Raw genomic sequence first — 139,381 nt, 5'->3', positions numbered from 1 at the left:
AAATGGAAGCCAGCAGCGCAAAGCAAGTCCTGGCTTGCTGTTTGACAGTGATGACCTTCCACAGCTCTCATTCTTAGGTTTCTAATATCATTCCTTCTTGCATGAAAACAAAAACAAGAACATACTGTGGTCTGGAAGCCCTATTTGAATCCAAAGCTGCCAAGTGTCATAAGGAAATCAGGGTGGTAGAACTTGTGTCTCCCTGGTTCTGCCTTCAGTATTCCTCCGACTCTTGGACTTGCTTGACCGTGACTAGAGCCAGTGGAGATTTGTTTTTTCTCAGCAGGAAGCTAGTGGCTGTATCATAGGATTGTGGTTGATTTTCTACCTTGTATTTTGGCTGATGAAAGTAAAAAAACTTGTGTCCAAGCATTAATGATTTACAAATATTGACTTTGTGTGTACTCCCAGGTCATGTTATTTTGAAAAGAGACCCCAAGCTGAGATCATGACCTGAGCCAAAACCAAGAGTCAGATGCTTAACTGACTGTACCACCCAGGTATCCCTCAAATAAATAAATAAATCTTTAAAAATTTTGGAAACGATTATTTTTACACATTTTGAAGACCTTGTTCCATTATTCTCTAATGTCTAGAATTGGTGTTAAGTTCAAAGCCATTCTGATTCTTGATCCTTTGTATATGAACTGTTTTCTCTCAAGCTTGTAGAATTTTCTCTTTGTTCCAACTATTCTAAATATTATGATGATATACATTTGTATGGGTCTATTTTTTTAAATTTATTTGTCAGAGAGAGAGAGAGCACAAGTAGTGGGAGTTGCAGGCAGAGCAGGCAGAGGGAGAAGCAGGCTCCCCGCTGAGCAAGGAGTCCGATGTGGGATTCAATCCCATGACACTGGGATCATTACCGGAGCCGAAGGCATATGCTCAACCAACTGAGCCACCCAGGCGTCCCATGTATGGGTCTATTTTTATCTATTTTTCTGGGCACTTCAGTTCCTTTAAATCTAGAAGCATATTGTTTAGCTCTAGGGAATTTTCCTGAATTATGGCATTGAGGATTTCCTCAATTCTGTTAAATTTTTTTTTTCTCTTTCTGAACTCCTATGATTCAGAAATTAGACATGGGCATATCTTCTAATTCTTTATGTTTCTCTCCTATTTTCCATTTCTTCATCTCTGGGCTCTTTTTTTTCTGGAAGTGTTCCTTGACTTTATTATTCAAACTTTTTACCGAGTTTTACATTTTTGCTATCACTGTTTTTTTTTTTTTAATTTCAAAGAGCTCTCTTTTATTCTCTGAAAAAAAATTTTTTTAAATATAGTATCCCAGGAGCACCTGGGTGTCTCAATCAGTTGAGTATCTGACTCTTGTTCTCAGCTCAGGTCATGATCTCAGGGTTGTGTGATCAGGCCCACGTTTTGGTGGGGAATCTGCTTGAGATTGTCTCTCTCCCTTTCCCTCTGCCCACCAACCCCCCTCCCCCCACTCTTTCTCTCTCTTTAGGATAAATGAATAAATCTTTAAAAAATATACAGCCTCCTGTTCTTATTTCAGGGTTGTAACATCTTTTCTTATCATTTTGAAAATATTAGTGATAGTTTGTTGAAAATTTCTTCTCCTCATACAATCTCTCTCTTTTTTAGGTTGCTTTTTTGTCTGTGTGTTTTTGTCTGTGTCTTCCAAGTTAGGTTTCCTCAGGTTCACATTATTCCTCAAAGTTTCATACCCAAAAGCTAAACACTAAAATGCTGACTGAAAGCTCTGAGTGTGTGGTGAAGCTTCAGTGTAAGGCCCTCTACTTGGAGAATCTCAATATCAATACCTTCACATCTCTCCTTCTAGGCTGTTCAGAGGGACTGGAGAAGACCACCAATCTCCTACCCAGAGGATGATGGCCTTGTGGCCAGTATTCTGAGAATTGAGTGAGAACAGACCACACATCCATTTCATCCTACTTTGGACAGTCCTATAGCTCTGTCTGAAACCAGGCCTTGTAACCTCACAGCCCTCTATCTATCATACTCAGAGAATAATTTTCTGGCTTTTTCCATTTGGGGGAAGGGCAGTTGAGGAGATGATCTGGGTAGTTTCTAATATAAACTTTCAGCCAATCCTCTTTATTTTAGCATAAAACATTCATCAAAATAGACAATAATCTAGGCCATAAAACACATTTTTATACATTTAAAAGAATAGAAATCATAGCTCTCAGACCACAGTGGAATAAACTAGAAATCAGTAATAGAAAGAGCTGAAAATGCCAAAATAACTTGGAGATTAAGCAACACACTTCCAAATAACACATAGGTCAAAGAAGAAATCTCAGTAGAAATACAAACATATTTTGAAGCAAACAAAAATACAACTTAACAAAATTTATGGGATGCTGCCAAAGCAGTGATGAGAGGGAAATGCATGTATTAACCTTCCACCTTAGGGAAGAAGAAGAAGAAGGAGAAGGAGAAGGAGAAGAAGAAGAAGGAGGAGGAGGAGGAGGAGGAGGAGGAGAGGAGGGGAGGAGGGGGGAGGGGAGGAGGGGAGGAGGGGGAGGGGAGGAGGGGAGGAGGGGAGGAGAAGAAGGAATAAGAGGAAAATAAATGATAAATATTAGAGTAGAAATCAATGAAATTGAAAATAGGAAATCAGAAGAGAAAATCAACAAAACCAAAAGCTGGTTCTTTGAAAAAAATTGATAAAATCAGTAATGCTCCCAGCCAAACTAATTAAGAAAAAAAGAGAAAGAACATAAGTTGTCAATATCAGAAATGCAAGAGGGACATCAGTAGAGCATGGACATTAAAAGAATACATCTGGGGCGCCTGGGTGGCTCAGTTGGTTAAGCGACTGCCTTCGGCTCAGGTCATGATCCTGGAGTCCCGGGATCGAGTCCCGCATCGGGCTCCCTGCTCAGCGGGAAGTCTGCTTCTCCCTCTGACCCTTTCCCCTCTCATGCTCTCTGTCTACCTCATTCTCTCTCTCAAATAAATAAATAAAATTTAAAAAAAAAAAGAATACATTTGGGGGAGCGCTTGGGTAGTGGCTCATCTGGTTAGACATCCAACTCTTGATTTTGGCTCGGGTCACGATCTCAGGGTCATGGAATCAAGCCCTGTGGTGGGCTCTGCACTCAGCAGGAAGTCTGCTTGAGATTCTCTCCCTCTTCTCTTGCCCCTCCACCCACCCCTCTAAATAAATAAATAAATAAATATAAATCTTAAAAAAAAAGAATACATTTGTTAACCTAGATGAAATGGACCATTTCCTTGAAAGACACAATCTGCCAAAACTCACACAAGAAGTAACTGACAATCTGAATAGGCCTATATCCATTAAAGAAATCAAATCAACAGTTAATCTTCCAAAACAGAAAGCACCAGGCCACAGGAGTTCACTGGTGAATTCAACCAAACATTTAAGGAAGAAATTATACTAATTCTCTACAGTCTCCTCCAGAAGATAGAAGCCGAAGGAATATTTCCTAACTTATTCTATGAGGCCAGCATTACCCTGATACCAAAACCAGACAAAGGCATTATAAGAAAAGAAAACATAGACCAATATCTCTCATGAGCATAGATACAAAAATTCTCAACAAATATTAGCAAATCAAATCCAACAATGTATAAAGAGAATTATACATCACAATCAAGTGTGATTTATCCCAGGTAGGCAAGGCTGGTTCAACATTCAAAAATCAATTAAGGTAGTCCATCATATCAACAGGCTAAGAACAAAAATCACATGATCATATCAATAGATGCAAAAAAGAAAAAAAACCCACTTGACAAAAATCCAAGACCCATTCATGATAAAAATTTTTTAAAAATTTTAAAAAACTCAGCAAAATTGGAATAGAGGGGGTACTTCCTCAACTTGATAAAGAACATCTACAAAAAGCTTACAATTAACATTATATTTAATGGTAAGAAACTCAAAGCTTTCCTGCTAAGATCAGGAACAAGACAAGGATATCTCTCTCACCATTGCTTATCAGTATCATACTGAAAGTTCTAGCGATTCAATTAAGATAAGAAAAAAGAAATATATTTATATTGATTGGGAAGAAGGGAATCAAACTGTCTTTGTTTACAGATGACACAACTGTCTATGCAGAAAATCTGAAAAAAATCTATACTAACAGCAATTATGGAGGTTTGCAGGATACAAGGTTAATATACAAAAGTCAAGGGATAAAAGAGGTCAACAGGTAAAAACCTCCTAGTGGTAAGATATGTAAGTCTTAGAGACATAATGTATAGCATGGTGATAATAGTTAATACTATATTGCATATCTGAAAGTTATTAAGACAACAGATCTTAAAAGTTCTCATCATAAGGAAAAAAGTTTGAAACTATGTGTGGTGATGGATATTAACTAAGCTTATTGTGATAATCATTTCCCAATATATACATATATCAAATCATTACGTTGTATATCTAAAATGAATACAATATATAAATGCCAGTTATATATATGCATATATGTCAGTTATATCTCAAAAAACATCAGTGGCTTTCTTATATACCAGAAATGAACAAGCATAATTTGAAACTTGTAATTTGTAACTTAAAAACATATGGCCATTTACATTAGAAGCACAAAACTATGAAATACTTAAGTATAAATCTAACAAAACATATACAAGATCTACGGAGGAAAACTACAAAACTTTGATGAAAAGTAACAAAGAAGTTAATACAGGGAAAGATATTCCATATTCATGAATAGGACAATGTAGTCAAGGTGTCAGTTCTTCTCAACTTAATCTGTAGATACTACACAATCCAAATCAAAATCCCAGCAAGTCATTTTATAGATATCAATAAGCTGATTCTAAAGTTTATATGGAGAGGCAAAAGACCCAGAGGAGCCAGCTCAATACTGAAGGGGAAGAACAAAGTTGGAGGACTGACACTACCTGGCTTCCAGACTTACTATAAAGCTACAGTAATCAGAGCAGTATGATACTGGCACAAGAATGGACAAGTAGATCAATGTAACAAGATAGAGACCTCGGAAATAAATCCACATAAATATCGCCCACCAAATGATATTTGACAAAGATGAATGGAGCAAAGATAGTCTTTTCAACAAATGGTGCTGGAACAATTGGACATCCTCATACAAAAAAAAAAAATCTAGACAACTTACACTCTTCACAAAAAAATATTTTGCAAAAAAATCATGAACCTAAATATAAAACATGAAATTAGGGAAGTCCTGGACTATAACAAGAGAAAACCTAGATGAGCTTGGGTATGGCAATGACATTTTATTTACTTTTTTAAAAACATTTTCTTGGAAATTTTCATTATTATGGCTTAAATTTCTTTTTAAAAAATAACTTTACAGGAGCACCTGTGTGGCTCAGGTGATTAAGCGTCTGACTCTCGAGCTCAGCTCAACGCTTGATCTCAGGGTCGTGAGTTCAAGCCCTGCGCTGGGCTCCACGCTGGGCGTGGAGCCGACTTTAAAAAACAAAAACAACAACAACAACAACAAAAAAATAACTTTCCATAAATTAAAATTCTCATTTTCACAAATATTAGCAAGAAATGAAATAGTAACAGCATAACAAAAACCATGATTAACGAGGAAGTTGAATGTTTTATTATTAAACTATTTATCTTCCTACGAGGCTGTTGCTTCATTGTATAAAAACAGCACCAGGGAAGGGCAGTATATTGCAAAATTAAAGACAGTATTGCTCTTTATCTGACACTGTACAACTCACAAGCCTTTCTTCACTGCCAGGATTTCCAATGGGAAGATCATTTGTGCATTTCCACCCCAATCCAGGGCTAGATGTAAGCAAGTTACAATATTCCCTATAGCTTAGGATCACAATGTTATTCTTGAATTATGTCATTTTTATAACTAGTTTTTAACCACAGATAATTTCAGGATTCTGAATATTATAGCAGGAGCCTAGCCTAAAAATCACAGGGTGTTGCAAAAAAGATGCATATGGAATTTATCTGCAATCACTAGAAAGTTAAGCGGTGTTTTCTTCCATTAGCATTGTTGCAAGTAGTTTCTTTTTCCACTGGTATTGTTAAATGTTGGTATTTTAAGTCCTCTATGCGCCACTAATTTAAGACAACTATACTAGATTAAGGGGCTTCGTACTAGTTTATTTAGGGGTTCCATTTTCACTCCTAATAGATTTTATGTATTTTTCATATGCTTTTTCACTCATTAATTCACCCAGTTCTGAAGGATTACTGAGTGTTACCATTTTCATAACAAGATTTGTTGACAAGTCCTGGATTTTCTGCAAGAGCTTCATTAATTTCAGTTACTTCTGACAGAGGAGAATAGAGTTCACTAATAGCTTTTACACTTTCCAAAGCACCAAACTCATCTTGTTTGTTCAATTTTGTCCCAGCTTCAGGCAGACTACAGTAAACAACATCTCCCAAAGCTTCCTGTGCAAAGTTGCTGATTCCCACTGGTCCAATACCATTTTCTGTTGTTATCCAATCATGTTTGTCTGTGAATTTAGGCACGGAGAGCAGAGTGGAGCCTGTGCACGGCTTCCAGATGGTGCCAGAGCCTCAGCCCCCGGGGCACAGCCCCCATGCTCCACTGCACTGCTCCTAGCAGCATGTTCCCATGTTTGCAGGGGTATGGGGGGGGGGGGTCACCGTCTGGCAATGACATTTTAGATGGAACACTGAAGGCATGATCCATGAAAGAAAGAATTGGTTAGCTGAACTATGTTAAAATTAAAAATTTCTTCACTGTGAAAGAATGAGATTCTTTCAAGAGAATGAGACAATAAACCACAGACAGGGAGAAATTATTCCCAAAAAGACACATTTGATAAAGGGCTGTTATTCAGAATATTCAAAGAACTCTTAAATTTCAACAATAATAAAACAAGCAATCTGATTTAAAAACAGGCAAACAATCTGAAAAGAAGATATACAGATGGCTAGTAAGCATAGGGAAAGAAGCTCAACATTATATGTCATCAGGGAATTGCTAATTAAAACAACAGTGAGACACCACACTACACACCTATTAGAATGGCCAAAATCCCAAACACTGACAACAGCAAATGCTGGTGAGAATGTGGAGCAACAGGAATCTGTTCATTGCTGGTGGGAATGCAAAATGATACGGCTGCTGTGGAAGACAGTTTGGTGGTTTCTTACAAAACTAAACATACTCCCACCATAAGATTCAGCAATTGCGCTCCTTGGAATTTACCCAGAGCTGAAAAGTACAGTAGCCCACCCTCATCTGTGGTTTCAGTTACCCACCATCAACCATGGTCTTGAAGCAGACGATCCTCTTTCTGACATATTGTCAGAAGGTCAGTGCAGTGGTAGTCTAACTCTGTATCAGAATGCCTACGTCATTCATCTCACTTTGTCTCATTACATAGGCATTTTATCATCTCACACCATCACAAGGCGGGTGAATATGGTACACAAAGATATTTTGAGAAAGAGACAATATTCACATAACTTTTATTACAGGGTATTGTTATAATAGTTGTATTTTATTATTAGTTATTATTGTTAATCTCTTACAATGCCACATTGATAAATTAAACATGATCATAGGTACGGATGTACAGGAAAGAACATAGTGTATCTAGGACTCAGTACACTATCTGTGGTTTCAGGCGTCCACTGGGGATCTTGGAGCACGTCCCCCATGGATAAGTGAAGACTACTGTATGTCCACACAAGAATCTGCACACGTGTTTAAAAGTTTTATTTATAATTGCCCACACTTGGAGGCAACCCAAAATGTCCTTCAGTAGGTGAGTAGATAAATAAACCATGGTACATTCAGACGATGGAGTATTACTCAGAGCCAAAAAGGAAGGAGCCATGGAAAGTCCTGGAGGAACCTTAAATGCATACTAGTAAGGGAAAGAAGCTAATCTTGAAAGACTGCATAATGTATGATTCCAACTACATGACATCCTGGAAAAGACAAAACTGTGGAGACAGTAAAAAAAAAAAATCAGTGGTTGCCAGAGGTTGTGGGGAGAGAGGATGAATCGGTGAGGTGAAGGATTCTTAGGGCACGAAACTACTCTATATACTACAATAGTGGATACTTGTCATAATACCTTTGTCAAAACCCATAGAGTGTACAACACCAAGTCAAATCTTAATGGAAACTATGGACTTTGAATGATACTGATGTGTCAGTGTGGATTCATCGATTGTAACGAATGGACTCTGGTGGGGGATGTTGATAATATGGGAGGCCATGCATGTGTAGAGGAGGGGTATATGGGAAACCTCTGTACTTTCCATTCCATTTTGCTGTAAACCTAAAGCTGCTCTAAAAAATAAACCTATTAATTAAAAAAATCTCTTTTCTGTCATTTTAGCGGTGTTGGGGGAGAGTGTGTTGGGGGAGAGAGAAAACGTAGATACATCCAGACATCTTAGATGTCTAAATCAATATAATACATTGAAATAGAGAAGTGTGTTGAAGCCTATGGTTGGTGAGGAACACTAAGAAGAAGCTGGTTACTTTTGGTCCTGATGAAATAGTTAGTGCTCTTGGTGCAAACTGAAAGCAAAGGAAGAGGTACTGAGTAAAAAGGGTCGAATGGTTTATTTAAGAAGCATAAATATCCTGGCAGTGCCAGATGCTGAGTAATGGGGAACCCTTTTTAGGTAGACTTCAAGCAGTAAGTAGGCTTTCTGATACAGCAAAAGAGTCCTGAACCAGGAGGGAGAACATGGCCAATGTATAAGCAACAGAGGCAGAGCTCTCAAGGTAGAGAAAGAAAGCGGCACACGTTATGAGCCCATCTCTGCTGGGTCCCAGGTCCACAGAATGCCTGCATTTGGGTGTATAACCACCAGCCAGAAGTGCAGCCTTCCTGCAAATATAGAAAGACCTCAGAGTCAGAAATAAAATACCCCCCACCCCCCAAGTGGAGCTCCTAGTCAGCTGCCAGTGCTTGATACTTTAAACAAGAATGGCTAGCAAAAGGATAGATGCATAGTTCAATTAAATATAATGGAGAGTCCAGAAATACATCTTTAAATTTATGGTCAGTTAATTTTTGGCAAGACGCAACCCAATGGGAAAAGAATAGTTAGTCTTTTCAACAAATTGTCCATATTCACAAGCACACTAATGAAATCATACCCCTTCATCTTGCCACACACAAAAATAAACTAAAAATAAATCATAGAGCTAAGTGTAAGGGCTAAATTTAAAATTTTTAAAGAAAATATAGGAGTAAATTTTCATGACTTTGGGTCCGGCAAAGCCTTCTTAGATATGACAACAAAAGGAAAAACAACAAAATGATCAATAAATTGGACTTCATCAAAGTTAAAACATGTAGGGGCATCAAAGAATACCTTTGAAAAAATGAAAAGACAACACACTCCCAAGAATGGAAGATATTTGCAAGCCATATTTCTGATAAGGCACCTGTGTCTAGAATATATAAACAACTCTTAGAACTCAGTAATAAAAAAATAAATAATCCAATTTTAAAATCGGCAAAATATTTGAAGAGACATTTCTCCAAAGAAGAGATAAAGATGGCCAATAACCATGTGCAAAGAGGCTAACATCATTAGTTCTTAGGGAAAAGTAAATCAAAACCACAATGATAACACTTCACACCTACTAGGATGGTTATAATAAAAAAGATGGATAGTCACAAGCATTGATGAGGATGTAGAGAAATTGGGGCCCTCGTATATTGCTGGTGGGAATGCAAAAATGATGCAGTTGCTTTGGAAAACAGCCTGGCAGTTCCTCCAGAGGTTAAATACAGAGTTATCATTTGAACCAGCAATTCCACTACTGGGCATATACCCAAGAGACATGAAATCATACGTCCAAACAAAAACTTGTTCATGAATGCTTATAGCAGTATTATGGGGCTATTATGAAATAGCCCCAAAGTAGAAATAACCCAAATATTCATCAACTGATGGATAAACAGGATAAGTAAAATGGGGTAAATCTACATAAAATTATTTGACAATAAAAAGGAATGATATACTGACACATGCTACGACATGGATGAACCTTTAAAACATTACGCTAAGTAAAAGAAGCCAGTCACCAAAAGCTGTATATTGTATGACTATATGAAATGTCCAGAAGAGGCAAGCCCATAGACATAAGAACTAGATTAGTGATTGCCCCAGGTGGGCAACTGGGAGGGGATTAAAAAAATGGGAGTGATCACCAAAGGGAACAGAGTTTCTCTTGGGGTGAAAATTAAAATGTTCTAAAATTGTGGTGATGTTTGGGGGCGCCTGAATGGCTCAGTTGGTTAAGCGTCTGTCTTCAGCTCAGGTCATGATGCCGGGGTCCTGGGATCAAGCCCCGAATCGGGCTCCCTGCTCAGTGGGGAGTCTGCATCTCCCTCTCCCCCTGCTCGTGCTCTCTCTCTCTCGCTCATTCTTTCTCAAATAAATAAATAAAATCTTTAAAAAAATAAGGGCGCCTGGGTGGCTCAGTCGGTTAAGCGACTGCCTTCGGCTCAGGTCATGATCCTGGAGTCCTGGGATCGAGTCCCGCATCGGGCTCCCTGCTCAGTGGAGAGTCTGCTTCTCCCTCTGACCCTCTTCCCTCTCATGCTCTCTGTCTCTCATTCTCTCTCTCTCAAATAAATAAATAAAATCTTTAAAAAAAAAGAAAATAAAGTTGTGGGGATGTTTGTGCAACTCCTAATATCCTAAAAACTGTTTAATTTTACACTTTAAATGGGTGAATTTTATGGATTTGTGTGAATTTTATTTCATTAAATCTACTTTTAAAAAACATTTTATTTTTAAGTAATCTCTATATCCAACTTGGGCTTGAACTCACAACCCTGAGATCAAGAGTCTCATGTTCCACCAACTGAGGAAGCCAGGCACCCCTAAAGCTACTTAAAAAAAAAAAAAAAAAAGATGGTTCGAGTAATTTGAGGAAAGCTTCCAACATGAAAGAGAAAGAAGAAAACAAAGAAACAAGTAGCAAAAGTGATAGCAAAAAGGCACCCAGAGACAATTTGGAAAAAAACAGAATAACCTCCAAATAATAAGACGGCTAATAAACACAAATACTGAAGACATAAAACAAGAAGAGATTGGTTAGAGAATAGGAATGAGCTCTTGGGAATTAAAGATATTGCTTGGGGAGCCTGCCTCTCCCTCCACCTACAGGTCCCGCTGTTTATGCTCTCTCTCTCTGACAAATAAATAAATAATATCTTTAAAAAAAAAAAAGATATTGCTTGCTAGCCCCCTAAGAGTCAATGAAATCTTCCAGAAAGTGGAATCAACAAGACATGGATCATAGCATACAACTTAAGAATATAAACTTAAGAAAATTGGAAGAGCAATTGAGGAGATCCAACATATAGGAGTTAGAGAACAGAGCGAATAAAAGTTCAAAGTAATGCAAGAAAATTTCCCAGAACTGAAGGGCATGAGCCTCTAGGTTGGAAGCTACAACGTGGGCGCCTGGGTGGCTCAGTCGTTAAGCGTCTGCCTTCGGCTCAGGTCGTGACCCCGGGGTCCTGGGATCGAGCCCCGCGTCGGGCTCCCTGCTCGGCGGGAAGCCTGCTTCTCCCTCTCCCACTTCCCCTGCTTGTGCTCCCTCTCTCGCTGTGTCTCTCTCTGTCAAATAAATAAATAAAATCTTTAAAAAAAAAATGAAAGCTACAATGTGTTCAGGATAATACATGAAAAACAATGTATATCAAGGAACATAATCATATAATCATGAAATGTAGAACACTGGGCATGTAGAGATGATCCTAAATGCTTGGAGAGAAAGAAAAAAAGGCCACTCCTACAGGACTGAGAATGGGAATAGCATTAGACTTCTGACAGTAACACTAGAAGCAGGGAAACAAAGGGCTAATGCCCTCCAAATGCATGTGAATTCTCATCCTAGAATTTTATGCATACCCATATTTTCAACCAAGTAGAAAAGGGAATTTTCAGACAAACAAGGACTCCAAATTGTTTCTAGGTACAAATCAAGAAAAAGGAAGATACAGCTTTTGGCAAAAATAGGATCCAACACAGGAAAGTGACAGAGAATTCCCATGATGAGCTGTTTGTCAGGTTTGGAGGGTGGCCAGTCCAGACTGGGAGGAGGTGGACAAAGCATTTGTGCTCCTGGAAAACAGTCTGGCATTTGACAGATCCATTGCAGCAATTGGAAGGGAAGGAGGGGAGGACAGGAAGGAGGAAGGGAGCGAGGGAGGGAGGAGGAAAGGATGGATGGACAGACAAAAACACCTGTAGGCTCAAAGAAAACAATGCAAATGAAAAAGTGAGGCAGTTAGTAAGCCTAAGAGGAAAAAAATTACATAAAAAGAGAAACATAATCACAATTATAGTATTTGGCTCAAAGAGAACTTAGCATAGTCTCAGTAATATTTATAGTGACAATTGATTTAACAAAAAATTGTGGTAGAACTCTATTTGGAAACAGAGTTTGGGAAGGGGTCTTTAAGAGAATGACCATAACATGTTATTGATACAAAATATTTGAAATAAGTAAGTCAAGAAATATCATTAGAAGCTTATTACTAACGATGGAAATACTGGAAGAAATAACGTAGAAAGACATGAAAGTTGGTTGTGTTTGGGGAGCGGGAAATGGCAAGAGATGGACAGAGACTTCTTTTTTTGGTAATATAACTTTAAAAACTATATACATTTATTATGTTTATAAAATTTAAAATTGGCTTTAAGCAACAAAGAAAAGACTTTACCAATCATGTAAACCAGTGGTCTTAAAACTTTTTTTGGTTAGAATGCTTTTTTGGGAAATCTTATGCCAAATGAAAGCACAGCTAATATATGAGAGAAGCAAGGGCAGGGCCCTCTTACGCCAGCAGCCTCTGAGACAGCTCTTAGAAGTCACTAATTCCTAAGAATAACTTAAAAGCCAGACTTTCTCTGACCCATGTAACTAACAAATCTGACAGAAGTTCTAACTTACCCTGTTATATAAAGCTGGGCTTAGAATCAAGGCCCTGGATTCCCTGCTCAGGACCCTTTCTCTTATAAGGTCCTGCTTCAAGAATTTAAAAACATAAGGGACAGAGGCATTACTGGAGGCCGGTTCATTTTTGTGGGCAGGGAAAACGTGGACACCTTTGTTCATATCGGTGTAGGAGTTAGGGGCCAGTGCAAAGGAATAAATAAGAGTTGAAGCTTTCACGGAGGTAAGAGGTAATAGGGTCAAAGGAGAAGGGAAGTTAAGAGGCTGGCATTATTATGCTAAGAGTGGCAACCAGGTACTCTCTCAATGCCTAGTTTGGTCAATCGATAAGACCTACTCCAAGCACTGAGTTGGATTCTGGGCCAAGTCTGGGTTCAGCTGGAAGGTGTTTCTTGATTGACTGGTGACGTCTGGCCAGACAGGTGCAAGGCTGCTGTGGTAGACACGCTGCGTGTCTCCTATCCTTATCTTACTGCCATAAGCTACCATGAGCCTTTTGGAGACATTAGTTACCAGCCTGAAGAAAAGGAAACTGGTGATTTTAGGAAATACCATGCAGTCAGAGCAGTGAAGCAGGAATAGTCAATGATGCTGCTGAACCAAAGGCAGTTTTCGGATGCACTGAAGATCTTCAGTTGACTCTGCTTCTTGAAGAATAGTGTGGTCTCTCCATTGCCCAAGCGTAAATGATGCATAAGAGATGAAGGCTAGCTTATACTTATCTTAAAATTCAGCAAGGGGGGGGCCTGGATGGCACATCAGGCTCTGTGCTCAGTGTGGAGTCTGCTTGAGATTCTCTCCTTCTCCTTCTCCCTCTCCCCCTCCCCCGGCTTGCACTCTCTCTGTCTCTAAAATAAATAAATAAAACCTTTAAAAAAAATTCAGCAAGATGTTTGTCAGTGCAAACATTACTGCAAAAGTAGAGAACTATTCTCTCAGATCTGAGCCATCCAGTGTGGTAGCCATTAACCACGTGTAGCTACTGAGCACATGAAATGAGGCTGATGTGACTGAGGAATTGAATTTTGAGTTTTAATTAGTTAACACTGAAGCTGAAATTGAAACCCTCTTCCACTTTCAGATGGAGTAGATGTACTTTTCCCTATTCCTCCCGTTAAGTACAACCAATACTCTTAGACATTATATATAAAACAAAAAGCACTGAAAGGTGGACAGGGCGAAGCAGAGCAGCTAGGGACATCAGTACCCAAGGAATGACATAGTAGTGAGTTCTCTGGGTTTTCTTTCTGCCTCCGTGTTCCTACTTGGAGACTTGGAGCTAGAAGCCATCAGCCTGGAAATGCCAACAAGTACAGACAAAAAGAGTCCCAACAAAAGCCTTCTCTCTCTAGCTAGAGGAAGAAGGAAGGGGTAGCAAGACAGCTTTTAGACCATAACTGCTCTACTCTAGCCACTTGCCACAGAGAAAACTGTGGCACCACACGGTCATCCTAAAATGGCATGCCAGCAAAGGCAAAGTGGGAGCCTAGAATTCTACCCTTGCAGGGCTGAAAGGAGGTTTTTCAACATTTCTGCTGGGGTGATTTCAGAGAACTCCAAGTAGGAAGCTGGGATTTTCATCCCGATTGGCTGGTGATGCCTTTCCCAACTTGGCAGTCTAAGTGGAAAATATGGGGAACCTGGACTTCGGTATCTGATACTTGACAGTAATGAGGCATCCCTCTCTCCCCATCACTTGGGTGGTGTCAGAGGAGGCCTCGTGCAGAGTCAGGACCGCTCAGTGGTAATGAGGCCACCCCAACATGATGTCAGTGGACACAACTTGGACAGCAGGTACTTCATCCCTGCTCAGCAGTACTAAGGAAACGTCCATGTCCCCGTGTATCAAAAGAGGCTGAGTGGGGACTTCTACCTGCACCAGGCAATAATGAGGCAGTATGTACCTCTTCCCTTGCCGGAGCAATGCCAGCGAAAGCCAGCTCAAACAGAAGATCCAAAGTCTCAGAAGTAATGCAAAATGTCCAAGTTTCAACTGAGGATCACACCAAGAATCAGGAAGATCTTTAAAAGAAATCAATAGACAACAAAATGCTGAGATATTAGACTTACCTAAGATTTTAAACCATAATAAATGCTTCAAGGAGCAACTGTGCTCTTAAAAAAATGAAGATAGAAAGCTTCAGCAAAGAAGTAGAAGATATAAAGAAGAATCAAATGGAATTTTGTGAACCCTGAAATACAAAGGTCCATGGGTGGGCTCAAGCGTAGAAAAGAGGGGGGACAGAGGAAAGAATCTGTGAACTAAAAGAACAATAGAAATTACCCATCCTGAGCAGCGCAGAGAAAACGGGTGGAAGCGGTGGGTAGGAGATGAGCAGAGCCTCAGGGATAACAAAAGATGTAATACTTGCATCTTTGGAGTACTGGACGGAGAAGAGAAACAGGGCAGGGATGAAAAAGCACTCAATGAAAAATAATGGCTGAAAACTTCTCAAATTTGGCAAGAGAAGTGAACCTACATAGTCAAGAATCTGAGTGAACCATAAACAGGGTAAACCTAAAGAAATCCAAGCCAGCACACAGCATAATTAAACTTCTGAAAAGCAATCAAAGAAAATATCTTAAAAGCCACCAGAGCAAGACTAGAGGAAAAATAATTAGAATGACAACAGATTCTCATCAGAGACCATGGAGGCTGGATGGAAGTGGCATAATATTTCTCAAGGGCTGAAAGTATCAATCTAGAATACTACACCCAAATAGGATTATCCCCCCAAAAAGTATACCTAAAATATCTTTCAGGGGAAAGGAAGACATTCTCAGATGAAGGAAACCTAAGAGAATTTGTCAACAGTTGACCTTTCCTAAAAGAATGGATAAAGGGCATTTTCTTTTTTCTTTTTCTTGGGGGGAAATTTTTTTTTTATTAACATATAATGTATTATTTGTTTCAGGGGTACAGGTCTGTGATTCATCAGTCCTACACAATTCACAGCACTCACCACAGCACATCCCTCCCCAATGTCCATCACCCAGCCACCCCATCCCTCCCACCCCCCTCCACTCCAGCAACCCTCAGTTTGTTTCCTGAGATTAAGAGTCTCTTATGGTTTGTCTCCCTCTCTGGTTTCATCTTGTTTCATTTTTCCCTCCCTTCCCCTATGATCCTCTGTCTTGTTTCTCAAATTCCACATATTAGTGAGATCATATAACTGTCTTTCTCTGATTGACTTATTTCACTTAGCACAACACCCCCTAGTTCCATCCACATCATTGCAAATGGCAAGATTTTGGGGGTTTTTTGATGGCTGCATAATATTCCATTGTATATATATACCACATCTTCTTTATCCATTCATCTGTTGATGGACATCTTGGCTCTTTCCATAGTTTGGCTATTGTGGACATTGCTGCTATAAACATTGGGGTGCATGGACCCCTTTGGATCACTACATTTGTATCATTGGGGTAAATACCCAGTAGTGCAATTGCTGGGTTGTAGGGTAGCTCTATTTTCAACTTCTTGAGGAAACTCCATACTGTTTTCCATATGGCTGCACCAGCTTGCATTCCCACCAACAATGTAGGAGGGTTCCCCTTTCTCCGCATCCTCACCAACCTCTGTTGTTTCCTGACTCGTTAATTTTAGTCATTCTGACTGGTGTGAGGTGGTTTCTCATTGAAGCTTTGATTTGGATTTCCCTGATGCTGAGTGATGTTGAGCACTTTTTCATGTGTCTGTTGGCCATTTGGATGTCTTCTTTGCAGAAATGTCTGCTCATGTCTTCTGCCCGTTTCTTGACTGGATTATTTGTTCATTTGCTTTATTCTTTCCATCCTTTTTCATTTGTTCTTTGGGTGTTGAGTTTAATAAGTTTAAAGGGCATTTTCTAGAAAGGAAAAGATAAAAATCCTAAGAGTATCAGGAAGAACGAGTATGGTGAGCAAAACTATCAGTAAATACAGTGGGCTCTCCTTTTCCTCTTGAGTTTTCTAAAGTAATAATGGGAACAAAAATTAGAACACTGTCTGATGGGAGTTGCAAAAGAAAAACAAGAGTTGCCATTCAAGCTGGTTTTCTCCCTTTAACAGTGGGCCATATGTATTTCATCCCAGTGTTCAATAACAATAAAATGTTTCTTCCTTTCTACAATGAATAAGCACATTTTGTCCACTAAGTTTAAGCTGCCACTTTTGGAAATGGAAAATTCTCTTACTAAGGAAAAGTTCTCTACTGATGGAAAAGAATATAATTACTGGTTAATAATACCAGCATAGTACTACTTACAAATATGCACTTTAATAGCAACGATCTTTTATTATGCTGAATTTTGCCGGCGGGAATAAAATATTAGCTAAGTACTGGGCTTTAAAGTTCATAAGTAGAATCTGGAGGAAGTATTACGAGTTTTTAAACTCCATTTAAAAAATTTGCAACTGAGGGCGCCTGGGTGGCCCAGTCGGTTAAGTGTCTGCCTTTGGCTCAGGTCATGATCCTGGGGTCCTGGGATGGAGCCCCACATCCGGCTCCCTGCTCAGCGGGGAGTCTGCTTCTCCCTCTCCCTATGCCACTCCTCCCTGCCTGTGCTCTCTCTCAAAAAAAATAAAAATCTTAAAAAAATTTTTTTGCAACTGAAAAATGGGTCAGAGCATAGGAGGTTCAGAGGAAGCCAGCCATGCTGGCTACTGTTTTTCTCTTCGAGATTTGCATTTAGATTTATCAAGGGACACATAACATGCCAAGTGCGAAGAAGGAAACTTCGAAGGAATGTAGTAAGCATTTGTTTCCTCAACGCACTCCAATCACACCTAGCAATGACCACAGACAGGTTGAAGTTAGGCCTGGCTGTGCCCTTGCAACGTTCTGAGCAGAGTATTCACCTCCTATGGAATCTGTCAAAACACTGAAGTGTCTGTTCTCAGTAATCTGTTGTCTGGCCATCGGCCCAGTTCAACAATTCACTTTAGCTGAGTAGGAAGAGAAGTCCAAGAGTAGGAAGTGAATGGAAATCTTTCAGGATTCTCTTAGGTACGAACACCCAAATGATGCATAAAATTAGAACCATTACTTTTTAAGGATATGCACATGAATATTAAGCATACACAAAGATGCTCAACCTCTTTCAAAATGAGAGGAATGTCAAAGTACATCAAGACACACATGCACGTATTTTAACTTAGTCGATGGACAAAGAGCAAAAAGGTTGATGATAATATACTGTGCAGTTGGCAAAGCAGTAAGTAAATAACTCCCATATATTTCCTTTGGGGGTATATATTGGCCTAATACCTGTTTTCAGGTCTAAGACTTGTTTTTACCCTACTTATAAGCTAAGAAGTTAGCCTGTTACTCTATCATGAATCCTGAAATAAGACAAGGGACTCCAGCATCAGGCACGCAGGACTTTATTACTCACAGTATATTAAGCAGCATGAGCATCAGCGTGTTTGCATGAATCTCCTTGCCGCCAGGTCCCACAGGGGAAGCACAGGAGACCCAGAGGGATTCTGCTGAGGTACACTGAGCCTGAGCAATCTACCCCTTTTATAGCAAACAATACGCAAGCTTGCTCTTTTTGTCTTGGAGGGAGACATTACTTTGCCCCTCAAGGTTGCTCACTGCAAACCCAACCCTGATAGTCCACGTGAAAAGTGGTCAGGGTCTTTGACAGCCATAGAAGAGTTTCTCCCAAGATCTCTGCAGGGCAATTTGGCGATAAAACTTGCAAATACACTTAACTTCCGACCTAGCAATTCCACCTCTAGGACTCGATCCTGCAGGTGCATTTGCACATGCACAAAATAATGGCTATAGAGGTTAGTTATTCCAGCATTATTTATAATAGAAAAAGATCAGAAACCAAAATGTCCATTGATACGGGACTTGGCCTGATTACAATCCACCTTCGTGATGAAATACCACATAGTATACTGAGGCATGATGAGTGCTAACTTAGATTGCCAGATGAAGAAAACAGACGCAGAAAGTATTCATAACGTTCTCCCATTTGTGTAAAAGAGCTAAAATGTGCACGTGTATGCATCTTCTTGTGCTGTGTATGCATAAAGTTTTATTTCTCTAAGGACACACAAGAAACTGTGAGTAGTGAATTGAATGGCTAGGAAAAGGAGGAGACATTTTATTGTATATCCTTTTACATGTTTTGATTTTTAAACCATGTGATTATAACCATTTAAAAGATGAACCGAAAGAAAACAAAGTATTTTCTGGAAATTCCACCAACCATTTTATTTATTTATTTAAGAAGATTTTATTTAAAATAAAAGTGAGAGATAGAGAGCACGAGCAGGGTGAGCGGCAGAGGCAGAGGGAGAAGCAGACTCCCCACTGAGCAGGAAGCCTGATGAGGGGCTCGATCGTGGGACTCCAGGATCATGACCTGAGCCGAAGGCAGATGCTTAACTGACTGAGCCACCCAGGCGCCCCACATGTGTTAACGCCCAAAGGTCAGGGCGTTACAGTGGTCCTCTCAGTTTAAGCATCTCACGTGGGGGGGAATCAGCTCCTGATCAGGATTTATTTTATCACCCACCATATGTATTTGATATCCCACTTAATCCACCCAACGATCCTAGTGAGGTGTATTTTGTCACCGTCTTATGCAAGAGAAGCTAGGTCACAGAACCTCACCCTGCCCTGGACTTTCTGTGTATAACCTAAAAACCCATTCTTCCCACACCTGACCCCCTGTCCCTGAGCCAGAACCCTGTCTGAGGAGGCTCCTCTCCCTTCCCTCTTGTGACAGTGCCTTCCATCAGCAGGTGGCAGTCCTGGCTGCATACGGATCCCTGAGAAACACACTGATAAAAGCAGGAAATTACAAATTCCGGTATGACACGACACCAAAGGATCTGGATTCAAACTTTTAATAATAAATTGTGCCAGTAGAAGCTTTTCAAAGGCAATGATATATCAATAAATAATAGTTAAATCGAGTTCCTGAGAAAGAACCTACCACATGAGAGTATGTCAGAGCGCTGTAAATAACGGGGCGTTACTATAAAATAGCGGAAATACTGACAGTCACGATACAAGCACAGCAGACTTCAGAATTTGCCATTCATACAAATGTAAACCAGTACACAAGGAATTGGTTTTTTTGTTTTTTCTTAGTTTAGACATTGATAAACTTCTAAGTGTTGTTGCCTAGATATATACTAAATAATGGATACATTATGCTAAAAAATTCAAGGAAAAATATGTGGAATAATATAATGAAAAATATGACGCATCAGATTTTTAAAAAAGCAAAAAAGAATTGAACTTTTTACTCAGATATAAATCACTTTAAATAGGAATCATACTAATTTGAAATAAGGAATATTTTGTGTGTTTATCTATGTAGTTATATATACATCTACACCTCTAAGAAAATACGTATGGCTTAATTATTTTTTTATTCCAATGTCACTTTGAATAATCCTTGCTGTTTTACAAAGATTAGAAAAGTGTGTTTTTAAAACCAAGTTAAGACTGATACTTCAAAGCACACCAAAAAAAAAAAAAATAGAGCATTAGATTTCATCATGGTAAGAGTACCTCCGCCGTCTAAGCGGACAGGAGGAAGGGCGTCGGGCAGACCGCTCGGTGCCGGCAGTGTGTCGGCAGCGGGGGTGCAGCCGCTGGGTTCCACATATCAGCTACGCCAGCGATAGTGTACCGACGAGCGGAATGGACTGAGTTCCATGAGTAACTTAAATTTTTTGGCATAGCTAAATTAATCCCTTTTGATGTATACGAGTTTAGTATATGACAAATGTTTAAGCTTACCCCCCAAAGAATCCAATCATACCCAAGACACACACACAAAAACCACTTCTCAGTTACACATCTGCATTTCTTTAACAAAACAGTAAGGGATACAATCATAGCGAAGTCACCCACACGATATGTTATCAGCAAACTGTCTAGAACATCTCATTTAAAGATACTCAGTAAAAACATATTCACAGAACCTGCTGTGAATGGCAAGACATGGAAATTTTATAATAGAAAAACCCTGCTCATGCAGTACTCTCTACACACCAGACATCTGAAATCACACCCACATAATCACCTTGCTCACACTTTCTAGTATACTATAATATGCAAAAAGCAAAAAAAAAAAAGCAGCTTTTAACATTATATCACAATTTTGAAATGTGGGAAAAATATAAAACAAAAACCATTGTGTGAATAAAATGGTATCAGTAATATCAGAACAGTGTTATCTTTTTTTTTTCTTACACATTATTGCACAGAGATTTCTTATCACATGTTCTTCAGTTTTTATGTCTTTTCCTAAACGTGAATAAGTGCTATGGATAAAATACAAATGTAGAAAATAACAGCAGCATGATTTGTCAAAGTTAATCCCTATAATTTAGTAAGAAAAATGGCTATAAACAAAATAAGTGCTCTTTCTAAACTGTACTAAATTTTCAAAAATATTGTTTAATGCAGTGAAGGTCCTCAAAAGCCAATTCCAATTCAAAGCAATGTTGACACCTGCCCCCCACTCCCATCAACCAGAATCTGCTAGACTTGAGTCCTTTTTAAAAAAGCTTTTTTGTTTGTTTTGGGGGTTTTTGGTGAAGACCAGAAGTTCAAGTGAAGTTAACCAACGGACTAACTTGAACAAAGCTGACCTCGACTCTCCATCAGGCCTGTCAGGAAACCAGCTCTGGGCCCCCTGGACCTCTGAAGAAGCAGAGTGTCGGGGACGGCAAGTCACTGTCTACACGTACACTGGCTGGCAACCTTCAGTCTGATCCACCATATCAGAGTTTTCCAAATCAGAGTCCTCAGCCTGTGAAGCATCTGCTCCCGAAGGCTTTGGGCACCTAAAGGGATAGCCATTGTCATCAAAGAACCTTCGGAAAGTGAATTCATAAAATGCGTGCTCAGGGTGTTTGTTATTTGGAGAGGTGAGTGTGTCCCAGGCCTTAGTGCTATCTTCACTGGCATCGTTCCAAGGGCTTTCTTCATCTACGGGGTCAAAATTTGAGGTGTCCATGGGGTGGCTGATCTTGGGGACGTAGGGGGCCGGCTGCTTCCGGATGTCACTCGAGAAGTCAATGGCCCCGAAGAATGGATGGGCCTTCAGGTCGTCGGCCCCATTCCTCCCCAGCCGGTGGTCGGCAGCGCAGCACAGTTTGGTGATGAGGTCCCGGGCCTCAGGGCTCAGCTTGACCTGGGCTGGAATGTGGAGCGTGTTCTCCCAGTTTATCACCTGAAGAGACAACAGAACCAAAGTTTTCCTTTCTTTTCACATTTTAAGGCCCATTTATGGCAGTTCTGAGATAGTGTGTGATGACGTGGCTTTTAAATAATTTTACTTTCACGATGGGAGAACAATTAGACTAGATCTAGGAGCAGCAGTTGCAAAGCTGAGCAGCTATCAAAGGCCAGAGCAGGTTAGGAGGGGGCTCACAGCCTGAGGCAGCGGGTGATGAAGCCAAACAGACCAAAAGAGACTGTATCAGAAATACAGTTCAGCAAAAGAATTTTGTGATTTCCATAAAAATGAAATAGCTGATCATCTGTGAGTCATTTCTTTAGCTTATGACAACAGATTTCTATTGAACCATCATGGTTCTCATTCAGTACTTATTATGGCCAAGAGATGGTCAACTGGGGTTTTGTTTAAAAAGAAAAGACAACCTCACAGAGAAGAATAAAGGTGATGGACCCTATGGCCTTGGCCTATGTTCGTGACGGTCAACTGCACAGACCAGCCATCGGGATATTCAGTAAATACATTTGTCATGAAGAGCATCTACTATGAAGAGAAAACCTAAGGGACTTCTCTATTATTTATACTTAGAATCAAAATAAAGCAAGGCCAAACTATCAGGCTACAGGCTGGGGTGACAGGGCATTGGTAAGGCATGCAGGCAGGTGGGCGTATGGGTGGGAGGGCTGGTTTGAACTTGAGTAGTTGTTTTAGTAAAGCTAAAACTGTAAAAGTCACAGAAGAAAACAAAGGGGAAAATCTTCATGACATTGGATTCGAAAATGATTTCTTGGATACCAAAAGCACAGGCAACAAAACAAAAAATATATAAAATGGACTTCATCAAAATTTAAAACTTTTGTGCACCAAAGGACACTATTAACAGAATGGAAAGGTAACCCCCAGAACAGGAGAATATATTTGCAAAGCATATATTTGATCAGAGATTAACATCCAGAATATATTCTACAATTCAACAACAAAAACAACCTGATTAAAAAAGGGCTAAAGACTTGAACATTCTCCAAAGATGTACAAATGTCAAATAAGCACACGAAGAGAGGCTCAATCACTATCATCAGGAAATACAAATCAAAACCACAATGAGATACCACCTCACACCCACTAGGATGACTTCTATTAGAATAACAACAACAAGTAAAATAAGTGTTGATGAGCATGTGAAGAAACTGGGCCCCTTGTGCATGGATGAGGGGAATGCAAAATCATGCAGCCACTGGGGCCAACAGTTTGGTGGTTCCTCAAAAAGTTAAACATAGAATGACCATATGATCTGGTCATCCCACTTCTGGGTACATAACCGCAAAAATAAAAGCAGGGACTCCAACAGATACTTGTTATACGTACTCATGTTCACTCCAAAAGGTAGAAAAAGCCCAAGTGACCATCACCAGATGATGGATAAATAAATGTGCTGTACACATACACTGGTATATTCTTCAGCCTTAAAAAGGAAGGAAGTTCTGACACATGCTACAGCATGGGTGGACCTCAAAGACATTATGCTAAGTCAAATAAGCCAGTCATGAAAGGAAAAATATGGTATTACACTTTCATGAGGGCTCTAGACTAGGCAACTTCACAGAGACAGAAAGTCGGAGAGAGGTTACAGAGTCTGGTGGAGGGAGGAATGGGGAGTTACTGCTTAATGGGTACAGTTTCTGTTTGGGATGATAAAAATACCTGAAAATAGGTAATGGTTATAGTTGTACAACACTGTGAATGCACTCAATGCCACTGAACTGTAAAATTAAAAATGGTTAAAATGGTAAATTTTATCACAATAAAAACATTGGGTTATTATCATGCAGGCAAATTAGAGAATGGTTCAGCAATTCAATTAGGATACAGATAATGTCAAATTCCATTTTTATTGTTACCAGAGTCTTCATTTAGGGTTTTTCTAAATAAGGGATTATTAATTTAGGGTCTAACATGGACTCTGGGACATATGGGTACTTGATAGAATTGTTAGTAAACACCTATGTTGATGGTTAAGTGCACTATTCAAAGTTCCAAAGATTTCATCAGATTCTTTATTCAATCCTTCTTAAGTAATCGAATCATTTATTTCAGAGAATAATGGCTATCATTCTCTCATTCTAAAACTATTTAGCATTAAATGATTGACAGAGTAATTATTTATTTCCAACTGATATTAGAAATATGTACAACTAGCCCGACCACAGAGCTGATAATCTGCAAAGAGTAATGTAGATAGTGTATAATGTAGTATAACATCCAAAGAAATAACTGATTTCTTTAGGTCTAGTTCATAAAGTTCTCGGTATTTTTTGCAAGGGAGGCATGTGGCAGCAGAGACCAGATGTACAGCGCAGCTTTACTGCTTCTCACTGTTCATGGTTCAAGATGGCAGATGGCCAATGGTTCATGTAAAACTTCAGAAATACCTATACATCAAAACACAGGTCTAACTTTGTGGGTTTACTTGTTAAAATAAAACTTTTTCTATAGGTCATAATAATAATACTTTAAAAATATACAACTGACACTCCTACACTACTCAGAATGAAAGATCAAATGCCGACCAGAGATTCATGGGTTCATCAGACAACCACGTGTGTTTGCAGCAAGCAGATGCATGGGCTAGTTAATTCCTACCTTCAGCTGGGTTTCTGTGGGAGTAGGGGCCAAAAAGGGTGGCTGCCCCACCAGCATCTCGAAGAGAATCACGCCAACACTCCACCAGTCACAGAGCTGAGTGTATCCTGAAAGACAAAGTCTCACTCAGTTCCAACACAGGCATGTATTCTTCTCAGAGAAGAATTTTATGAAATCCTCAAATGCTAACTGACTGTTAAGGGGGAAAGCATGTTCAAGCAGCATACATGTTACGTAAAAGAAAACCAACCTACATAAAATGCGCCTCCTTGCGCATGTGGCTCAGTATAGAAGGCTGGATGGGGCACCTGCCAGGCTGGTGCCAGTGGTCATGTATTCTCTTACTTTCTACCATTAGTCTGTGACAAACACAGGATGCTTCTGTAATAAGACTTTCTAACTTTAAAAGCCTATTGTTATTGTTAGTAACACCACTAACCAGGATTTTAAGTTCTTAAAGAACACACAGAGACATCAATTAAAATAGGACTAACTGGAAAACAGAAAGTGCTACACCTGCCAGCGAGGGCTTCCTGGGGAGGCTTGCCAAGTCAGTTTTGGAAGAAGTTGAGGAATATGGAGAAGAGGAGGGGAAAGGGGGCCCTTTGGCAAAGGAAACAACTGTCTAATAAGACACAGTATGACACACTCATGGAGCCAGGCCCTTGCTCACGGAGCTCCCAAGATAGAGGAGCTGAGGCAGGGCACCCTCTGGCTCGGTCAGACAGGGCCAGCCTCACCGAGGCGGTAGAACAGGTCCATTTTCCTTTTATTTTCTCCCACTTTTCCTTCAGAACTCTGCAGCCCAGTCCCAGCCATGCTCCAGTCTTGATGTCACCTGATCCTGGCTAAGCCTGAACTGGGCCTTAAGACCCGCCAGCAGTATTTGCTAGCTCTGTTCTCCCCTCACCCCACCTCCTCCCGCCCTGGCCCGGCACTGGAGGCTGCAGGGTAACTCCAACCCCTCATTCCGGGACTGTGGCACATGTCAGGGTGCTGGAGACACCTCCCACCACCCACTGGGAGAGGAAGGAGAGAATGACACCTTTCCGGGGCAGCGAGGCCGATATTCACAACCACCTCTCAAGGTAGTTACTGTTAGGCCTGTGGCTCTGAGTGGTTTAGTGATTTGCCTTGAATTTCCACAGCTAACAAAGAAAAGTGACCTGAACAGACTTGAAAGACTTGAAACAACACATGTGAAAAGACAGACCACCGATCTTTGGATTTATTGCACTGTCGCTATGAGCCCCACACTCACTGTAAGGTTTCTCTTGTACTCAATCAAATGTGTATTTGAGAGAACATCCACACAGACCAATTTTACTGAACACTTGTAATTTTATGCATACCACTGTCCCCAAATCTCACCTTCCAGCACTTCTGGACTAACAGCAGAGAACGGGAGGGAAATAATACTTGTGTTCTGGCATACTTCCTAACCAGCTGGATATGCTGCAAGCAGCTAGGAGCCTGAACATGTATGGCTTAGGCAGACTGATGAGTGTCCCTGTGCCCTCAGAGTTGTTTCTGTCAAAACCAGTTGTGGCGAGATTCTCTTGGGTTCTAGACAGAAAGCCCACACCCTATACCCAATCTAGCCCAGCCAAAGGAGGAGCTAGTGAGACAGGTCTAATGGTGTGTGTGTCCTCTTTCACCCCAGAAGCAAGGGCAGCTGCAAAACAGACGAGAGATATGCTGGAGGCTTGTTTGTTAGGGAAATAATTTCCTCTCGGGCTTCCACGAGTACAAAAATACAATGAGAACATTCAGAGTCTTGGAAAGCTGGAGCTGGAGAGACTCTGAGAGGTCATCTGGCCCCAAAGGTTTGAAGTCAAGAAGGCTGCCAGTCGTGCAGCTGGCTGTGGCTGGAAGCACGCACCTTTTCGGAGGAGCACTTCTGGCGCAATGTAATTTGGGGTCCCAACCAGGGAGTGTGCCAGACACCTCTGGTGCTGCTTCCTGGCTCTCTGCTCCAGGGTCTTCAGCCTGTCTCCACATCGACAATTAGATACGTCGTCCCAGAGGTCGCTGGGCTCCATGCTGTCCTGTCTGATGTGGCTCCCTTTCACCCAGGAATCAGGGGCAGGGAAAGAAGAGAATAAAAAACAAAGTGTATTTCCACTATTCAATGATGCAACAAATCCACAGCTTCAAAGGGGAAGGTAATTCAGTTCAGCTCCTGACATGTTATGAGAAAGAATCCTCCCCAACTGCTCTGTAGGGGTGGCCCATGATTCCTGGGTCTGAGACTCAAGTCATGAGGTAACATAAACACTAAGAACAATGGATAAAGCGATGACAGGAGCTGGGCGCAGTGTGGGGTGACAGTGTGATGCACAGGGAGAAAAGCTCGGGTAACTGTGGGGGTATCAGGCATAGCACTCTGGCCAAAGTCTATTACCAGTTTGACAAGACATGTTTCAAGATCAACATGGAAAAGCATGAGAGGATTTAAAAAATATAAACGAAAGTGACTCTAATGCCAGAAAATGGGAATGGATTAAATGATTTAGGGTTAGTTTTGAGTTAAAAAACAGAAGCATGAGGCTCAGTCAATAGAACGTGCAACTCTTGATCTCGAAGTTGTGAGTTCAAGCCCCACAATGGGTGTAGAGATTACTTAAAAAAAAAAAAGAAGAAGCCCGAGCCATGGTATTAAAATAACAATTTCAAGAAACCAAGTCATAAGTAACATAATAGCCAGCAAAACTATAGAAGATGGAGTTAACCTATACCTGTACTTAGAGATACCTATAGATTCACATTAGCTAGAAGAGAGGACTCTTGGGAGGTTGTGAGACTTATTTTTTAAGGCTCATTTTATAAGGGCAGAGTGATGGTTCCCAACCAAGGTCCCATGACACCCCATAGCCTATTGTCCTAAAAATACTATAGTAAAACTTGAATCCATTAATTTAAAAAAAACCTTTTTTTTTTTCCACATATCATAGTACTGCTTCACGGAGAAAAGGATGTCATGCCAAATTATAAAATAATGGAAAACAGATCATTTCAAAATGATCAGGAGCCACCCGGATGGGAAAGAGTTGCCTTAGATGGTTTAGTTCTGTCTAGATGTAGAAGGTGGACATGGCACGTCTGAGACAATACCTTTCTGGTAGTATTTGGAATTGTGCGTCCACCTGAACCCAGTGCAGAGGCCAAAGTCTGTCAGTTTGATGTGACCATCAAGATCTATCAAAATGTTGTCTGGCTTGATGTCTCGGTGAATGAAGCCCATCTTGTGGACACTCTCAATGGCCAGAGTCAACTCTGCGATATAGAACCGGGCCAGGTGCTCAGGGAAAACCTCCATCCGGATCAGAAGGCTCATCATGTCCCCCCCTGGGATGTAGTCCATCACAAAGTACAGGCTGTCCTTGTCTTGGAAGGAGTAGTAGAGTTTGACAACCCACTCGTTGTCCGCCTCAGCCAGGATGTCCCTTTCAGCCTTGACGTGGGCCACCTGATTTCGGTTCAGGACATCCTTCTTCCTCAGGGTCTTCATGGCATATAGGGCATGAGTGTCCACCTTACAAGCAAGGCACACTTCTCCAAAGGCACCGATCCCCAGGGTTTTGATTTTCACAAACATGGACTTGTCCATTTTGGCCCTTTTCAGCCTGTTGTAATTAGATTCTTTCTGGTAGAGGATCTTCCTCATCTGTTCCTGCTCAGCTTCACAGAGTCCAGCCTGCGGAGAAGAAAAACAAGGAAGTCACGTTAGAGGAGCCCGTGGTATTAAATAGGTGGGGCAGGAGACGTAAGGGTCCTAACTTAATATATAGAAATAAGAACACTGAATGGGTCCAGTATTCTATAAGCAACACAACAACTGGTTTTGTTCTTTATATGCTTATGTAGACACAAATCTGGAATCTAAAGGGAAGGCAAAACAGGTGACTTTAGGCTCTAAAGGAAACCTCTATAAATAAAAATTGTAAAAAAAAAAGGGGGGGGGGACTGCAAAGTTCCTGGAACTCTAAGAACAATCTAATAATTTAATAGCTCAGGGAAAATGGGAACAAAGAAAAGTCGATGAAAATGGGAGAGCACAGATTTGGTTTTTAGAATTTGAAATGATTGGCTTTGTGTGATTTAAATTTACTGTAACACTTTAATTTAAATCATTTCATGAAATACCTTCTCTAGCAGATTAGTATCAACTAATGTACATTGAAAATATTATTTGCTGGGGCGCCTGGGTGGCTTAGTTGGTTAAGTGTCTGCCTTTGGCTCAGGTCATGATCCCGGGGTCCTGGGATTGAGCCCCACATTGGGCTTCTTGCTCAGCAGGGAGCCTGCTTGTCCCTCTCCCTCTAGCCTCTGCCCCTCCCCCTGCTTGTGCTCTTTCTGTCTCTCTTGCAAACAAATAAATAAGATCTTTAAAATATATATATATATAATTTGCTCATTATAGACTTAAAGGATAAACAGATCATTACCAGATATATTTTTCTTTATAAATCCCACAATATCAATTTATAAAACCTCAAACTTTGTTTCTACTCTTTCAAAATGTTTAAACACCAGTCACTAAAACTTGACAAATTTTGTTAACAAATAAGGACACACCATAAAAATCGATCTGAAAATCTGCCTGTTGGCTGCGTCCTGCTCTGTGCTCACTGCTCCCCTCAGAGTCAGGGAGAAGTGGCAAGGGAGCCCGAAACATCTGTCATTTCTCCAAGGTGTTCGCCCTATAACCGCACCATCGTCCTGTGAGACGAATCATTTGTAATAAAGGTGCATAAAGCAGAAACAAAAAAGGAATTCTGCTGTAATTCCCACTACCAATTTAGGAAAGAGCCAGGGCTAAATGATAAGAATATAATAAGAAATTACTTTTGCCATTTCCTGTTCCAGCTGCAACCTCCGGTTGACCTTCTGCTGGTAGGTTTTTATGACATTTTCCACATGCTGCTCCATGAAGAACTTAAACGCATACGGCGAGTAGCTCTTGATGCGAGATTCCCTCTTCTCTTCATCTCTGCTGTTTTTCCGAACAGGAACAGGAGAGGTCTGAATCTGCTTTTTATCCTTCCCCACTTTCTCCCCTTTGGCATTTTTGTGGCTCTTGTCATTCCTCTCGGAAGGCTCGGCAGCCTGGCCGCCTCGGAGGCTCTGCTCCATGCCCACACACAGGCTGTCCACGTCGTACTGCTCTGACTTACTCCGGAGCAACAAGTGCTTGGGGTACGGTGGGGGCGGGCACCTCAGGTCTGGGCTGCCATACTCCACGTCCAGCGGGTATGCACTGGCGCCCCCCAGGGGCAGAGGGTGCTCATCCTTGGAGTCCAGACTCTCCACCCCGGGGGTGGGCGCTGGCACCCAGGCCGGGTGGGAGGGCCCCACAGCCGTCTGCGGCTCGGGCCGCATCACCCTCACGCTCTTCACTGGGTGCAGGATGTGGGCGGCCGTCACAGCCGTGATGGTGTTGGGGGAGGGCATGGAAGGCTCTGTCTTGCTGGGCACTCCTGCCCGGATGGGCACGGCCACTGGCTGCTGGTGGTTGTTGAAGGAGTTGGTTCTGCTGGGGACGGGGCCTTCGGGCAGGAACGCCACGTGCTGGCGGGGTGGTGCCTCCAGGCCTGGCTTCTGAAGAGAGTCACGGCGGGACAGGGTAGAGGACTGCCACTGCTGGACAGAAGGGCTGCTCAGGTCATACAGGTCCACGTTGAGGCTGTTTCTGGAGGGTGTGATCAGACTCTGCGGGGGGCTGTCGCTCGTGAACACCTGGCCCCGGGAGCCCATCATGTGCATCTGGTGGGCCTGTTTGTGGTGCGGGTGAGGCACGTACAGCCCTGCCGCCGCTCCCGTGGGTGGAAACGCGTGGCCGGCCCCCGGCTGCACGGCTGGGCCCTTGGCAGCAAGGTTTGCATATGCTCCTGCCTCCTTGTTTTGGAAGGAGGGGCTGCGCTGGATGCCATAGCCCAGTGGCTCCCCAGGCACCAGCAGGTGTGGCCTGTAGTGGGGGCCTTGCAGTGGGAGGGCTTGGCCCCCAGGGCCGCCCACTGGGAAGGTCAACCCCGTGGCCTCCATGTTTGCAGCATAGCCTTTGGGCTGGTGCTGATGGCCGCCAGGCATGCCGTGAGTGCTTCCGGCAAAAAGAAAGTCCATGTACTGACGAGGCACCTCCTCCAGCGTGTTGCTGCCCTCGTAGGCGGCTCCACTCATCTGATGGTAGGGTGGGAAAGGGTCGCTTGTTCCTTCAAAGCTTGGCCTCCGTGGCACAGGGGCTGGTGCGATGCCCTTTCCTGCGGAGGAAAGAACAAGGATGTGGCATTAGAGGGGAACCTGCTCAGCTGGCTCTGGCCCCTCTCGCTGGCGGTGTCCTTGGGGCCGATGCTGCTGCACAGGCTCTTCAATGACCCAAGGCCCTCTGGAAGGCCCTCTGACAGGGGCGATCTTCTGGGTCAAAGGCTCCGCCCCACCCGAGGCCCCTCACAGGGATACCCAACACAGCCAAGAACCTCTGCAGACATGACCTAGTGCAGAAGCACAGCCAAACAAGGACTGTTTCCTGGGCTAAGAAGATGCATCAGCAAACGCACGTCAAAGGCAAACACAGAAGGAAGTCCTTACAGACACGGACCTGCGTTTCCCTGTGGAGCTGTGCTCCAAGACAGACCCTAGGACTCTATGAATCTGGACATGGATAGCCGGCAGGCAGTTGTTTAAGGATCTTCCATCAACAAGAAAACAGGAGCCTGTGTCCTCTTAACAACAAAGATACAACTTCTCACTCAAGAGATGAAGTGGGTTTTACAAAGATCTTTCACAAAATAAGGAAAGCTCTTTTTGCTAAATATCCGAAGTCTCTTATCATGCCCAGGGACCTCAGGTAGCAAACACTGTCCCATCTGCTCCATCATCAGAGAGAAACATTCGATAGCCAGCGAGGCAGAGCATGTGGTGCTGGTGCCTCTGGCCTTTCCAAGGGGGCACTGAGGGGCTGTCCTAGTGCCACTGCCACAGCCTCCAGCCCAGAGAGGTGCCTGTCAGCCTGCTCTGTGGCAACAGTGTGAGAAAATGTGCATTTTAAAGTCAGTGAAAGGGGCGCCTGGGTGGCTCAGTCGTGAAGCGTCTGCCTTCAGCTCAGGTTTGGATCCCAGGGTTCTGGAATCGAGTCCCACATCGGGCTCCCTGCTCCACAGAGAGCCTGCTTCTCCTTCTCCCACTCCCCCTGCTTGTGTTCCTGCTCTTGCTATCTCTCTGTCAAATAAATAAATAAAATCTTTAAAAAAAAAAATCAAGTCAATGAAATAAACCTCCCTTTTCAAAGACTCCCTCACAGGCCCAAGAGAGTAAAAAAGAACATTTTAAATCTCACTCTGCTGGGCTGCCTAACTTTAATATCCAGTGAGTTTTTCAATCTTCATAGAACAAAACATGTATACAACTGTCGCCCCCTGGAAAGTACCACAGGCTATTTCAGGACCCAGGTAAGTCCCGTGATCTGCCACCTGTCGCCTCCCCTGACAGAGCCCGAATGCAGAGCAGGGCAGGCCCAGCTCACCAGTAAGAGCAGTGAGGCCAACGGCCAAGAGGTAACATGCTGACTGGGGCCACACTGGACCTCCCTTGCTGCAAACGGAGTAGTGTTTGTTGATCACCCACAGTGCTGCAGGTCTGAGCTCACCTGGCGAGGTCTGCTTAATGACTCGCACAATCTGTTCGTTCCTCGGGTCCAGGTAGCCCATCTTGCTGATGTACTCCAGAGCAGCTTCGATACTCCGGCTGCCGGTCTGCTTCAGAGCCCTGCCTGCCATCTCCTGGGAGGAAAGCACATGGATGCTTCAGTGGGCGGTATTAATGCCTGTCATCCTAAAACAAAGCCACACGGGGACTTGCGTTCCCGCCCTGCTCAGGACCGTGTGACATCCGCCCCTCTGTGCCTGCTGGGGTCCTGCAACAAGTGCTGCAGACGAGTCTCAGAATGAGCAGAGCTGGCCCCATGTCCTCAGGTGCCTCATGACAAAAGCCTCACACACACTAGACCGTAGGCTACTTAGGGTATGTCACAAACACACTGGAATTCTGAGGGTGGACCTGAAAGAATCTTAAGTTCTGCTTCTCTGTAGAAGACTTTTGTGATTGTACTAATAGATTCTGCTTTGTGGGTAAACCTAAAACTAGAACAGCTTAATGTGAAGAACGGTTGAAGTCAGAGACCCTAGCTTTAACCCCAGATGACCCCCAGGCTAACTGGGAGAAGGAGAAGGCGTGGCCTGCCCACCCCGGCCCCCCACTGGAGGAGGGGAGGGTTGCCAGAGTCATTTATAAAGAGCTTGCTCAATGCCCTGTGCTGGCTATGGTAGCTGGGAACTTGCACTTGGGCTCCTGATCTAGTGGGAGAAAGAGAAACCAGGTCCCAAAGGAACCCCTGGAGCAGTGCCCAGCACAGGACAAACCCCTAAAACGGCCTCTGGGATGAACAAGAGACAGAAGCTGGGGACCACCATGGGAGACACAGCGGACAAGGGTCAGCGATGAGGGATGAGGGTCAGAGGAGACGGATTCCTCCTGCTGAGGGAGGGGGCACCAGGCACCGTTGGTGGAAGAGATGGAGGCACGCCTGGCTGCCCAAGGACAGACCGAATTTGGGTAGATGGAGAGCCCAGGAGAGAAAAGGCATTCTTGGCAGGGGGAACAGTCGGAGCAGAGACCGGGGGTGCAGAGAACGGGCAGAGTGGCAGACAGCCAGCAGGGGCACTAGAGACGGCAGAGATGGAGCCACAGGCTGGGGCTAGATACCACCCGGTTCTGGAGGCTTTCCAACAGGGCACATGGGGCAGTGAGAAGACCAGTTTGGGGCAGAGAGATGGTAAGCAAGCTGGAGGCAGTCTCAGGCTGGGGAGATCAAACAGGCCAGAGCAGACGGGAGACCGGAAGGGCCAAGGTGCCTCTTGGCTGGCTCAGCAGAGCTGTGGGCAAACGGGAAGGATGGCAGAGGCCGGCCTCCTGGAGACAAGGACGCACAGGCAGAGGCTGCAAATGGGGACTCTGTGGAAGGGGGCACTGAGCACTGTGAGCGGGGGAGGGGCAAGCAAGCGGAGAGGAAGCAACAAAATGCAGAAGGGGTGGTGGTGGGAGCCGAGGGGGTGCCGAGGGCATAAGGGGTAGGAAAGCATGGCAAAGGAGATCCCGTGGCTCAGACAGGAGAGAACAGGGGTGAGGGTGCAGGAAGACCCCAGGACGATGAGAAGGAAGCTCGGGGCTGTTGTGGGCAGAAAGACTGGCTGTGCTAGCCAACGGCCACTCTGGAGAATCCATACTCGTCCCAGACACTGAGAAGGAACCGAGCTCCCTGGCTTCCCCAACCAAGTGCTTTTCCAGACTAACTCAGAACTGACCACTGTGCTGCCACCAGCCCTGGGACAGGGCATCACACACCCACGACTTTCATGAGACGAATCTGTCCATCCATATGTCTGTCTCCTCCTCTGTGGACTGGGAGAACCTGGTGGGGCCTGAACTCCACGTCACTTGTGGTTGTATCACCCATCTAACATAGCAACTGGAACAACTTCAGTGCTTAATATCCCTCTGATTACATAATGCTAAAATCCAGTTTTCCATTCCTGGCCGTATCCCCACCTTATGGTAGGACAAAGCACACTGGCTGTAACTTGTGTCTATATTCTTGGTGATGCCAGGAGACATGGCAAGATGGTGGGGGGAGGGCAGGGGGCAGGGACCGATGGCCCGAGATGGGGGGGGTGGGGACATGCTGGGTGCAGGAGGCTGCGGGGGGGCGGGGGGGCGGGGCGGGGGGAGAGCATGAAGAGGCAGCTTAGTAGGCAGAGAGAGAAATGGCGGTAAGAACAGAGCAGTGTTTTGAAAGCAGAGCTTGGACAGACAGAAAGGGCAAGTGCGTCAAATCCAGTGGGGCCATTGAGAGAGAGGTGCAGAAGCGAACACGGCGATGCCTCACCTGCAGACGGGAGGTAATCCTTCAAGCTCCCTACTTCACGGCTATGTTATGCGATGAGGTCATGTCTGCAGAGAACTCTCAACAGCTCGGAGAAAAACATGGTATAAGGCCGCATCTTATCAGGATCACCCTGGAGCAAAATATGCGCCCGTGGGAGCTGACCCTAACCACAGCAGTCTGCTCTGTCTGAAACGTGACCACCAGCTCCTGCCTCCTCCAGGGGGGACTGCCAGGCGTGCTCACTCCTTCAGCGCCTGCCGAACGGCAGCAAAGTGCTGACTCGTGGACTGACCAAGTCAAAACAAATACATTCTCAAATTCTCCCTGTTTACTGGGCACCCACGACTTCAAGATTTATACATTTACTGTGCTTTAAATCTAGGAACTTAACCAAGAACAATCAACAGGAGACCACAAATAATGACTGTGTTCACAGTGATGCTTCAAATCATAAAACCTAATCAACGCTAACGAGGCAACTTGTTTATTAAAAACCGTCAAATAATCCAGATCTTGGGACGCCTGGGTGGCTCAGTCGTTAAGCGTCTGCCTTCGGCTCAGGTCATGATCCCAGCATCCTGGGATCAAGCCCCGCATCCGGCTCCCTGCTCGGCTGGAAGCCTGCTTCGCCCTCTCCTGCTCCCCCCTGCTTGTGTTCCCTCTCTGGCTGTCTCTTTCTCTGTCAAATAAATAAAATCTTAAAAAAAAAAAAAATCCAGATCAGTCGAGTCTTGCCCTTGTTTGTTCCTCACCCTCATTTGGCAAATAAGTAGTTTCTATACATTAACCCTCGGAAGATGCTACTATACAGACACGTGTAGCTAGGTTTTACAGCTGAAGGAAATCCAGGATCATTTCTAAATCCACTGGGAATATGGATCCTGCCTCTCATCCAGCCTCACCATCTGCTGTGGACTGTGAACAGACCCAAGCAGACGTCAATCCAACAGCACAACCTGCTTCCTGCACAGTTGCTGAGTGTGACCTCTCTGAAGCTCCACATGACTCCGGCTGTCAGACACCAAGCCGGCAGCTTAGAGTGTCACCGCGGGAAGTGGCTCGGAACCTGCTTGGGGAGAGGTGCAGAAGAGAGGAAGGACGGCAGCCGCTGCCTCCAGCATCCCCACAGAGTGTCCAGGCGCTGGGCATGGCTGTCTGGTAGGAGAAGACATGGGCCTCTCCCCAAAGGTCAGACGCCCCTCCCGGCACAGGTCACGGGTGGTGGTGGGGCCAAAGGTGCCATTACACACAGTATTTCTAAAGTACCCAAGAATGCCCAAATTCTGCCCCAGAGCTTAGGCACTTTTCCTGGATGGTATGTGCTCAGACACTGGCATATTTATGTGCATCCTGCACGGGCCAGTACACGCCAGCCCCCCATGCCCCTTTCTCCAGGAGCACACACTCATGTCCCGTCTGCCTCTGGACTGTCTCTTCCTCTTACCCGTCCCTGCGCCACCCCTGCACCCCCCCCCACCACATATGCTCCTCTGTACCTTGTACTCCTATTACTGATCTGTCCCAGGGCATCTAAAGTCTCCACTACTAGTCTAGGTGCCCAATGAGCACAGGGGCAATGTCTCCTAATTTTGATTTCCTTAGTACCTTCAGTAATAAATATCTTTGGAATCAAACTAAAAAAGCCTATCACATCCATAATAGAGAAAAGGAAAACAAAGCAAAAACTGAGGGAGAAAAGAGGTGACCTAAGAAGGCCAAAGTTAAAATGATGTGGCCGGCCCACCCCCCACAAGGACCACCTCATTCACAGGAGCTGTGAAAACAAAGGGATCCTCTTCCAACCATTACTAGGACCTGACTGACATGTCACTTCTTCCCACATAGCCTTTTTTCCGTGAATACCTTCCATGGAAATGCTCTGTGGGAAGCCTTGCCCTCCAAGGCAGATCTGGGAGGAATCCGGGCTCTGAGAGTCCCTTGGCTGGTGGGCCACCTGTCCCTCCCACCCTCCTTTGTTGCTCAACAGGGCTTCCACGGAGTTCAAGGGAAACAATGAGGGGATGAACCAGGCCCTGGGAGGGCAGAGGTGCCCCCACCCAGGAGCAGCTGCAATGGCTGCTCGAGTGAACAGGGGCCCCCAGTGCCCAAGCCAGTCAGGGCAGCCAGACCTCAGCATCCACCCCCAGACCCCAACTGGGTCTGTCTGTCCCATGGCCCCTTCCACCCCACTCCCTGTCTATCTGTCTCATCTCAAATCTCCATTTCACAAAACTGCTTACCAATTTCCAATGGACTAACGACTGATCAGTCCTTTATCAAATTCATAATGAAAATTACTGGGAGAAAAAAAATACACCCCAAGATGCAACTAACAGCTAAAAGTACCTATCACAGGGATTTGCACTTGAGAGAAGGGTGACTTTCTACCCGAAACTCGAACCTGAGAGGCTCAGAGATGTGGACATGGCAAAACAGTGGTGGCTCACAGCTCTCACAGCATGGAAGCAAAAATGAGCAGGAGCTGATATGATCGAAAGCTAATCGTGAATCCAATCTTCACTGTAAAATTTCAATGGAAACTACTTGGTTTTGACGAAAATAAAAGTAAAAATGGAAACTACCGTAAATTATCTAAATTTCTAATGAAACCGAACATGGGAACTGACAAATGATGACCTTAAGCCAGTCCCAGAAAGTGACTGAAGCTTCATTTCCCACACTCTCCCCAACTTGTAGGGACTTGTACCGCCACCTGGGGCCCAGAGGAGCCCAGACTCCTGTCTGCTAGGCTCTCCACAGACCCCACCCCAAGGTACTTTGTTTCCCTCCTACTAGGGAAGGCCAGAGGGTGACAGAGACCAAATGGACGACTCCTACCTGGAAAAGAGATCCTACCAAAGGCCCTGGAAACACTTCGGGGTTCATCCCACAGCCTCCCAGTCAGCAGCAAGGGGCAAAAGCTCACGGGCAATTGGGCGGCACCTCTCCCGGACAAGCTGCCAGGGCGATGAGAGACAGAAGCCACATCCCTGCGCTCGCTAGTGACTGCCACAGGCCGCACACCACATGCCAGGCACGAGCAGAGAGCGACAAGGGTGCCCACAGCCACGTCAGGACATGGAAGACTGGGAAGGGGGCTGGTGCCCTCCGGCTGAGTGAAAAGCCTGTGCACAGGCAAAAATACAACTGCACAGTCAGGGGGATGGCAGGAGGCCAGCGCCAGGAGATGGAGAGGGATGAAGCTAAAGCCCGGCATTGGGCCCTAGAGCCAAGCTGAGGAGCTGGGTCACTCATCTTCCTTTCTCAAGCACGCACCATCATTTAAAAGTCCTGATCTAGAATTGGGCATGGCCAATCCAAACATAAAACCTGCTCCAGAACAGGCAGCAGGACAGCAGAGCAGTACAGAGCCTCGATGTGGAGCATGGAGCCAGGCGGCCTGGCTTCACACCTGCCCCCTGTCACGTAGCTGTGTACCCTTCGGCCAATTATTTACCTACTTTGAGCATTTGTTTCCCTTCCTGTGAAATAAGGCTAAGAGGGCTGCTCCACAGACAAAAAGAGATAATGACATGTTTCAAAACAGCACCATGTAAGGGTCTGCTCTCACAGTTCACAGAGGTATTTTAAGTGTCTCTGGTGACAAATGTAAAGACTATATTTGTAGATTTGATACAGATTCAATATTTAATCTTTCTAATACTATATGCTTACTTTTCTTACCATAATTATAAAGAGAACTGTCATGAGTTCCTTTTACCAAGTCTCAACAGACACCTCCGAGCTCTTCCAGTTCACCCAGGGCTGCCCCATAAATATTACCCCCTTCCGTGGGTGCTAGGATGGCCGTGCCCTATAGCAAGCACGTGGCCCCAGCTGAAGAGGAAGGACAGTCAGGTATCTGTTCCAGTGTCTGACACTAGAAAGAGCTGTGTGAGTGGAGGAATGACTGAATGGGACTCTGCCGGGAGATCCACAAAGGAGGAGAGGGCTGCCTGCCCAGGAGGCGGGAAGTGAGGTGGGGAGGCGGCCAGGAGGTGCTCTGGTCAGGCTGCCTCCCGCTGGGTGGGAAGATGGAGATAAAGCACAAACAAGGGCTGTACCCAAACACAGGCTGAAGAGAACGTAAAACACAAACGTTGACCACAAAAATCAAACTATTTCCCCGAGTTTTACTCTAGTACCTAATTTGCATACCTGGGAGAGCCTCTTCTATAGAAGCTGACAAAATCTTAAAGCTGTCCTACCATGTGTCTCTTATATTGTTTACCATTTACTAATTATTAACAGTCTAAAACCAAGCAATACAGCGGGTTAACAAGACTTTGATAACTTTATGCCACCTATCAACATGCACCAAGAAAATATTATATACAACTCATTCTCCTAAAGCCCTCCAGAAAGCTTCAGTTGGGATTGCTTAGTATCTCATACAAAAGTTATGCTTCTCCAGTAGGAACTCAGATACCACGTCTATAAGGCAGCCTTCTCTTCTAGACAGCCCTCCGTGCTGGGGTTGAAGCCACTGTACGAGGCATGCTAGATTTGGTATAAGCTGCCTCCAGGGTTCAAACTCACTTCCTTGGTGATTGCTCTGTGCCACCTAGTGCAATGACTCGCCCTGTGCAAACCCGACCTCCCTCTTCCAGTCCTCCCATTCAGTAAACAACATGCGATTCTCCCAGCCTTGGAAGCATCTTGACTTTGAGATTTCCTTCACATCCCACATCCAATCTAAAAGCATTTTTTTCTCAGCTTTACCTAGACTAGAGTGGTAGAAGATTCTGGATGCTCTGAAGGCAAGAGCATTCCACCTTAGGTATCTCTCCCAAGAGATTTCTCCTTTTACATTTTATCAATAAACTGTTGAGAACTTAAAACTGGTTCTAGCCAAAATCAATTCTGGAAAATGGGATTTCCCCATATCTTGTCTGATATGAAAGGGACTGCAGTGAGGCAGTTTAACAAAATGGCCAAGTGGATGACGTGTGGGGCATGTAGCCAAACTGCCCTCCCGCTGCCCTGGCAGAATCTTGGGCTGCTCCACACTCCCAATTCCAGAGTGTCTCCTGGGACCAGCCAAGCCTCCACTGTAGGTCCATTCCACCTCACATCCCCTCTGTCTAGTCCAGATCCTGCCCCTCAATGAGCCTCCTACCCAGCAGCCTTGTCCAGCGACCAGCTCTCCAGCTGCCACAGGGCCCCCAAAGCCCAGCCCTGCCAGCCCTGCTGCCTACACATGGCAGAAAGCCCACCGAACAGCATGAGGAGGACCTGCAATCAGTTGTGCTACTCCTCAGCCCCAGGTGCATGGGCTCTCGGTGCCAACTCAGCCCCAGCCTGGGGAAAAGGCTGTGGTCTGGCCAGGGATGTGCCCCACCTGCCTTTGCTCTCCTGACCTGGTCACCCTCAAACGGGTGCATTTTCTCCACCACTCACAGGTCCTACAGGGCAGAGCTGTAGCAAACCTAGTCATGAGCCTATGATTTCTGACTTATAACTCACAGGAAGACAAAAGCTGGGTTCACACACTCTGTACAGCTCGATTAGTTTATGGGCATCGACGCAGGACTGAGAGTAATTGAAATTCAGTGAAGAGTTATTATGTATGAAGGAAGGAATTTCCTACAGAGGTCCCTTCCCTAACCCCTTCCTGGTAAGGAAGCATTTTTCAAATGTTAGCAAAGCCATATCCCAACATTTTAACATTCCAATTATGAATTTTGGCTAAAAAAACTAGAAATGCAGAACTCAGGCCTTGTTGGGTCTATGTGGGCCTGTGTCTCAGTCCTCAGTACACACACTACCCATTTAAGTTCAAAGTGAGAATGGAGGAGAAGAGTCTCTGGCCATCCCTTGCTGAAGACCCCATCTCTAGCCAAGATCCCCTGGCCACTTGAGCACTGCTGTCCTGGGACTCAAATACTCCCCTTTCCCCCCCAAATCAACGGGCACTTCCTCAGCCTGTCAAGGAAAAGGAAGACAGCACAGCCAGCTTTGAAATTGGGGGGTAGGCCTCTTCTTCACATCAAAAAGGAATCTGATCCAGAAGCACTCTGATTTCCTGAGCATGGAAGAGAGAAATAAGCAGTGGGGTATGTGTGAAGGGTGGCCGCAGTCAGCGGCAGCCCCAAGAGGAAAGGTGCCCGGGTGCCCATGAGGCTCCGGCCGCTCCCTGGGGTGCAGGAGGCCTCGCTGCGAAGCCCACATACTGTCGCAGGGCTGCTTCTGCACTGCATTCCCTCAACCAAATGCTTCCAGGAGTTCTTCTGGAAACCAAGTGGAACACAGTGTTTCAGTGCATCCTGCCGCCAGTTTGTCAAGCCTTAATCAGAAACACAGGCCTCGGGCGGAATGGATGTGAATCACCAGCCAGCCCAGCAGACCCAGCCTCCTACCGTTCTCTGCGCTGCACGCAGTTCCCAAAGAGAATGAAGAGCACTCTACGTGGGCTTATAAGAGCTTCCTCGTGTGTGTGCTCCAACGATGGCTGGACAAACAGAAGCAGACTCTGACTTTTAAATGTGTGTACAAGAAAAGAAAATTAATTACTACTGCACATTAGAGGCTCATAGAAACTTCAACCCCTCGTGGCGGCCTCTTAAAGGTTTGCGGGACGAAGCCACTGCACCTACACCTTATTTACACAGCAAGTGGCTCTGGGTAGAGTAACTGCTCAGCACTTTTGAGGGAAAAAAAATTTTCTTTTTTAAGATTATATGTATTTATGTGACAGAGAGAGACACGGCGAGAGAGGGAACACAAGCAGGGGGAGTGGGAGAGGGAGAAGCAGGCTTCCCGCTGAGCAGGGAGCCCGATGTGGGACTTGATCCCAGGACGCTGGGATCATGACCTGAGCCGAAGGCAGACGCTTAACAACTGAGCCACCCAGGCGCCCTAGAAAAAAATAAAATTCTTAAAGTACCTGTAGGTAAGGGAATGAAGAATAAATCTGGCCTAAAATTAAACATGAAAAATTTTCAACCTTGCCAATGATCAAAGAAACACTAATAAAATAGTACTTTATAATTACTATTAGCACTGGAATAAACCACTATAAAGATAAATGGGTTGGTGAAATTCTTCAATAGTCCCAGATTTTTGGTGGCAATATAAACCATCGTAGTCCTTTAAGATGAACGTTTGTTATTAAGTATCAGTAGTTATAAAATTTGCTTGCACCCTGATTAAATAATTTCACTTCTTGAATTTTATTCTCAGGCTATTTTTTTTTTTTTTTTAAGTAATCTCCACCATCAACGTGGGGCTTGAACTCATGGCCCCAAGAGATCAAGAGTCTCATGCTCTACTGACTGAGCCAGCCAGGTGTCTCTTTCAGGCTAATTTAAAATAATATTTTAAAAATATTTTAAAAATCAATTTGTACCAAGAAGTGTCAGAATAAGATATAATAAATCAGCCCTTTAAATAGAAGGGGGTGGGACGGGAGCTGGAAGGAGCTTAAATACCCAATGATAGAATGAGTATGTTAATTATAATTAATGTATTGCCCAGAACATACTAATACAGCCATAAAAATACTTTCTAGGGCCACAATTCTTTTACTTGCCAAACATTTACTAAACACCTCCTACTGTTCTCAATACTGAATATGCAGGGCGCCTGGGTGGCTCAGTTGTTGAGCGTCTGCCTTCGGCTCAGGTCATGATCCCAGAGTCCTGGGATTGAGCCCCACATCCAGCTCCCTGCTCCATGGGAAGCCTGCTTCTCCCTCTCCCACTCCCCCTGCTTGTGTTCCCTCTCTTGCTATATCTTTCTCTGTCAAATAAATAAACAAAATCTTAAAAAAAAATACTGAATATACAGCAGTGAACAAAACATGCAACCTTCAAAAGTGTAAACAACATGCAAAAATGCTTATGTACAAAATGTTATGTGTCTTAGTATCTTAACTATGTATAAATTAATTTTTTGTTTGTGAACAAGGGCTTAATTAGAACATGAGAAAAAGAGTCTGACTTAATTTTATGTTGAAATACCCATGATTTCTTTTTGTTAAAGACAGTAACAAAGTAAGAGTATTTATTGATGCACATGCCATATTCCATTAGAATAAAACTACCTGTATCATCTAGCTACATCATTGTGGGCAGATGACAAAAATTCTTCAGATTACTGTTGAGTCCAATGAGAGAGAAAGATTTCACAAGGTAATCCCTCTAAAATACCATGATATTGAGGGATATTTGCTAAAATGCTAAAGATTTTTACTTTTGCTACTGTTGAGGCAGGTGAAGAGAGGTATGCACACTCCATGGAAACTTAATATAGCAAAATTCCCTCTTAGCTTTCATACATACATATGGTTTCAGGGGTCCCAGATCCTCTCTTTCTATTCATGTGTGCCTATGTCTAAAAATGAGCACCAACAACTCCTCCAACCCTGTACACACAGGCTGCAGTTCCCATAGGAAGGTGGAGTCTATTGCTCCCCTTCAGTCATGGTTGGCCTGGGATTGGCTCCAATGGAATGAACCACAGGTGAAACTATGCCAGTTGTGTGCCTTGCCTCGCCTTCAAGAGGCCTGGCTGCTTCCATCCTTATTCTTTGGCTCTCTGTGTGGCTAGAGAGAGACCCAGCCAGCCTCATCAGCTCCAGCCCACCCTGTTGCAGTTCCGGCATGTGGGTGATGCCATCTTGGATGCTCAACCCCCAGCTGAGCTCCCAGTGGAATGAGCCACAAGGAACCCCAGCAGACGCCATATGGAGAAGAACTGTCCAGGAGAGGCCAGCCAACCCAGAGGATCCTCATAAATAATAAAATTATTGTTATTTTTCAGCCACCAAAAGTTCTGGGATGGTTTGTTATACAATAGATAATTGACAATTGTAACAGTGTATAATCTGAAAAAGTATGTTCACCTATTTATTTTATCTTAAACTTTGTATTTAGTTATCATAATTTGGCTGCATATTCAGCAGTAAGTACTACCTTTTTATGTGGTCTTACAGTTCTGTAGGTCCTCAAATAAATATTTGGTTGGGTTAATATTTGACTACAAAATTATTATTATATCTCTAAATGTTTTTGTTCTTTTAAAGGAGTACCAAATTCTTGGCTATGACTTGTTACAATAACAGGTCCAATCTCTTTTTGAGAATAATAAACTATTTTTTTCAGTAATGAAAGTAATAGAAAAATAAATACACAAAAACATTTTAAAGTGCTTCAGGAAAGAATGGGTGAATCTTTTTTTTTTTCCTTAAGGGAGAACTCCTGGGTCCCAACCATATGTGTGCATAGGCATGCACTTGCGTGTGCACACAGCCCACAGCCTGGGCTTAGGAAACCAGCACTGCACTGGGCTTCCCAGCCCCAAGCCTCCAACCTGCAGGCACCCCTGTGCTCTGGCAGGAAGCCCTTTGGCTCCAGCAGCACCAGGGAACAATCCAGCAGCATCCTGATCCAAGGAGTGAGAGCCAAAGCCCAAGAGAGACAGCAAGAGCTTCACAAGGCAGAATCTGCTCTGGCCCCTTCCAGAGCACCTCCCCCACCCAACAAGACAACCCTGTTTATAAGAAGGGCACCTGGGTGGCTCAGTTGCTTAAGAGACTGCCTTCGGCTCAGGTCATGATCCTGGAGTCCCGGGATGGAGTCCCACATCGGGCTCCCTGCTCAGCAGGGAGTCTGCTTCTCCCTCTGACCCTCTTCCCTCTCATGCTCTCTATCTCTCATTCTCTCTCTCTCAAATAAACAAATAAAATCTTTAAAAAAAAATTCCTTAAAAAAAAAAAGGACAGCAGGTACTCTAAAATTTGGCTAGTACAATTCAGCAAAAAAAAAAAAAAAAAAAGCATATACACCAAAGCACAGGGGAGTTATCATGTGCCTCATTCTTACCAAGTCTCTACAACAACCTCTACTGCTCAAGGAAACAATGAAGGAAATCCAGATCATCAATTCCAGTGTTCTGAGTGCTTAGGGAAGCGAGAAGCCTTTGGCAGACAGCAGAGAAATGGTGCAATCCACAGGAAGCAATGATGCTGGCCCCACAGAAGACAGAATTCTAGGGAAACTTCTGGTAACCATCAGCCAGAGGGTTTGACTTCTCAAGGTCCATGTTTTCCCAGCACAGAAGAAAACCTATCACTAAGAGCACACACTTAAAGAATGAGCTGAAGGATGCCAGGTGGAGGGCGGGGCTGAGTGCAGGTAGAAGACAGATCAACAAACTTTCTGGTAGAAAGGACAAGATCATATACAGAGAAAACTTAGAAAGAACATAACGTGACCTTGAGAGTGGACAACTGAAGAGATGCTAAGAGACCCAAAGCCAGCTTTCTCAGCTCCCTCTGTTGGGGAGAGCTCAGGCTGGCTAGGACGGCACCAACCTCAGGCTTTCTCCTGTGGCTTTCTATTCCTTTCAAGATAGGTTCAGAGGTCAGGACAAGAGTCCAGAAGGAAAGGCTTGCCAAAGCTTGGGAGTTCATCTGCAAACTCAACTCTGAACTTCCACTGTTGTCTGACAGGGACAGAGGTAAAACAGATACTAAAGATAAGGTAAGACAAAAGACCACCTGCCATTTGTCGTCAGCTGCCTAGAGGAGCATTACCCAGTGGTAAGAATTATGACAGGAGGTAATTTTGAGTTTTAATTCACACCCTTTTTTTTTTTAAAGATTTTATTTATTTGACAGAGGGAGACACAGCGAGAGAGGGAACACAAGCAGGGGGAGTGGGAGAGGGAGAAGCAGGCCTCCTGCGGAGCAGGGAGCCCAATGCGGGGCTCGATCCCAGGGCCCTGGGATCTTGACCTGAGCCGAAGGCAGACGCTTATCGACTGAGCCACCCAGGCGCCCCTCAATTCACACTCTTGATGGGAATTCTACCTTTGGAGGGAAAAGGTCTCCATAAAGGAAAAGCTTCAATGTCTGCCTCAACCCACGATGCCTGAGGAAGAGAAATCGTAGCAAGACAGATGATAGGGCCAGTGGTCTGTGAGCGAGGCATGTAGATGTCACTAGTGAGCAAAAGAAAACCGTGCCCGAGATGTGCGTGTTTTTTTTCTTTTTAAGATCTTATTTATTTATTTGACAGAGAGAGAGAGAGAGAGACGGCAAGAGAGGGAACACAAGCAGGGGAGTGGGAGAGGGAGAAGCAGGCTTCCCGCTGAGCAGGGAGCCCAACGTGGGGCTCGATCCCAGGACCCTCGGACCATGACCTGAGCTGAAGGCAGGCGCTTAACGACTGAGCCACCCAGACGCCCTGTTGTGCATGTTTTTATCAAAGATACCGGTACCCATCCCTGGTCTCCAACATCCACCCCATCCTTGAAAAGGGCAAATGGATGACCGGTTCAACTCTACGAAAAACCGTCTGGCACCAAAGCTTACGCGCTGTGATGGGACTGAGTTTATGAGAGACTAGCCTGTGCCAGAACAGGGCATCAAGCTGGCCAAAAGATAAACCAGAGTCCTCAAAGCTGAAGCATGAACAGCTTAAACATGATTCTGGACAAACTGATTTCTCTGACTGGGCTCCAAGCCAATGCTGGCTCTTGAAATTAAGTCCACCAAATATATGTGGGATGACTGGCTGCTCTTCACTTCCAGACAAATGCTGCCTGTCAAGGTCTGCCCTTGTCTATGAGCCGCTTACCTGAACACAGCACATGGGCCTACTTCAGGAGCCCATGCTTTTGTCACAGAACTTGAAGCTTGTTTTCTTTGCTTTCTAAATGAGTAACTGTTTTTGTTTTACGTGTCTTCTGGGCCCTCAGTGCTGCCTCTGTCTCACTTTGCTGGGGATGGTCAGCCCATATGCATCAAGGGGAGGAGGCGTATGGATGCAGTGTACACAGAGCCCTCTTCCCTGGGGTTATTTTTTTTTAATGTTATCAAGTAAATGGGAACATCTAGAAAGCTACAGGCTCATCAAAGAAGACAGCAATCTGCTACTTCTACAAGGACTCTTAAAACATATCATGTAATACATTAATTACAGTATAATTTATTAAAACATATAAATATCTTAGTTATGAAACATGGTAGTGAAAACTGAAACTCCCTAGTTAAGTTTTTATGTATTTCTCAGAAACAGTTACAGTGTAACTTTGAAATAGATACATATTGGGAAGTTAACTTTTAATTCACATCTCCAAGGACTTGGAAGCTCTGTAACAATTTTCATTTTCCAACAATGCTTTATTTTATTTTTTATTTTTATTTTAAGTAGACTTCACAACCAATGTGGGGCTTGAACTCACGACCCTGAGGATTAAGAACTGTATGCTCTACTGACTGAGCCAGCCAGGCGCTCCTCCATCAGTGCTTTAAAATCCACTCATTTTGTTTCAAACTTGGCTGTGACTACCAGTTATAATTTCTCTTAATTCTATGTTGCTGACAGTGAAATCTCAGGACAAGCATTGCCAAATAGTGGTGGGAATGTAAACTGATGTAGCCACTGTGGTAAACAGTATGGACCTTCCTCAAAAAATTAAAAATAAGAATACCATATGACCCAGCAATTCTGGGTATTTATCCAAAGGAAATAAAAATACTAACTCAAAAAGCTATTTCCATCTCCATGTTTGTCCAGCATTACTTACAGTAGCCAAGACATGGAAGCATAAGTGTCCATTGATGGATGAATGGATAAAGAAAATGTGGTATCTATATCTGTGCGCGCGCGCGCACATACACACACACACACACACACACACACACAGGAATATTATTCAGCCATAAAAAAGAGCCAGAGAATGACAAATACCATACAATCTCACTTATATGTAGAATCTTAGAAAAAAACAAAACAAAATAAAACCCCCAAAGCAAGCTCATAGGTACAGAAAACAGACTGGCAGTTGTCAGAGGTGAAGGGTAGGGAGTGGGTGAAGTGGGTAAAGGGGTCAAAAGGTACAAACTTCCGGTTATAAAATAAATAAGTCCTGGGCATGTAATGCATAGCATGGTGATTACAGTTAACATTGTATTGCATATTTGAAAGCTGCTAAGAGAGTAGATCCTAAAAGTTCTCATCAAGAAAAAAAATTTTGTAACTAGGTATGGTGATAGACGTTAACTAGATTATTTTTTTTATAAAGATTTTATCCATTCATTTGAGAGCAGAGATAGCACACAAGCAGGGGGAGAGGCAAAGGGAGAACGAGAAACAGGGTCCCCACAGAGCCAGCCGGGAGCCTGATATGGGGCTTGATCCCAGCACCTGGAGATCATGACCTGAGCCGAAGGCAGATGCCTAACCATCTGAGTCACCCAGGCGCCCCAGATATTAACTAGATTTAATGTGACAATCATTTTGCAATATATACAAATATTGAATCATTATGTTATATACCCTAAATTAACGTTATATGTCAATCATACCTCAATTTTTAAAAAAATCTGTGTGTACATTTTAATATATTTTTTAAAGATTTTATTTATTTGAGAGAGAGAGAGAGAGAGGGCACCTGCACAGGTGTGTGTGTCGGGGGGGACGGGCAGAGGGAGAGGGAGAAGCAGACTCCCTGCTGAGCAGGGAGCCCTATGTGGGACTCGATGCCAGGACCCTGAGATCATGACCCAAGCCCAAGGCAGACACTTGGCGGACTGAACTGCCCAGGTGTCCCAACATTTTAATATTTTTAATATTAAATAGAATGCTGCATTTAAATTCTTCTTTGTTTTAAAGACTGTATTCATTTATTTGACAGGGAACTAGAGAGCACAAGCAGGGGAAGTAGTAGGCAGAGATAGAAGCAGGGAGCCTGATGCGGGACTTGATGGCAGGACCCCGGGATCATGACCTGAGCCAAAGGCAGATGCTCAACCGACTGAGTCACCCAGGCACCCTGCATTTAAATTCTTATTGTGCCCAATAGGGCAAGGATAGCTTTTGCCAAGTTCGGATGACAAACACGTTTCTCAGTCCCCAATTTTTCCTAGGAAGGAAGAATTCATCTATGACATTTCTTAAGAGCACCAAGGAGTGAACCCAGGCCTCTGGAGAACCCAGGCCTTCGCTGCAGGCTACGGTGCCACAGAGCTCTCTCCTACTCAGGGGACAAGGCGCAGACCAGGCCCAGCACAGCAGTCCAGGGCAGCCACGGCCGGAGGATACAGAGGAGCGGGTGTGGGCGCAGATGGGTGTGCGAGAGAGGCAGAGAGGGGGAGAGGGAGAGAGGGACTAATTGGTTGTGGTAGAAAAAGGGGGCCAAAACAGGATGTAATTCTACATTTGGGGGAAGACTTAAAAAAGTGTCTTCCTCTAAAATTACAAAAAGGATCAAGAGAACACATGGCTCCAGCACTCTCCATGCCAGTAACTGTCACCAACAACTCTCAATGCCTTCAATCCTGCCAGGCTAGTCGTCTCACAAAACTTCGTAACTGGAGAAGAACAATCCTATTAGTGAGGCGACACAACTAACTATGCAGTGAAGGAACAACCGGAGACACGAACACAATGTCAGCTCCATGTGGCAGGATCAGGGGAATTTTATATTCTTCACACACTCCCTACACTTTCCAAATCTCCTATAATGAGTTTGTATCGTTTCTGTATTCAGAAAATAAAGTCTTTGTAGAAATGCATCACCACCACCCTCTCATACATACACACGAACACCCCACTCTGGTAATGCCTGAATGCAGGCGTCCCTTCTCTCCTCCTGGCCTTCCTGACTCCGGCTAGAATCCCCTCTCCCAAGACCCACCCACACACCACTGCCGTCCTTGGCCTCTGTCTCCTCCCCCTAAGCTCTAGGCCGGCATGTGGGCTGCACTCACAATGGTTTACCACTCTGAAACGCATCACAGAAATCTGTCACATGGCTTCATGTCCTAGGACCTTTGCTCACGCTGCTTCCAACACTGGAATGTCAGGCCCACTCCCAGCTCCTGCTTGACAAATGCCTACACACTTCTGTAGACTCAGCTCGAGCCCTCATCTCTACCACGACACCCACCCTGATGCCCCTCTCTTCACCCTCCAACAACCACCCAGGAGAACTGACTTCTCAGTCTTCTTGTATCACAGTGCCTGGTATACACTACCATGGAACTGGTATCACTGAGTTTTACTTATTGTTTTACATACTGCCTGCTCCTACTGGACTGTGGCCACATTTACTGAAAGCCCACTACTCACTCAGTCATTTACCCAAGAAATATATCTACAGAGGGCCTACCATGTACCAGGCACCATTCTAGGCCCTGGGGAGACAGAGATAAACAAAACTGAGGAAAATCACAAATTACAAGTGCTATGTGGAATAATGTCAATTAAGGGTGATAGTGAGTGTGTCAGGGATACGGGGTTGCTATTTTCTAAAGGGTGTTTGAAGGCCTTTCTATTACGGGAATATGTGAACAAAGATCTGAAGAAAGGGCGGGAGTGAAGCCGAAGGTTTCTGCAGGAAGTGGGAACAGCGACTACAAAGGCCGGTAGTCTCTTACCTGCCTCGAGAGTGTTCAAGAAAAAGCAGGCTCAGTGTGGCTGAAACGGAGCAGGCAGGCCAGGACGGCGGAGACTCACAGGCTGCGATGCTACTTTGACTACGGCCGCAGGAGAACAGTACATTTTACACAAAAACTCAGTACACATGCGCCTACCCGAGCCAACTGATTCAACACCAGCTGCATGCTGCACTCTTCCATCCCTCCTCTACTTCCTGGCTTTGAGATGCTGGACACGATCCTGCAGATTCATTTCAGGATGAAAACAGGCGACAAACCATTGGGTGGGAACTCAACGCATAGGCCATGGTAAGGACTCTGGCTTTCACCCTGAGTGAGACCAGAAGCCACACAAGAGCCCAAGATCTGCCTTCTGCTTTAAAAGGATTGCTCAGGCTACTGTGTGAGAATGGACTCTAACGGTGTGAGGGGAGATCAGTTAGAACAACAGACCTAACTGACTCCAAAAGCTCTATGGCAGGCAACGGTGGGCAGGGGCTCTCCTGGGACCCCTGCCGGGCTCTCAGGAAGGTCCTCTCAGCTCCAACAGAGCCCCTGTACTGGCTCCTGCTGCTCCAGACCACAGCTCTTGGTGGGGAGGGGTGTATCTCCTCAATGTGGGGCAGCCTCATGGGTACTGTTGGGAGAAAGACTCAAGACTGAGGCAGAAACGGTGCCAGGAACTGTGCACATGGTCTCCAATCTTCACAAGAACTCCAAAATGCCAGTATTCACGTTTTATGAAAATCAGGAGACTGAGGCTCGGAATGAGTAATCATATTGCAAGTTCATGCCGTCGGTGGTTCAAACCCAAACAGTCAAAAGAAGTCCAATGTCATTAGTAATCCGAGAACTGCATTTTCTTTTTTAGAGAGAGTGAGCGAGCAAGCATGCCGGGGGGGGGGTGAGTGGAGAGGGAGAGAGAAAATCTCAAGCAGACCACATGCCAAACACAGAGCCCAATGCGGGGCTCGATCTCATAACCCTGAGATCATGACCTGAGCCAAAATCAAGATACTTAACTGACTGAGCCACCCACGTGCCCCCAGAACTGCCTTTTTAATTTAAGTTCAACTTAGTTAACATAGTGTATTATTAGTGTCAGGGGTAGAATTTAGTGTTTCTTCAGTTGCCTATAACACCCAGTGCTCATTACATCACGTGCCCTCCTTCATACCCATCACCTGGTTACCCCATCCCCCTACCCCCTTCCCCTCCAGCAGCCCTCAGTTTGTTCCCTACAGTTAAGAGTCTCTTATGGTTTGCCTCCCTCCAGAACTGCATTTTTAAGAACTATTTCACACCCCTTAGGTTGACATATTTAAAAGGTCTGACACCACCAGTTACTGGCAAGGACAGGGAGATCTGCCCTGATAAAGCAAGGAAAGGAGTATGAAATGGTATAACCATAGAGGAGAATACTTTGACAATATCTGGAAACTGGAAACAATCTGAATGTCTATCAACAGGATAATGGATAGATAGGTGATGATATAATTACACAATGCAATACAACTGAGCAATTAAAATAGAGCCTCTTCTATCAACAAGGATAAATCTCAAAAACATGTTGCATGAAAAAAGTAAGTTGCAAAATCATGCTGTACAGAGTTTTTTTAATTTGTAAAACAGTACTGTGTATTGGTTATCATATGCATGGGAATGAGAAAATGAATTCAGGATAATAGTGGCTGGGGAGGGAAGGGAGAGATCAAGGCTGGAAGAGCCCAGAGAAGCCCCACTATGTATATAATACAGTGTTTCTATAAAAGTCTATGAAACAGCACCACAATTCCTGACTTCAAGTTTTATTAGAGCTGTAGTCATTAAAACAATACGGTGCATAGGCACAAAAACAGACACATAGATCAATGAAACAGAATAAGAGAACTCAAAAATAAACCCACAATTATATGATCAATTAACCTTCCACAAAGCAGGGAAAACTATACAATGGGAAAAACTCTCTTCACCAAAGGTGTTGGAAAACTGGACAGCTACATGCAAAACAATGAAACTGGACCACTTTCTGTAAGAAATACACAAAAATAAATTAAAAATGGATTAAAGACCTAAAAACCATAAAAATACTAGAAGAGAGCTCAGGCAGTAATGTCTCTTGACATCAACCATAGCAACATTTTTCTAGATACGTTTCCTAAGGCAAGGGAAACAACAACAAAAAAGGCAAACTACTGAATGGGAGAAGATATTTACAAGTGGCATACCTGATAAAGGGTTAGTGTCCAAAATATATAAAGTACTTACAAAACTCAACACTGAAAAAACAAATAATCCAATTAGAAAATAGACAGAAGGTATGAACAGACATTTCTCCAAAGACGACATACAAATAGCCAACAGACACATGAAAAGATGCTCATCATCACTTACCATCAGGAAATGCAAATCAAAACTACAATGAGCTACCACCTCACACCTGTCTGCGTGGCTAAAATCAACAACACAAGAAACAGCAGGTGTTGGCAAAGACACGGAGAAAAAGGAACCCTCGTGCACTGCTGGTGGGGGTGCAGATCGCTATAGCTTCTGTGGAAAACAATATGGAGCTCCCTCAAACACATCAGAGCAAGAACTACCCTGTGATCCAGTAACTGCACTACTGGGCATTTACCCAAAGAATATAAAAAAACTAATTCAAAGGGATACATGCACCCCTATGTTTATAGCAGCATTATTTACAATGGCCAAATTATGGAAGCAGCCCAAGTGTCCATCAATGGATGAATGGATAAAGAGGTGGGGTGTGCGTGTGTGTGTGTGTGTGTGTGTATACATACATACATATATACATACACACACACACACATACATACACACATATATACACACACATACATACACACATATATACACATACACACACATACACATACATACATACATGCATGCGTGCACACATACATATACATACACATATACCTATATATACATACATATATACATACATACATATATACATGCATACATACACACACAATGGAATATTAAACCATAAAAAATGAAATTTGCCATTTGCAACGACATGGACGGAGCTAGAGGGTATTATGCTAATCGAAATCAGTCAAAGAAAGACAAACACCATATGAATTCACTCATATGTGGAATTTAAGAAACAAAACAAAGAAGCAAAGGGAAAACAGAGAGACAAATCAAGAAACAGACTCTTAATTATAGAGAACAGAGTGATGGTCACCAGAGAGAGGTGGGTGGGGGATGGGTGAAATAGGTGATGGGGATTAAGGAGTGCATGTTCATGATGTGCACCAGGTGTTGTATGGAAGTGATGAATCGCTATATTGTACACCTGAAACTAATATCACACTATGTTAACTAAATGGAATTAAAATAAAAACTTAAAAAAAAGTCTGAAACAAATGTGGGGAAATGTTCTCTTATTCCCCTTTTATAAATGTTTGAAAGATTACATCATCATCAATCATCACCAAAATACTCAACAATAAAACCAAGACCCAGCTTCTCTTTGTCCCATGGCCTTTCTTCACAATCCTGCCTCCCTATCCTGTACGCTCTCAGGGCCAAAAACTGAGTCATATTCATGTTTGTATCCATTGTGCTTAGCAAACAAGGACTGCTCAATGTTTGGTTAAGTAATGAACAAATGAGTAAGTGTGCAAAAGCACAGCTCTTTCATGCCTTGGTTTCCCTACCACCTTGCAAACTCTTGGGAGGCAGGAACAAGCACCATCTCACATCTGATTCGGTGCCCCGGAGACCTTTTCACAGGGTCAAATAACCCGTTCTTCCTTTGCTCCTGTCTCCTCACCCTCTCCTCTCAGGTAACTATCTGAAAATCCCTCTGGCAAATTGGTTCAAATTCTCTGTTGACAACTGGCCCAGCAAACCATGTGTAGGAACGAAATAGCTGATTAAAAGTATATCCACCTGAGTGTTGCCCACAGGGTGAAAAATTACAAATGAACAGAGTGTCCCTAAATAAATTAATGTCTATCATCCATTTAGTGAAATACAACACTTTTTTTTAAAGTGCTAGAGAGTAAAATTTTATGATATAGGAAAATGTTTATAATACACTGTTAAGTAAAAACAAACAACAAAAAATGGATAACAAAAATATATATATAGGACTTCAGCTTCTACTTGATGCATTAGCCACAATTCTCGTTACTCTGCTTAGTTTTCCATCATACTCTTATGTGACAATCACAGTGAAGAAGAAGGGATTTCAGTTCAGAACCCAACGGAGGGGCAGCCATGGACTCCATCCACATACACCCAAGTGCCTGATGGGAGCCCACAGGGCAGGGGAGGGCGGAAAAGAGGGTGCTCCGTGCAGTGCACCTGAGTCCTTGGGTCCCCACTCTGTGCAGGAGACCCTGGACCAGAAGCACCCAAATCAGAGACTACAGCACACCAGGGGGCAGATAGGAAGCACCAGAATAAAGCGGGGAGATGGAGCCAGACACGCTGAATTGACTGCGGCCCATTGTCCTCCCCTGTCCTTGAGAACAGACCTCCCAGAGCCACTGGCCATCTCGCCATTTGAGGATCTCCCCTGGAAAAACCCCAGGGCTCCTGAGACAAGCCTCCAGAAACAGACATTTGTGGGACTGGCTCTCCGCCTGACCACCCTACAGTGAAGCTCCCATCAATAGGCCCCACCTCAGCATTTTAGTGCATCGCTCCCAAATCACTAGATACTCGAGAACGTCTCCCAAAAGTCAACACCAATCAAACAGTACCTACAATATGACGCTGTTCTTGTAAAATTTTTAAAAATCAGAGCATATACCAACATTAATGGTTAATGGTGGCTACCTTGTATTGGTGGCAGCATGATTTTCCAGAAATGCATGCCAAATACCTTATAACAGGCCCCATGGCCCTTCCTACTTCCTCTCACTTCTTCTTTGGCTACTCTTCTGAAATATCTGTCTTCCTTCAAAGACTGAAACTGACTTCTAAAGATGGTGCACATGTGTCAACTTCTGGTTGAAAGAATCTGCACATCCTCCCCACATCCTTTCCACCCCTCCATGGGTCTCAGGCACTCACCCAACGTGCACTCTGACGCTGCTGCAAACCACGAGGCTGCAGGTAATGCTTCTCGTCTCAGGGAGGATGGTGCTTTTAACTGGTCACTGTACCCACAAGTGGCAGAGAGCCGATAAACAAAAAATCAGAAAATGCACAACTCCTCAAGCGCATTAACATTTTCTCTGAGAAACGGCTATTCTGCATGGCAAGTGCCTCTATGTGAAAGATGATTAAACTATTCTGAGTACACGCTACTGCTAGGAGGCTCTGCCCGAGGTCAGACATTTCAAAATCTGGTGTGCTTCTTTCTGGACTGGACAATCTAGGGGCAAAATACCAGCTGGCTAGTGTAGAGTTAACAGCCTTCCAAAAATGACAGACTGCTGCCTTTATTAACATTTGCCAAAAGCTTCAGCACTTCCACTAGGAAATTTTCTACTTAAATTTTCTTTCTTTTCGTTCTTCCTCCCTTCCCTCCTTTCTTTTTTAAAGATTTTAAGTAATCTCCACACCCAACGTGGGGCTCAAACTCACAACGCTGAGATTTTAAGAGTTGCACGCTGTACCGACTGGGCCAGCCTGGCGCCCCTCTAGTCAAATTTTCTACCTAACAGCGTTCCCCCCTTTCAATGCCTACGAAACGCCATTTATGCCACCAGGCACAGTCCACAACTGTAAGATGTTGGTAGATTTTTGAAGGGAGTTTGGGCAGCATGAGGGGACAGTGCTAGCCAAGAGCACGTGCTGTGCCAGGTCCTTTACTTAAATCATTTCTTGTCCATCCCACAACCACCCTGGGAAAAAGAGCTTTACCAGCCATGCTTCCATGATGGAAAAACTGCGACGGGAACAGATTAGCAATCTACCCAAAGTGACAAAGATAACACGGAGCGGTGTTAAGGAGAGAAGCTTGTTTCGAAGTGGTGTTAAGGAGAGGAGAAGCTTGTTACAAAGCAACTATTTAAGGTATAGAGATTTTGTTCATGTCAATGACTTCATGATCTCAGCTAGAACATTTCATTCATTCAAACCGTTATTAAATCACCAAACAGTAAGGGGCCCGGTTCTAGGTATTGGGGATGCAGCAGTGACAGAGCAAAGGCCTCTGCTCATGGGAGTTCCTATACCTAAAACTTCTCATTGCTTGCTCATTTAGGCCAGTTCAACCAACCAGCTGTAGCGACAGGTAAAGTGGGGCTTTCAAGGGTTATGAGTAACTACTCACTAGAGTTAGGGAAGCTTGAGGTTAGTCCCAGTGGGACCAGCTGTCCTGGCTTGATGCCTGAGTAATATGCTCATCCTCAGGATGTGAGCAATGTGCTTGAGCCAAGACTTAGTATCATACTTTATAAAAGCAAAAATCAGTGTGTTAACTCTAAAATGCATGGGAAGAGTCGAATTTTCTGTAGACAAGACCTAAAACAGGCAGGAAAGGTAAAGATAAGGTTGTTTGAAAAGCTACACTCAAGAAGACTGTAAATGATATAAAGTCCTGACCTTTGTTTCAAGGCCCTGTAACAGAGTTCCATTTTAATGGTTTGCCTTTCACACTGATATTGGCATGCTCTTTTTATTCTCTGAAATACCCTTTTTCTTGTCCTCCCATTAAATTTGTATAGCTCATTTAAAAATGAAATAAGGAAGCAGATTTAAAAGGCTAAATAATTTAGGGGGAAAAACAGATAAAAGGGAAGTATTCTAAAAAACAAGAACAGGACAATATGAGGTCTGTGACACCAGTCCCCACTCCCTGGATGGGAAGGCGTGGTGCTAGGGAATCCAGCAGCTTCCCTTCTTACTAGTTCTCTCAAAGATGAGAGCAAACCACAGAGGACAATTAGCAATCCAACCATCTATCCTCTCAGGTCAAATGATCTATCTGAGACAAATTCCAAAATTGAGACACACCAGCCAAAGAAAGTAATAACGCAGTCAGGTTAAACAAACCAAAAAAGCCAATTTGCCCTGCTGCATGGTTTGGCTTAGCTCAATACTGAAGTATGAATAAAACATAACCTTTGCTAAGGAACTGCTATGAAGGAAGTATTTTTGGATGAAAAGTATATGCTCGATGTGTATTAGAAAATTATATGCCAGGACGGTTCTACAATCACTCTTTCAGATAGCACAGAAATGCCGAGGTGGTGCGTTGAAGCAGCGCCCCTCTCAACAATGCACGCCTCAGCCACCGAGTCAGAAAGGCACTGACCATCAGCCCATCCACGAACACAAGTTCTGCTGATTTCACTGAACTGGACAAATCTGTTTCTGCGGCCGGCATGGCTGCTATCAGCCTTAAAGTCCAATTTGAGCAACAAAAATAAACATCAAAGGGCCAAGGGAAGAATGACTATGATACTTAAAAAAAAAAAAAGTTAATTGAGTGGTTTTACTTTAGAGCCTCAACCACACGAACACTCCTTTCTCAGAAATTCACAAATAACGCCTAAAGTTCTTTATCCAGCTGGGAAATCTAAGCTATTCTAAGATCTTGTCTGTTGTAGGACAATTTAGTTTGGAAAAAAGGTACTGAAAATGTATTTGTTGGCTGGCTGTAAACTCAGGTCTATTATGCTCACTCTAGTACCCTTGGGGTCCTAACACAGTGCCTGGCACACAGTAGGCATGCCACAACGTGTGCCGAGTCAGCAATACTAGGAATTTCTTTCGAGTTTCCAATGCATGGTGTTCTAAGTTAAACTGTATAACCCTCTGGGTCCAGTAACATTTAGATTACTGTGAAAGGACCTATACCACACTTGGGCAAGAATGGCTTAGTAACACATTTCTTTACTCTTCTTCCATGATCAACTCCCTCACTCCAAGGAGTTCAGACTCAGCTGCTGGCAGGAAAAGTCCAGATCAGCCATAGAAATAAAGGGACAGCCAGCTAGAGGATCGACAGGGCAGGCAGAAGCTGCTGCTTGTGTTGGGCGGGGTTTCACTTTGTGCTGGTTTGTTCTAACGATCAGGATCCTGCCCTGGAAGAAGCCCCGTGTTTCAGACACAGTGAGGACCAGGACTCTGGCAGAGATGAAACATGTCACTCTCTAGTGCACAATTTCCACACTTAATTAAAGACATCTAGGGGCGCCTGGGTGGCTCAGTCGTTAAGCGTCTGCCTTCGGCTCAGGTCATGATCCCAGCGTCCTGGGATCGAGCCCCGCCTCGGGCTCCCTGCTCGGCGGGAAGCCTGCTTCTCCCTTTCCCACTCCTGCTGCTTCTGTTCCCTCTCTTGCTGTGTCTCTCTCTGTCAAATAAATAATAAATAAAATCTTAAAAAAAAAAGAGACATCTAACAGTACTGCACAGTAACCCATACTATACACATTAACTCATCTAAAACCCAAATAAAACTTACTCCTAAATTTCTGTAAGAAGACGACAAGCAAAATATCTTTGGCTTCATTAATGCCCAACTTTAAAAATTCTCCTAGGTAGGTGTTATAAACAGAATTCAGGGGATTGTCAAGAATTAGTTTCCAGGGTGCCGGCTGGCTCAGTAGGTAGAGCATGCAACTCTTAATCTCAGGGTTGTTGGTTCAAGCCCCATGTTGGGTGTCGAGATTACCTAAAAATAAGATCTTTTTTTGGTTTTGGTTTTTTTAAGATTATTTATTTATTTTTGTGGGGGTGGAGAAAGAGAGAGAGCATGAGCAGGGAGAGGAGCCGAGGGAGAAGCAGACTTCCCACCAAGCAGAGAGCCCCATGCAGGACGGGATCCCTCATGACCCAAGCCAAAGGCAGACGCTTAACGGACTGAGCCACCCAGGAGCCCCCCAAAAATAGAATCTTTAAAAAAATTTAATTTTCTATAATCAGCAGTTTCCCTTTATATACCAGTTCATGCCTTTAAAAATGCCCAGGAAAAAGATACCTTTCTTCACATTTCACCCTTATCCTATAATCAGGAAATATCAGCACTCTGCCATAAATACTAAGATACTAAGTGCAGCCTCTCTTGTGACCTTGAGTAAAAACAAGTGTTTCTCCACACCAACATCAAGTGACTGGTTTGTGTATTTCACAGTTGAGAAATCAGCCAGATAGCGTCTTGCTTATAAAACCCTACAGAAAACCTGAAGTAACCCTCTACCATGGGCAGGGTCCAAGACTGCCTACCTTGTTTCCTGTTAAATCCAACTCCTTGAAATGAGGGACACCAGGACAAAGGACACCACCATGCCCAACCCTTGGCCATACGTGTGTTCTCAGACAGAAGACTATTAGGGCACCAGATTACTCATGAGAAAAAAACATGTCCCACAGAATATGGCAAAACTGGAAACAAATTCATCCTCATTGTTCGTGCTTCTCTCTCTCTGACTTCTAAGGAATCTGAAGCATTGTGGTAGGACGTGACAAACCATTAGAAAAACCCTTAGCAGAGTGCCAGGCACCTGAACAGCAGCTAGCTGATGAAGTGAGGCACTGAGCCTGTCCCCCATCAGTCTCCCATGCAGTAAAAATTACAGTTCCACGGGGCCCCGTGTTATTGTCATTTTGTTTATACTGTGATTCACAATTTCATAAGAGCGACTTACCCTTATTTACATGTGATGTGATTCTCTGCGTCGTTATTCACAGACCACAAAATGCTTGTTTGATCCTTTCAAGGATCTCACCCTGCAGTTTTAAAGACACTTGACTAAAAATGCTGGGGCACTGTCAGCAACCACCCACCTCCCACCAAAAGGATCACTCATTTCTTCATACTAGTAACGTGAGACTTTTGAAAATGCCATCCCTTCAATTAGGTGCCATGATCCTCTTTACATCATCTCAATTCCCAGCTGCCACATGGAAGTGGAAGTTGTCAGCTGGTCTGCTCCTACTCTTCAGGGTCGGTTTCATTTCCGCAGAGAGCGTCCGCTAATTGGTTAGCGGCTCTGCAGCCTCACAGGTCCCAAAGGTCTGTAAAACGTAAGACATCCCCTCAGACATGTGTCACATACTTAGAATTCAAGGAGAGAGTAAAGATTTATTTGAGAAATACTGTTTATGGAGATAAACGAAGGCAAGTTTCTTCCTGATCTGGAACGGGTGACCCTATCTAGAGCACTTGGTAAGTGTGGGGTCTGCAATGAGGCTGACAGGACTTACTTCTAGGAGGGGATAAGGTGCTGACACAGAAAACCCAAACTGTGTCACAGGACCCCTGACGCTGGGCCCCAGTTGCTGGAGCACCGCCTGGTCTGGTCACGCACACACCCAGCACACTCCTGTGCACCGGCCTCTGCCAGGGCTCAGGGGCGCCTTCCACAGCACCCCCGGAAACCAGCTATGTCACAAAGCAGCAGATGAAAGCTCCTCTCAGCCTTCTCAGTTCTACAAACTGAAATAACAAAAATCCGTACTTTCGCCCCCAAGTCAGAAGAGCTGATGTCTTTTGTGATGCTAAAGTGACTGGGATAAAGGGTAGTGAGCCCAAGGGGAAACTGGAAGATGACAGCTGAGAAGACTAGCCCAGTGGGTTCTCACACTTGCTGAGCTTTTAAAACTACCAAGGCCCAGAACCCATCCAAGACCAATTAAATCAGAACCTCTGGGGCTGGGCCCCAGGCCTGTCCGGTGTGCCAGCATGAGTGAGAGAGTGAGAGAGAATGTGTGCTCACACGCATTCCCAGAGCTCCTCAGTGAGTCGAACTGCTCAGGGCTGAGAACTGTCAACTCTAGTTCATGCATTTAGCTTGAGGTTCTAGACTTCCCCCAACACACCCCTTACCTTTTTCCTCCCACTGGTGGTGGAGCTAACCTCCCTAACACCCCACCTTCAGACTGCCGTGTTAGAAAGCGCCTCCTCATATCATGCATACACCACATGGACCTTGCTCCCACCTGCCCTAGTTCAAACCATACAGAAAAATCTTGTCCCCTTTTCCAAGTGTTTGAAGAGACGAAGTGAGCTACACCAAAGTCAAAACTGAGCTTTTTATTTAATTGTCAGGTGCCTTCAGGAATCCCGTATTTACCACCTGAGTCAGAGAAATTGAATATTCAAGCAAGCAGGGGTCAGAGAGGAGGGATGTTATAGAAACAATCAATTTAGATATGAATGTGGAGAGTTTCATTTACGTGTTTTTGAGAAACTCAAGTTGATATAAAGAGTTATTCACCCTGATAGAGAATAAAAGATCTTCATTATATTCACAAAGGGATTTTCCAGCTACTCTTCAGGGAGGTGGGAGGAACCACAATACCCTGGCTTTAAAAGAAATAATCACCTTTTCTGGGGCACATCCATTACCTTGAACATACATAAATTAAAAAATAAAATTTCCCCTTCTTACTCTTCAGCTGGAGGCTTTGCCAATGGCTGATGTCCTCTATTCCCCCCACCCAGGCACTTGCATCCCCTCCTGAGCAAACACAGGAGGCAGAGGGGCAGCAGGTTTTGAGCTTCCAAGCGCTTAGAGAGTGGGGAGTTGCCCGAGGGGAAGACAGTTCCTCCAGTCCGCACTGCAATCCCTGGCCCCACGGCCTGAGGCAGGATGGCCCACGACCCACAGCGGCCAGGCAGCCACCTCCTCGAGGCCGCCTCCGTTGCTGTCTCAGCTGAGCAGCTGCTCTGGGGCTTGGTGTTTAGGTTCCATGAGACCACACTTCTGCCCACGTCAACACTGAACCAGAGCTGTCACAGAGGGCTCAGTGGTCACCCAAAAGCCCTAGAACCCGCTTCTGTAGCGTGGACTTCTCCTTTTCAAGGGTAGATAAAAACCCAAGTTTAATGTGAAACATCCTGGCTTTTATAAATTGGAAACTGATTTTTTTTTTTAAACTGTAAGAACATGTGTAGGTAGAATAAAAACACCACTGCTAAAGAAAGATCCTTAGGGGCGCCTGGGTGGCTGAGTTGGTTAAGCGTCTGCCTTCGGCTCAGGTCATGACCCAGGGTCCTGGAATTGAGCCCCACGTCGGGCTCCCTGCTCAGCGGGAAGCCTGCTTCTCCCTCTGCCTCTGCCCCTGCTCATGTTCTCTCTCTCTCACTCACTCTCTCTCAAACAAATAAAATTTAAAAAAAGAAAAAAGAAAGAGATCCTTAGGCTTCCAGCCCGTGACCTCTGCTATATACAGACTGGAAGCTGAGCTGCCAAGCGCCCTGACTGGCCTTTGCCTGTGGTGTGAACCTGTATTCATCTAAAATCCATGTGCGTGGCACAACCAGTGTGCCTTATGTAGTGAACTGCCATTCTTGATGGGAACCTTTGGTTCCCAAGTCTTCTGAAGTTTAGGATCAACAATGAAACAAGATCTTAAAATTCCAAAAGGATTGGAGGGAGGTCCAACTAATGACACATTTTGTGCTACTGGCTAAAAAACACAGGACTTGGGGAAAAAGAAAGCATCCTGGCATCTTGTGAGGGAGGTGTCCCCACAGCAAGGGGACCTTCACAGAGAAAAGTTAAATATTTAACTGTGAAAAATAAAACATCAATTTGAAAAATAACATGCATGGGTTTAAACACAAGAAGAAAAAGAAGCGGAATATGGAGAGAAGCAGCAGCTCATTAAATGATAAACCAAGATTACAAAACAATGTGATTCCAGTTTGTTTCTTTTCTTATAAAATCCATACATACAAAAATACTGCAGGGATAGACTCGTATCAATATATTAATGCTAAAAAAAATTTAGTTTTACCAGTGGTTGTCTTTTGGAGGTAAGGTTTCGACAGCTTGTTTTCTTTACCTACAGTGCCCAAAGTCTTCTACAATGAATATAGATTACCAGTTAGAATAAAATCACAACAAAATTATAAAAGTTGCCTCTTCTAAGTTGGTTGAACTTTTTTGTTTGTTTTTGGTTTTGTGTGTGTGTGTGTGTTTTAAGATTTTTTATTTATTTGACAGAGAGAGACACAGCAAGAGAGGGAACACAAGCAGGGGGAGTGGGGGAGGGAGAAGCAGGCTTCCCGCCAAGCAGGGAGCCAGATGCGGGGCTCAATCCCAGGACCCTGGGATCAGGGCCTGAGCTGAAGGCAGACACTTAACGACTGAGCCACCCAGGCGCCCCCTAAGTTGGTTGAACTTTAGTGAGGACCATTATAAGCAAGCGGTCTGGGCAGAGAATGTCCAAAGCAACAGCACTGCAGGGAGCTGCCCCAGGCAACGGTGTGACTGAAGATGCCCTTGCCACCGCCACCACTGACTAGCACCGTCCACGCGGTCACTTCCAATTTTCTCACACCCACATTTAAAACAGAGATAGATAAAAGTGGAACTAATGTTCACATATGTTTTTTAACACAATAAATCTTTTCAGCATGTAACCCAAAAAAGGAGATATTTCACATTCTCTTTTTTGCATGAGGTCCTCCAAATCGGGTGTCTACTATAGATTCACATATCTCAACTCTGATAAGCCACATCTCTGGGGCTCCACAGCCATGAGTGACAAGATATACACAGCAGTAAAACCACCATCACAACAAAGATACAGGTATCTTCATCACTCCTCAAATTTTCTGAGTGCTCCTTTCTGGTACTCCCTCCTTCTACCCCCACCCTAGTTAACCACTGATCTACCTTCTGTCACTACAAATTGGTTTATATTCTCTAAAATATTATAAAAAGAAAATCCTGTATGATCCTACTTTGTGTTTAGCCTCTTTCATGCAGTATATGATTTTGTCCATGCTGTTGTTCCCATAAGTGGTCCCACAGGTTTCTTTTAATTGAATAGTATTCCATTGTACGGACATGCCAGGATTTATTTATCCATTCACCTGCTCATGGACATTTGGGCTGTTTATAGTTTTTGGCTATTGCAAATAAACCTGCTATGAACATTTATGCACAAGTCTTTTTGTAGACACAGGTTTTCATTTCTCTTCGAGAAATAATTATGAGAGGAATGACCGAGATGTATGGCTGGTATATGTTTAAAAAACTTTTTTACATTTCCACCAGAAGTATAAAAAAAATCCTAGCTGCTATACATTCTCACCAACACTTGGTGTTATCAGACTTTAAAATTTTATCCTTTCTAATATAGTGGTATCTCATTGTGGATTTTCACTTGCATTTCCCTGATGTCTAATAATGTTGAATATTTTTACATGGGCTTATTAGCCATTCTTGTATATTCTTTTGTGAAGTGTCTGCTCAAATCTTTGCCCTTTTTAAAAAAAAATATCTTTTTAAAGTTATTTTAAGTTATTATAAAGTTTTTAAGGTTTTAAAGTTATTTATGAGAGAGAGAGATGGAGAAAGAGAGCACAGAGGGAGAGGGTGAGGGAGAGGGAGAAGCAGACTCCCCACTGAGCAGAGAGCCAGCCCAGTGCGGGGCTCAATCCCAGGACCCTGAGATCATGACCTGAGCCAAAAGCAGACGCTTAACTGACTGAGTCACCCAGGTGCCCCTGATCTTTGCCCATTTTTAAAGGCCTGTCATTTTATTACTGAATTGTAAGGATTCTTTATATATTCCAGAAATAAGCCTGTTGTCCAATGTATGTCTTTGGAATATTTTTTATCACATGGATTGACTTTTTGTTGTTTTAATTACGTCTTTTAAAGAGAGCAAAGATTTTTAATTTCAGAAAAGTCATATTTGTTCAGATATTATTAAAGTCAAATTTTTCTTTTATGATCCATGCTTTTTATATTAGATCTAAGAAATCTTTGCCTTTTTCAGATTGCAAAGATCTTCTCCTACGTTCTCTTTTAAAAGTTTTTATAGTCTGTATTTAGGTCTATAATCCGTTTTGATTTAATTATTGTGAATGGTGTTAAGAGTGCTGGTTTTTGTCCATTAGGATATTCATTTATCCCAGGACCATTTGCTGAAAACACAAAAAACCCCTTTCCTTCCTTCCCTCAGGATCCTTGTTGAAAATGAGTTGACTATATAAATGTGGGCTCATTTCTGGACTCTGAATTCTTTTTTTCTTTTTGAATAAGATTTCATTTATTTATTTCACAGAGAGAGAGAAGGAGCACAAGTAGGCAGAGCAGTAGGCAGAGGGAGAGGGAGAAGCAGGATTGCCACTGAGCAGGGAGCCCAATGTAGGGCTTGATCCCAGGACCCTGGGATCATGACCCAAGATGAAGGTAGACGCTTAGCCAACTGAGCCACCCAGGCACCCCTTGGCTCTGAATTCTGTTTCACTCATCTGTGTATCTATCTATCCTCATGAGAGTACCACACTGACTTGATTATTGTATACTCTAGAATCTACTCTCTTATAAAGTTTTAACTAGTATGAGTCTTGAAATTACATGGTTTAGGTATTCTACCTCTGTTTTCTTTAATATAGCCTTTGCTATTCTAGGTCTTTTGCAGAACATATGGATTTAGAATCAGTTTGTCAATTTCAATTAAAAAAAAAAAAAAGGCCTGCTGTGGCTTTCTCAGAATTGTGATGAATCTACAGATAAGTTTGGGGAGAACTGCCATATTAACAATATTAAGTCTTCCAACCCATGAACATGGTATATGACTCCATTTATTTTGATCTTCCTTAACTCATTCAGTACTGTTGTGTGTTTTACAGGTCTTGAACATATTCATATTTTATTAAATTTATCCCAAAGTATTTCATATTTCTAAATGCTACGATAAATAAAATCCCTTTATTTTTTAAGTAGGCTCCATGCCCAGTGTGGAGCCCAACATGGGGGTTTAAATTCACAACCCTGAGATTAAGGCCTGAGCTGAGATCAAGAGTTGGACACTTAACTGACTAAGCCACCCAGGTGCCCCATGAAATCACATTTTAAATTTCAATTTCCCAGTGTTAATTGCTAGAATACAGAAAACTATTGATTTTTTCCTATTGATCTTGTCTCCTGTGACCATGCTTAATTATTATGTAGGAAATTATTAGTTCTGGTAGCTTTTTAATAGATTCCTTAGGATTTCCTACAAAAGAATCGTGTCAAATGTAACTAAAGACAGTTTTACTTATTTTCCAATCTCTGTACTTTTATTTCTTTTACCCTCCTTAAGGCACTGCCCAGGACCTCCAAAGAAGATGAAAGTGGACATCCATGCTTTATTACCGATCTTCGAGGCAATGTATTCAGAGTTTCACCATTAAATGTGATGCTAGCTGTAGATTTTACATAGGTGTCCTTCAGCAATTCGAGGAGTTTGCATTTATACCCAGTTTTGTTATGAATAGCTGTTGGATTTTGAAAAGTGCTTTTTTTGTATCTATGGGGATGGCTTTACTCATGGCCTTACTCTTCGTTTTGTTGACATGGTGAATTACATTAATTTTCTAATGTTAAACCAACCCTGCATGTCTGGGATAAATCTCATTTGGTCCTAATATATTTTCACTGAATGGCATTTGCTAATACTTTGGTTAGGATGTTTGCCTTTATATAGCATTTACAAAAGATACTAGAACATTGGTCTGCAGTTTTCTTATAATGGCTTTCTCAACACTGGTCTCATGAAATTAGCTGGGAACTACTCCCTACTCCTTTATTTTGTGAAAGAGTTTGGCTAGCATTACTATTACTTCTTCCTTAACTGTTTAATAGAATGCACCAGTGAAGCATGTGAGCCTATAGTTTTCTTTGTAGGAAGGATTTTTATTATGAACTGAATAGACATTGGGCTATTCAGATTTTTCTATTTCTTTGTGTTAATTTTAGTAGTTTTTTGTCTTCCAACAAATTTTTCATCTAAGTCACATTTATTGGATCATAAATTTATTGTTTACATATTCCCTTACAATCTTTTTAATGTCTTTAGGACCCATAGTAGTATCCATTCATTCCTGAAATTGGTCATTTGTTTCCTCTGTGCTTTTTTCTTTCCTTTTTTAAAAAGATTTTATTTATTTATTTGAGAGAGAGAGTCAGCATGTGTGCAAGCACGTGAGTAGGGGGAAGGGGGTGCAGAAGGAGAGGGGTAAGCAGACTTCATGCTGAGAACAGAGCCTGACATGGGACTTGATCCCACGACCCTAAGATCATGGTCTGAGCCAAAATCAAGAGTCGGATGCTCAACTGACTGGGCCACACAGGTGCCCCCTTTTTCTTTCTTACTTACTTTTTTGGGTAAGTTTGGCTAGAAGTTTATCAATCTTACTGATCTTTTCAAAGAACCAGGTTTTGTCTTCATTGACTTTCTCTATTGTTTGTTCTTACAGTTTGTTCTCTTTATTGTTTCCTTTCTTCGACTTACCTTGAGTTTAATTTACTGTTCTTTTTTCTAGCTTCCCAGGGGAGAAGCTTAGATGATTACTTTTAGACTTCTTCTCTAAATATACACTTAAAACTATGAATTTCCCTCTAAGTACTGCTTTAGCAAAATCTCACAAATTTTTATTATTCAGAACCAGTATTTTATAATTTCCTTTGTGATCTCTGAGTCATGACTTGTTTAGAAGTGAGTTGTTTAACATCTACATATTTGGGGCTTTCAAAGATGTTAACTTTTTTCTAATTTAATTTCATTGTGGTCAGAGAACATATTCTGTAAGATTTCAATCTTTGAGAAGCTATTGAGACTTCTGTCTCAACAAATGGTCTGTCTCCGTGAACATTCTTTGTAAACTAGAAAAGAATGTATATTCTACATGTACTGAGTGTGATGTTTATAGATGTCAATTAAGTTAAAGTGGGTGATAATGCTGTTCAAATTCTCCTATATTCTTACTGATATATTTTTGTCTACCTATCCCATCCATTATTGAGAGGTGGGTTAAAATCTCCACATAATGATCGTGGAGTTGCAGGTTGCTCCTTTAGTTCTTGCTCCATCTACTTCAATTCATATAGTTTGAAGTTTGTGTTTAAATGCATACTCACTCCCACATCTTCCTGATATATAGGCCCCTTATTATAAAGTGGTCCTCTTTGTCTCAAGTAATACTCATCCTGAAGGGTACTATCTGATATTAATATTGCCACTGCAACTATTTTATATTTATAGTTTACATGGCTTATCTTTTCCCGGACTTTTGTTTGCAGTCTATTTGTGTCCTTGTATTTAAGAAGTGTATCTTATAGACAGGATATAGTTGAATCTTGCTTTTTTATTCAGTATGACAACCTCTGCCTTTTGAGTGGAGTGCTTAATCCCTTTAAGTGAACGTAATTATTAATATGGTTTTATTTAAGCCTGCCATTCCTATTTATCTCATCTGTTTGTTCCTTTGTCCCTTCCTGGCCTCCTTTCATGTTAATCAAATTTTTCTTTGTATTCCATTTTATTTATTTTTTTAAAAGATTTATTTATTTGAGAGGGAGAGCGAACAAGTGAGAGCACAAGAGTGCGGTGAGGGGGTAAGCAGACTCCCCGATGAGCAGGGAGCTCAGTGCGGGGCTCCATGTGGGGCTTGATCCCATGACTGGGACCATGGCCTGAGCTGAAGGCAGCCGCCTAACTGGCTGAGCCACCCAGGCGCCCCTGTAATTCCATTTTAATTCCTTAATTGGCTCTCTAGCTTTAGCTCTTTGAGTTCTATTTTAGGGACTACTCTATAAACTGCAATATAGATTTTTAATTTATCATAATCTACTTAAGTGTTAATTTTTAATTACATCAGAAGAAACCTAGAAACCTTGCAATAATACAATTCCATTTAACCCCTTATCCACTGTGTCCTATGTTGTTACATCGTATGTGTGATAAACCCATTACTACAGTGTAATTTTTGTTTTAAGTACTGACATATCTTTTAAAGAAATTAAGAGAAAGGAATAAATTAGTCTTTTATACTTGCTGATATTTACCATTTCTAGTGTCTTCATTCCTTCCTGTATATTCTGTATTTCTTTTACTGCAAATACTGACAAATTTTCTCAGATTTTTGTCTCCCTGGAAATGTCTTCACTTTCATTTCTGAAGGACAGTTCTGCTACATACAGAATTCTCAGTGGATAGATTTTCTTCTTCCTTCAGCACTCTGGTAAATGAGAAAGAGTCCAGCCAGAAGCAACCAGGCATTAAGAGGAAGGATCTCAGGTCTCAGACATCTCTGAATCCTCAATGCTTAGCACAGTGCATGACACCTCCTAGATGCTCAATAAACCTGCACTCAAAGAAGGACTGCAAACATTATTTGAGTTTACTTCTGGTCCTGCCAGCCATTTACTACTACTGAATGTTACTCAACTTCTAGGCAAAACTAACTTGCATGAAACAATTAAAGAACAAGGCTCCTGGAGTAATTTCACTTTTAAAAAAATCTAACATAAGGAAAGCAGTAGAGATGTCTTCCAAAATTTATGAATAAACATGTGCTCTACAGCATTATTTATAAGAGTAAAAAACTTGAAAGAATTTCACTGTCCAAAATTAGGGAAATTATTAAATTCTGGCAGACTCCCATGATGGCATGTAAATGTTTTAGGTTAATATTTTTACTGATATGAAGACATGCTCTGTATATAAATGTTGAGAGAAAAATATTCAGAATACAAAACAAGAAAAAGCCAGATCTGGATTTTTGATTCTTAATTCCACTACTTAGTAGGCACATTATTTACCTTGTGCCAGTAAACCTATGAGCCAGTTTTTTCATTTGTAAACGTTGACAAAAACAGAATCTTCCTTGTACGCTTGTTGGGAGGATTGATATTCACATAGTAATTGCTCAGAAATATTAATTTCATTAATAAGTAGTTCCAAAATATTAACCATGTAGTCATAAAAATTAAATTTAAAATGTTTATTTTATTGAATGTGATAATAGTATTGTGATTATGTTTTTATTCTGTTGTGTTTTTTATTTTTTTCTGTCTTTCACAGATACATTTAAATATAGGAGTATATGAGTGATAAGTGAAATGATGCCTGGTATTTGTTTTGAAAATATTCTTGATGTTATATTTGAATTAAATGTTTATCCTAAAAATTACTGCAGAGATAGATGCTATTGTACTTTCTTTTTTAAGATTTTATTTACTTAGGGGCGCCTGGGTGACTCAGTCGTTGGGTGTCTGCCTTCCGCTCAAGTCATGATCCCGGGGTCCTGGGATTGAGCCCCACGTTGGGCTCCCTGTGTTCCCTCTCTTGCTGTCTCTCTCTGGCAAATAAATAAACAAAATGGAACACAAGCAGGGAGAGTGGGAGAGGGAGAAGCAGGCTTCCCGCCGAGCAGGGAGCCCGACGTGGGGCTGAAGACAGACACCCAATGACTGAGTTACCCACGCACCCTGATGCTACTGTACTTTTAAATTTTTTCCAAAATAAAAAGTTAATCAAAACAACCATAAAAGGAAATATAATATGGTCAAATAACAATGATTATCCCTGGACAGTGGGTTGATGGGTCAATTCTACTATATGGAAATATCTTACTTTTATAAATGGCAGGGTGATGGCTATTTCTCTTTCTCTCTCTTTCAAGTTTCATGGGTGAAACTGAGAGGCTTGTAGCTTTGGGTCTGCCCCTCACTTGCTGTACAGTCTTAAACTGACCACATCACCTCTCTGGGTCTCAGTTAATTTAACTGGGTGATGAGCCATGTGGGCTAGATAATCCCTGAGACCCTGTGTAGACCTACCATGGCTCTCTGGATGGTACTGATAAAAACAGGAATTCAGAAAAGGGAGAACCCCACATGTGCTGGGATGAATAGATGGAAAAGGCCGCAAAGATGAATCATGGAAGAAGTGGGACTTGAGTGGGCAGCGCATGGCTGGGCTGGCGGAGAGTGCATCCCAGGTGGGGTAAACAGCATGAGTAAAGCCAGTGTGGGAGAAAGTCACACAGCTTGGTGGTAGCCGGTGTGCAAAGAGGCAAACACAGCTGAAACAAGCAGGATGGGCTGGTAATGAGAGAAATAATCAAGTTTGGTAAGTGGAGATCAGATGGTAGGAAGAGGAGGGGAGTGGCTACCAAGGGAGTGGCTGACCGTCACCTTGCAGGAAAAGTTCACCGGCAGAAATACTGGGTCAGGGGGACAACTAAGAATCCAGGTATAGAGCAGGGTGTTAGCACTGAAAAGACATAGATGTGAAAGCTATGCAGGAGAAAAAATAGGTACTAGGGAAAGTACGCATTAATATAATGACTAAAGTAGAGATGACAGTCAAAGACAAGTCACTTTACGTTCTTTCCGGTCTGCAACACAACCCATGGGGCAGGAGTAATTGTTACCCCCAGGGTATAGGTGAAGGATCATGAGGCTCAGAGAGGTAGGCTGTTAGCCCATGGTGACAGCCAGTACGACATGTGGTTATCCTCTGGTTCCTTAACAATATCTACTGACTTACTGAGATCCTTTCTTCCTCCCTAACAGAAGCCCCGGTTCTATCAGGGACAGCCATATGCCCAACTGCAGTACACATTTCCAAGGCTGCTTTAACCTCTTGTGATCAACTGACTAGGTTCTGGCCAGTGAGGTATGGAGGAAAAGCTCTTTAAGAAAGAGCCAGAGCTACAACAGCACTTTTGCTGCCATATTCCTGCTTCTTGTACAAACTGTTGACTCTCGGGGAGGTGCCACCCGGGGCACCTGGAAATGGACACCTCTTATTAAGGAGGACAGAACTGAAAGAGAGTAGGAGCCTGGGGCCTTGATGACACTGAAGAACCACCATGTTGGCCATATCCTGCAAATTTCCAGCCTTCCTTTGTTAGGCCACTTATGGATATTAAGCTCTATAGCTGGGAATCTATCACCAGCAGCTTAATTCAATTCCCAAATCATACTCAAGAGCAAGCTTAGTCAGAACTGAAATACAGTCTGTCTGATTCTAACAGCTGGAGATATCTGTTGAGCATTCCCTATTTATCCAGGACCATGTTAGATGGTCAGGGTAAGGGTGAGGGCATGGGAGAATGGTACAGAGGGAAGAGAAATTTCCTATGGTTTCCCACAACTCCAGGAAAAACAGCAGGTACACTTATGAAAATTCAATCTGTTGCACTGAAAAATAAGTCAATTATATAAAATCACAAATTTGAAAAATATAATTATGAAAAACATATCCTTTCCAAATATACTTACTAAAGAAAAGAAAGATGAAATACAAATCAAAAACATAATGAGGGGGCGCCTGGGTGGCTCAGTCAGTTAAGCGTCTGCCTTCAGCTCAGGCCATGATCCCAGGGTCCTGGGATTGAACCCCACATCGGGCTCCCTGCTCAGTGGGGAGCCTGCTTCTCCCTCTCTCTCTGCCCTTCCCCGCTTGTGCTCTCTCTGTCAAATAAATAAATAAAATCTAAAAAAAAAACAAAGAAAAAAGAAAAAAACACAATGAGTTACCACTTCACACCAGTCACAATGGCTAAAATTAACAAGTCAGGAAATGACAGAGGTTGGCGAGGATTCAGAGAAAGGGGAACCCTCTTACGCTGCTGGTGGGAATGCAAGCTGGTGCAGCCACCCTGGGAAACAGTATGAAGGTTCCTCAAAAAGTTAAAAATAGAGCTATCCTACAACCCAGCAATTACACTACTGGCTATTTACCCAAAGGATACAAACATAGTGATTCAAAGTGGCACAAGCACCCCCATGTTTATAGCAGCAAAGTCCATAATAGCCAAACTATGGAAAGAGCCCAGATGTCCATCAACAGAGGAATGGATAAAGAAGATGTGGGGTGTGTGTGTGTGTGTGTATACATATATATATATACATATATATATAATGGAGTATTATGTAGCCATCAAAAAAATGAAATCTTACCATTTGCAATGATGTGGATGGAACTAGAAGGTATTCACTAAGTGAAATAAGTCTATCAGAGAAAGACAATTATCATCTGATTTCACTCATGTAGAATTTAAGAAACAAAACAGAGGATCACAGAGGAAGGGAGGGAAAGACAAAATAAGATGAAATCAGAGAGGGAGACAAACCATAAGAGACTCTTAACTATAGGAAACAAACTGAGGGTTGCTAGAGGGGCCGGTGGGTGGGGGGATGGGGTAATAGGATGATAGACATTAAGGAGGGCATGTGATGTGATGAGCACTAGGTGTTATATGCAACTGATGAATCACTGAACTCTACCTCTGAAACTAATAATACACTATATGTTAACTGAATTTAAATAATTTAAAAAATACAATAAAGAAATCCAAGATGAGTAAAACATAGTATATAAAAATTGCATGATGAACACATTTTGCATTAAACTTGAGAACTATGAACTTCTGGTAACTGAATTTTAACACCAAAATAAGCAGCAGCTGGGTAGTAACTATGTTAATGGAGGTGGCTTTTTTGTTGTTAAGTTTGAAATTTATAATAACTGTATTAAAAGTAGCTTAAAAGAGATTGTTGTTAAAGGACATAAAAGGAAGGGGCACCTGAGTGGCTCAGTTGGTTCACTGTCTGCCTTTGGCTCAGGTCATGATCCCCGAATTCCAGGATCAGCCTCACACCGGACTCCCTGCTCAGGGGGGAGGCTGCTTCTCCCTAGGCCCCCGCCGCTCCCACTGCTTGTCTCTCTCTCTCAAATAAATAAAATAAAATAAAATAAAAAAAATAAAGGACATAAAAAAACTCAATTTCCTTGTTGGGTTATTTGACTTCTCTTTACATCCATAAATGGGTTGGCAATGACAGAAACAGTGTAAGGAGCCCCGAAACAGACTGCAGGCAAACACAAGGCTCAGACCTTAGAGCCACTTCCCAGGGCCGACTCCATCAAGTTCAACGCAGAACTGAGGTTCCAGGCAGTAATGAATGACTCTCAACCCTGGCTGCACCTTAGTCACCATCTGAGACCCATTAGGAAGGGCTCCTACCCAGGGCCCACTCCTCACCAAATGAATTCAATCTCTGGTGCTGTGGCTTGGGTGGCAGTATTTTTTCAACACGTCCCAGGTTGGAAAACCACTGGATGCAAGAAAAGGAGGACCAAATAATGATTCCAAAACCTTCTATAGCACTTATAATATCTGCCTATACAGCACTTTTAAGGGGAAAAGCACTATACTATAGAATATATTAAAATGCTCATTAATCACCTACTAGGATTGCATGATCCATCGAACGGCCACAACCATATATATATAACAGCAAATAATCACTTAGGTAGAAAACTGCTCAGTGTGAATAATAGGTATTAGGTAAACAATATTTGTGATCTCCAGTATTTTCCACATTATGACACATACAGAAAATATTAATAGTTGTACTGCTTGTTTGGATTAAGGGAGAAGGTTGCTCAAAGACGACGCAAGGACCCAGCTTCCTGAGGGCAGCCAGAACCAACACCTCAGCAAACTCGTAGCCTATCATATCTAAACACCAGCCAGGGCACTCTGCTCTGCACACAAAACATTTTGGGTAACAAAGCAAGCTGAATGTCCAGATAGTGCCACTCCTGGGGTTGTTAGGGCTTGTCCTCTCCAGAGGGCAGGCCTTCCCTACCTGTCTGCCAACTACTTTCTTGCAAATCCTCTAGGACAGCAAAATCCTGTGTTGGCCAAGAGTTGTACCATGCACAAATGTAAATCACTCAGGGAAGAGAGAAAAGATGTTCCTTAAAAGATGCGTTTTGGTCTTGATATACTAGACTTTGCATTGCATTTTTTTTAAAGATTTTATTTATTTATTTGAGAGAGAATGAGAGACAGCACGAGAGGGAAGAGGATGAGAGGGAGCAGCAGACTCTCTGCTGAGCAGGGAGCCTGATGCGGGACTCGATCCCGGGACTCCAGGATCATGACCTGAGCCGAAGGCAGTCGCTTAACCAACTGAGCCACCCAGGCAGCCTGCATTGCATTTTAAGAGGAAAATGGATCCAATCTCAGACACTTAGAGCCCCCCTCAAAATATAAGTTTTCTGCTACTTAAAACTGAAGAACTACCCCACTTTTTTATTACCACAAACTTATTGCCACAATTAAGAATACAAAACAAACTATTAAACTGACAAACAGATGTATTGTTTCGTAGTAGCAGTATTCATTGTTGGCAGGGTTGAAAATATAAAGGCAATTTAAAAATTTTCTAAAGAAACTTGGCAAATAAAAACTGTAAAAATGCTCTTATCATTTGTCCTAGTAATTCCATTTCTAAAATTTATTCTAAGTAAATCAGTGATTACTATAAAGATGTACGTAGAAGGATGTTCATTGGACTGAGGTGATTCTAAGACCTTATGCCTATGTAAGCAAACCAAACCTAAGTCTGTAATGCCTGAAGGCTAAAAAAAAATCAAAACCTAAGGACAACCAATCATAAACAGCCACCTAAGGCTTTCCCAAATAAGGTAACTGCTTAAGCTGTAGACAATTGAATAATTTTCTTGCTTTGCTTCTGCCTCTGCTCTCTGAAACAGTCTTTCCCTGAGCGACTGTCAGTGGAGTGCTCTTAACCACTTCTGGTTTGCCGCCACCAGCTGGAATCATTTTTGTTCAGATAAACTTTAAAATTGCTTCAGTTTACCTCTTAACACCAGTTATGCATAATAAATTATACTATTTGAACAATGGAATACAATACAGGCATTAAAAATGAAAATGTTTATAGCAAAACATTTACCCCTTCATTTATACAACAGATGTTTTTGAGAGTTTGCAGTTTTAGGTACTAGAGTATGATGACCAGAACAAAGCCACTGCCTAATGAGGATTAACTCTAAAGAGAGAAATGGATATTACGTGAAATACACAACTAAACATTTAGTAACAAGTTCTGATAAATGCTATGAAAGGAAATTTCTGTAGTGAGAGAGAATAAAACAGGACGCATCTGGTTTAGACTAGGGGGTCAGAAAATGCTTTTCTGAATCCAGGACAGCAAGACAAGCCTTCAAAGAGGAGTAGGCGTTATCCAGGAAGAAGGGGCCAATGTTGAGAGATCTGAGGAAAGGCAGTAAAGCTGGTTGGGTCAGACACCAACTGCTGGAAAAGGGGTGCCACCTGAGGCTGTGGGATGGGCCTTGCCCACAGGTCAGGAGCTTCATCCCAAGTGCAGTGGAAAGGCTTCCAGATGGAAATGACAGGATTTTTCCTTTTTAGAAATGATCACTCAGAGGGTTCTGTGCAGGGAACAGATGAGGAGAGGGGCCAGGAGGAGTGGCAATGTCAGCACATTTCTATGTTTTCCAAACTTACACAATGAACACATATTTCTTTAATAACTAGGGGGGAGCTTGTGTGAGGTGGGGTGGGAGAAGGGTATGACACAAGGGTATGACGTGCTTGTGTCTTGTCAAACTAATTTTAAATATCCTACTTTAACAAAGTACACAGTTTATCTTTTGGCAAGGCCAGATTTAATTTGAAAAGCTAAAAAAAAAAAAAAGGTGGTGGTGGAAGGGGGAAGATAAGGAACTGCTACACCCAAAAGCCATTGTAATACAATTTCCTGTTACATTACTGGCATTCCTAAACTTAAGTGTTTCTTTTTTCTTCTCCTCTTATGAATATTTTAGGGCAGTACCCGGTGTTTGGTGTTTGGCGTTCGGTAATACTGAAAATTCGTTCCCTTTCCAGAGGAAGGGAGGAGGAAATGTACTTGTTATCTAAACCTTTTCTACTTTTTTTCATTAGCAAAATACCTGTATTACAGAGAACTAATCCCGAGGCAGGATCTTGACACCAGGCTAAACGAACAGCACTTCAGCATTAACATTTCTGTAGGTCACCGTCTAGAGCTTTCCTGATGATGCCTACTGTTTGTTTAACACCTGTTAACCCGCTGCAAACATACAAAGAGGCCGAGTGGTGTTTGTGTCTGTCTCTTCCAACTTCCGACAAACCAGCGATGGCTTGTGCGCGGACCGGCACAGGGAACCGTCTGGGCAAAGTTTTCCAGGGGCACGCACAGCGCGTGCGCAAATCCCCACCACGCCGGCCGCGGGGGAGCCGCACGCGAGGCAGTGCGCACACCAGGACGAGCCCGGACGCACCGCGGACGCAGCCCCCAGAGGCCTGCGCACCACGCGGCGGGTGCGACGACAGCATGACCACCTGTCAGCACAAGGCTAGGCATCAAGCATCCAGTGCCCTAGAAATACAGAACTATGGAAGTCTGAATAGGAGCAGTTCAAAAACAGGCGGGAGAATCAAGACCCTGCAGTATGAAAGAATCTGAGTCGAACCCTAACAGGTGCCCACATCCACGCTGGGGAAGATGGATGCCGACATTACCAGCCAACATAATAATATGTTGAGGAAGCCCCCAGAACAAGCTAAGTGGAGGTGCGAGCAGGAGAAGGCCGCGCCCCGCATCTGGGGCAGGTGCACAGGGGAGGAGTGAGTGGGGCGCCCCTGGAGAGAACCAGGCGGGGCCTGTGGCCTGGAAGCGTTGAGAAAGTGCTGCCCGCCCATGGACGTGGGAGAGGACCAAGTCACGGACAAGAAAATCCCACCAGGATGGGGTGTACATCAGCAAACACAGAAACTGGCCAGCAACACACATGGTGCAAGTTAAAGACAGAGCTCTGCATGGCCACATTAAGGGAGCACTGAAGTCTTTCCTCTCAAGTGTGTGTAACCACTATGTCTAACCAACCCTTGCTGAAGATACAAGGTCAATAAGAGCTGGGGGGTCGGGGGGAGGGTGCAGAGGAGAGTTCAAGTCACCTGCCTGACCACCCAAGCCATAGTTTCCTCTGCAATAGTGGGGGAACGACTGGAATCCATCTCAAATGCTTGCTGTGTAGTTTCAATAATGAGGCTACCGGCGCAAGTGCTTGTTGGAACGGTACTTGGCACAGGAGGCGGCTGCCAACACCAGTGTCTGTCCTTCCTCTGAGACTCACAGGCCCCAGCAGGTCTCACCCCTCTGAAGTGCTATTTCCTTTGGCAAAAGGACCTGGGTTGAGGAATAACTTGCAGGATGGGTTAAGAAACTTGACTTTTCTGTACTTTTTGGCTTGAGAATACAAAGAAATTCACTCCCTTTTCCTATTAACCAGACTACCTTCAATTTATTTGTTGCTATGACCATTATTCTCAGGAAGCCTGCCTCTGAATATACACCCTGACCATCAGCTTTGTTCTTAGGCCAAATTTGGTGTAATAAATCAATTTGTTTGTTTACATTTCTTCCTAACCTCATTCCAATAAAGATTTAAGTCATTTAAACATTCACAATAAAGTGAGGAAAAATTGGATTAAGTCAGGATTAGGAAAATTATGCAAACATAGAAATTCAGGACTGGAAGAATGTAGCTATGACAGGCCAGAGCCCTAAAGTCTTAAGGCTGCCACAGACTTGGCACCTCTCACAGCAGATCAATGAGGGAGGCTCATGAAGGTCAGGATATGGGTTGTCCAAAGAGAAAGAGCACATGCTAATTGCTCAAGAGAAGCAAAAAACATTTCTTGGTACTCACATCTGAAAGGCAGTTCTCACCTAAGTCTTCCTCTAAGAGAAAAGTGATAAAATGCTTGGCTATTCTGAGGAGTGCAGGAGCTACCGCTGAATAGGATCCTCGCCATCACTAGGCCCCTATGCCAGCCAGCCATCCCTGCACCGAGAAGCCCCGACTATAGTGAGCCTGCCCCAAGAGCACCCTTATACCTGTTAACCCACTGCAATTCAGTGAGATGACACAAGTCATATGCTTCCGAGAAGCAGACGCGTTACATGTATTAACGTCGCTGCAAAATCAAATTAGTGGGGTGAGTTTTTTTTTTAGCATGTTTATTTATTTGACAGAGAGAGAGAGGATGAGCAGGGGGCAGTGGGAGAGGGTTCAGGGAGCCCGATGCAGAGCTCAGTCCCAGGACCCCAGGATCATGACCTGAGCAGCAGGCTGACGCTTAACCAACTGAACCACCCACACACCCCTAATTAGTGGTTTTTTAAAACTTTGTCAGGAAGAAAAAGAGGGAAAACCTGGTAATATGATCACTTGAAACCATTAAGAGTAAAAGAAAAAGTGAAGCTAAGTTATATAAGATAAAAGCTAAATTTAAATTATTACCTATGTCAGTATGAATCATATCCAAATGATAAAAAATATGACACTCATAACCAAAATACTTATCTTTCCAATTCCTTTAATCTATATTTAAAGAACAGCTCCTTCCATAAGGAATATTAATCCACTGGCCTTTTTTTTCCTGTAGAAATTTTCATTAAGTCTTTAATAACTTATGTGCAAAAATATTTTAGACACTTCATCATTTGACATATACACTATATCATTACACAGAAAATACTTAGTCTTTTACTTTTCCTGGAAATTTACATTAAAAATATTTTAATTAAAAATATACCCCAGTGGGGGCTGGAGCTCCTGGGTGGCTCAGTCAGTTAAGCGTCCGACTCTTGGTTTCAGCTCAGGTCATGATCTCAGAGTTGTGAGATTGAGCCCTGAGTTGGCTTCACGCTCAATGGGGAGAGTCTGCTGGAGATTCTCTCCCTCAACCTCTGCCCCTCCCCTCTGCACTCTCTTGTGTGCGCACACTCTCTCTCTAAAAATAAATAAATCTTTAAAAAATACACACACACACACACACACACAAACACACAGGGGTGCCTGGATGGCTCAGTCAGAAGGGCATGCGACTCTTGATCTCAGGGTGTTGAGTTTGAGCCCCACATTTGTTATAGAGATTACTTAAATTAAAAAAAAAAAAAAGTTAAAAAAATATACCCATCCATGCTAGTTACATGGGTGTGATTCACTGGGTGAAATTCACTGAGCTGTACACTTAGGAATCATGTACTTTTCTTATGTAAATTTTATTTTAATAAAAAGTTTAAAAGAAAACACTCAAGTAAATATTTTCATTAAGTCTCAGGTCAAATAAAGTGGGAAAAAATGTATGCACATGTATATGCAATGGATAAAATAGTGCATATAAAAGTGTGTATCACCAGTAAGACCTTGAGAAAACATGGAGTTTACTGCCATCCTGATTAATATTAGGGTCAAAAATGACAAAGTACAAGAGAATAAAACTGAACCTAAATTAAAAGGCAATATAGGAGGAGACAAAGGAAAATGAAAAGCTGCAACACCAGGTACTCTCTGTACCAATTATACTGGATCTGATAATTTGCTTTATCGAAGAAACACACAACTCTAGAGGTACTATTTGATTGTTTCCACTCACATTATTCAGGTTCTCATAATGATGTTCTGACCAGGATTCTCTGAAAGCAAATGCACGCTGTATATAGACCAAAAACAGTCCAAATTGGAGGGTCAGGGTGAAGGCAGAGCTGTTTTACTTTATAGAGTAACACTATACACCAAAGTGATTATTTCAGGAGCATTCAATATGACAAATGGAGTCCCTTCTGCTAGCAATTAACATAAATTAAATGTTGATGGGAACTTCATTGGTGTCATGATCCTTAATTTTACTGTATTTGTATTTTACTGTCTTGGATACAGCACCAGCTTCATTATTTCTTGCACTGTAATTACCACTAATGGATTTTGCCATAATGAGATCCTGCCTGTATTTTGGATTATTTGCTTCACTTGTTTCTTTTTATCACAGCTGAAACACAACTGCAAAGAACACCCTGCTCTGATTGCCTCTTTTGTTTGCAAGTGATTTATAGATTTTAGGCTTTGCTGTTGGGTTTCACGTCTCTGCAATCTTACTCTAGTATTTCCCCAGGACTGCTCCTTCCTACTTTCAAAACCATCAAGTTCTGTTTGTCAAGGGATAGCACTTGGCAGCGTATTTAACTTCATATTTTCACAATGAGAAAGGTCATGCCTCTGCTGTCAGCTTCCACTGCTAAAACCACTCTGCACCACATTATTCATGATCCTGTGCTTTATAAAAGCAACTTTCAACACAACAATGCTTGCTTCACACAAGTTAATCCCAGTATATCCCAAAGTGTCAAGGAAGTGCCCTGCAAAATAGCATGATTAGTTTCACAAACATATCATCTGAGAAAAATAAATTCTCTAGTTAAATTCTATGGTAATCAAGTACAACAAGAAGGTTGAGATAGCTTTTGGAAATAAAAGAGGGCATTGTTAGCCGTTTCCTGTGACTGTGAGGCCAGGAGTAGGTAATTAGGTTATTTCTAAGAAACTACAAGTGCTCAAGCCATCTAGATGTGCTTTGAGCATGAAATCTTTCTAATTTTCCAAGGCAGCAAAAATACCTACCTTATTTCCATTTTCATGCAACTGACTTTTAAGATGACAGATGGTAACAAAGTATTAGCTTTCAGAAGTTCTTTTATAAGGCAATCACATTTTTACCAGTTAGATTTTACTAAATACATTTTCACATGGTTGGACACTAGTTCCATTTTACATGGTCCTGCCCCTCAACCTGGGTTTTACGTGGCTATGTGAATCAACACAGGATCATAAATGTATAGCTAGAAGTTGTGTATTTATATATTATTGTTGCCACCTCCATTAATGTGTCCCTTATTCTCAAGCAACTGAGAAGTCAGACTATGTTGCCACCACTTTGATGACTTCTCAAGCTTGATCATTTCCTTAACATACTCTCCTATAACAGTATACATACTGTTTTTTAAAATAGGAGAAAGCAGAGTCTAAGGAAGAACCAAATAATGTTTGTTTTTTTTTAAACTTTTTATTTATTTATTCATGAGAGACAGAGAGAGAGAGAGAGAGGCAGAGGGAGAAGCAGGCTCCCAAGGAGCAGGGAGCCTGATGCGGGACTCGATCCCAGGACCCTGGGATCATGACCTGAGCCAAAGGCAGACGCTCACCCATCTGAGCCACCCAGGCGCCCAAGAACCAAATAATGTTAATCACCCTTTCCCTTAACTAAGTAAAATGAATGCACAAGCCAGAAACAAGGGAAGTCAGTACCTTCCCCATGACAGCTCAGAATAAGACCAAATAAAACCCAGAGAAAGGACTAAGTGTGAAAGCCCTTCTCAACGTCACAAGGACAGAACAGAATTTCAGTAGAGTTCAGAAACGTCTGGATCTTGCCTGAAAAGGAAAAGCGGCCAAAAAGACCCTTCTGGAGAGAGTGTGGAAAATAATGCGATGGCACATTGGAAGGGCCTCGGGTTTTGACCTAGAAACACTTCTCTTAGCCTTCAAGTGGCAAGCACAGGATCTTTGGCTTCTCAACTGTGCTCTGATGGACTACTTACTGTAACTGCCACCGCAGGAGCCTCGGGGAGGTTACACCCACCTGGTCACATCCCGCATTCACCAGTTCCTGCAGCATCTGTCGGTTCACTTCGGCAGCTGCGGAAGTGCCGGATTCGTTAGCAAAAGGCAACAGGGAGTATCTGATTTCTCTCAAAGCTTTCTGATAAGGTCCAAACTTCGGGGTAGCTCTCATCTGCTGTTGCTGCCTGGAAGCATCCTTGCCCCCCAGGACTTTGGTGGCCAGGGAAACATCGCTGTTTGGGCCCACAGGCAGCCCCTGAGCGGAAGATTTGGCCGGCTGCTTTAAGCCCTCTCGAATCTCCTGCAGTCGCTGGCGGCTATTTCCAGAGTAAGTTGTGGCAGGAAAAGTCTTTGGCCTCATTGTTAGTCCAGTTTCCTTTTACCATAAATACAATCTTCTTAAAGTGTTTTATTATTTAAAAAAAAACTGTCAACAGTATCAGTTAGTTGTAAACATACTTTCAAAACAATTTCCTTTTGAAAATCTTCTTTCCTTCAATTTTTGTAGTTCCTATAGAGAACCTAAAATTTTCCAGAGTCTTCATTTTGAAGATCATCGCTATCTGAAAAAGAAAATGGAAAGAACATACTCATTTGTGGTTTTCACATACTGTTAACAAGAGTTTTCAGAAATGGACAATGATCTTGAAAATATTCCACTTGGGAGGATTAAGAAAGAACACATCACCTCTCAGAAATGATAAAAATACCGTTCAACTCTGGTTGGCGCACATGACATCTAGGGCTGTCCCAAGATGTTTCGTGTAATATGTAATCTGCAATAAAGTGTATCTCTACAAGCTCATACTGACTTAGAAATATTTGACTCAGGCAAGAAGAGAGAGTAGTATTAATTGATAGCTCATTTAAAATAATTCATTATAATATAATTTCATTTTGAAATTTACAGCTTAAGTATTTAAGGATTAAACTTTCTACATGAGGTCTTGGATTTCTGGCTTATTCCTAATAACCACTCAACTCATAACCCACACCTTTGTCTCTTATCTCCGTGATTTTACTAACTCTCCCCCACCCCAGCCCTGAACCTGTGGTCCTTCCATGTCTTTGGAAATTACTCCTTATAAAGCCCTCCCAAACTTCCTAGAAGATACCACAAAACTCATCACATTAAAGGTGTCCTATATTGCAACTGAAAGCAGTTCTAGCACAATGTGCTGCAAGACTTTGAAGGTAACTACTCCCTGGTTTTTTTACAAAGTGGTGAAGTTCTTATCAGCATTGTGACCTAAATACCTTTCTTGTAGAAACTGATACTTACATGGAAGGGGACTGATAAAAGCACGTGGGTGATTTCTTTCTCAGAGTACACTATGACCATACTAACAAGTGGCTATATCAATAAGTTACTCATACGGATCACCTACTACTTCAGCATGGAAACAGCTTGTACATATAGAACTAGAGATCAGGGGCACCTGGGTGGCTCAGTCATTAAGCTTCTGCCTTCGGCTCAGGTCATGATCCCACGGTCCTGGGATCAAGCCCCACATTGAGCCCCACATCAGGCTCCCTGCTCAGTGGGAGGCCTGCTTCTCCCTCTCCCACTCCCACTCCCTCTGCTTGTGTTCCCTCTCTCGCTGTGTCTCTCTCTGTCAAATAAATAAATAAAATCTTTAAAAAAAAAGAACTAGAGATCACAAAGCCATTTTCTGATAGTGAATTATACCTACCCCAGGCCTAATTCACTGACTACTCTGTTGTTCTTGCATTCCGAAAACAAAATGGAGCCCAACCCAATACTGCCCTTAGCAGCCAGCTCTCCTGGAAGCAGGATCTAGCTCAAGTCACTTGCTGACTGGGTGACCTTGGATAAGTCTTTTAACCTCCCTCACCTTCCCTGGGTGAAACAGGTAACACAACTTGGTGAAAGGGCAGTGGTGAGCACCGAACAAGACCATGCATGGAACTGGCTCAGTAGCACTTGGAACACAGAAGCCTTTGGTAAACCATGCTTTCTACTACTCGTGTTACTATTATTTGTGTAATTAGCTGTCATCACCAGAGCACAGATGCCCACTGGTGGCAAAAGCAAAGGCCTGCTGCACAGCCTCTGGGCTCATACCTGAAGCTCCAGTGGCCCCTCTCCCCGTCCCTCCTCTTCTGCTCTCACTAATTTCACTCCTTTTAACCCACAGAACTCTAAGAGCAAACTGTAAAGGGTAAGCATTTTGCATTTTAATGAACAAAGAAAAACCGATTCAAAAAAGAGCAGTCTTTAAAAGGACAGGGTGAAAGGCTCTGGACTTTTTGTTTCAGTAAGGAATTTTAGAACTGAAAAATGGAAATCTGCTTCACAGACTTTGTCATGCAGAAAGAAAAGTGATTGCTAATATTTATTCAGTATCTACTATGTGCCAGACTCTAAAAGAGTTCTATGTGAATTTACTTATATAGATCTATTTCATAATCATATATGACCATAAATCTGAAGCAATGACATTAAAATTTCCATTCTTTTCTTAGAGGTGGGGAGATGGAAGGTCTTAAAAGGTTCTAACTATCGTTCTCAATGAAACTGAGGGAAGATTCTATTTAGAAAGAATCAGACTAAATACATTTTTCAACATGAAATCTATATTTTAATGCACAACATCTAACATAGTAAAGTCACCGAAATGACGTTTTAAGACACTGCAGACAGTGAACAATTAGATCCAAGAACTGCTGAGATTTCCCTTGGGCCTGGACCAGAGTGTTGGCAGGGGGCCAGAAGCCCAGAGCTCTGCTTAATTGGTGTAAAATGGGCATATTGCAACCACACTCATTTTCAGTGACTTCGTGGTCTAAGCATCTGTTTTGTAATACCTAACTTTCTAAAACCATGAATTCCCATTCCAGCAAAAATAGAGATTCTCAAGGAGCTGCCAAGCACGTATGGAGAATCCTGACTGACTCCTGACTGACTCTGGCTATGTCTGAGAAAAGGCAGGAGAATTGTATCTTTTCCTGTGGGAATTTACACAAATCACTTTGTTTCCAATCTCTAGGGTCTTTTTTCCTTTTTTTTTTGAAAACTGAAACACACAAGACATAAATCAGCCTATCTTCACAATAAATAATCAGGGAGGGCCTCTTTGCAGGCAAAATGTATTCACCCTTCCTCTACCATCTACTCATCTATGCCCCATCCACCCACCTATCCACCTTGCAAACATTCATCAAGAGCCTACTAAGTCTCAGGCACTGCTAGTACAAACAAAAACAAATTCTGGCTTTCAGCAAGGTAAGGGTGAGGTAGCCAAATAAACAGCTTCAAAGGAAAAGAGATGCCTAAGAGAAGGGGGAAAATCATCTAACAAATGGGAGATTAAAGGAGAAAGCCAGAAAAAGCTGCGAAGTAGAGATAACTGAATCTGAGTGTAGGGAACAATGGAATTCCAGCCAACTGGAAGGGCATATGCAAAGGAGCAGAGGAACAGGCCCCACCCCTCACATTCACAACTGTGTGGCAACGGCTTTTCCTGGAGAGTTACGTAGGGATGAGACTGTGGGAAGTGTACAGGGCTCCATCTGGAAGGACCTTCAAGGCCATGTTAATTGTCTGGTCTCCTTGCAGACGGTGGCAAGTCATTGTCTGCGGTGAAGCTAAGGAGTGACGTGGCCAAAAGTGCCCTTTAGTTGAGTCTGGAAGCCAACTTCAAAAGGTGGACTGGAAGGGACAATCGCAACACACCAGGTAGATGAGGGAAGCCTGGGTGAGGTGCAGCAGTCCCAGGGAGGGAGGAGAGAGGGTTTCAGGAGCTAGTTGCACCTTGGCCAGACATCTGGGCTTAGTCTGGCCGTAGAGACATCAATGAGAGGCACCAGCATGCGGGACATTCACCTAGCTAGGGAGATGTCTGCTCAGCCATAGAGAGAGAGAGAGCAGTTAGGTAAGTGAGTGGAGAGCTCATATCCCTCCCAACTGGCATGACTTAGAAGAGCAGCCTCATTTTACCAACAAGTGACATTAACAGATTTAAGAGAAGGAACAAAGCTGCTTTGCACTCAGCTAAGAAAGGGCAACGGCCACAGGAGACAGTCCACACTGAAGAAAAAAGAACTGTGAGAATGCCAAACCCAAGATGTGGGGATGTCCTCTCTACCCAGCCACACCAGCAGAGAGAAGCGGAGCCAGGCACAGGTGAAATAGGCCCTGGTGGGTTGAGGCTTGAAAGCTCTCTGGAATTTACTCTAAAAACACAAAGTTGCTGAAAGCTGGGGAAAAAAATCAGTCTTTTGTGGGGACGGGGGGGGGGAAGAATATTTTTATTTAAGTTGAACATATATTTCTTAAGGTGCACAAATCATAAGATCAATGAATGTTCACAAAGAACACACCCTTATAAAGAGCATCTAGATCAAGGAGTGTGTCATTACAACCCAGAAGCCCCCAGCCCCCCACAGACCAATGCCCCAGGGGGAATCGCCTTCACTAACTTCTAACACCAAGGATTAGTCTGACTGGTTTTTGAACTTTATATCCATGGAATGACATGGTCTGTACTCCTCATGTCTGGCTTATTCTGGTCGACACTGTTTGGTTATTCATACAGTGGTATGTGCCAAGAGTTTGCTATCCTTCACTGCTGAGTAATATTCTACTGTATGAACATACTTCTTTATCCATTCTGCCACCGAAGGGCATTTGGGTTATTTCCAGTTTGGGGCTTTTGCAAATTGTGCTGCCTTTCTTATGGCTTCTGGAGGCCGTGTGACTCCAGCCCCAGAGCTAGGAGTTGAGGAGTGAGTGGTCTGCTCTAAGACATTGCTTCTACCACCACAACCAATACTTTCCGTGTAGTTATTGGCAGAGCTCTAGTGGTTCATGTGGTACCTTTGTGGGACTATAAAAAGGTACCCCTTCCTCAAGTAAATTGTTTGTTACTATATTATTGTACAACTCCTACCCTGGGGAGCTTTCCAGAGCTCTGTGGACAGTGGCCTGGCCCTCTCTGAAAACATACCGATGCCACATGTCACAATCTATCACAAAGACATGCACACACATGTAATATACACCCCCCACGTGAGGGGGGCAGGTAAAGTCTGAATCACAAGGAGGGAGGGAACTGGACCTCTGAGGCAAGTGACAGAGGAGTGATGTGTACTCTCCAGAATAGGTGCGTAACATGTATGCCATGTGGCTTAATCCGGGGAGGTGACTCTCTACTGCTGTACAGGTATTCCGTGAGTGGCCCAGGGTCTCCACGTAGGCTACACATGCCCTCATATAAGCGAGCATTTGTATGATGTGAGGTATGCCCTTTTACATGTAAGGCCCTTGAATAGTGTACAACCTGAACACCCATACAAGATGGCTCTGTTACTAGGTTTTAGGAAAACAGAAAATAATGACCAGCCTCTGACTTTAAGGGAGTTCACAGTTTAAGATGGGAGACAGAGAGAAGATCAATTACTTAGATAATGTGACAATAAAAGTCTACCCAAATATTATGGGGATCTGAAACAGAACAGTAGCTGGAGAACAGAGAGAAGTGAGTGGATTTAACAGCTTAAGAAATAGAACCTGTAAGGGTTGTGATGTTCACTAGAGGACTAAAAGTTTGAAAGGGGAGGCCAAGTTTCTGGTTTAGAAACCAGAGCTGATGGTAGCACTAGTCTCTGAGCCAGGACAACCACCTGGACAATGAGCATCAAGAAAGAAGCCTTGGTGGGGATGGAAGAGGGCATTTATCAGGAGGTAAGGACAGGTCTGGGGGAGGCTGTTTCAGAAGACAGCCGTTTCGGTGCAAAGGAAAAAGCAGCTGGAGCTGGCTTCCACCCCCAGCTCTGGCACTTAGTTCCATATGATCTGGGCAAGCACTTCACCTCTCCGAGCTTCAGTTTCCTGCTGGGTAACAAGCCTTTCTCTGTCTACTTGACAGGGCTGCTCTGAAGATCACAGGTGAAACTGCATGTGAGATCATTCTCATCTGTAACGCACAACACACTGGCCAATTATTAGAATTACTAAGAAGTTCAGGACTCAGAATCCGTTAGACAAAAAAGGCTTTAATCAAGTCAAGAGACAAGACCAGGGCAAAGTCCAGACTGGCTTAGTGGGAAAGGTACCAAACTGAATGTAGAAATGTAGGTATTTCATGCTCACTCCAAATGACTCCTCTTTAAACGACTATTTGATGGCAATGCTTGAAAAGTTAAAGAATCTTCCTTTTTAAAAAAGAAAAGCACGAAGAGAGAAAAACTTAAATAATTAGACTTAACATTTGAAACGTGTGCCTGCAGCCGGGCCTGGGAGCAGTACCTGAACTTCAGGAAGCTGACTGCTTCCCAACCAGCCAGCATCAGGTTCAACCTGGATGGCCCTGGGCAACTTAAAGGCAACAAATTCTTCCTTACCTCTGGAACTTAGCAAGACTATTCTCTCTGCTAGGAACAAATACCACTCCCAGTCAGGTTCACTTATGCCTCCTACAACTCTCAGCTGAAAAATCCCCTTCGCAGAAGGACCTCCATGCCCACCTAACTTCAGAGACCCTGGTGTTCACTCACAGCCCCGTCCCAGAGTATAACGAATGACTGATGTGCCTGCTTTCGTCTTGAATCACCTCAACTGTAAGGCCTGTGGTGCAGGAGCCTGCCTGTCGGACATGCACATAGGCCCAAGAAGCATCTGTTGAATGAACACAGGAAGTCACCTAGCACTCTGGGTCCGTCCCCTCCATCCTACACCGATGACAAATCCTGCCACTGGTCTAAGGGCGGTGCGGGAGGGCACCTGGCACAAGGCTGAGCACACGGAAGGCACTCAATAAACAGCAGTGCTTCTCCTCTGAAGTGTAAGGTGTGGGTCCAGGTGAAATGTTCCCCAGTGGAGTTCACACATAACTATCATATAAAGTTGCATAACACAGCATATTATCAGTCAGAAAAATGAATGAAACTTTGACACAGGCTACAACATGGATGGACTTTGAAAATGTTATGCTAAGTGAAGTAAGTCAGACACAAAAGGACAAATACTTCACAATTCTGCTTCCATGAGGTGCCTGGAATACGCAACTTGAGACAAAGCAGAATGGAGATGGCCCCGGTCACGGGGAGCTATTATTTAGTGCGTTCAGTTTCTTTTTGGATAATGAAAAAGCTGAGTACAGATGGCAGCGATGATAGCAGTAACAATGTGAATGTACTTAAGGCAACTGAATTATACACTTATGAAAGGTTAAAATGATAAATACTATGTATTTTTTACACTCATTCAAAAACGGGGGGAAATCGTCTAACTATTCACATTTTGCTAACTAGCGTTTGAAGAATGGTTCCCTTGCTGCACACAGTGACACATGCAGAGACCAAACCTCAGGACAGGGCGCTGCCAGGAGGGCAAAGTCCCCTCACAGAGCGCAGTCTAACCTCCCGGGTGCCACGTTCGCCCTCCCAAGTACGCCGTCACCCCCACCGCCAGGAGGCCGAAACACACAACAGCGAGCAGCTTCCAAAGAGCAGCGCTCCTGAGATACTTGGGAGTTTTAAGCACTCATGTGTCCCACAAACATTCCAGTTATAAAGCCAGCCGGCACAGGTGAGCAAGACATTTCTGTGTTGATGTCTTGTATGGATGCATGAGCCCAGAAATACCAAGTGGATGAGCCCTTAAACAGAATCCAGACCAGAGGTCTCGGTTTCTTTTCTTTTTGTTTCCCCTCAACAATTTATGATGAAAATTTTCAAACATATAGAGAGGTCAAAAGAATGATTCAGACACACCCCATAAACCCACCGCTGGGGAAGTTCCTCCGCGTGGTGGGAGTAGGAGGTTACCACACACTCTTCTCATGTTCTTCCCATCTTCCACCATCACCTTGACAGAAAGCACTGGTCCTGGGACCACCACAGGTGTTGCCCTGTCTCTGTAAGTGAGTCTGTACAACAGCACCTCTGGGCAAACTGTGCTCCTGCCTGAACAGTCTGGAAAGCATGAAACTCTCCCTCAGTCCCATAAAGAATGAAAGTATTTTCTCAGCTTGAGACCTTGTATTTTAGGTTTTAGTTTGAAGACAGTTGATTTCATGGCCAAATTATGAACTTATGAAAGAATTTTTCATGAGAATACTCACCAAAGATTGCAGCTGGAAATGGGCTACTCTGACACACTACTATATCATTTTAATAAGTTCTTTCATCAAGAATTTTCTAAATATGACCCTAAGGCCTCATGAATGTGGATTTTAAAAAAGAGCATATCAAGCAAAGTAAATCTAATTTTGGAAATTCATTTGGCATCATCAATCAATTTAAATATACTTTAAAAGAAACTAGACACCAGAATTTCAAAACTATAACACAACTCACAGAACAAAAAAACCTCATTTTCAAACCTGGAACTGAGACAACTACTTAGAATAGGTGGCTCATGTAAAAATGTGAGAGCAATATTTGAAGCATCCCTTAATTTGGCCCTCTCAAACCCAATTCCAATCCTGGAAAGGGCTATCAGATGTTCATGAACTTTCATTCTAATTTCTGTTAGTGCTTCATGAACCCACACTGGATGCTAAACACACATCAAGCACCAACCACAGAATCAACCAAACCCATGTCTCTTGAGACCCACACTAATGACAAACACCGGCATTTTTAAAAACAGTATTTCTTGGACCTAAAATTCCAGTTATTATTAAAATCATATCCTTACTATAATTAACTAGCAAAGTTGAAACTAACTCAGGCAGACAGGTCAGGCCTCCAGCCAGATGCCAAATGTCAGAATCACAAACTACCATGCTGATGTACCTCTCCAGTACTGTCCAGGCTGGGAAACCACACAACAGTGGCTCCCCCTCATAATAAGGGTCTTTGAGGAAATCAATTATTACAGTCCTCTGGGGATCCAGGAAAATTCTCCAATAAATAGTGGCAATCACAAGGTTGTAGTGGTTTAGAAGTGCCATATGCCAATACTTTGCTGGGTATTATGAGGTCTCACCCAAGTAGAATAGGGTCTCACCTCTAAATAAAGCTTACAATCTATTTTTTTTTAAAGATTTTATTTATTTATTTGAGAGAGAGAGAGAATGAGAGATAGAAAGCATGAGAGGGAAGAGGGTCAGAGGGAGAAGCAGACTCCCCGCTGAGCAGGAAGCCCGATGCGGGACTCGATCCCGGGACTCCAGGATCATGACCCAAGCCGAAGGCAGTCGCCTAACCAACTGAGCCACCCAGGCACCCTAAATAAGCTTACAATCTAGAGGAAAAACAAACCATCACATTCTTTATTAGCTCTGCACCTGATATCTGTGGGATATATATGTATGCATTATGAACAAAGGCATAAAAAATGGAGCCAGAGAAGTCTGTACTCTAGATGACCACAGAGAATGATCAGGTTATAGACAGATTTATTATCCATTATTTGCAGCATTCCTAACAGCAAGCAACTATATAGGATGGGTCTCCTTATCTTCAACTCCATACCCCAGTAAGGGTTTTCAGTCTTTAAGAAAGCACTGCTTCCTTTCCCTCCAAATTTCAGACATACACCAGCTAGGGAATCAGAACACCCATCCCATTTGAGAGTCCTGCTATGGACAGAGGTAAGACTGTGACTGTCCAAAGAATCCCAGTACATGTGCCTATTTGGAGAAAATCTACCAGAGAAAGGATTGTTTCACCAAAACTGGAAAGGCTAAAAGGCTATGATTTGATGAAGGAAGTGTGAAGCTATTCTTAGAGTCTGGAACTTCCTGTGAAAAGGCTCAAACATAGAAGAGAAAAATGAATAGGCAGATAATGTTGGGGAGGGGGCAGGTAAACTGTCTGGGTACATTTAATGAAAACACAGGAGTGAGACTTCTGAGGTAGGATGATGTTAATTAGGAATGAAACTTGCTGGTTCTTAGCATTCTTAATCAGGAAAACTGCTTGGAGGCAGGGAGGCCAATACTCCAGAGGCCCACTCCATTCAAGAGCCAACTTACATTCATAAAATCTTTACCATCCTTGCTAATTTAGAGGTTATAGAATCTACGTTATGCCACAATAGAGCAATGTTAGTTAACAATAAATATAAACCACTGCTACAAAACGTGAGATTTTTCACTTGTCCTCCAGAAAAATTCCCATGAATGTCAAAGATTAGCACATGGGCAAAAAGTATTTAATTAACTTAAACCATTTGTTACAATTAGGTTGACATGGTCTAGATGGTAAGCAATATAAGGTTTTCATATAATGAACAGTAAACATTAAGTAATGTCAAATTTCCATTCTAATTTTAGTATCACAACCATTATCTTTATTTCCGACACTACCTTGTTTGAATAACAGCTCAAAAATGAAATTATAGATCAAATAACATTAGCTTTAAAAATACTGACAGAACAGCCGACTTAGTGAAACTGGTGGCCCAAACACCAGGAGCCATTCACAGGTGCTCTGTGTAATAAAGCCCTGGTTCATACAGCATCACCCACGCAACATATAAAGGGAATGGTGACCCCCGGACTTGTGCCACAGAGGCCCAGTTCTGTCCAGAGTAATTACTAAGCAATAGGCTTTTGTAAAAAGGAAGGAGATTCAGGGAATTTTTTGAGCTGGAAGTCCGTCACTTTAGGGATTATCAAGCCCAACCCCTTCATTCTGCTGAACAGGATATTGTGCTCCTTTTAAAGCAGATTTACAGTCAAGACAAAGTAAAAGCACTGAGTTATCTTCTCTATTTCTTCAAGTCATTTTTTTAAACGTCAGTAGGGAACACTGTTTAGAAGTTTCACATTATAACCATGAAATGAAATATAAAAGCAACTTTTCAAAAACTGTGTTGGTCTGGTTTATCTAATACAAAGCAGAACACCCCCGCCCCCTCCAAAAGCTTTCCCAAATCCTTCCTATGTGTTTATGGTGAATTTATCAGCTTCAACACCTGCCCCCCCCATCCCCACCCCAACACAGAGTGGGATTTAGAAGCCTAGGGCTGGCTATTTACAACACAGCATTTAAAATAACAAGGCATCTTATTGTAAAAACATTCCCCTCCCACCAAAGGAAAGTTCCTCCCATCAACCCTGTGATTTGCTAAGGAAAGAAATATGTACAGTTCCAATTTACACTTAGGTCAAAACTATTTCCAACTAGAAGGAGAGACTAGTAGAATCCTTTCCAGTTCTAAAATTCCATGATTCTAGTAATTCAACTTAATACTTTTGCATGAGGTCTTCTGTTCAGATGCCTAGTAATTCAACTTAATACTTTTGCATGAGGTCTTCCGTTCAGATGCCATTTTAAATTGCTTTACATTTTGAGATTTATTAAATGTTTAGTAATTTTAATTTCAAAGGAATGCTGGTGTACTCATTAAACAGTGTTCTATATACCTGGATAATGAGACCAAATTTTATGAGAGGCTGAATAACATAGTGTCTTGTTAATTATAATTTAAAACAGACTTTCTTAAACAGTCTCTGCATTCTTATTTTGGAAGATTGTTCTGTTACTACCTTATTACTAAAGGAAAGAGTAAAAATAGGAAATAGTAAAAGCTAAAGGAGAAAGTAAAAGATACACGGCAGCTTAGACTCTTGATTTAGCACTCAAAAATGGTGATCCATCATGGAGGGATTTATCCTGAGATTCAACTAACTACATGGAGCAAGATCTACTTAGTACAAATTTCCTAAAAATAAGCCACGAGTTGCTTTCCCCATTATTAAAGGAAGACTCCTCATCTACTAATTTAAACAGAACACCTGTACAAAGACAATACACATTTTGTGACTTTCCACTCAAATTTCAGTATCTTTAAGTTTCTTAGTAAAATGTGGGCCAACTCTCCTTTAAAAATGTAACATATTTGCCGAATACTTTGGGAAGAGAGCTGTTTGGCCACTGGATTTTTATCTGCCAAATGTATAGTCTCTGGCTTAAGAGTACCGTTAAACAATTTTAAAAGTCTAGATTACTATTAAGAGCACGCTCACTTATATCCTCCATACATGTGAAAATGTAAAAGTTCTTGTTTAAGATTTTGTCATAAGAAAACTACAAATAAAGTATACTTTCACGGTTATGATTGCAAGAAAAAAAAAAAAAAAAACTTCTCATTCGAAGGGCTCAGAACACACAGCCAGCCAGCAGCCTAGGACACCCGGGCCCCCGGGCCGTCAGGTGAGTTTCACCCTCTTCTGGGAGGGGTCTACCTTCCCCGCCTTCCCCTGGGGTACTGGGGACTAGGAATCAAAGAACGACAGGTTTGCTCCAGGCTTGCACTCCCGCTCAACCCCGAGAGCCAGACTTCACCCCGAGAGAGATGCTCTCCCTGAAGTTCCGAAGGCAGGCTTGCGGAGAGGTGACTGGCAAAACGCGAATAAACTCAGAATCCGTAACGCCGGAGTCCGGCAGGGAAACTAACTGCACGTGAGGTTGCATCAGAAAAGACAAGCTCCAGAAAGTCGGCTAAACTAGGACGCAGGAAAGGCGTGTTATGCAACGGCCGCCGCTCTCACCGCCGCGAAAGCGTCCCTGAAGCTCGGGCTGCGACCCGCGAAGACCGGGAGGCAAACTTGGAGAGGTCGGAGCGAGCGCCGGCCCGGCACCACCGGGGGCTCTGCGGGCTGCACCGTCCGTGGCAGGCGGGTGGGGGGACGACCGCACGGCCAGCGGGGGAACGACGCCGCGGCCTGTGGGGGGACGACCGCACCGCCCGGGGCGGACGACGGCGCGGCCTCTGTGGACCGCGGTGCAGCGGGCGCGGGATCCCGACGCTGTCTGGCCCCCCAGCCGGGTCTCGCGGTAAAAGCCCAGCTCCCCGGGACCGTGGAGGCAGGGTACCCCTAGCGCGGACGGCCTCTCGGGACGCCCCGCTCGCCGCCCCGGGCCGGGCCGCTCCAGCCCCGCCGGGACGCCCGGCCGCGGCCGCCCGGCGCACAACAAAGCGGCGCAGCCCCACCGGCCGGGCGCTCGCTCCCAACTTCCCCGGCTCGGCGGACTCCGGACGGCCCGCGACGACGCGCCGCCAGCGGAGGCGGCTCCTGGCCCGGGCCGGGCGGGGGCCGTGGGGGCAGGGCGCAGGGCTCCGCTCTGGACAAACTTCCTCGGCCGCCCCGCTCCCCGCCTCTCGGCCGGGCCGCCCCGCCGAGTCGGGCGCCCCTCCCGGAGCCGCGGCCCGCAGCGGCCCGAGGGTGGGCGCGGGGCGCCCTGGGGCCCCGCCGGCCCGCGGAAACTTCCAGCCGCCGCGCCTTGGCCCCTGGCCACACGCCCCCCGCCCCTGCCCCTTCACCTCCTGGGGCGCGGTCTACACCCTCCGGGGCGTCCTCGTCCGTGGCTCCGGGGCCTCGCGCGCCGGGGGACCGGGCGCCAGTGGCTGGAGCGGCTGCTGGCCCCACGGGTACAGGGGAGCCCCGGGCGGCGGCGGCGCGGGCGGCGGCTGCTCCATCTTCCCGGGGCGCTCACGCCGAGGTTCCAGCGCGCAGACCCAAGTGGGACATTCGCTACATTGTTGGCATTCCACGGGCGTCACGTGACCCCGCCTCCCGCGTCACTCTCGGCCGCATACCAGCCCGGGCGGGGCGCCTGCGGCCCTGGCTGCTCGGCTGCCGGCCCGCTCCGCCCCGCCGCCGCTTCCTGCCTCCCCGGTCGCGGCCGCCCGCGCCCGCCGCCACCTGCCCGCCGCCTCCCCGCCGACTCTTGCGGACCTTTTTGCCACTTTGTCACCCGCCCCCAGCTCCAGTATTGCCGCTTCGACTGCACTGGTATAAAAGTTGGTAACTCTGTCGTTAAAGCCACTGTTTTCTTAAGCGTCTCACACTAGCCCTGGCGAAGAAAGTAAGTTAACAGGCCTGAAGGAGCCACCAAGTTACCAAATAGGTGTCAGCTGTTAAAAGTAGGGGCAGAAGAGGACAGCTTAGTCCATGGAATCAAGTAATGAAGGACGTTCAAATGTATATCCAAAATTAGTTTTAATTTAATCAAACCCCAGTGCTGTGGAAATTTTGTCTATGAGAACTGTTTCATGATGTGCAGAACTAGATAGAAATGTGTACCAACAAGTGGGAATCTGAGTTTTGCATCTCCATTTGTGGTCTGTGGGTGTGGTACAAGGGCATATGCAGGGATTGTGCAGAGATGTGAGTAGAACTAATAGCCTGGAAGCAATCCTTAATCTACTTCTGGACTCTCCTGACATCATACTTCCTACCACCTATAGTCTGTGGCTGGTGATGGTGAGGGCTAATATTGTTTTAAAAGCCAGTCCGATTTCCTTTTTAACTAATAAGTTCTTGTGAAGTTCTTAAATTTTAACGTGAAAAGAAATGGTAATGAAGGTCATTATCTCTGGACTTTTTAACAACCTTACCAGTCCCTGGTCTGCCATCCTGTCCACTTTCGTCTAATTCCCACCCAGGCTTTCAGCCCTGCCTCCGTCTTAGCTCTCGCAAGGAATGAATCTTCCTAGATCGCTCTCCTGTTTTCTCTACCCTTTGAGCTCTGGTAATTAAACCAATTATTGTGTGGCTTAGAGTTCAATTTCATTTTTCAATCTTATCCTGTGCTCTACCCAGGCATCTTGGACGATATAAGTCCCCAGTGGATATTCTGTAATTGAGTCCGTCTTGCACTCACCTGTGTACCTTTTCACTCATACACTGACCTTACTCTCTCCTCCCCAGCCCCAGGCCGGTAGGGCTGGCTGCCATTCTTCTTTGTGTGTGTTTAAAGGTCCTGCCCTTGCTGTCTTCAAAGATGTAAACATAATTAAAGAAAACATTTTTTTTGTCAAAGAAATATTGCAAATAAAAGGAATTTAGTGACTTAAAAATTTTGTATAAACCCCAATAAAATTTTGTAATTTTACTGACCATTAAAACATTGTTTGCAATAGTGAAAAATCAAGAATAACCTAAAATATCCAGCAACAGGGAATAGTAGGAAAATAAAAAGTAAATATTCAAGTGACGAAAAAGCTAAGTGAATGAACTAGCTCTATACTTTTCATAGAATAAATGATAGAATTCAAATTATAGAGTGGAAAAAAAGCAAGGTGCAGAACTATATATACACTATGATACCATATTCATAAATAAAATGCCACAGAACCTATACTAATCAATACTTTTATAAGTATAGACATGGAGACTGCAAGAAGATGCACCAAATTCATTATGGCTGTTGCCTATGTAGAAGGAAGGAGGGAAATTAAACTGAGAAGAGTAGAATGAGGACTTCAACTTTACCTCCAATATGTTATTTCTTTTATTTAAAAAGTGATGCAAAACTGTCAAAATCTTAAAATTTGTTGATTCTGGGTGAATAGGTTCAATCATGTGTGCTGTGTTATTCTTTGTGCCTTTAAAAAAACCATCTTTTTAAAGTTTTCAAATATCTATATATATGAAACAAATTGGAAACAAGTAAATTGCTAAATAGAAGCTTGCTTGGCGGGGTGCCTGGGTGTCTCAGTCAGCTAAGCATCTGCCTTCAGCTCATGTCATGATCCCAGGTCCTGGGATCAAGTCCCATATAGGGCTTTCTGCTCAGTGGGGAGCCTGCTCCTCTGTCTTCCTCTGCCTGCCACTTCCCCTGCTTGTGCACGCGCACATACTCTCTCTCTCTCTCTCTCTCTCTGTCAAATAAATAAATAAAATCTTTAAAAAAAAAAGCTTGCTTGGCCAAATTGACACACCTATGCAGGAGAATATTATGATTAATGGTCATGTTTATTGTTATTCTGGATATGTGTTTATTGATATAGAGTCATTCATTCCTTAGGGTTTTTTGTTTTTTTATTTTTTGAGTACTGCCATGAGTCATGGGCTAAACCAGGCACTGGGGATACCATGGAGAGCAAAACCACATGATTTATCCCCTGCTGGAGCTGACAGTCTTGTAGATGTGTTTGAAGAAAAGCAAGTGGTATCCAATTTTGTAAAATAATATAAGTATATATATTTATATTTTAAAAATATGTATACAAAAATATATATTTTATAACATATAATATAGAATTTTTAAAAAATATACAGGTATGGGGGCGCCTGGGTGGCTCAGTTGGTTAAGCAGCTGACTTTGGCTCAGGTAATGATCTCAGGGTCCTGGGATCCAGCCCTGCCTCTGGTTCCACACTCAGCAGGGAGTCTGCTTGTCTCTCTGCCCTTACCCCTGCTCTCTCTCTCTCTCTCAAAAAAAAATCTTTTAAGTCCAGAAAAGTATGCAGCCAAATGCTGAAAGTTGTAGTTTCTGGATATAGTCATTCTGGGTGATTTTTTTGTTTTATTTCTTTATTATTTTTTATATGTACTTGATTTTTTTATGAAGTTTTTAATTTTAATTCCAGTATAGTTAACATCAGTGTTACATTAATTTCAGGTGTAAAATATAGTGGTTCATCAATTCTATACATTATTCAGTGCTCATCATGATAAGTGTACCCTTAATCCCCTTCACCTATTTCACCCTTCTGGGTGATTTTTGTCTCGTAGTTCTTAATACTTTTAAATAGAATAATTAACAAAAATTATGTTTAATAAGTACATCCACACAATGCATCAGCTGAGAAGAGGAGAAAAAGAGAGAACACAAGTCCAGCTGAGCATAAAGCCTACAGCCGGGGCAAAGTTACAATGTATAAATTAATTAACGTATATATACATATATGTTAACTAACTTATACATATATATATATGTGTGTGTGTGTCCTTACTCTATACCAGCTGCTGCCCTAAACCTCTGTATTCTCATTTAATGCTCTAGATAACCATGTTATTAACCCCATTTTTCTGGAAGAGGACTTTAAAACACAGAGAGCCCCAGTAACCAAGAGCTGGGATTCAAACCTTGATAGATCTGACTCCAAAGCTTGAAATCACGGACCTCAAGAATCATGATTATAATGCACTTATAAATAAGGAAACTGAAATCAAATAATGGGCTTTGTGCAGTGAGGAAGAGGGGAATTCAAAGACGTGTCTCCAGCACGAGCCAGAGGAGAGAGAGGCTGTGGATCCACTCCCTGGCCAGTCCCCTGCAGTTATGAGGCTAGGATGTTTTAGGGGTTCTCACTGAGGATTATGCCCTAAGACTACCTACCTGCCTCCCACCCCCTCCCCAAGATTCCAATGCAAGAAACCTGATTATGGCCTCTTTATGCCTTAGTGCCCGAAAAGCAGGCTCTAGTCTTAAAAGCCCTAAAAAACTAGATGAGCTACACTGATTTAATTTGTTTTATACCCATGTCTTTTGTTTCCTTGATTAGATCATCAATTCCACAAGAATAGGAACCATATTCTTCCCCCGAGACTACATATAAAGAACTTACCTGCTAATTCGAATATATTGCATGCACTTTAATATCTCAAATATCAAAATTTAATACCACCTTTTTCTTGAAACCAATGACTCTGGGTCTGCCAAAGAGATCTACTAGTTCATTGTTGTTCGGAGTTTTCGGTTCTGCAAACTTGTAGCAACTTCCAGAGAAAGAAAAAAAAATGAAAAGAAAAAAAATTCAGAGAAAGGGTTAACAATATCAGCTCTATTAGTTGGGGGCTCTGTTTCAATGATGAACTCTTTTTCTAACCTTTTTTTGGTAATTGTGATAAAATCTACATAATATAAAATTTATCATTTTAACTAGTTTTAAGTGTACAGTTCAGTGCCATTAAGTACTTTCACAATGTTGTACAACCATCACCACCACTCATCTCCGGAACTTTATCATCCCAAACTGAGACTCTTACCCATTAAACAAATCCCATTCCTCCTCCCCTTCTTGATTGTTTGGGGGCTTTTTTGAGGGATTTCTTTGCAGTTAGTTTTGCCTCCGTTAGGTAATCAACTCCTTTTTTTTTCCCTCTGCTATCAAGATTCCAGTCTCTAGTAAAATACGATACCTTACTAATTTTCTGCTTTCAATCTACTGTTGTGTAAGAAAGATTACTTAGCTTATCAAAATTGTATGTAAAGTAAGAGCTAATAGAACTTCTCATTCCTAAAGGTCTTTCCTCTTCAAGGAAGAACTAGGGCTTTGTGATGGCTATTTCAACTGTTAAAAGGCCTTTTGCTTCTTCAGTTTCTGGACAATTTCCCAAAGGATATATATTGTAGAAAGTCAGACTTAGAGACAAGTAGATTATTATTGTTTTTAAGAGAGTAATAGATTACTAGATAGCAGATGAATGACCAGAAATGTTTTATATTTTGTAATTTTTAAAAAGCCTTTATTTAATAGGAACCTATTTAATAGATTCCACCTCTAGGTTTCTCTCCAATTCTTTTCAGTTTTGGTAAAATACACCTAACTTACAATTTACCATCTTAACCATTTTTAACTGTACAAACTTATGTTTCACAATAATGAAAATGTTTTGATACCAGAGGAGAAAATTCCCAGTATTAAGTTTTCATTCTTAAACATGTTTTCTAATATTAAATTCATGAAAGAAAAATTTTCTCTGATTTTGGTTTATTTTGTTATTTATTTCCATTTTGGAAAACAGGACCTTGTGGAGAACTGGGTAGAACTCTCTGGGGCATGTTTAGGAGAAGGTCCAGGGTCCCAGCAAGCCTTCCACGGTGGCTACCTGGCCAGTCTCTGCAGACCTGCCTTTCCAGCCCTCCAACACCATGGAGCGCAGCTTCATTCTCCACATAGCCACTCTGCTTCTCAGATGAGTAATAAAGTATGTGATTGCATAAATCAGAATTGCTCAAGAGTTTAAGAAGATTTGTTCCCAGAAGACCTCAAAGAAACACTGTCAAGATAAAAATCACATTCTGCATTTAGAGAATTCTTATGTTGACACTTTACATTATTAAGAGACGAATTGCTAAAACAAATTTTCTTTTCTTACCACATCCTCCTTTAGCTTACCTTTTATGCTGAGTGAGCTATGACAGCAACACCAGCTATTTACTTATTTCTCATTACGTTTATAGTTGGCTGCAATTTCTGTTTTATTTGCAGACTTGAGCAGCATGTTGTTATGTCTGTAACTGAAATAAAGATCCCACTGAAAAGGTCTATATGCTCCTATATGTTCTAAAACCTTCCATTCAAATTTTTAATTTATTTTTCTTTTTTTTAAAAAGATTTTATTTATTTACTTGTCGGAGAGCGAGAGAGAGAGAGAGAGAGAAGGGAGCACAGACGAGCAGGGGGAGCGGCAGGCAGAGAAGCAGGCTCCCCACTGAGCAAGGAGCCTGATGCAGGGCTCGAACCCAGGACCCTGGGATCATGATCTGAGCCAAAGGCAAATGCTTAACCTACTGAGCCACCCAAGTGTCCTTCAAATTTTTAATGCAGTAAACATTGGTAATACTTGCTTTAGGAAAAACTAAAAGTCTAAGGCTCAAACTCTCCTCTCCACAAAATTAATTTCAATAGCGAAATTTACATTTTCAAAGGGAAACATCTGAGCTCATCTAAATTGACAATAAATATTTAATTGGGTAATTGTAAAAGAAACATTTTCATGGTCTATTTTTAACTTTAAAATTAACTACTAAATGTTTTATCGAACAGTGCTTTTAAAAAAGACTATGTATTTTGTTTTGTTGATCAGATCTAAAAAAAAATGGAGTGTGTTTTAGTCAGATGCTTGATAAATGGGTTTTGATAATAAAAACTCTGATGAGATGATGATAAGGTGATTTCATATGCAGAAGTGGAAGGGGGCCAGTGACAGACAGGCTGCCAAATTTCAAAGAGCAAAGGGAAATCTGTAAAAGTCAGGAAGCAGTCATGCAGATTGTATCTGATAGCTGGCAACTCCGGAACAAAAAGAGTTTCTTGGTTTGGGGTTGAAACTTGAAAAATATCCCAGAGCTAATACCCCTCAGAAAGAGGTGAGGGAAAGAACTAAAGTTTGAGGTAAAGATACTTGGAAGGGGAGAAGGGCAGGAGCAAAGTCATGGGAAAGCCTGGTATTTCAGGCATGCGGAGAATGGACAGAATGGAGAGAGTAGGGAGAATGTTAGAGAAATAAGGCGGTGAAGTAAACAGAGAAGTTGGGAAGACCAGATGGTATCTCTCTGTGCTTACCTACTGTCAAATTAATACTCGGGGAGGAAAGAGGAGCTGAAAGAATATTGGGGAGATATCACAGAGGGTGAGAGAAAGTTAAACTGAGCTCAGGCAGAGAGAGGAGATGAGCGGATAACACTCTGGTGGAAAGCATCACGGTGGCCAGCATTCACACAACAAAAGAACGGAACAAGGTTTTTGTCTACACTGAAAGGTGACCTCAAAGAAAAACAAGATCTTGAGTTTGCCTACCTTTTCGCCCTGGTATTTTACATACACAGGAATTTTGAGTGTGTTCATGGGTAAGAAAGTTATAATTTGCATTTGAAAGTCGCACATACTCATTTCCACACTTCCAACCAATACTAGACATTTTCACATGTGTAGTTTGACAGCCTTTCAAAGTCAAAGTGGTCTAAAATGGAACACATATTCACTCAAATATTTATCATGCATTTACAATATGCTAGTCTTGTCACCCTCTTCAGCAGTACCGATTTTGTTCAACACATTGGGCGCCCAGATGTGCTAGGTACCAGGGACAAAATACTGAACACAGGCATTCTCGTGGAGCTTACAAGTCTAGTGGGAGAGGTAAATAATAATGAGGTAATGCTACAAACATGGAAAATTGGGATTGTGGCTAGTACTATAAAGTAGACACAACTATTGAGATTTTATAAAAGAGGGGATGTGACCTGGCCTAAAAAATCAGGAAGCACTTTAGCTGAGATGTAAAAGATGCAAAGAAATTAACAAGATGGACAGGAAAAGCATTCTAACAGAGAGAACTACCTGTGCAAAGGCCCTGTGGGGGAAGGAACATAAAATACCACTTTAAATGCTAAAAGAGACTATTGTTATTGGCATGCATAAGTAGGGGGTGGGAGATAAAAGGTGAGGATAGAGAGGTGGGCAGGGGTCAGGCTACATAGGGCCTTGTGTGTCACTTTAAGGATCTTAGTCTTTATACTCAGAACAATAGGAAGTCATGAAAGGGACATGATGGCATGACATGATCTGATGTGTTTCCAAAAGATCACCCTGGGGGCTGAGTGAAGGATGAGTGGGAGCTGAGAGGAAGGAGGCAAAGGCTAGTAGAGAAATGAAGTGATACAGCTCAGGCTAAGATGATAGCTTTGGAAGAGGAAGAGAGTAGACGAAATGGAGAAATAACAATGGGATCAGCTGTATGGCCCAAGGGAGAAGGAAGTGGCAATGAGGTTTCTAACTTCTCAAACTGGTGGGCGATAGTGCCTTCCATTGCACTGAGATCCTGCCTTTGGTTTGGAGCTATCTTTTGGGGTGGAGTGGAGTGAATGGAGGTGTTATGAAGACAATTGTAGACACCCATTTGTAGCTCAGAAGAAATCTGATCAGGAGATCCAACCTTGTGAGTTGCCTGCATATACTGCAGGTGGCCACCAAAGCTGAAGGTGTAGAGGAATTTGCCCACAGGGACAGTGTAGAGGGAGAGGGGGAGGGGACTTGAATGTTGAGGAAATGCAACATTCCATGGTGAGTAGAGCAGGGTGAGCCTGCACAGGAAACAGACAAGCTGCCAGAGAGCTGGAAGTCAATGTGGTTTCCAGTCAGTGTGGTTTCACAGAAACAAAGGGAAGAGTGTTTCAGGGCAGGAGAGATCAACAAAGATGCATGCTCCTGAAAAGTCAGGTAAAATGAGAACTGAAAAATGTCCCTTGGATTTAAAGACCTGGCAGTCATTGGAACCTTAGCGGAGAGCTCTCTCTCTTGGGAGGCTGAAGAGAGGAGACGTTAGGCGGGAAACATTTGTGATGAGTAAGGGGGCAAAGAAACGAGGAAATGAAAGTAGCTGGAGGACAATGAGGGCTCAAGGGGAGAACTTGTTTTAAATGGGAGAATTCTGCTGTTGTAATAAATTACCACGCAATTAATAACTTGCAGAAGCACAAATTTGTTACTTTACCACCTTGTAGGTCTGCAGCACAGGTGAAGAATGGGATAGGAGACCCTGGCATCACCGTTCCCTTTCATTTTTAGACCAATATGGTGGCCTAAATTGGCTCCCCTCCTTTCAGTTTCATCTTTTTCCCATCCATTCTTCACAGCCTGAAGCCACATCAGTTGTCCTAATGTGCAGTCTACTCAAAAACTTCCAGGAGCTCCCCACTGCCTACCGAACAAAGCTTAGACTCTTTGATAGTTGACAAGCCCTCCAATGATGAAGTGAAAAAATGTATTTCCAGGCTTCTTTTGCACTCTTTGACTCCGTGTGTGCATGTATGCAGGTGTGTGTACCCTAGACCTCCATGCTAACAAAATGGCTGTTTCCTGCTTGGAATCTATCTCCATGTCCTGCTCATGCTTTGCCAGGCTCGGCTGTCTACTCCCCACTTTTTCTCCTGGTTGAAATCCTACTCCCATGTGGTAGGTAGCAGAATGCCACTTCCTCACCAAGATATCCATCCCTTAATGCCTGGGGCCTGTGAATGTTACTCCACATGGCAGAAGGGACATTGCAGATGTGATTAAAGTTACAGACATTGAGATGGGGAGATTATTTTGTATTATTCAGGTGGGGCCTGGTGTAATTAAAAGGGTCCTTAAAGTGGAAGAGAACAGAAGGGAAGGTTGGATGCTACAACATGGGAGGGATTTGACCTGCAACCGGGTTTGGATACAGAGGAAGGGCCATGATCCAAGGAATGCAGTGGCCTCTAGAAGCTTTGTAAAGTCCTCGATTTATAGCCAGCAAGAAAACAGGAACCTCAGTCCTACAACCACAAAGAACTGAATTCTGCTAACAACCCAAATGGACAGGAAATAGACTCCCCCTCCTATAATCTCCAGGAAAGAATTCAACCCTGATGACATCTTGATGTTAACCATTGAGATCCATGTTGGACTTCTGGCCTCCAGAACTGTACGAGAAGACATTTTTGTTGCTTTAAGACACTAAGTCTGTGGAATTTGTTGTGGCAGCAGGAGGAAACTGATAAACCCTCCTTTAAGGGGTTTCTCCTTCCCTAGACACTTTCTAATTCACTGTCTCCAAGAAGCTGTCCTTGACTGTCTGTCAGAAGTAACCACTTTCCTTTCTTTTGAACTCCCTGCAGCACTGTGTGGGACTTCTCTCCTGATGGGAAATGGTCGGGCATCCTGGTTATTTGCAAACTTGTCCTAATTCTCCTGTTAGACTTCTAGCTCCTTGAGGTGAGTGAGCACTCAGGATTTAGGTGCATATAGTAGCCACCACAGTATCTTAGCCCCTTGCCTAGTACATAGAAGCTGCTCAACGATTGTTTTTTATTTCTTTTGTTTTGTTTTTACATAATAAAAGAACAAATGGAAGTCCCTAGAAAGATGGCAGACATAAAATAACCATAATAAGTATACCCTTTCCCTTCTTTTTTCCCTCATGTTAGATATAATTATCTGAACTTTGAAATTAGAAGCCATTCCTTTACTATCATCAGTAGCCCCAAACCATTGGAATATTTACCATTAACAGAAAATATTATTCCCATCACATAATTAATTTCAATTAGTTATATTTCATGCTTTTCCTCAGAAGCAGACCTTGGAACTTTAAGGAGTTGATAATAAGTGAGAATGGATAAAGAGACATGTTTACCTGTAAATGGCTGCAGATAACCAAGGTATTATTTTTTTAATATTGCTGATAATAATCAGTTTACATTCACACCAAACAGGATTTGGTTAACTTATGAAGGACTAAGTCTGCATTTTAATGTTTCTTTTCCAGGATGGAATTATGAGGGCAGGAAGAGTACAATAGTGAATATAAATTATATTTAGACTTAGAAAAATGAGTTTCAAAAAAAAAATTCCCCCAGATCAAGGGACACATTCATGCCCATCTATACCAAACGAATACCATGATGATAATAGCAAGGCAGACAGAACATTTATAGACTACTAAAAATCCCAAGATATGGAGCTATAGTGTTCAAATAATCACCGTAAAAGCATAAAGCAAGATTCAGATATTAGAGATGATTGCTCCCTTGACAATGGATGCATGAATTTCACAGATCCCAGAACTAGACATCTAAGAAGTCAAGAGGAAAGGAAAATATTTTCTGAACAGTGGAAGCTACACTAAAAAATCACAACTCAGAGCTAAACTAACAGATTAATTTTACATTGAGAGATCAGAATGATGGATTTTGGGGGCGCCTGGGTGGCTCAGTCGTTAAGCGGCTGCCTTCAGCTCAGGTCATGATCCTAGAGTCCTGGGATCGAGCCCCGCATCGGGCTTTCTGCTCAGTGGGAAGCCTGCTTCTCCTTCTCCCACTCTCCCTGCTTGTGTTCCCTCTCCTGCTATGTCTCCCTCTGTCAAATAAATATATAAAATCTTTAAAAAAAAAAAAAAAGAATGATGGATTTTGTTTTGACCAGGCTCTTGCTGGTTTTTAAGCATGATACCCCCACCCCCAGTATGCCTTTATTTAGCAGATAGTATACTATATATTTTTCAAAATGAATATGCGTTGAAGATCTCTGTAGCAAACATGCAACAACTCAAATACTGAACATAGTTAGCTACTGAAATCTAGAGAAATTTTAGATAAAATCTGACTAGGACAGGGAAGAAGTGGCTTGAAAAGAGAGGAAGAAGCCAAGTACAATTGGAGCAGAGGCTCAGAGAACGTGCACTCAGGAGACAAAGCAGGAGGAGAGAGAAGGGCTGAGCTCCCAGCACGAAAATAATCAAGGAACACTAGTGCTCCAGTGACAGACAGGGCTGTTGGATTGTGGTTACCCACCCCATTACTGTAGAATTGTTCTTGGCCGATTTCTCAGTTTTCCTCTCCAAATTAAGTTTTAATTACTAAATGCACTAGAAATACTGCCTGAGCCCAAGTCCTTTTTTTTTTTTTAAGATTCCTTTTATTTCTGTGACAGAAAGACAGTGAGAGAGAGAGCACAAGCAGGAGGAGTGGGAGAGGGAGAAGCAGGCTCCCCGCTGAGCAGGGAGCCCGATGTGGGGCTCGATCCCAGGACCCTGGGATCATGACCTGAGCCAAAGGTGGACGCTTAACCGCTTAACCAACTGAGCCACACAGTCCTTTTTATTAGTGATTCCTAAAAGGAGGTCAAAAGTAAGAGAGGAGGTTCTTTGAAGTCCTCATGGAAGGTAACCAATGCGGTATCACTACGTCCCCAGGACAGTGCCGGTCCCACATGTGCTCACCATGTCTGAGCCCATTCCGATGCTGCATTTTCTCCATAACTAATAACCACTGAGTATTTGCATTTTAAAGGGAACCCAGGAGATGTAAAGCCTTTAAGATTCAAAGGACTGAATCTCTTTAGGTGGAATTTCAAGAATTAGAAGTACTTTGTCATTCATTCATTTATCACATGTATATCGAATTCCAGGCACAGTGCTGGGCATTGAGATCATAATGGTGGTGAGCAAACTCAGACAGAACCCTGTCATCATAGAAATTACCGCTCCAAGAAGGAGGAGGTGGCCCTAAATCAAAAACAAATGCGTGATTAGAAACAGTAGTAAGTATCATATAATCTAATTCCTCTAAACTGTTGGGCACAGGAGGCAGTCAGGGCTGTTCTTCCTGAAGGAAGGACATCGGAGAGCTAAGGGGTGAGTGGAAGGTAACCAGGCAAAAGGTAGGGATGGGGAGGGAGCAGCATCCCTGGCCTGGGGACTGGAGAATTTCTATATGGCGGCGGGGGCGGGGGAAGTGCTGTGCTAACAAGTGTCCTGTGAAGATGGTAGCCAGTCTACTCTTGCTGGAAGGACCCTTATTTTTTTCACCAAACAAACCCCTTTTTGGTGATGCTGATAGTGATTTAGGGACCACAAAAGTTTACTTGCAGGGGCTGAAGGAGATGTTGGTGACTTGAGTCCCTCTCATGTCCCCCTTCAGCCTCACCATGAGACAGAGGGAACAGCCAGGGCAACCTCTTTATCGGGCCCACAAAAACGTTTTAATTTTAACATCTTTTAAAATCAAAAGAAAAATATGAATGTAATGTCAGTTATCAATTATATTTGCCCTTATACACATATACAAAGAAGGGGCCCTTGAAGGCAATGGTCACACCACAGCCATGGGAAGTGTCCGAGGCAGGAGGGCACAAGGTGGGGGGGAGTTGAAAGGAAAGGTTTAGAGGGCAGGCAGGGCCAGACTTCTGGGAAGGGTGAGGATGCGGGTCTTTATCTACCTCAGAACAGTGGGAAGTCACTGAGAAGGTCTACGCTGAGGACTGACGTGATTGTAAAAAGATCGTTCTGGGCACTGTGTGGAGAGCAGATGGTGGGGCTGGTCAGGAAAGAGCTTAAGCAGTCACAGGCCTCACAGAGGTGAGAGATGAGGGCGCTTGTTCAGAGCAGGGCGAGAGGGGTTTGCTGAGGCTGCCTAACAAATACCACAGACTGGGGGGTCTTAAACAGGAATGTATTGTCTCATGGTCGGGGAGGGTAGAAATCCAAGATCAAGATGTCAATAGAGCAGGTTCCTAGTGAGGGCTGTGAGGGAGAATCTGTTCCAGGCCTCTTTACGAGCTCCTGGTAGCTTCAGGTGTTCCTTGGCTTGTTGGTGGTCATTTTCTTCCTGTGTCTTCACATGGTCTTCCTCTGTATGTGTCTGTGTTCAAATTTCCCCTTTTTATAAGGACATATAATCATACTGGACTAGGGCCCAACCTGACCACCTCACTTCAACTTGATTACCAGTACAAAGACTCTATCTCTGAATAAGGTCCCATCCTGAAGGTACTGGGGGTTAGGACTCCAACATATGAATTTTGGAGGGACACAACTCAACCCATAACGAAGAGTCAGCAAACCATGGCCCATGGACCAAATCTAGGCCACTACCTGGTTTTATGTGGGCCCTGAGCTAAGAATGGTGTTTATATTTTTAAATAGGGGGGGGGAAGTCAGAAAAATAATAATATTTCATGATTTATGACTATTTTTGAATCTATAGTTTGGTGTCCATGAATAAAGCTTTATGGGACCACAACCACACTCATTCATTTACATATTATCTATAGCTGCTTTTGCCCTACCCTAGAGTTGAGTAGTTGTGACAGATACCATAATGGCCTGTAAAGCCTAAATATTTGCTATCTGGCTTATTACAGGAAAAGGTTGCCAACTGTCACCCCAGAGCCACAGCAGGGGGCATGGAAAAATTGGATGCGTACGGGAGCTGGTGAGGAGGCAAGACCGACAAAATTTGGCATTGGGTTACATAGGGAATGACAAAGAGGGGGGTGTCAGCGACTCCTGCTTTTCGGGTACCTCCCCCAGATATTGCCATGGAACTCAGGATATGCAAACACCTCCACAGACCAACCAGGGTCAGTAAAATGACCCTGTGTTTGGACCTCTGTAAGAAATAAAGAACACCGGGGCCTGTGGGGGGACACATACCTCATCTAAAAGTTCACAAAGTCAATTTTTGTGAATACACAATGCTGGTGAAACAGAACACATCAGGAAACCAAGTTCAGGCTGACTTACTGGTTCACAGCTCCCACTCGACTTAGAAGGCTGATGCGCAGAGTCCAGTTGGGCTTGTAGGGAGAAAGGAGGAGCCTCACATCCGTTAAATCCCAGAGTTGCCTGTCCACCTCTGGGTCTAACCAACACCACGTGCATCCCACCTTCTTTCTTTCCTGAAGAAAGCTCCTTTTCACCATCTGCTCTGAGCTCCTTCATTCCCCGGGCCCACCTCTCCCTCCCTCCCTTCAGCCTGATTCAGCCTTCCTGCACCCCAGCCTGTGTGAAGCTAAAGGAGAGAGGACTAAGCCTGCCTCACCTGTGAAGAGCTCTCCTCTCGTAGGGGAGACAAAAATGGAGGCGGTTTCATCTCTGGATGAGATGAGCACACCAGGCAGGTGCAGGTGTGTGAGGAAGGCCGGTTCTCACTAGGACCAAGGCAACAAGACTCTGAACAAAGGCCTAGACAGGTGGACCAGGACGCCATTCAGAGTAAATGGGTAATTCCCAACAGCCTCCCTGCACCTCTGCCTGCCTGGTAGAACTTCCCTCCCATCCGAGGTGGTACCCAGGCTGGACACAGACAGACTCCCTGGGGTAACTGATGCCCATGGGCAGCTCTGCCACCCCAGGGATACTCCTCCACCCAGAACCCACTCCCAGTCTTCTCTCTGAGTCTTGTCTCCCGATGCACTTCTGAAGCTCCTGGAAAAGAAAGGTATGAATGAATTACTAAGTGAAGGGGGGAAGGAAGGAGAGACCTTACCCTGCTACTGTCAACTGCACTATGACAGGGATTATTTTGGTCTTAGCTCATCCTCAGCACCCTAGAACGAGGCTGGCACCTAGGAGGTGATCCATTAATGTGATAGAACGATTGAAAGTAACTACTTTCTTTTTTTTTTTTGAAAGTAACTACTTTCTAATGGTGTGATTTCAGGTGCCCAGAAAGACTGTGTGTACGTTGCATATCTATTTATTTTCCACATGGTTTTGATCCCTAGTACCTTCTCCCACTTGTTGCTCTGAAAGCTTCCATCACTCTGATTTAAAAGAGCTCCCCATCCTGCCACTTCCTCCACAAAACTTTTCCTGATCCTGGATTGCAAGCCTATAACCTCTGGTCTGGGAGGCAGCTGAGTGCACTGGAAAGAGCCAGTCTTTGGAGCCAACATATCTGGTTAGTTGTGAGATCTTGACCAATTTCATCAAAACTTTTCAGAGCCTTGGTTTCCTCATTTATAAAGCAGGGATTTGTATCCTTCTTACGGTGTCATAGGATCAAATAACACAATGTATGTGAAGGCCCTGGCATATGGTAGATAGTTGTTGAATAAATAAAATTTTTATCCAAGGAAAAATTGTGAAGAGCTGGAGCTTACCAAATCTCCAAAGAGTGAAAAGAACATCCTAGATGGAAGGATAAAGCCAACAATCTTTCGGCGAGTTTTCAGCCTAATGAATAAAAGTATTAACATCAAATTGAGGGAGGGAAATGCATTTCTACAGAAGGTAATAGCACCATATGCTACCAGTTATAGCCCATAGCTGTGCTTTCTTAGAAATCATGAACAGAAAATCTAAATAAAGCATTTATGATGATTTTTAAGTAAGGCACAGTTGTGACCAACATCCTGTAGATACGGATTTGTTTTTTCATAAAACTATATTAAACTCCACATGCTGTACATGCTGGGGAAAAAAAAAAACGAAGAATTTGGGGACTTTGAATGGAATTTCCCTAACTTTAGGAAGGAACGCCACAAGTCGAATATCCTAACTGGCAGCTGTGGGATTAATTCTAAGCCTTTTTAAGGCCTGACAAGTATTTTGTTTGGCAAAAGTAGAGCAATGTGTTATGGTGGATCTCTGAAACTCGGGGTTCTGATTCAGGGATAACCCTAGTTTTCCTTTAGTGCTGTTAGACAAAGAGAAGAAACATAGGATTTACGGGTTAGACTGGGAATATAAAGAAGATGACTTTGAACTTGTCAATATCCCATAATCTTACGTCGCCACCTCACTGTTTTTTTTTTTTTTTGGTTTGCTTTTATGTTCATCACAAAGTTAGCTGAACTGATCAAAGTCAAATCTTATCCTTTGCTAACACGCACGCACACACACATGCGCACGCACACATGCACGCAAACACTGGCCCCGTCTCAGCTGGACACAAGAGGTCAGACTGTCTGCTCACCACAGCACGTTCTGTGAGGCCACACCCTGTTTGGTCAGTTCACACGCCCAGCAGAATGTGTCACTGAAAAACTCTGAATGTCAGGAAATTGAGACTATGGGTAAAGAGAGATGGTCAAATGATTTCAATTCCTTCCTCAAGAGAAGCAATTCCTGACACCATGAGGAATGCTCAGAGGAATTTGCTCTTTCACTTCCAGGAAACCGTTCTCCTATCTACTGGGCATTATCTCAAGCACCAAATGGGCTGACCGAGGACAAACATCAGTACGAGGGGCTCAGCCCTGAAAATTCCCTGGCAGTGTTGGACATTAATTTAAGATGCAGTCATTACATGTAAGTTCTACAAAAAAGCACAACTGGCAAGACGTGGATGTATGGGGTTTCATTTGTGTGCAAAACAAGTACTTCTCTGCTGAGCTGCAAATGAACTTCATATTTGCAGTTGCCTTTGTTGCTCCGCTGCTAAATGCTAAACATAAACTTGGGCGGCACATGTTACAATATTCTTTCAAATGCCCGGGATCCCATGATAGCGTAATGTTTAGTTTCTGTAGGTGTGCTGTTTAGTAAGGTTGGATAGGACTGGGTGTCAGCCAATAGCATCCATTGAGCACTTTTGTGCCAAGGACTGTGAAGAGAAGGAACAGAAAAGACTGATGGAGAGAGCCCCACCTACAAGAGAAATAATGATGGCATGCTTTTTATGCAGCAACAGAGCAGTAAGAAGTTCAAGGTCATATGCCAACAGAGCAAGGGCTTGAGTGCTCAGAGGGTATCAAACCAAAATTCAGGGCTCAGTTGGAGTCTGAAGTTCAGATGAGTACAGCTATGGAAAGCAAAAACGAGGCACAGAAGGGGCAACTCTGGGGGTCAGCCTGTGTGGTCTAAACTTGGTGGAAACATAATTTTTAAATAGTACCCAAAAATAAGGCTCAGAGAGCTATAGTTTCACCTTCAAAATCTAGAAGGCAGAATTAGATATTTTTTCTTACTGTATTTTAAAATAAAACAATCTAGTTCTATTGAACTGCTAAGTTATTCTCATGTAAAAAAACAAAAAAAATTGGCTTGTGTGACACTACACAGTTTGCTGACATTTGGTTTGAAGGCAATTTATTCTTAAACTCTGGTACTTGATAGTGATGAGACAAAAAGTAGAAATAGGTGGAATATTTAAAAACTTGGGTTCAACCATGTATGCATGCCCCCCTTTTTTGTGGAAGTGGCCTAATTGTGTGACAAGTTAATGAAATTTAACATTCTCAGCAACCAAAATATTAACTAAGTCAACATATACAAATGACACTGCCTGATCACAGGTTTTTGTGAAAGTAAAGGGGCATCTTTCATCAGGCTTCTTGAACACAGACCTGAATTTGGCAAAGCACCAAGGTGGTGAAAACCTGGAGGGTATCCTGGGCGAGGATAAAGAAAGCTCTGTTCACTTGTAATTCACCGACTGGGATGGAAACCCTCAAACAATATTTTCTATAGGTATAGTCTGGGGAGCTTGCTTAAAAAAGTTCACTCCTTACCCAGACATTCTGAGTCCAAAAGTCCATCCAAAGTGATGACTCCAGGAGTGTTCATTTTGGTTTTTACTATGGAAATTTTAAAGTATTTACAAAAATAAAGAGATTAGTATAATGAACCCTCACACATCCATCACCCAGCTTTAACACATGGCAGATCTTGTTTATCTTCTTGTATCTCCCCTCCATATTATTCTGAAGTAAATCCCAGACATCATTTTTTTCTATAAATATTTCAATACTTATCTTTAAAAGATAAGGGCACTTAAAAAAAAACAATAAAAGGCACCCAAATTAGAAAGGAAGAAATAAAATTATCTTCATTTACAGATGACATATCCTAAAAATACATATGAATAAAACTATTAGTCCTAATAGATTAGTTCAGCAAAGTAAAAGGATACATGAGGAATATAAAAAAAATCAATTTTATTTCTGTACCTAGCAATGAATAATATGAAAATGAAACTAAGAAAAAATCCATCTATAATAGAATCAAAAAGAAGAAAATATTTAGGAATGAATTTAACCAAGAAGCACAAGACTTGTATACTGAAAACTATAAAATATTGTTGAAAGAAATTAAAGAAGACCTAAATAAATGGTATGTCTGTGTTCATGGATTGGACAATTTAATACTGTTAAAATTTATCTACAGATTTAATGTGATACTGATCAAAATTCCAAATGTTTTTTCACAGAAATGGACAAACTGACCCTAAATTTCAATGGACCAGAATAGATAAAACAATCCTCAAAAGAAAAAACAAATTTGGAAGACTCACACTTCCCAATTTCAAAACCTACTACAAAGCTACAGAAATCAAAGAGGTATGATACTAGCATAAAATAGCCATAAAATCAATAGAATTAAAATTCCAGAAACAAACCCATACCTCTATGGTCGATTGATTTTTGATAAGGTTGTCCAGGCAATTCAATGGAGGAAAAATCGTCTTTTCAACAAATGGTGCTGGGACAACTGGATATCCACAGGTAAATCCCTACCTCACACCATATGCAAAATTTAACTCAAAAGGGATTGACAACCTAAATGTAAGAGTTAAAATGATAAAACGCTAAGAAGAAAACATAGGTGTAAATCTTCATGACCTTGGATTTGGTAACTTTTCTTAGATATGACACCAAAAGCACAACCAACAAAAGAAAAAAATTGATAAATTGGACTTTATCAAAATTAAAAGTGGGGCGCCTGGGTGGCTCAGTAGTTAAGTGTCTGCTTTCGGCTCAGGTCATGATCCCAGGGTCCTGGGATCAAGCCCCACGTCGGGCTCCCTGCTCCGCGGAAGCCTGCTTCTCCCTCTCCCTCTGCCCCTCCCCCCTGCTAGTGCATGCTCTCTCTCTGTCTCTCTCTGACAAATAAATAAATAAATAAAATCTTTAAAAAAATATAACCATGATATGATTTTCACACCTAAAGAAGTTAACAATAATCCCTTAAAATCACCAAATAGGATCAACATTCAAATTTCTAATTTTCTCGTTAAAAATATGGCTTTGCCCTCTGTTTGAATTAGGATTAAAGTCTATACATTGCAGTAGGCTAATATGGCTCCGTCCCTTTTAAACCACCCCCTGTTTTCCTTTTTGTCTTCTTTTCCCCCTTGCAATATATTTACTGAAGAAACCAGGGCAGATGTCCAGCAGAGCTTCCCACCATCTCAATTTTGCTGCTTGCATTCCTGGTGCCTTTTAACATTTTCCTATATCCCTTTTACATCATGTAAATTGGTGGTGGGACTAAGCTGCTTGATCAGGTTCAGATTTGATTTTTTGGCAAGATGAACGTAATATACTCCCATAGTTAAGCACCTAGTATCAACTTAGTATGGTTGTTTTTCCTGTGTTGCATTAGGAAATGTTGATGCTCGGTACCTAATCCATTACTGCATTAGGGGACGACACAGCGGCAATATTCTCTCATTCTATCTTCATTTATCAGTTGGAATTCTTTTATAAAGAGAAACTTCCTTGCAACAACTATTTGGTTCTCCTGAGTTTAGGTTCTAACAGGAGGGGGAGAATAAATGTTTGATTTTCCCCTTTATTTTGTCAGTTTCCAAAGGGGTAAGTTGTTTCTCTAGCATTCTGTGAAAGTTACCCAGGAGTGTTTGGTTTGTTTTTGATATCATTTGAACATACCAGGATATGTTTTGATCCATTGACATGTTTATTCTCACATTGTCCCATTTCATCCAGTGCATGCTGATTCACAGTACCTCCTGAGTCCTTTTGAATAGCTTCTTTCCCTTCCTGTATGACAAGATGTTCCAGGTTCACCTTGCACATTCAGGGAAGTTCCTTTTAAACAAATCTTCTTGGTGGTTCTCCTAAGGGAGATCTAAGGACCACAGTTTAAAATACACAGACCTAGGGGCACCTGGGTGGCTCCGTCAGTTAAGCATCTGATTCTTGATTTCAGGTGGGGTCATGATCTCAGGGTTGTGAGATCGAGCCCTGCACTGGGCCCTGCACAGGGCATGAAGCCTGCTTAAGATTCCCTCTCTCCCTTTCCCTCTGCCCCACCCTGCCCTCTCTCTCTCTCTCCCTCCCTCTAAAAAAATAAATAAATAAAAATAAAATAACAGACCTAAGTAGTTTGTCCAGCTTCAGCCCATGTTACTTATTCTTAACAAGATCATTTATGTTTTATCTAACGACATGCTTGTCTAGGCTAAGGGGGTCATGTTAGTAGTGGATGTTAGTAGTTAGTTAGTGGTATCAGTGAATACCATAGAATTATAGGGATGAAAGCTCTCATATTTATCTCTCTTTTTCTGGGGAAAAATAGATCTAAACTGGGCCTCAGCAACCCACCACACCTATGCCAGAGGAGATGGTATAGGAGATGGTGACGATGATGCTGATGATGTCAACGGTAAAAGGTACCTGTTATTCTGTGCCTGCTATGTGCCCATCGCCATGCAAAGGGCTTTAGAAACATGATTTCCCTTAAATAACTTCACATTGGCCCTTTCACATCACCCCATTTTGCAGACAAGGAAACTGAAGCTGATATAGTCTTTGTTGGCCTCTTTGCAGACACATGTCCCAGAGCAGCCTTCAGTCCCTTCAAGGCCAGTGGGGGGGAGGCCCCCACAGTGCTCCCAGCCATGTTGGAACCCCTAGCTCCATAGTTAGGCTGACCTTGGTGTTAGAAAGAGATGTTTGATATCAAAGGGTTTGAAGTGAGGATCCTCTGAGATCATTACGTTTCGGGGCGGGGGGAGGTTTATTTCAGTGTAGTTAACATACAGTGTTAGATTAGTTTCAGGTGTACAACTCTATACATCCCCCCGTGTTCATCATGATAAGTGTACCCTTTAATCCCCATCACCTATTACTTCCCCCATCCCTTTGGTAAACATCAGTTTATTCTCTATAGTTAAGAGTCTGCTTTTTGGTTTGTCTCTTTTTTATTTTGTTCATATATTTTGTTTCTTTTTTTTTTAAAGGATTTTATTTATTTATTTGAGAGAGAAAGAGGAGTAGAGGGGGAGGAAGAGGGATAAGCAGACTCCTCACTGAGCACAAAACCTGTTGTGGGACTCGATCCCAGAATCCCAAGATCATGACTTGAGCTGAAACTAAGAGCCTGACACTCAACCGACTGAGCCACCCAGGCGCCCTCATAGGTTTTTGTTTCTCAAAGGAATTTAAGAATGAATGAATGAATGAAATCATATGGTATTTGTTTTTTTTTTCGACTGGCTTATTTTGCTTAGACTTATACTCTCTAGCTCCAACCATGTTGCAAATGGTAAGATTTCATTCTTTTTAATGACTGAATAATATTCATATATATATATATATCTATCTCACATTTTCTTTGTCCATTTATCTATCAATAGACACTTGGGCTGCTTCCATATCTTGGCTATTGTAAATAACGCTACAATAAACATAGGGGTGCATACATCATTTCAAATTAGTGTTTTCAGGGGTTTTTTTAGGTGAATACCCAGTAGTGAAATTACTGGATCATAAGGTAATTCTATTTTTAATTTTTTGAGGACCCTTCATACTGCCTTCCACAGTGGCTACACCAGTTTGCATTCCCACAGCAGTGCACAAGAGTTCCTTTTTCTCCACATCCTCGCCAACACTTCTTGTTTCTTTCTTTTTTTTTTTTTTTTTTGAGATTTATTTATTTATTTTGAGAGAGAGAGCTCAGAGAGGTGAGGGGCAGAGGGAGAGGGAGAGAAAGAATCATGAGCAGACTTCCTGCTGAGCATGGAGCCTGATGCAGGGCTCAATCTTACTACCCTGAGTTCCTGACCTGAGCTGAAATCAAGAATCAGACACTTAACCGACTGAGCCACCCACACACCCCTATTTCTTGTGTTGTTCATTTTAGCCATTCTGACAGGTGTGAGGTGATATCTCATTGTAGTTTTGATTTGTATTTCTCCGATGATGAGTGATGAGCATCTTTTCATGTGTCTGTTGGCCATCTGGATGTCTTCTTTGGAAAAATGTTCATGTCTTCTTGCCCATTTTTAAATTGGATTTTTTTTCCTGGTGTTGCATTCTTTATATATCTTAGATACTCACCCTTTATTGGATATGTCATTTACTAACATCTTCTCCCATTCAGTAGGTTATCTTTTAGTTTTGTTGCTTGTTTCCTTTGCTGTGCAGAAGTTTTTTATTTTGATGTAGTCCCAATAGTTTATTTTTGCTTTTGCTTCCTTTGCCTCAGGAGACATATCTAGAAAAATATTGCTACAGCCGATGTCAGAAAGACAACTCCGGTGTTCTCTTCTAAGATTTTTATGGTTTTAGATCTTTAATCCCTTTTGAATTTATTTTTGGGTATGGTGTAAGAAAGTGGTCCAGTTTCATTCTTCTGCATGTGGCTGTCCGGTTTTCCCAACACCATTTTTTGAAGAGACTGTCTTTTTCCATTGATTAATTGACCATATGATTGTGGGTTTATTTCTGACTCTCTATTCTGTTCTATTGATCTATGTGTCTGTTTTTGTGCCAGTGACATACTGTTTTCATTACCCAGCTTTGTGGTAGATCTTGAGCTCTGGGATTGTGATACCTCCAGTTTGGTTCTTCTTTTTCAAAACTGCTTTGGCAGTTCAGGGTCTTCTGTGGTTCCACACAAATTTTAGGATAATTTGTCCTAGTTCTTTTTTTTTTTTTTAAAGATTTTACACATTTGTCAGAGAGAGAGAGAGAGAACACAAGCAGGCAGAGGGAGAGGGAGAAGCAGACTCCCCGCTGAGCAGGGAGCCCGATGCGAGGCTCGATCCCAGGACCCTGGGACCATGACCGGAGCCGAAGGCAGACGCTTAACTGACTGAGCCACAGGCATCCCAGTTTGTTCTAGTTCTGTGTAAAATGCTGTTGGCATTTTGATAGAGATTGTATCAAATGTGTAGAATGCTTTGGGTAGTACGGACATTTGTTCTTCTGCTCTGTGAGCATGGAATATCTTTCCATTCGTTTCTGCCGTCTTCAATTTCTTTCACCCGTGTTTTATAGTTTTCAGAGGACAGGTCTTTTACCTCCTTGGTTAGGTTTATTCCTAGGTATCTAATTATTTTTGGTGCAATTGTAAATGGGACTGTTTTCTTAATTTCTCTTTCTGCTACTTCATTATTCGTGTATAGAAAGATGTCATCACATTTTAAAACAGAAGTTTGTTGGCTCAAATAACTCTTCTGTGGGTAGGAAGTATGGGGAGGTATTTTGAGGCCCAGGTACAGCCCTGCTTCCATTTCCTCAGGCTGCATCACAAGAAGAGGAGTCAGAGCCTCGGTTTTCCTGAAAGATGACAACATTCCCTGACATCTGACTACTACCGAGGAGAGGCACCCCCACAGTTTTTAAAACTCCTTCAGTATCTGTGGTCGTTACTGATTTTACCTGCCCTTTGTAAGAAAGTACATTCATTATAAAAAGCATCTTAGCAAATCAAACTTTGCTGAAACAGCTAAATAGTATATGATTCAAGCTGACAGTGCCTTTCCCCATGTATGTATGCAGACGCTACGTTCATGTTGTTGAACTGAATTTGCTTCCCACAGAAATTAAATATTAAAGACAGGAAAGCAAGATGCAGTGGGTGACATCAATGAGGCAGGGAAGAAACCCTCCACCTCTACAAAAATCATTCCAAGAAATAGTGAACATGGGCTAAAAAGTATATAGGACACTCTTAACTAAAATCAAGTTTATGGGGCGCCTGGGTGGCTTAGTCGGTTAAGCATCCAACTCTTGGTTTCTGCTCAGGTCATGATCTCAGGGTCCTGGGATGGAGCCCTGGTTCCCCTCTCCCTTTCCCTCTGCTCATGCACTCTCTCTCTCTCTCTCTCTCTCTCTCTCTCAAATAAACAAATAAATCTTACCAAAAAATAAAATAAAATCAATCTAGGCTCAGGACATACGGGCAAATGGCAGCCAGCTGGCAGAAAGAGCTCAGAGGGCTTAAGGAATCAGGAAGTACAAGAGGAATGTTTTTTAAAGTGGAAACTGCATTTTTCTGTTTTGCTTACCTATATTTTCTGATTTTTTTCTCAGGAGCTAATGTTGCCTCTGTGATCAGAGAACAACAGCAATAAACTTTTGGAAAAACTGAAAAGGACGTGCCAAAGGAGCTGAGGGTTCAGGCTGAAGGGGCCTACAGCCATGTCCGGGTCCCAGAGTTTGCAACTGTAGGTTCAATGCTCTTCATCCTCTGCCTTCTTAGTACATTCAAGGAGTTGAGGTGGCCAAAAAAGGTTGGGGACCTGGAAACCTCCCTGAGTAGGACTTTCTTTGTTTAATGATCAACATTGTGGTTGTGCATTTTTAAAAAAAATACTGCTGCCAGGCCCTTCCCCCAGAGGCCCTGCTTCAGTGGGTCTGGGGTGGGGCCCAGATCCTATTTGGAAACTGCCCAGGTGAGAGTTACTGTTTGATGGGGATGGAGTTTCTGTTTGGGAAGATGAAGCTCTGGAGATGGACAGTGGTTGTGGTTGTACAACCTTGTCAATGTACTCAATTGCCGCTGTCTTGTACACCTACAAGGAGTGGAATGGTAAAGGTTGTGTTATGTATATTTTACCACAATAAACACCCCCCCACACACGCCTCTTGTGATCACTTCCTGCAGCCAGTGTGAGGACCAGGGTTGAGACTCAGGCTCACCATGTGTCAAGCCCCAGGTAAATTCCTTACAGATTTTTCTCATCCAATCCTCAGAGCAACCCTAGAGGTAGCTACTCTGAGCAACTCCATTTCATACGAAAAGGAGGCTCAGAGTCCTGAAGTGGCCTAAAGTCTCACAGTTAGTAAGTGGCCAGATCCAAATCCATGTTTACAATCTCCTAAGTGGACTACAATCTCACTGCTGTTAAAACTAACCAGAGGGCGCCAATCAGCAGGGAACTTTCATCTCGAGTGACTTCAATAAAGTTACCAGGGACCTTCCTCCCCTCCTCCTCCTCCTTCTCTTCCTCCTTCTCCCTCTTCTCCTTTTTATTAAACACACTGTGTTCATCCTGAGCTTGGAACAGCTTCCAGTTGAGTTTTACAGCCGGCAAAGCAGGAGCCACTTATCATGCCTTTCTGTACCGTGGGCCAAGGTTGAGCTTCACTGAAAACTATGCAATATATTTGCAATAAATCTACTTTTGTTTTGGTGCCACTGCAAATACTGAGGCTCACACCAAAAGTGAGGAATTTGAAGATTATTATTTTTAATAGCCAAGGCTGTCACCGTAACGACGACATACTAGCAAATCGCCAGGCCCAGATGGGAGGACAGTGGAACGTGGAGGGAGGGAACAGAGAGGAACTGAGGCAGATGCTGCCTCTTCTGGTCTGGGTTCTTGAGCAAGTGTTGTTTTCCATCAGCCTGCACTTTGCCATCCCCCCTCCTTCCAGCTCCCTGGAATTCAGAGTGATTGTTGAATCTGGCTGGCAGAGCCCCGGGCTTGGGGGAGGTTCCAACGCTTACATGTTTCAGAAATGAATTTCAGCGGAACAGCTATCTCTCAGTCTGGCTAAGCAGGGTTTTTGCTTCTTTTTTTTTAGACATGAACTCCTTAACAGTCTGGGGAACTGGTGGATCCCTTCTCAGAATATTTTCTTTTCTTTAAGATTTTATTTATTTATTTATTTGACAGAGAGAGACAGCGAGAGAGGGAACACAAGCAGGGGGAGTGGGAGAGGGAGAAGCAGGCTTCCCGCCGAGCAGGGAGCCCGATGTGGGGCTAGACCCCAGGACCCTGGGATCATGACCTGAGCCGAAGGCAGACGCTTAACTGACTGAGCCGCCCAGGCGCCCCTCGGAGTATTTTCTAATGCATGAAATAAAATACATATGATTACAAAGGAAACCACTTTTATTGAAATACGATTATCAAGTACTTTAAAAATCCGATGATATAGTAACACATGTGTTTCTCTGCCCATGCATTAAGATCCGATGGCAGATCTAACAACTTCCATAATGAAGAAGTAGTAAGGACCATAAATGGTATTTCAAGAATAACTACAATTGTCATGTGATAGGAAAAATCTGTAATTTCTACTGGAGACAAAGACACAGGTCCTGCTAATACTACTGAGAATGCTGTGTACATTCATAAAGGAAGGAAATGCTAAATTTCAGTTAGAAGTTAGAGAAAATAAAGACGTAATTTTTCCTTATCCAAGTTCACAAACCTCTTAGCTCTACCCACAGACTTTTTGGGATCTCTGAACCACAGGTTAAGAGCCCTAGACTAGTATCCCCTACACGAAGTATCCCCCACAGGAAACCTGATAAAAGGCTTGACAAAGCATTAAGTATTAGCAGTGATCACAATATACATCACATCATTAGATTACCTTCTAATGAACCTAACCAAGGGGGTTACCTCCACAGCCACCTGTGCAGGGTGCTCCTTCCTGGTGTAAGGCTAGCTGACCGCTCCTGGACCCCCATTCTTCTATCTGCCCTAACTTTTTATCATGAGAATTTTCAAACATACAGAAAACTTAAGAGAATTGTACATTGACCACCAATATACCACTATCTGCATCAGTAGTTCTCAAATTTTAGCATACATCAGAATCACCTCAAAGGCTTGTTAAAATACACTCAGCTGGGCCTCACTCCCATAGTTTCTGATTCAGCGGGTCCGGCCTGAAAAATGTTCATTTCTAACAAGTTTCTAGGTGATGTTGAGGCTGCCAGTTCCCGTGCATCACTTTGAGAACTGCACACCCTGGTTCTACTATATTTGTGTTATCACATGTCTATCCACTTATCCACCAATTTTTTTTTTTTAAGAGAGAGAGAGAGAGAACAGGGGAGAGGGGCAGAGGGAGAGAGAGAGAGAACCTTAAGGGCTCCACTCCCAGCATGGAGCCCACTGTGGGGCTCAGTCCCACAATCCTGAGATCATGACTTGAGCCGAAATCAAGAGTTGAATGCTTAACCGACTGAGCCACCCAGGTGCCCTAGATCTTCTAATTTTCTGATTCATTTCAAAGTAAGTTGCAGGTACTTGGGTGATAGACACTGGGGAGGGTATGTGCTACGGTGAGCGCTGTGAATTGTGTAAGACTGTTGAATCACAGATCTGTACTTCTGAAACAAATCATACATTATATGTTAAAAAAAAAAAAAAAGAAGAAGAAGAAGATAGCAGGAAGGGAAGAATGAAGGGGGGAAATCGGAGGGGGAGACAAATCATGGGAGACTATGGACTCTGAGAAACAAACTGGGGGTTCTAGAGGGGAGGGGGGTGGGGGGATGGGCTAGCCTGGTGATGGGTATTAAGGAGGGCAGGTTCTGCATGGAGCACTGGGTGTTATACGCAAACAATGAATCATGGAACACTACATCAAAAACTAATGATTTAATGTATGTGATTAACATAACATAATAAAAAAATTTTTTTAAAAAGTGGAAAAAAAAAGTAAGTTGCAGTAATCAGTACATGTTATCCCTGAACACTTTGAAGATGCATATCAACTATACTCCAGTATTTGTACATGGACTTTTTTTTAAGTTACATCCAGTGTGGGACTTGAACCATGACCCCAAGATCAAGTCACATGCGTGGAGCCATGTCTGAGCCAGCCAGGCACCCCCTCGTGGATTTTTTTTTAAAGTAAAATTTACATACAGTGAAATGTGAACTGTGCAGTCTTTTTCTTCCTCGAGTTTATTGAAATAGAATTTACATATAGTAAAATTTGCTCTTTATAGTATATAGTTCTATGAGTTTGACAAATACCTACAGTTAGGCACCACAATCAAGATACAGAACGTTTTCCTTGATATAAAACGTTTCTTCACACCCCTACGTGGTAAACACTTTTCCCAACCTCTAGCCCCTGGCAACCACTGATCTGTTTTCTACCTAATAGTTTTGCCTTTTTCAGAGGGTCATAGAAACGGAATCACAAAACATGACACCTTTTCAGTCTGACTTCTTCACTTAGCATGCTACATTTGAGATTCAACCATATTATTAGTAATTCCTTTTATTTCTGAGCAGTACTTTACTGCTGATAACTTGCTGTTGGCTGGACAGTCTTAGAATTAAATTTGAAGTTGATTGGCACACACAACTGCATGGAAGTATTTGGAAGTAAATTTCAGATATCTAAACACCTGTCTTCATGAGGACATTGTGCGTTGGATGTCAGCTTTTATAATGATCTACACCTCACCTTCCCTGGGCCTTACTAATGTTTTCTACTCTATAACCCATGATTTCCTTAAAGTGACTTAATGAATTCTGGCACTTTGTTCCTTCCCTTGGTCTTCTTCTAGAAACTCTTAGGACAAGAGTCCCGCAAGATTCCATGGGCAGCCAGCAGTGTTGGGTGCATGAACTTTGGATTCCCGCCCCCCCCCCCCACATAATTATAACATTACCCTACTCTTAGGCCAAGTTCTCCTTCAGGCCAGTACAACCTTCTTTTCCTTCTTCTTTTTTTAAAGATTTTATTTATTCATTTGAGAGAGAGGGAGAAAGAGAGCACTAGCAGGGTGCGGAGGGGGAGAGGCAGAGGGAGAGGGAGAAGCAGACTCCCCACTGAGCTCAATCCCAGGACCTGGGATCATGACCTGAGCTGAAGGCAGATGCTTAACCAACTGAGCCACCAGGCGCCCCTCTTCTTTTTTCTTTAAAGGCTCTATTTTTTAAAAAGCAGTTTTAGGTTCACAGTAAAATTGAGAGAAAGGTGCAGAGATTTCCCATATACCCCCTACCCTATGCAGGCACAGCCTTCCCCACTATCACCATCCCCACCAGAATGATACATTTGCTACAGTTGATGAACCTACACTGACACATCATAATCCCCCAAAGTCCACAGCTTACATCATGGCTCACTCTTGGTGCTGTACATTCTATGGGTCTAAATAAATGTATAATGACTGGCATCCACCATTCCAGTATTATATAGAATAGTTTCATTGCCCTAAAAATCCCCTGTGCTTTGCTTATTCATCCTTCCCACCTCCAGCAACCCCTGGCAATCTCTGATCATTTTACTGTCTCTATGGTTTTGCCTTTTCCAGAATGTCATATAGTTGGAATCACAGTATGTAGCCTCTTCAGATTGGCTTTTTTCACTTAGTGATATGCATTTAAGTTTCCTCCATGGGTTTTCAGCGTCTGATAGCTCTTTTTTTTTTTTTTTTAGTACTGAATAACATTCTGATGTCTGGATGTATCAGTGTTTGTTTACCCATTCCCCTACTGAGAGACATCTTGGTTGCTTCTGAGTTTTGGCAATTATAAGTAAAACTGCTATAACTATTCACATGCAGGTTTTCATGCGGATATAGGTTTTCAACTCCTTTGGATAAACACTAAGAAGTGCAGTTGCTGGAGCTGACGGCAAGAGTATGTTTAATTTTTGAGAAACTACCAAGCTATCTGCCAAAGTGGCAGTACCATTTGCATTCCCACCAGCAATGAACAAGAATTCCTGTTGCTCCACATCCTCGTCAGTATTTGGTGTTGTCAGTGTTCTGGATTTTGGCCATTGTAATAGGTGCATAGTGGTATCTTGTTGTTTTGATTTGCATTTCCCTGATGACATATGTTGTGGAGCATCTTTTCATATGCTTATTTGCCAACTCTATATCTTCTTCGGTAAGGGGTCTGTTACGGTCTTTGACCCCTTTTTTAATAGTATTGTTTGTTTTCTTATTTCTGACATTCTTCTTTTTAACTTGGGAATTTTAATTCAAGTGTTTTGTTGAAAATGTCTCTAGAATAGCACTATCCAAAAAAAAATATAATGCAAATCACACACACATTTAAATATTTTCTAGTTAACCACATTAGGAAAAGGAAAAAAGGGAAATTAATTTTAACAATATATTTTATTTAACCCAAATTATTATTTTAACATGCCATCAATATTAAAAATTTATCAATGAGATATTTACTTTCTGTATTTTGTACTGAGTCTTCAAAATTTGGTGTGTATTTTAACTTGCAGCACAACTATAACAAAATTCAGACTAGCTACATTTTGAATGTTCAAAAGTCACATGTGGCTAGTGCTACCATATTAGACATTATAAGTGTAGAAGTAGTAACCATTAACCAGGATCCCCATGACTGAGAGGAAAAAGTTGAGCTGTGGAATAATAATAATAGTAATAATAATATTTTAGAGCAGGTTTTGGTTTGCAGAGATTTCCCCAGACATTATCTCATTCAGTCCTTGTAGCAACCCTAAGAGATCATTATTTTCACCATCATCGTTTTGCAATGATAAAATTAAGGCTCTGAGAAGTGAGAATGGCTTGCCCAACAGTGCTCTGGGAGTAGGAGGGAGTAGGTGAGACAGCCTGCCTTTTCTCCCCGGAGACATCTCATCCCCATACAACCTCCCATTAAGCAGACCCTACAATCTGGGTCACTGAGGAACATGAAAGCAAGTGAGGTAACCTCTTCAATCATTCTGGATAATGACACCCCAAGAGGGAGTGTTCACATTAAAATGATAAAAGGCCAGTAGCTCTCAAAGTTCAATGCTCCTAAGAGTTTCCTATATGAGCTTACTTTAAATGAAGATCCCTGTCCCCAAACCCTGACATTCTTATTTCAGTAAGGCAAGAATCTACATTTTTATCAAGAGCCCCAGGATCCTGAGAGAGGTAGTCATCTACGGCTCATGAGTTTCCACACATGGCCTGCAAGGATGCGCAGGATCTTGAAATAAGAGTCCTGCTTAAGAATTGACATTCATTTCAGAAAGTTGTTTGACCTCAGGCAACTCAAGAATCCCAGAAAAGTGGTATGTTCAGAAAGTAGAATACTGGAGTTATGAAACATGCTATAGAAGATTCAACGATATGTTATTTGTTATACATTGCATTAAAAAAGTTTATTAGTTAACATAACAATAAAAAAATAAAAAAAAGACAACCCAATTATTTTTAAACCTGAAAAAAAAAGTTTATTAGATTTGCACACTTTTTTCTGTAGGATGTTGTATGTCAATGAAAAGTTTTATAGAAAAGAAGATTATCAAATAAATGTTATAGCATCATGTCTTATCTGCATGTATTTATGTGTATTTATATGTAAATGGGTATCCACATAAAATGAATGAAAAACACTAGAATATTCGCAGTGCTTACCACTACCTGACAGGTTCATGGATAATTCTTAAAATTTCTTCTTTCACCTTGATTTTTTCCCTGAATTTTGTGCAATTAACATGTGCTATGTTTGCAAAAAAAAATAATGAACAATTTAAAGCAATACCTTATAAGGAGCAGTCTCGAGAGATAAGCCCAATGAATAGTCACTTCATCCTATAAATGAAGTCTTAGGAAAAGATTACTTTTGTTAGCTTTTTAAAAAACTCCATGTTTTCTCACTGGGTGTATGAATGCATACCATTCATTCTCCATATACTTGCGCCATTACTGTAAAATTGAAAACATTAGCTGTCAGGTCCTCTTCTAGGCTGGGAGCTCCTTAAAGGAGTTTTGGTCCACTGGGCACTGACAAGGTGCCAGGCACTTTGCATCTCGATGCCACTGAACCTGTTGAAGGTGATGAAGGTGCCACCACTCCAAGTTGCAGGGACCAGGGCAGGGCGGGGAACCGTCTCCAGCTCACGTGACATCAAAGCCCAGGGGTGCACCGGAGGGCCCCAAGCAGATCAGAAACCTAAGAGGTGGTATAAAACAACACTTGTTGCTTTAATAAGTAAGTGGATCTGCACCCAACCCAAGGTTTTCTCTGTTGAAGATGGATAGCATCAATGTGCACGGATGGACAATTTCAAGGGAGCCATCCGAGTATGTGAATGTATTTACACATATGTATTTTTATATTTACAATACATATATTTTCTAGAAAGTGAAAGCATTTTTAAAGACACCCCCCCACCCACCCCCACCCAGGGGCGCCTGGGTGGCTCAGTCATTAAGCATCTGCCTTCGGCTCAGGTCATGATCCCAGGGTCCTGGGATGGAGCCCCGCATGGGGCTCCCTGCTCTGCGGGAAGCCTGCTTCTCCCTCTCCCACTCCCCCTGCTTGTGTTCCCTCTCTCGCTGTCTCTCTCTCTGTCAAATAAATAAATAAAATCTTTTAAAAGAAATAAAATAAGAAATAAAGACCCTTCCCCCAAAAAATAGTGTTTTAGGGCAATGTGTCTGGCTTCTGGCAAGTGCCGATACAGCCTTCTGTTGGGCAGGCTTTCCTTTGCTGAGGGTCCCGTCTGGCTGCCTCACTGGATAGTTCCTGGTATACCGGGAAGACCGCAGTTGGGCTGGATTGGAGTCTGGCTTGTGTGGTGTTGGGCCACTTTGTGACCTAGTGAGCCCCTTGGTAAAGCATTCACAAGCTACCAGGAGTCGCCCTCAGCCGAGCACCCTGGAGGGACATGGGCAGGGCACTGCCCTCTGCACCCCCCTCAGGCCCCCCAAGTTTCCTCCTCTGAAAAAAAAAGAAGAAGAAGAAGTGGGAAGAACAGTGATATTTACTTCACAAGGTTTTTGCGAGCCTTACCTGAAATCATTCCTGCAAAGGGCCCAGCGTAACACCCACCAGGAGGAGGCCCAAGTACTGTTGTGGTTAGCGCTGCAGCTACTGCCGCCGAAAAATATGTTATCAGTGGATGAATGAATAAAACGGAGGGAATGTTTGAACAAAGGACTTTGCCAGAAGATCTCGGCCCTGTTGCTGTCCAGCCCCCAGCTCCTAAGAGAGCAGGGAGGGGAAAGCGTGCGGGCCGTGTGAGCCCACACCCTCCGGGCTCATGCCACACATTTCCCAGCCCATGTCTCCTCTCAGTGGCTCCCCACAAAACCCGGTGGGCTGATTTTGCAAAGCCTACCAGCAGGTTCTAGCATCCACTCCCATTTTAGCTTTCTCCTCTCCCTATCTATTTTGTGTCACCCCCCACTTGCTGGGCAGGATTCGCCTGTAGGCCAGGATCAAAGATTGTGGGAAAGGGGCCTTGATGTTCACAGGGGGCCCTATGCCCCATCTGGCAGGCGGTGTGGAAAAGTCAGTGGTGTGCGAATGGCAAACAGAGCTGGGGAGAAGAGAAAGAGGAACCCCCACAATCCTCCCACAGCGAGGGGAGCAGGCGAAGCGCACGTGAACCTCACAGGGCCACAGAAGCTGAAGGACTGGAATTACCTCAGGATAAAACAAACATAAAGAGAACAAGAAAGAATTGTGCAAAAGTGACTAAGCTGTGTCAGTCACAGCATAATTGCCAGAAAAATTCTAGGCTTTCTGATTTAAAAAAAAGAAAAGTAACTATTCCTTCCATTCTGCACAGAGGGAGGTTGCATTTCATTTAACAACAGGATACAAAAACAAACTTTAAAGAAGAAAAAAAAAGACACTCTAGGAAGCATGAATGAGGTCAAGCCCCACTTCCAAGGGAAGCCCTTCCTCGCTGCAGAGCGGGGAGATGGTGGAGGCTAAGATGGATTCCCCACGATGGGAGAGGAGGGGCCCTCTGGGAGGTGACCGGCTCCTCTTGGCTTGTCAAGAGGCCTTTTGTCCCAAGAAAGCTGGGCCAATGCCTTAATGCAGGAAAGTTTCAGTGGTGGAGAATTAAAGTGAGTGAAAGAGCATCTTATAGAAAGATGTGTTCTGTTGGCATGAGCCAGAATTTTATTGTGACTGACATATTCTTTTTTTTAAACTTTTTTTTTTTAAGATTTTATTTATTTATTTGAAAGAGAGAGAGAGACACTGAGAGAGGGAACACAAGCAGGGGAGTGGGAGAGGTAGAAGCAGGCTTCCCGCCGAGCAGGGAGCCCGATGTGGGGCTCGATCCCAGGACCCCGGGATCATGACCTGAGCCGAAGGCAGTCGCTTAACCAACTGAGCCACCCAGGCGCCCCTGTGACTGAGATATTCTTAGGCAGCTTTAGACATTAGTGAAACCTGAAAGAAAACGTATCTAAGAGGTCACGTTTCCAGGGAAGTATCCTCCCCTCACACAAAGGTTTCCACACATTTCTGACATTTAAATTTCAGAAATTCGTTTTTTCTTTTTTTTTTAAGATTTTATTTATTTATTTGACAGAGAGACACAGCGAGAGAGGGAACACAAGCAGGGGGAGGGGGAGAGGGAGAAGCAGGCTTCCCGCGGAGCAGGGAGCCCGACGCGGGGCTCGATCCCAGGACTCCGGGATCATAACCTGAGCCCAAGGCAAACGCTTAATGACTGAGCCACCCAGGTGCCCTGTTTTTTCTTGTTTTAAGGAAATACTTCTGCTATAGGTTGAATTGTGCCCCCACAAAAAAGATATGATGAAGTCTGAACCCCTGGCACCTCAGAATATGACCTTATCTGGAAACAGGGTCTTTACAGAGGTTATTGAGTTACAATGAGGTCATGAGGGTGGTGGGCAGCTAATCCACTATGACTCGTGCTCCTGTAAAAAGGGGAGATTTGGACAAAGACGTGCACCAAGGAGAACGCCATGTAAAGCTGAAGGTGGAGATCAGGTTGATGCATCTACAAGGTAAGGAACGCCAAAGACTGCCAGCAAACCACCAGAAGCTTGGGGAGACGCCTGGCACAGATTCTCTCCCTCGCAGTCTTTAGAAGGAACCAGCCTTGCCTGTCTTGATCTTGGACTTCCAGCCTCTAGACCTGGGAGACAATGGTGGTCTGTGAGGGTGATACTTTTTTCTTGCAGCCCTAGGAAACCAATACAACTTCGTTCAATTTTGTTGTTGTAATGATAATATATGCTCATTGTAAAACATTTCAGAAAATGAGAAAAAGTACAAGGGAGAAAAACTAACGTGACCAGGGCTCCTATCACGGGACATTTTTTTCCTGTCTGCATGCAGCAAATCCTCACGGAGATAGCCAGGTGCGGGGCTACACCCCAAGGAAGGCATGAGGCAAGACCTGTGCTCCAGGAGCCAGCAACAAGCAGAAAAGTCAATCGATAAACATGCAGCAAAAAGCCAGGGGGTGGTCAATGCTGTGCGGAAAAATAAAATAGGAGTGGGAGTAGATTACTGGATAAGGCAGTACCATTTTAGCTTGGGAGTTCAGGAAAGGTTTCTCTGAAGAAATGGCATTGAGGGAGGAAACTTGAAGGAAAGGAGAGGGTGAGCCATGTGAATTTTTGAGAGAAAAGCATCAAGTGTGAAGATTTCTTTGGCGTGTTCAAGAAACAGTGAGAAGCTCCTGTCCTGAAAAGAAAGGATAGGAGGTCAATGAGGTAGGTGGGGTCACATTTTATTCTATTTGTGATGGGAAGTCACTGGAGGGTGAGGAAGGGACCAAGGGGTCCTGGCTGCCAAGGTTCCCCCTGGCTGCTGCGGGAGAACAGTCTGGGGGGGGTAAAGGGGATCCCCGGGAGACACAGCAGGAGGAGCTCCCGAGGCAGTGCAGGCAAGAGATCCCCACAGTGTTGGAACCGCACGCTGTGCGTGATCATGAGTTTAAGACTGGGGGCACCTGGATCCCTTAATAGTCAGTAAACAAATAGTCTTCTGGAAGTGTATCTTTTTAATTATCTTTTTTAAAAACAAAAATTTGGGTTCCTACTATATATGCAGGATTATGTTATGTGGTTTATTTGGTTTGGGTTTTGACTGGTATGACTTTTTTGGTGAGCCCATGCTTGCTTCTGACGTCCCTCCCTCCCTCCCTCTCTCTCCCTCTTTCTTTCTTTCTTTTTCTTTTTCTTTCTTTCTTTCTTTCTTTCTTTCTTTCTTTCTTTCTTTCTTTCTTTCTTTCTTTCTTTCTTTCTTTCTTTCTTTCTTTCTTCCTTTCTTTTTCTTTCTTCTTTCTTTTTCTTTCTCTTTCTCTCTTTCTTCTTTCTTTCTTTCTTTCTTCTTCTTTCTTTCTCTCTCTCTTCCTTCCTTCCTTCCTTCTATCCTTCTTTTTTACTTTATCTTGTTTATTAGTAAAATGTAAGTAAAGTACCTAACTCTTGGGTGCATAGCTCGGTGCAGGTTTACCTATGTGTCCACCTGTGTAGTCACTGTCCAAGCCAAGACAGTAAACACTTCCAGCCCTCCCCCCCGGCTCCCGCCCAGCTTCTGTGTCTTGATTTGTTTAGATTTAGGAATAGAGCACGAATATGTCTCATGTCAGTCAATACAGACCTACAAAATTATTTTCAGTTTGTGTATGGTATTCCATTTTATTTAATATATGTTTCATCATTTCCATAACTACTGGTATATTAGATTCTTTCCAATTTTTAAGGTTTTATAAATCACTCTGTAGTGGCCATTCTCACAAATCCATCTTATCTCATTTGTCTAATTATTCCCTCTAGGAGGTAGGATTGCTGAATCAAAGAAACACACACGTTTTAAAAGTTGGCTACATACTGGCTAATGACCTTTCAGAAAAGTCCTACTGCTTGACGCTCTCAACAGCATGACATGCCTGTGCCCACTTCCCCACTGAGGTCCAGAGATCCAGCTTCACCAGCATTGTTTTCACTGGTAGTTTTTTTATTTGACAGAGAGATAGAGCCAGAGAGCTCAAGGGGGGGGGGTGCGGTGGCGAGAGGGAGAAGGAGAAGCAGACACCCCACTGAGCAGGGAGTCTGACACAGGGCTCCCTCCCAGGACCTGACCTGACCTGACCTGAACCGAAGGCAAATGTTTAACCGACTGAGCCACCCAGGTGCCCCTTCACTGGTATTTTAGAAAGGAGGTCTGAGAACCCTTTAGAGAGAGCACTTCAAAGAGACTGCTAGACAGATGAAGGGAGAGAAACCACCGCCTGAGCTGGTGGTGGGGCTCTTCGGAAGGGGACCCCAGGCTGAAGGAGCCACAGTGATAGCATATCGTTTGTGTGCCGTGCAGAGTGCCTTTCTACAAACACTTGCTGAAGTGGGCAACATTATGGTTACTATTGTCGTTCCTGCTATTATTATCCTCATAGACAAATGAGAAAAAAAAAGGGAGAGAGAATCAGAGTTTACCGATTGTCTCAAATGCAATACTCAGCCGTTTACAGAGTCAGGACTTAAACCCAGATAGTCTGACTCACGCCCCACGGCTTTTTCCAGTTAAGCTGAGGGCCTTTGTTCACTTTTGGTTTCCTCCTGCCTTCTTTGGTCTGTGACATATTAGGTTCTAGGGCAAGTGGGTATGAATGGGCCTGGAATATCTTCCTGTGCTAAGCAGGAAGAACTGACTTGATTTCTCTGGTTAAGTAAAAAAAGTCCGGGATGGAATTGAAAGCTCCCATCGACCAGAGAAAGGACAGTTTGAGCAACAAGGAATTTCACTGCATTGGATGGTAACAATTTAAAACTGTCTACATCTACGAATTCAAAAGGGTACTAAAAACAGCAATGGTAACACCCTCATTGGTCACCTTCAGAGAATGCTAGGGACCCACATTTTATTTTCAAGACTGGCAAATAAAGGGAAAGAATTAAGTATTTATTTCTGCCATTCCAGTACAAACTATAGTACTGGGTAACCAGAAAGGGACAAAGGGAGACTTCTGTTTACAAAGTATTCCAGCTAATAAATGAAGAAAACAAGGTACAGTATCAGCACTGTGTGACCCTTATACGGGCTCTAGTCAAGAAGCATCAATGGCTGATAAACACACAAAAAGAAAGATAAGCAGACATTGCGTGTGAAAGTACCACCGCCTGTGAAGTCTTCTTGCCAAAAATGTAAAGCTTAAATCTGATCCCACATCTAAATCTAACCACCAATTTTTGGGAAATATAGGGGACAGGGAAAACTTGCTGAGTGACATTACATGGGGCTGCAGTGAGAAACGTTACCCCCTTCCTTCATCAAAAATTTGCAAAGAGAAAAAGAGCTGGAAGGGGACTTTATGAATTAAAAGAGAAACAAGTTGGTAAACTTTATGTTGTACAAATTATACCTCAATCAAGCTGCTCTAAAAAACGAATTAAGAAGTATATCAGCCAGGAGACATATAGCTCTTATTTGGATCCTAATTAGAAGAAGAAGAAATTGTACAAAAAAATTAAAGTTCTGTGAGACAATCGGGAATTTGAACACTAACTATTCATTTAATAATATTAAGAAATTAATGTTTAAAACGATTTCAAGTGTAATATTGGTATTATGGTTATATTTTAAAAGAAGAATCTGTCTCTTAGTGATACATACTGAAACATTTATGGATGAAATGATCTTATTTTGGGGATTTGCTTCAGTATAATCAGGGATGGGGAAAGTAGGTGGGGTATAAATGAAACAAGATCTCCTCCTAGATGGTAATTGTGGAATTTGGATGCGATACATGGACAGTCATCGTACTATTCTGTGTTTGCGTATTTGAACATTTCATGATAAAAACTTTTTAAAAGTCATTATTTAAGTATGTAAAAGAACACTTACCCAACTTTGTTTAAAACTTTTTTTTTTTAAGATTTTATTTATCTGTTTGACAGAGAGAGTGCACGGGCAGAAGGAGAGAGAGAAGCGGGCTTCCCGCTGAGCAGAGAGCCCAACCCTGGGATCACGACCTGAGCTGAAGGCAGAAGCTTAACTGACTGAGCCATGCAGGTGCCCCTGTTTAAAATGTTTTAAAAAATTAGAGAAACCAAAATGCAGGAAAGTTAATATTCTTGGTGCATCCCTGGGATGGAATACCGTGCTTCCATTACAAATGGAGATGTTCACAATATGTTGTACATGATAAAAGCAGTTAATAAAGGTAGTTTTTAATTTTTTTATCATTTTATTTTTTTTCATCATGATAAGTGTGCTCTTTAGTCCCCATCCTCTTAATTTCCCCACCTGCCCCATCCCCTGGTGGCCATCAGTTTGTTCTCTATAGTTAAGAGTCTGTTTCTTGGTTTGCCCCCCTCTCTCTTTTTTTCCTCCTTTTCTCATTTCTTTTGTTTCTTAAATTCCACATGAATGTGATCATATGGTATGATCAGTCTTTCTCTGACTGACTTATTTTGCTTAGCATAATACTCTCTAGCTCCATCCATGTCATTGTAAATGGCAAGATTTCATTCTTTTATATGGCTGAGTAATATTCCATTGTATATATATAACACCTCTTCTTTATCCATTTATCATCTTTTAACCAGTCCCTGTTGGTGGACATTTAGGTTTTTATGATTTTTCAATATTACAAAAAATCCTGTGGGGAGCCTGGGTGGTTCAGTCAGTTAAGCATTCGACTCTTGATTTCATTTCAGGTCATGATCTCAGGGTCGTGTGATCAAGCCCCATGTCAGGCTCTGCACTGAGCTTGGAGCCTGCTTAAGATTCTCTCTGTCTCTCTCCCTCTACCCGCCCCCATTCTCTCTGTCTCTAAAACAAAACAAAACAAAACAACAACAAAAAAACCCAACACTGTAAAACATCTTTATGCATTCATTTTTACCTTGTTTTGTAAGAATTTCTGTAGGATAAATTCCTGGGAGTGGGATTCCTGTGCATGCAACCCCATGTTATTGTAAAAAGTGTCTGTGTGATTGCTGTGTCTGTATAGAGGCAGTATCTTGACATATAAACCCATTCTTATTAGTTCCTTTTTGTGCCACATTCCCTTCCATCATTAAATCCAGACTATGAGATATGCTTACTGCCTTTGAGAGGGCTGCAACTCAAAGTTAAGAAATGAATTATCGAAATAGACTTTTGAGGTTCATGACAGAGACAGAAGCTTTGAGAGAAAATACTTTCTGAGTTACCAAAACCTAGTATGAGCGCCAAACTTTCAAAGTTTATGCCATAAACCACCGATTCAGGAAAATTTCGTGATGACATAAAAGCAAGTTGTTCTACCCAAGAGAGATTAAAAGTCACTGGGGTGAGGATGAACTTCAGAGAGATGAAGATAAGAGCCATGGAGACACACTTTGATGGTGTCTCTGAAAAGCAGCCTCGCTCAGCCTGGATGAAAGCTAATAGCAGCCCTGGAAAAGACTGAGGGGACCCCACAGACCAAGGAGGACACAAGGCCCTCTGTGGAGCCCCAGGTCCCAGGCCCTGAGAGGCACAAGAGCCGTATAGTGGCCTGGCTGGGTGAGGCTCCTGAGCAGATGGCCTGAGGACAGCCTCATGCCATCTTGTACACCACAGTGCAGGAAAGGATTGTGGAGGTGGCTGAGAGAAGGGCCTTACCATAGCGACAAGGAGGACTCCAAAAACATGGACACTTGACCAAAAACCATGTGGGACCAGGGCCATCTGTGCTAAGGGCTAGGAATAGAACAGTGAACAAGACTTATGCAGGCCTTCCCCTCACAGAACTTGCAGACTGCCATGGATGACACCAAACAGTGGGACAATTACTATATGGGAATATAATGTAATATACTGGAATATACAGATTCTTAGAGTAAATGGTGTCTACACTGAGACTTAAAAACGGAATAGAAATCTGCTGGGTACAAAGTGCATATGATGGTCTTCAAGCAGAATGAACATAGTGCAGAGGCTCAGAGACAGGAGATGGAATATTTAGGAGCCTGACTAGAGAGGCAAGTTATGACTGGTAGGTAGGAGCCAGTTGTAAAGAACCTAGAACACCACGTTAATCGATTTGTATTTTGTCCTGAAGGCCCTGGGGAGCCATTGGGAGATTACCTATCTATTTCTATCATCTATTTTTTTGAAGTTCCCTGTTTTATTAATTAACTAAATCTACCGCTAATTTGCTAATGAAAACTGTGAGATATAAAGTAATTATAAAATGTTGGGAACGGACAGCACCATGAGTTATTTTTATAGCAAGAACTCATCAGGGACACCTCAGTGGCTTGGTTGTTAAGTGTCTACCTTCTGCTCAGGTCATGATCCTGGGGTCCTGGGATCGAGCCCCACATCAGGCTCCCTGCTCAGCAGGAAGCCTGCTTCTCCCTCTCCCACTCTCTCTGCTTGTGTTCCTGTTCTCACTGTCTCTCTCTCTCTCTCTGTCAAATAAATAAATAAAATCTTCAAAAAAAAAAAAAAGAGAGAGAGAGAGAGAACACATCATTTAAACTAAAACCCCCAGACCAATCAACTATTTAGGATATGATAATAATAATGTCATTGAGAGTTTAAGATGACTAAGAAGCACTGAATGGTTTGTTAGCAGGGAGTGCTGTGATTAGTTTTATGTATTAAACAGAGCACTTGGGGGTGCCTGGGTGGTTCAGTCAGTTAAGCATCTGCCTTCAGCTCGGGTCATGATCTCAGGGTCCTGGGATCGAGTTCCGAGTCGCGCTCCCTGCTCAGCAGAGAGTCTGCTTCTCCCTCTCCCCCTCCCACCCGCTTGTGATCTCTCTCACACACTCTCTCTCTCAATTAAATAAAATATTTATAAAAAAAATAAACAGAAAACTTGGGCTGTTGTGCAGAGAATGGAATGTAGGGGTCCAGCCTGGAAACAGGGAGACCAGGCAGGAGGGCCAGAGACCCAAGCCAGGCTCAAAACTAGAGTAACCCTAGAGCCTTGTTACCCAGGCCCTGGTTTGCCTAGAACCTCCCCAAGTTTATGACTGTTGTCCTCTTGTGCCATCTGTTGGGGTGCCTTTCACTCTCAAACAGCCCAGTTTGGAGGCTCCAATGGTGGCAGTGGAGGTGGAGAGAAACCAGCTGGGATTTGAGAGCTCTTTGGGACATAGCACTTCTTGAACTTGGTGATGGGTCAGATGTAGGGTTGAGGCAGAATGACTCCCAGGGCTGTGGCATAAGTGGGTGGAGAGACACTGTGCTTTTCAGGATATAAGGAGCACCTTGTACAGTGCTGGCTCCAAATCTCTCAGGTTTGCTACTTCAGCAGCCTTCCCACCTAGAGGGAATAGTAGGGGCTGGCTTTGGAAGGGAAGGGAGAGTTTTCCAGCAGAAAGAGCAAGTACAACAGTACAGAGGCCGCAGGCAAAATGTCACCTTTAGGGACAAGTGCAAATATTTTGTTTTACTGGGGAAGCAGGTATCTTGGTGTAAAGGGGAGAGGATGCGATGGTCAGGCTCTAGGGCATGGATTTTAGCAAGGCTCTGGATGTGCAGCCTGAGACTTGCCTGTGGCTCATTGTGGCTCTTTGTTAGGTTTTCACACTGGATTGTGATTGGAGGGATCATGTACAATATCTTTAAAAAAAACTTCAGAGGAGGGCTTCCCATATCTCTTTTCTCCTTTTCTTTAGTAGGTAAACATCAACAACCAGAACCCTCACCAAAGATAGGATGGCAGAGCTGTCCCACAAGCCTGGACCACTACATCTGTACTATTATGTGAAAAAGAAAGAAACTTCTATATTATTTAGGGCTTTGTTTTTTTAAATCTTTTCGTTAGAGCAATCTAACCTGTGTGCTAAGAAATAGTAGGTGTTAATAAACTCGTTTAGACATGTTAAATAGAAGTCCTTGCTTTTTACTGATATGCTACCCTTAAATAATTCTAATCTCTTCCGTTCCCAAAGTCCTGGGCCCTCAGTTGAAAGCCTGGACTTTTACTAAACAGTCTAGGGGATGAGTTCCCCACTGAGGGCTCAGGGAAACCAGGGAACAGAACTGAGATGGAGGCCAGAATCAATCAAATGGGGACCACAGAGTTGGGATGAGCCAGGTTGCCCTTCTAAGTGTCTGTGGATTTGCTGAGCCACATTAGGGGAGGCACTGTGGAAAACTGCTCAAGTTTGAGCCTCCCTGTTAAACTCAAGAGACAAATAATTATTTAGTAATGAATGGCTAATATATATATGTATTTATTTCTATGTATACATTTTATGTACATATATGTATAAAATTCTATAGGCATCCTCCTTCTTTTTACACTTCTTAGTTATCCATTACAAGCCAAGGGAAAAAATGGTCTTTTAAAGCATTTCATATCTTTTACCTTGATGGCTGGAGGAACCTCAGGAGGCTCAGGAGGCTCAGGAGAAAAGCACAGATGCCCACCTCCATGTAGGACTTGCAGGGGTCTGTCCCTTCTACAATGAAGGCCTCAGGGGACTGAGAGGTTTCTTAAGGGCCCCAACTAGGTACACTCTACTAGGCACCAATTGGGTGCCAGGTCAGGTAGGAAGAAGTACAAAGCTGAATAAAACAATGCCCCTACCATCAAATAGCTAACGCTGCAGCTGGAAAACAGAAAAACCAAGAACTAGAATGTGATCCCAAGGAAACTCCTATCTGTGGACAGCTCTTTCATTCCTCCTGATCTTGGGAAAGCATCCTAGGAATCCCATTCTTGCCTGGAGTGCTACCTGCTGGGCTTGTGTGGGACTCAAGGATGAGCTTGCTGCTCCACTCTAAAGAAAAACCCACTTTTAGAGAGTGTGCAGTCCACCCTTCAAATTCAAAGAAACACTGCACACAGCCAATACCGTTAGATGTGTTGGCTCTGACTGCAGATACTTGAGTAAACAAACCCGTGCTCAAGTGGAAACTAACCCTACAATCTTTCCCTGCCCTTCTAACTCATCAAAGCATCAATTCTCAGAGTCTGAGTGTCTCACAAATGTCTTCTAATGGACCTATCCCATGGTTTTGTTTACTTTGTTTATCAGAAGAACCTCCAAGGGTATATTTTTATCCTTCATAGGCCACCTTTAAGGCAGGTCAACTTTTCAATTCATTTTGGCTTATGGAATTTTTTCCTTTTTCAGATGGTAGCCAACCAGTTCAAAAGGCTAGG

At 42.9% G+C, this 139,381-nt stretch overlaps 1 protein-coding gene and 1 long non-coding RNA gene across 4 annotated transcripts; one reads left to right on the top strand and one right to left on the bottom strand.

Annotated features, from left to right (window-relative positions):
• Positions 1-19,756: 19,756 nt before the first annotated feature.
• On the bottom strand, positions 19,757-95,557 carry LATS2 (large tumor suppressor kinase 2). 3 transcript variants are annotated; one of them, XM_027589882.1, is made up of 8 exons: positions 95,342-95,557; positions 82,118-82,661; positions 32,409-32,541; positions 29,612-31,023; positions 27,878-28,460; positions 26,646-26,828; positions 24,764-24,870; positions 19,757-22,117 (listed from the first exon to the last, which is right to left on the bottom strand). In XM_027589882.1, the coding sequence occupies exons 2-8, from the start codon at positions 82,457-82,459 to the stop codon at positions 21,623-21,625; spliced, it is 3,255 nt and encodes a 1,084-aa protein (XP_027445683.1). In that variant the 5' UTR covers positions 82,460-82,661; positions 95,342-95,557; the 3' UTR covers positions 19,757-21,622. The 3 variants fall into 3 exon arrangements, with proteins under 3 accessions (XP_027445683.1, XP_027445684.1, XP_027445686.1); XM_027589883.2 differs by lacking the exons at positions 82,118-82,661; positions 95,342-95,557 and adding an exon at positions 34,704-34,809; XM_027589885.1 differs by lacking the exons at positions 32,409-32,541; positions 95,342-95,557 and having other exon boundaries at positions 82,118-82,251.
• Positions 95,558-95,632: 75 nt separating this feature from the next.
• On the top strand, positions 95,633-120,383 carry LOC113920252. The gene is made up of 8 exons (XR_003519267.1): positions 95,633-95,886; positions 105,181-105,277; positions 105,636-105,723; positions 107,471-107,602; positions 109,205-109,275; positions 111,962-112,097; positions 113,998-114,127; positions 119,852-120,383. It is a non-coding gene; the product is annotated as an uncharacterized LOC113920252 (long non-coding RNA).
• Positions 120,384-139,381: the final 18,998 nt, after the last annotated feature.

Source organism: Zalophus californianus, chromosome 3 (assembly GCF_009762305.2).
Source record: "Zalophus californianus isolate mZalCal1 chromosome 3, mZalCal1.pri.v2, whole genome shotgun sequence".
NCBI classification, from domain to species: Eukaryota; Metazoa; Chordata; class Mammalia; order Carnivora; family Otariidae; genus Zalophus; species Zalophus californianus.
Note: the sequence above shows the minus strand (reverse complement) of the source record. Positions and strands in the feature narration are given on the sequence as shown.

Excerpts from the sequence above, each read along its gene's own strand:
- LATS2 (XM_027589882.1), bottom strand. The coding sequence starts at position 82,459 with ATGAGGCCAAAGACTTTTCCTGCCACAACTTACTCTGGAAATAGCCGC. Across the intron at positions 32,542-82,117 it reads TGAATGCGGGATGTGACCAG|GAGATGGCAGGCAGGGCTCT; the intron begins GTGGGTGTAACC and ends CTTTCCTCCCAG. Across the intron at positions 28,461-29,611 it reads TGGAACAGGAAATGGCAAAA|GCTGGACTCTGTGAAGCTGA; the intron begins GTAATTTCTTAT and ends TCTTCTCCGCAG.